The sequence below is a fragment of the Neophocaena asiaeorientalis genome, unplaced genomic scaffold, assembly GCF_003031525.2.
Source record: "Neophocaena asiaeorientalis asiaeorientalis breed wild unplaced genomic scaffold, Neophocaena_asiaeorientalis_V1.1 scaffold400, whole genome shotgun sequence".
Classification (NCBI taxonomy): domain Eukaryota; kingdom Metazoa; phylum Chordata; class Mammalia; order Artiodactyla; family Phocoenidae; genus Neophocaena; species Neophocaena asiaeorientalis.
In genome coordinates this window covers 1,658,061-1,759,768 of record NW_020175089.1, presented here as the reverse complement: position 1 = coordinate 1,759,768, position 101,708 = coordinate 1,658,061, and the positions used below count along the sequence as shown (strand labels likewise).

The 101,708-nt window shown below is 38.6% G+C and overlaps 1 protein-coding gene across 2 annotated transcripts; it reads right to left on the bottom strand.

The window, feature by feature from the left end:
- Positions 1-9,428: 9,428 nt before the first annotated feature.
- Positions 9,429-69,589, bottom strand: HAO1 (hydroxyacid oxidase 1). 2 transcript variants are annotated; one of them, XM_024764255.1, is made up of 8 exons: positions 69,421-69,589; positions 62,343-62,494; positions 44,462-44,717; positions 35,888-36,063; positions 18,924-19,015; positions 12,273-12,431; positions 12,088-12,157; positions 9,429-10,184 (listed from the first exon to the last, which is right to left on the bottom strand). In XM_024764255.1, the coding sequence occupies exons 1-8, from the start codon at positions 69,555-69,557 to the stop codon at positions 10,114-10,116; spliced, it is 1,113 nt and encodes a 370-aa protein (XP_024620023.1). In that variant the 5' UTR covers positions 69,558-69,589; the 3' UTR covers positions 9,429-10,113. The 2 variants fall into 2 exon arrangements, with proteins under 2 accessions (XP_024620023.1, XP_024620022.1); XM_024764254.1 differs by lacking the exon at positions 9,429-10,184 and having other exon boundaries at positions 11,972-12,157; positions 69,421-69,557.
- Positions 69,590-101,708: the final 32,119 nt, after the last annotated feature.

The following is a 101,708-nucleotide window of genomic DNA, read 5'->3' as shown; positions in this document are numbered from 1 at the left end:
GGGAGGGAAAAGCAAGGGGGAAGAGATATGGGGATATATGTATATGTATAGCTGATTCACTTTGTTATAAAGCAGAAAGTAACACACCATTGTAAAGCAATAATATTCCAATAAAGGTGTTAAAAATAATTAAAATTTTAAAAAATCATTGTTCTTAGAATATTCCATCAGATATTGTGATTTAATATTTTTTAATGGAATGCTTTAAGTATTTACTATATTTTGATGTCAAGCATAGAATGTTAGAGTTCATTCTTAAAATTTTCTATAATATCCATGATGAATTTTATCAACTAATTTAACAAATATTTATTAAATCACTACAATTTTTCATGTAAGGTGCTGGCAATACAGAAAAATAAACAAGAGAGATTCTTTGCCTTCATGGACATGACAATCCAGCTTCTAGCTTTCTGCTCTCATAATTTGTCCTTAATGGTGTTTGTTTTGTTCTTAGGACAAGATGGCATAAGGTTACCCATGTGTTTACTTAACAGCTTGTAAGAAAGTAAAAGTCATCACTTGTCAACTTTAAGACTGTGGTACATTCTAGGAGCATAACTGGATTTCCAGACATCTTTACCGTGTTGTGTGCTCTCCCGTGTGTGTACTCAGAATGGCCAGAGCTGGAAGCAATGCTATATGAGTAGATGGAACACAGTTGAAGGAGACTTTCTGTTGTTCTTGACACTACATTTCTCTTACCATACTAAAGGACTGATAAGCATTACAGTTGGTGATAATAGAACTCTGTCCTCTCTGAGATATTCAAAGCACCAAACAGCAGTGCAGGAAGCAGTGTGCCATGACCGAAAGAGGTCTCTGTCCAGAGCCCAAAGATCTGGATGGCATACCTTTCTCCAATATCCATCTTGGCATGACCTCAATGCACAGAGAAATGTCTAAGGGCTTTGAGGCATCCTCTAGGAAATTAGAGGCTATGTCCACAAAAATGTCACTCCCCTATTCCTTTGCACTCTCCACATGAAACTGGTAAAATTTTTAAAGACTAGTGTATTGTTTTAGTAACCGATGTGTTAATATGTGATAGCTGGTGACAAACGTAATTATTCATTACTGAGCTGCTTCAGTAGTGCAGACAAGGGCTGATTATGAGCATTTTCCAACAGGGTCTGATATTTCTCAGTTTCATTCTTAACCTTTCGTTTGGTGGAAGCAAAACTATAAATGAATCTAGACTAGGAAATCACCTTGGCTTTTACACCGGATTGGAATGCTTAGAATACCTAATTTATGTTTTGTTTCTGAATGACTGTCAAAAACTCCAAAAGGTCAGCAGTCCATGAAATAAACTGAAATGGATAGGAAAAGATGGATTCTTGCAAGATGTGAGTCTTATCTATCATCTCTCATTTCCTTCTATTGGGAAAGGTAAAAAATTTGGAGGACCACATGAACCTTCATCATCAGGAAGTTTTGGATAAGCAACAAAAATGGAAAATTTTATAAAAGTTATTACAGATGAAAAATTTTAATTAAGTTATCATACATCTTTTCAAATTAACTTTTTTTTAACTTACCTGAAGCCTTTGAAGAACTTTGGAAGTACAAGTGTTAGCAGAGAGGGTATTTAGTAGAGGGGGAAGAGCTTTTCTTTCTTGAACTCCTGGGAGGAGGCATCTCAGATGGAGAGGCAATTTGGGCATTAACCTCCTGTGCCCTCTTAACCACTCCCTTCCTGAGAAAGATCCAACAACTGTGGGGAGTGTCTTGCTTTCCAAAGACCTTTCTTTCTATGTTTATTTGCTTGCCCTTGCATCATTTTCTCCATCATTTGCCTGCCCAATAAAGGATGAGCAAGAAATGGCAAAAGAGTTGAAAGGCAGTCAAATCATCTGGATAAATTGTTAACAGACCTGGAATAAGATTAGCCAAGAAGCATTTAGCTAAAATAAGGTTTGGGGGGAAATATGTGGATTTCATTTAGATTGTGTTTACATGACAACAAAGCATCTGGTCAAGTTAGTGGAAAGTAGGCAAATTGTTTATGCAGTTGTGTAGACAAAACCACCAGTTGATTCAATAATTGCATTTTCAAATTTATGGATTATGCCTTTCATATACACTGCCATGCCCATAATCATGAATATCTAAGAGTTGCATAAATTATTTTTTTTCTTTTTTTGGGTAGATTAACAGTTTACTAAAATCTCAATCTTCAAATATTTTTGTTGGCTTGTTTTATTGTTGCATTTTTTTTCGTAGCTATGTGATTGGGAGTGTTGGAAACAGTGAATTTTAACTTTATTCAGCTAGTTTATTGAAGAATTATTTAACAGAGTTTCCTTCTGACTACTTTTTAGTGGATTCTTTTTTAAAAATCACTACTTAAGACAGAAATGTTCATGTCATAATACATATTATATTAAATTACTGTTATTCATAAATTCTCCAAAAATTTGGAGTTATATTGCTCATTAATATTTCAACTAGGGGCTTCCCTGGTGGCGCAGTGGTTGAGAGTCCACCTGCCAATGCAGGGGACACGGGGTCATGCCCCGGTCTGGGAAGATCCCACATGCAGCAGAGCGGCTGGGCCCGTGAGCCATGGCCGCTAAGCCTGCGCATCCGGAGCCTGTGCTCCACAGCAGGAGAGGCCACAACAGTGAGAGGCCTGCATACAGAAAAAAAAAAAAAATTCAACTGGATAGCATGGTTATAACAACTAATATTCAAACTAAAAATATATTCTTGACTAGGGCAAAACTATTGTCTACTATTATTCAGAAACTTTTTGAAAATCTGAGAAATGTGTTCATTAATATTAAAACCAGATAACATGATATCAACAATAAAGGAAAATCTCAACCAAAAGTGTGTTCTTGACTTGGGCAATGCTACATGTTCATTTGGTAAAGAAATCTGTGCTCCTGGATCAAAGAAATGCCAAAGTTCCTTAGAGAAAGGCTCCTTATTGGTGCCAGTTGGCTATTTAGGATACAGGATTTTATCTACTCAAAAGGACATTATTTCACTCTGTCTAACAAACTTTGCTCATTATTTTCAGATTTCCAAGATGTCAGTCATTACACTACATGCCAAATATTTTTATTACAAGTATTTATATAATAGCTTACGCATACATCATTTCTTAGTTTAAAAGAGCATCACTACTCATTAGTACATACTACTAAATAGTGTTATGACTATTCCACCTAAAGGATGAAAATTTATGTTCAAGATTATTTTCTCACGATGTTGTGTTCAGTCCATGGCTAGTCTGAGCCATGAACTCAAGACTTCAGACAAAATTTCTGGGATCTTCCCAGTAAATCATAAATGAAAAGATTAACAAGAAACACAAACAAAAACCAAAGCTGCTTTAGATCAATATAGTATTTTCTTCCAGATAATTGTACACATTATTACATTTATTACAGTAATTGAAGTGCCTACAATATAGATAAGAGCTGCGATAACATTTTATTCTTTAAATTGGACTACATTGAAAAGACTTTATGTCACTTGCCCAGGGTAACCATGTAGCAAGGTTGGTCTTGAGTCTATTAAATAAAGTTTCTTCTTGGCCTAAGATTGTTCTGCATGTCTACATCTGGGTTACCCAGGACTATACCAAGTGGCCACATGCAACTACTTAAATTTAGAGTAATTAGAATTAAATGAAGTTAAGCATTCAATACTGGGCACATTTCAAGTGCCCAATAGCCATATGTAAGTAGTGGCTACTATATCAGATGGCACAGAAATACAATATTTTCATCATCACAAAACATTCATGGGGTAGTGCTGGTCTAGATAATAAGAATCTTTAAATGTTTGTTTTAGCAGAACAAATGTACCAAAATTTATAATAACCACTGATGTTACTATTGTTATAAAATTGTTAGTAAGGCTAACATAGAAAATAGAGGACAATGTTAATAGTATATAATAATTCATATGAGACATATACTAGTTAAGTTGGAACATTTTTCCTATTTAAATTAAAATTAAAGCAATGTGCTAAGCATAGTCCTGTTTTTAAATTGTGAGTCATGGGGCATGTAGCATTACCTCAGCTGAAGGTGTTGAAATTCAGAGATAAAGAAATCATTTTTCAGGCATCAGGTTTTTGTATTTGTTTTTGTTTTTTTGGTGGGTGGTGTTAGCAAGAGGAGGAAAGCACGCCAGTCTGGATTTTGCCAGATGCCAGATGGCAATGCAAAATGTCTGACAAAGGCAAGTGTGACCCCAAAGTATTATACTCATCTCAGCTACCATTCAAATATATACACATCAGGCCAATTTTCAAACATGCAGAAACTCAAGGAATACAGCTAATTTTGAAAATATAATTTACCAATGAAATCAAAGTTAAGAACCAAGGAATAGAGAAGCTCTGAAGACTATTGTAAGTACTAAACTTATTTCAATGAAAACTAATAGTAAACAATTTTGGAAATTATTGTTACAGAGGAGGATGCTTTATACTTTGATAGTAGACAAATGTTAAGAAAATTGGGAGAGAAAGGGAGAAAAAAGAAAAGAGACTAGGTGTAAGGGCTAATTTCTTCATTTTTTATAGTGATGAGTTAATTGATACTGTCTGAAATTGAAATATGTATATGCCAGAAATAACAAATTACTCCAACCTCTTAAGTTTTAAATAATTTTCAAAATGCAATGAACAAAAACTTATATGCTATATTTCTTTTTGGATGATCATTTACCTTAATTTTAAGAATTCCTTCAATTTCTCTTTCCCCTCTACTAAATTCAAGTAACACTAAATTGAATATTTTACTTAAATGTAACATTTATTGTGTAGTTCCATTTCAGTTATATAGCAATGTCTGAAATGGTATTCATCTAATATAAATAATAATTATCTCTATGTGGTAAAATATGTGATTTTTTTTTTACTCTGTTGAATTGCTTGAAATACTTAACATTTTCACAAAAAGTCAAAGTTTTGAAATAAGTAATATAAAAACAAAATACGTATTTGAACTTATCTCTCCTGATGATAATTATTATGAATAAGACTTTGAATCTCAACTTATAATTCACGATACATTCTCACATATTTCACCATGCTGTGTTCTCATTTCACAGCTGAGAATCTGAGGGTGCTAAGGTTAAATAATGTTTCACATGGCTAGTTACTCAGATCTTCAGGATCCTAACCCAGTGCTTTGGGGTGGGTTGGCTTTCAACTTCATTTAGTGAAGTTGGTAATAAAGCTTTAATATATAATGAAAAGCATATTGCTATAAACTAGTCCATCAATAAGAAGATCCCCATACTGTTAGACTCAGGAGTTTGACTATAATGGAAAACAAATCAGCTTTAAAGATAGATGATCTAACCAGAGGACACAGGTAGGAAAGTAAGCCAGAGTCTTTTCCCCAATGAGGCTGAATCAAATGAACAAACAAAATCAAATTTATTGCTCACTTGAATTCCAGCCCTTGTATTGACATTATTCAGGATAACACAATTCTTGGTTTTCAGAAGATCCTGGAAAATTTTCAGTTGAACCTATGCTCATTATCTAAAATGATATTCAGGAAAATATCAGTAGAAAAACAAACAGATAACTGGATAAAAATAAGCTTTCTTATTTCCCCCAAACAACTATTAGTGAGGAAATAAGATACTGATTGCTCAAGTTAGATTTGGATAAGGACAGGAAATTACATCTTTTTAAATAGATAAGATTTCCCATCACACAAACATATAATAATACCCTTCTGTCATTTGTGTTAACATTTGTATTACCTAAAATAAACTCTCAACCTGATGTTCTTCTATAACTGGCATGTGACAGAGCACACATTGAAGACAATATAAGTTCAGAAAGCATCCTCTATCTTTATGTTATAAGAAAACTTCAGTCTTTCCTAAACAGACAAACTTTATTTTGTTGCTATGCAATGGACATGCAGTACAGTTCATCAGACAATGAATAAATTATGGATTTTACAATGAAAGATCTTTTCTCCTTATTTGAGAACAAGCCACCACTTCCTTTCATGCTATACTAATCCACCACAGCCCTCTAAAGCTGTTTCACAAATGTTAATGTTTTGGCAAGATAAACGAATGAATAACACAGCAATGACATAGATGCAGTTTTCAAACTGCAGGATAAGAAGCATCCATACTACTTGATTTATTCCTACAGGCCTGGGATTCTGGGCTCCCCAAGCCTGGTGGAGACAAGGAAGTTTATTTCACACCCACGTTCTTCCACATAGCAGAATATAAGCAAGCTTAAACAAAAGCGATTCTGATTAATTCTGTTAGCAGGCACCCATTACTGCTACATATCTCAGTCATGATTCTGTGTAGGGGCATAAGAGTGATTTTAGCCATGAGGGAAAGATCTGTGAGGCCAAGATGTTACAAGAGTTGAGAACTTGTGCCTCATGCGCCATGCCCATGCTTAATATGACCCGCTCCATGTTTAGATTGTTAAATATTTGCCAGCCTTAAAATCTTCACATAACAATGTTGATGTCTAGCTTTTCTTGAAAAATCAGAAAATAACACTGAACTTGCATTTTCGCTAAAATCAGTGGGAATCAGCTTCCAGCAGAAAAAACAACCCAAACATGTAACAATAGGAGAATGAATCAATAAATTGTGGCATGTTCATGCATTGAATAAACAGAACTAATTACTGATATACTCAACAACATGAATGGACTTCACATACAAAACAAAAACAGTAGTACATATTGTATGATCCCACATATGAAGTTCAAGAACAGCCAGAACTAACCAATGGGGATGGAAGTTAACGTAAGTTTATTTCTGGTAGAGGGGGTCATTTGGGGATGATGGAGAAGCTCCAAATCTTGATCTGGGTGCTGATGGTCACATGAGTGTATGCATAAAATGTTTAAACCTCTGACAAATTTGAGCACTTAACACACATAAATGTAAGTACTTTGTGCCTCTATAAGAAATAAATTTCAACAAGAAGAATCAATTGGCTGAAGAAAGGGTGTCATCCATATGCAACAGCTGGCTCATTACATGATCTGCTTGGCAAATAGGAGTTGATGCTTCTTGCTCTAGACGAGACCAGTGGTTCTCAAAGTGTGTGTCTACAAGAGTGGTATCAGCCTCACCTGGGAGCATGTTAGAAATGCAGATTCCCAGGCCACACCCCAGACCTGCTGAATCAGAATCTATGACTGTGGCCCCAGCAATCTGTTTTAACAAGCCCTCCAGGTGATTATAATACACTCTCCAGCTTGAGAAGCACTTCTTTAGGGCACCATATACATTAAGCACACAAGAAAAGTAGACTTGGCCTATATTAAACTATCTGTTCTCTATTATCCCCTCCCTCAACATATTTTAAGAAACACAGGAACAGAAAAATCAGTTGTCTTCCTCAAAGAACTTCTCCCAAGTTCAAGTGAGAAAATACCCAGCAAGGGATGTGCAACAAACACGCCCCCCTTTTTGTCTCAGACATCAGACAGATTTGGTTTTAACGTTGTTACAACTGGACTGGAGACACTCTCAAAACAATGTAAAAACAGCTTTATATCTTCCTGATTATGGAAACAACACACATCATGAAGCATTTAGTTGTATTATGACTCTGAAGAAAAAATGGATATCTACGTTCAAGGAGGTAGTGTGGATCTGGGGGTCATAAAAGTGTTTAGAAATTCACAAATTAAGACCATTCAGGGGCTTCCCTGGGGGCACAGTGGTTGAGAATCCACCTGCCAATGCAGGGGACACGGGTTCGAGCCCTGGTCTGGGAAGATCACACATGCCATGGAGCAATTGGGCGTGTGAGCCACAATTACTGAGCCTGCGCGTCTGGAGCCTGTGCTCCGCAAAAAGAGGCCGCGATAGTGAGAGACCCACGCACCGCGATGAAGAGTGGCCCCCGCTTGCCACAACTAGAGAAAGCCCTTGCACAGAAACAAAGACCCAACACAGCCATAAATAAATAAATTTAGAAAAAAAAAAGACCATTCATCATCATTCTCATAAGACTCACTTAAAATGCCATTGTGAAGATCTCCATTTGCTGAGAAAGCTATCAAGTTTTTAGCAGCCACAAACTATAATGTAGCCAAAGTGGACATTCTTTGCAAACAGCAAAGGCACTTCTGAATCAGTTGGTGGGATCAAAGAAATGCTTATTATAGACCTATTAACTGATCAATATTAATTGGAAAAGCACAAAACAATTACGTGATATGACAGTCATATTCTTTCTTAGTATTTGGAGGAAAATTTAACTCCTTTTTATCAGATAAAATGATTCTTTTTTTAACTTTTTTTTAATTTATTTTTAAATTTTTTATTGTATTTTATTTTTAATATTTTTGACCGTGCCATGCAGCATGTGGAATCTTAGTTCCCCAACCAGGGATCGAACCCGTGGCCCCTGCAGTGAAAGCATGGAATCTTAACCACTGGACCACCAGGGAAGTTGCTAAATGATTCTTCTTTATCAGACCTAGATATAAGTTCAAAAAGAAAGATATATGTTTGTGTCCATCATAGTATTTACAAATATCTTAGCATTTAAAGGAAAAGAGAGAAGGAGGGAAGAAAGGAGAAAGAGACAGACACAGAGAGAGAGACAAAGAGAGAGATCTGAGAATGATCAAACAGTATAATAAAACAAGAAGACATAATATCATGGTCATATTTCAAGGTAGTGATTCTCTCAATTGTTTCATTCAGTACTTCACACTAAATGAACAACCAGAGAGATGGTGAAAAGACAATTTCAGACTCACCTTGGTTACCAAGTTTACCTATAATCTGTCAAATACCTGGTTGGGGAATAAATGTAAAAGTCACGTGACAAGGGCTTCCTGGACAGTTCGCCAATACAGTCACACAGGACTCCAGGCTCCAAAGGGGGCCTCAAGCATAAGTTTAGTGTTCTGTTGTTGGCTTGAAATTCTTAATAATCTTATCTTTAAGTTTGTGTTTTATAATAAAGGATGATTCCCTCCACCCTACCACCCTGCCACCACCTCCCCACATTTCCTGAACGAGTCCTTGGCTGCTGGCTGAACCACCGGCCCAGTGGCAGTGCCAGCCTCCACCCCCAGCAGGAGTTGGAACAGATCACAGGGTGGTGTTCAGGCACCAGTGAGGATCCCTGTGCCCAAGGAAACATGACATTAAATAGCAAAGAAAAGAGACCTTGACAGGTTAAGAGAAAAACTTTGAAAGAAAGGAAAAGGCCTTTTTCCTGCTTTTTTGAACAGGGGGCCCACATCTTCACTTGGCATGGCCCTCACAAAGCATGTAGCTGGCCTGGCACGTGACTGTGAGTGGAAAGAAGCAAATGAGTAAAGAAGAGGAACTAGGAGGTATAAGAGAATGAATGGGTATGCACAGGGAACAGAGAGGTAGTTCGGGCTCAGAGATTAAAATAGTTGAATTCCACTGTTACAAATTGACCCGGTATCTTCTTTTCAAAAAATGCTTTATTTCTCTCTGAATAAGAAGCAATCTATGTCATAAAATACTCAGATATATTCTGTTACTAAAGCTGTGAATGGAAATCTACATTCAAAGAAGTAGAATAGCCCAGGGTGTTAAAAAGTATCTAGAAAAACCACAAATTACCACCAACTTATCCTAATTCTCTCAAGTGCTATCTCCTTAGTGTTGTGAATTCAAATCTCCTGTTTCTCCAGGCACATCCAGCCTTCTGAACCTGCGCTTAGATTTTAAGAACACAGTTTTAGGGATATCCACACACAATGCAGATTAATAAACAGGGAGATCATTATCTTTTTACCTCTGCACTAGCTACGTCCAATTTCACCCAAGGATATCTTTTGTTTTGTAGCACGTGAGGCTGCCAGGGGATGACGTTGTCTAAATCCATTTTCAATGTTTTCTTTTTAACAGTTAATATATTTCCAGGATGCAAGTCCATTTCTTTCTAAAAGGTTCCTAGGACACTCATTGAAAAGTCAAAAGCAATGAACTTAAAATAGCAAGGGATTGCTATTTTGTTGGAGAAGAACGACACCCTTTGTATCGAAGTGGGGAATTACAGACTGTGGTCACCCTCTGCACAGTGTCTCTTTGTCAAGTAATACACGCCAAAAAAAAATAATACAGATGGGAAAATATTGTGCACTGTCAGATCTTGGAAACGGCCAAAAGATTTTTCCTCACCAATGTCTTGTCGATGACTTTCACATTCTGGCACCCTGAAAAAATAATGCATACATTTAATATGAAATGAATGCAATAATAATCAGGCAGGTAATCGTTTTCCCAAGGAATGTAAAACTTGACAAATGTAAGGTTTATGATTCAAGGTAAGCTTGCCAAATCTTATGTGGCATGAGACCATTTTTATTACCTAAACAGTCCTTAACACAAAATGACTGGCACATATTTTTATTAACACAAAGAGTATATTCTTTTCTGCCACATTTAATAGAGAGTCAGTGGCTGAAAGCTCTCTTTTAGGATATGTCTGTAGCAAATTAAAATGCAGAGTGAGGATTCAGAGAATGGCGTTCTTCTCACTGATGCTGTGTCCACACAGCCTCAGCTCAGGAGCGTGTAGACCACTGATCTCCAGAATTCTATCTGTGGGGACAATCTGAGTGAAACGAATCACAGAAAAGGAAGCCCTCATTACTTTCAAAAGTGGAGGAGGTGATAATTGACTCAAGGTGATTCTAGAGGTCCATTCTGAGTCAAATTCAGTCACTAGGAATAATGGTGATTATTTACTTGTTCGTTCCTTCAGCAAATACTTATATTTACGTGCTATGCACGGCTCTAGACACTGGGGATACTGCAGTAAAGATAACAAAGATCCCTTCCTCAGGGTTCTTACTTCCAGAGAGGAAACAGAAAATACATAATGCATGTAATTAAAAAATTAATTATGTGATAGATTACCTATAGAAGGTGTTAGGTGTTATGGAAAAATAATGAAAGAGTGACAGGGAAAAAAACTGGAAGTTGAGTGGGTGGAGGACAAATTGCCATTTTAAATATGGTGGTCTGGATGGGACATTGTGAGAAAGTAGGATGTAAATGAGACTTGAAGGACATGGGAGAGTTAGCCACGTAGATATCTGGGGAAAGAGCATCCAGGTAGGAGGCGCAGCCAAGGCCAAAGCCCTAAGGCTGAAATATGTCTGACATGGTCAAGGATAATCAAGGAAGCAAATGTGGCCTGGGTGGAATAAGCAAGAGTGAGAGTGGGAGGAGCTGAAGTCAGAGAGGTGACAGAGGTCAACCACATAAGACCTTGTAGACCATCGTAAAGACTTCAGCATTTACTCTGAATAAAATGAGAGCCATTGGAGGGTTCTGATCAGAAGAGTGATATGACCTGAGTTCATGTTTAAAAGGATAGCCCTGATGCTGTGATCAGAATAGACTGGGACAGGGATGGAAGCAACGATAGGCTGACCCGAAATTCCCTAGGAAAGAGAGACAACGATGGGAAGGATACACAGGAAGACCATCACAATATCCAAGATGAAGAAAGATCATGAAGGCTCCAGACAGGCTGGTGGCAGAGGAGGTGGTGAATAGGTCTCTTTTACAGAAAGCACCTCTGTGGATGTGAGGGTATGAGAGACAAAAGGAGTCAAGAGTGACTTAAGATTTTTGATCTGAGCAACTGAGATAATAGTATTAACATGAACTGAGACTGGAGAGTTGGAAGGTAGAGCAGGTTTAAAGGGTAAAGTTAGCAGTTTAGTTTTGGACAGGTAGACTTTGAGATGCCCCTTAGACATCCAGATGGAGTTGTTGACTAGCCAGTTAGATTTCTTATTCATGTGTTAAGAGAGGAGGAAGGGTTCAATGTAGTGTTCACCCTTAAGGTACTAATAAGACTCACCAAAATATCCCTGAGAAGACTGTCAAAGGCTAAGTGACCACTCCAGACAGCACACACTGTGGAGTTCCTCTGTCCAGAGAGCACTCTGCACTACAGCTGTGAGTATGCAGCCAACGTTAAATTGAATTACACTCCAAATGATTCCATCCTCTTCCCCTTCAAATTCACTTCTCTCCACCAAGGAGCCTGGCCTAAAGACACCCAGAAGAAAAGAAGTTGTAAATGAGAGTACCAAGCCTTACCACTCAGAGCCATGGCCAACCAGAATTCTTCCTTCAGTATCTCAAGGACATCATGAACGCCTTTCTCTCCCTAAGCAAATAGAAGACACAGATCTTTTGAGTAAGTCAGTCTGAATGGTTTCACAGATTTATTTCACAGTTGAGTCATCCTGTTTTATATATTTATTGCTTTGTCCTCTCATTACCTGCAGAGCCAAGCCCCAAATGATCGGTCTCCCCACAAACACAGCCTTGGCTCCCAGGGCCAGAGCTTTGAGAATGTCGGTCCCCTTCCGTACACCCCCATCCAGGAAGACTTCCACCTTCCCTTCCACAGCCTCCACAATTTCTGGCAGAACGTCAATCTGTGGAGACAAGAGGTCAGTAAAGTGATACTATGCATGCTGAATTGTTCTCCAATTCAACTTCCTCAGGCCACCAACCATCTGACAGGGCTTAGAGTGAAAGAGGCTAGGTTTAGAATCAACAGTAAAGCTATTCCCTCTTAAAATAAAAGAGGTGCAAATGCTAATAACAAAAAACCAACTAAATTTGGAACTGAGTGACTTATTTTTCTATCAAAATCCAAGGGTTTTATTCTATTCCTGATATTCAAATTCAAATATCATGATCCAAAAAATATATAAACACAATTTAAAAGAACGTAGTGATCTTAAAAGACACAGAGCTGTTTTTTCATTAAACACATAAATATAAATGAATTATCTTGCTCATATAAATTATTCTTAACATTATTTACTCATTGAAAAATGAGGTGTTAAAATTCATACTCAGGTTGTGGTAGAAGAAATGGTATATAAAAATGCAAACACCACCAGTCACAGAAAATCTTAGTCTCTGATTTTCCCATCCGAAATACGGGAATATGTACAATAATGTAGCAAATATATATAATAATATAGCAAACATCCAGCTGTACATTAGAGAATTCTCCCTGATAACATTTTTCTTGCCTTTAAGGAAAATGACCACATGAACCTTGAAGATCCTCATCTTGATTGGCAATTGATGATAGGCTCATATCAGCACTAGAGAATATAAGATCCTCATTGAGGTCGATCTGGTAGATTGCACTATTGTTCTTAATTCTTCACACCACTCTGAACCCACTTTTTCCAAGACCACTTGGCAGTGTTTTGTACTAAAAGAAACAGAGTGCACTTGCCACTACTCGACAGTGGCCTTAGCCTTGCAACCTACTTTGGCCAATGACACTTGAGCAGAGGTGGCAGAGTGCCGTTTCTGGGCATAGGCCTTAAGAGACCTCATGCATTTCAATTTTCTCCTGCACCTTGCATGGGAGGAGAATCCCCCAGGCAGTGCTTTCCCTTTAGTTAGACCCAGAGAAAATATTCAGCAAGCAGAGCTGCCCCATCCAAGCCCAGCTGGACCTGAAACTTGGAGCACAGCCATCTAACCAGTACCAAATCTAGATCGGCAGACCTCCAGTTGACACAAAGATTCATGGGAATAAAGACTCTGTTGATTTAAATCACTGAGTTTGTAATCTTTTGTTTTCTAGCTCATAAAGTTGGCTAATAGCCAACATTTTTAATAGCTAGTAACTGATACAATTGGCTACTTTGATGTGAATCTTTGCACTTGAGGGTGGAAACACTCCTCAAGGTGACCTGTAGATCAAAATCTGTAGAAATTATCCACTTTCATCCCCAAGTATTTAAATATAAAATTAAGTCCATACATTCAAGTGCAGTTTTTCTAGAAATAATTGTGCTGAAATCACTCAAAAGCTTTCCCACTTCTCCCCTAAAATTTTAGAGGCTCAACTTAAAGAGAGTTTTGTGTAAAATGTTGAAGACCAAACCTGACTACAGATTTGGAGGAAGTGAAGGCAACAGTTGGAACACGGCCCCTAAAACGTTTGGCAGGTAGTGTGATTTTCCCCTTTTCCTTTTGGCTTTTCTGCCTGGCCAAACATGCTTTGGATCCATTTACATACGTCCCTTTACCTATACATAGTCCTCTTTTTACAGTCAGGCAAGTTACATCAACATATAAATGCTACAGTTTCCAAGTGATGATGCAAGCTATAATTAAGCATATTTCCCCATTTGAAACCAAAACCAAAGAAAAATATTAGCTAGCTTGGGTTCAATACACATTTTCACAGTCACGCAAATCAAGTCTGTTTAGTATATTTCCAATGCCCAAACTAGCCTAAAAAATAAACTAATAAGGATACTTAAAATGTGAATCCTGGGTTATAACATGAAGTCCAGATTGGTGTTTCCTATGTCCTTGGACAAGGATGTTCTATCCATAGCTGAGCATTTCTATCCTCCCTTTCTTCTTTCTGGAGCTGCAGTTTTACTGTGTATATATTATGCAGAATTCTGATCAGAGCAGATTAAATAAGTAAATGTAGTAGAAAAATCCACTATTTTATGACTGCTCTGTTTCCCTTTTTTTCAGCTTGCTACACATCTAAGAGACGATTCATTTCAGCTTTTCTTTCCTTAAAGGTTCTTTAGACAACTAATTTCAGGCTTATCTCCAGCAGAGTTAATCTACAGGAAAATACGGTAAGATTCCAATGTACTACTACTCACTCATCCATCCACTCATTGATTTTTTTTGACATCTTTATTGGAGTATAATTGCTTTACAATGGTGTATTATTTTCTGCTTTATAATGAAGTGAATCAGCTATACATATACGTATAGCTCATTCATTGATTTATCAAACACTTTATTGATTACCTGGCAGATTCCAGGCATTATGCCAGGCAGTTTAAGGAATCCAAAATGAATCCCACAGGGATCTGACTCCCAAAGAGTCCCCCTCTTTCCTGTTCCTGCTCAAGGTACACATTTCCAGGTCCTCCCTGTCCCACAAAACTTCCACTCACAGGGGGCTTCCATCTTTCTACCTTCTTATAGCATCCAGTCCTATACTCTTGATTTCCAAACCAAAGCAGTTGAGCACAAACAAAAGCAGATAAAGCCAGAGGTGCTTTAGTTAACAGTGAAGGAGACAGATTCCAGGCCATTGCCCACAAGTCCTCCTCTGACTCTCTACCCATCACGCTTCACCAGGCAGCCCTGGCTGGGGGTGGGGGTGTAAGTTCTACTAAGCATGTTTAGAAAATCACTGGTCCATATAGGTCTGGCAATTGTTTGAAACTGTAAAAATGACTGCAACTATTTCCTTCCCTATCTCCATTTCCTTGCAACCTGACATTTCCACTCCTCCCATCATGAGGGAGAAATGGGGCCAGAATAGTCTATTTCCTCACCCCTTGAATCTAAACTAGCCTTGTGACTTGCTTTCACCAATAGAACAAGAGAGAAGTGACAGTGTGCCTGTTCTTAAGCCTAGAGCTCAAGAGGCTTTGCATATTTCCACTTGCTCTCTAGGAAACCAGGCCACCTAATGTGCTAGATGTGAGACAATGCAGAGTCATCCCTGCTGATGTCATCCTACACTAGTCTGCCCTAGTAGACCCAGCAATGGACCACATATGCATATGAGTGAGCCCAGCCAGGACCAGAAAAACCTCCCAGTGGATATCAGCTCAAATTGCCAACACACAAAGTCGTGACATGAATAAATGGCTGTTGGATTTTAGCCAGTAAATTTCAGAGTGGTTTGTTACACAGCAAAAGCTAACTGATATATCAAGTGTCCCTCAAAGGTAGAATTTCATGAATCCCTTTCAGAAGGAAAAATGAAAGATCTCATAGAATATGCCCAAGGACTCAACTTTAGAAACACTGATTTAACAACCCAAAGTTTATTTTCTGAAAAGGTTTTACAGTTGAGAATTTTCACTAGAAAAGAATGTCATATTTTTATGTTTAAGGTATTTTGGGTCCAGTTAGCATCAAAACAAAAATGAAAAAAGAATTCTCCTAGGGTTCAAAGACTCCAGAGAATCTGTCTTTAAACCCCAGTTTGAGATGTTCCAGTACTGTGGATTTTGGAAATTGATTTGCTTCTGCCATATCATTCTCTAATGACTCCAAGACAAGTCTTGGCCACATTATTACCTTCAGGGTAAGGATCTTAACATGAACTTATTTTTAAACTCTTTGCTGTAGCAGGGGTCTGGCAGTGGTTCTTGGTAGCGTTGCATTAAGATGGACTTAAGTCAAACTCCTGTTCTAGGACTCTTAGTGATAAGTATTTCTCCATACAAAGAAACTCTGTGATTTATAGAAATGTAGAAATCATATAATCCAGATGTTCTATTTTTGCAACCAACACAACGTTATGAAGAGGCTCAGGCTGAAAAGTTTGAGCAACCTGCTCACCCAGCTCTCACCCCTCAGAGGAGGCAAGACAAGGACTTGAACCCAAAACTCTGGGTTCATTTCAATGCTCTGCCAGTGAAATCATGTTGCCTCTTTGGCTCTGAATTATGATGTCACAGAATGTGCAGGAGAGCAAGTCCTTCTGTGTATCTACTGAAAAGTTCTACACCACAGCATCCTCCAAGCCTTTTGCCACACACCTCAAAACCACCACACTGAGAGAAAAACACCTTCACTATAAACTCAATACTGTTTCACATTCTTCTCATTGTCATGCACCTTAAATTTGCTCTAAAGTAGGAGGCAAAACTCAAGCAAGCATCTCCTCTCATGCACACATCATGCAAAGGGGAGGGTAATTGTTTTTCTTAAAATAGTCTCTGAGACCACAACTCAAAAAACTCTTTTAGATAAGTTTCCATATCCCCTCAGCCAGAAGGAAATAAATCACACCATTTAGATATTTTCCCTTAAAATCTAGTTAGATTTGATTTCAGTAGATTTAAATTTTATTTTTAGAAAACAAACTGAATTTGGCCTGCACACTAAGTCTACATCTTCACACAAAAGAGAGTCATAAATCAGCGGAAAAGCCTTGAACTGTGACCATCTTCTCCCTGCCCAAAGGAGCTCTTCACCCTCCACTGCAGGCAATGTTTAATATCACCTAAAAAGGTGGGTCTTTATAAGTAATGCTGAATTGGAAAGAGCTGACAACTTCCAATTTTATGATTTTAATTATTGACTGCATGCAAAGACTTGATTCATTCCTATCATTAGCCCATTAGTGCTTCACAAAAAAGTCTGAGTGCAAATGCGTATACCCGATAGCCCCCGTCATCATTCAATCTGCCCTAACCTACACAGCATCCATGGCTTTAGCTAAATCAGCCTGCTAGTTTAATGCAACAGTAATCCACTACTACTTTACTAAATTATTTGAATAAATTCAAATATTCATCCCAATTAAAGCCATTCCCTATTAACTATGACTAAATGGTTCTGACAAAAGGGGGAAATGCATATGATGATCCAGCTCAGAAATGATGACCTAGGAAGTCCATCCACATTATTTTGTAGATACATATTTATTTAAGTTTTGTTACATGATGCTAGCTTACTTTGCCTATGATAGATAATTGAGATTATAGAACACTAAAGTTTAAAGGCACCAAAGAAGTAATCTAATTGATTTTTAAACTTTAAAAGATGAAAAAGCTGAAATTCAGAGGGGTTATTGAGTCCTTCTGCCCCATAGCAGGTCAGGCCCTTCTCTCTTTCCTTGGCTCTCATAATTATGTGGGTCACCTCATTGATCTTCCTGCCCCCTGTAATGCCACAGTCCAATTTGTGATACTCGTTGCTGCTAACTCAGGGCTTTGTTATTGCATATTCAATGACATAATATTAAAGGACCACCTCCCAGACCTCTCCTAGCAGGTGTATTTCCCAGGACTCCCGACTCCCACCAGGTAGTGCAAACAAAATGGATTCCTTGGTATTCCCCAAACACATCTCACTCTTTCCCATTCCACTTTTAGACTCACACTCGTAAAAACAGGGGTCCACATGAGAACAGAGCAGAGGTGAAAGGCAACTGCAATCCCATTGACTCATCTAAAAGAATCTTGGTCATGTTCCCACAAGTGGACAGCCTGTAAGGGGACCCCACCCCACTCCACCTACAGCTCCTGGCCTCCATTCTAGATCACGGATCCATGAAATCCACCCCTAGATATGTGTCTGCCTCCATGACTTTTGATCCACTTCTGGGCCCACCAATCCTTGATCTTAAAATCAACCCCTGGTTGGACTCCTTGGCTCTTGGCCTTTTTGGAGCTAATTGCTCTCCTTTACAGTTTTAACTCCAACCCAAATCATTCCAGCCAGTTTAGTTTACTTTTATATCTGGATTCTGGACTCTTATTTGCCTAGCACAGTGTATACAGTGTATACAAAACATAGATTCACATTGGATCTCCTGGGTAGCTGTCAAAAATACCAGTGCCTCTGCCTCCCCTGGTCATGCAAGATTCTGATGGATGGATCTAGGGTGCAGCCTGGGAATTAGGATTCTTTACAGTTTCCCAGGTGATTCCAATATGCAGCCAAGGTAGTTCACAGCTCCAACAGAGTAGCTTGTTTGCAGCAGACATCTCCTCACCTGGACCACAGGATTTCTACCTCCTTTCCCCACCTGCCCTCACTCTGTAGTCCTTCAACTCCCACCTCCAGGAAACTCATGGCATAATATTTTCTTTCATACTCCAATTTATAATATACTTATTGGTATATTTATGAAAACAGGAATAATCCCTGCCTACTAATGGCTGGGTATTTAACACAGACTTTTATAAGTTTACAAATAAATAGACTGAATAGTGATCTAATTTAGGTAGTTACTTGCCACTAAACTTAAAATCTGAGCTCTTACCTATATTCATACATATTTTACCTTGAGTGTTCACACAAAAATATATACAGAAGGAAAGGCAGTCATAGAGATAGCCAAAAGTGGGATAGAAATGGGAATACCAGTTGAGGCATTTGCCAAAACTCACAGTGGCTGGCACCCCATCGAGCTGTCGACCCCCATGATTTGACACCAAGATCCCGTCCAAACCATGTTTAACTGCCTCCCTGGCATCATCACCTAGAAAGAGCAAGACAACCATTGTATGGAAAAGGCAACTTAATAAAGGCTTGAGTTCTGAGGCCAAAGCATCCCAGTCAAAGGGAGCCTGACCTCATACATACGTATCTTGCTTGGAAATTTTAACACAGAAATACACCCAAGGGTTAAATCTGGAATTATAGTGATGGCTTCTTTGGCCAAAAAAGGTTAACACTTAGAACAATTTAATGATAAAATAGAATTATCAATAGATAGAAAATTGACATGCAGTTAAAAATGTATTTATCCTGAAAAGTAAATACTCTTGCTAAGTAATTTTGTTGTTAACAAGATCATATTATTTAGCATTTAATATAAATATTCCTCTACAATTTAATAACATAAAAGAACATACAAGTAGCAAGCACTTTCAGTACAACAGGTGATGAACAAGTCTATTTCCAAAACATTCCTTAATATAAAGATATAACTTTAATAATTATTTTAAGTAATAGTGTTCTATAATTAAATGTATTTTCCCATTGAAATATACAAAAATGTAATATTAAAATTATATTCTATACCTCTAATCATGCTTCAAAATATATTGGTTTCTGAAAATATAATTTTAAATAATAGATTAACATTTTCTTAAATCAGTTTCCAACTTTTTTTATACTTTATATTTTAACTATTATTTTCAATATTCTCCCAATAAAAACCATTTTCTAACAGAATTACAAAAATAACACTGGTTCTCCAATTTAACACTCAAAGATAGTCCAAGGTTGTAGTGAAATCAGATTTTGGAAACTTAAGCAGATAGATACAGAACATTGTATATATTCATAAATTCAGCAATGGAGATCAAAGGCAAACCTGGCAAGAATAATAAAAAAAGATTGACAGGAGAATTTATAATTCTGGTTGTTTGAAAGTTTTATGCTAAATCACCATCTTCCAAACTGTGTTTCATGGCATACTGCTTTTTAAATGTTCCCATTTTTCAAAATAATGCTAGAAATATTTTTCTTCTAAAATTATAGGTACAGGGAAATGTTAAACCCATGTGGTATAGACTGAATATTTGTGTCCTTAAAAATTCACATGTTCTAGATTGGTCCAAGATAGCAGAGTAGAAGGATGTGCATTCACTCCCCCTTGCGAGAGGACCAGAGTCACAACTAACTGCTGAACAATCATTGACAAGAAGACACTGGAACTCACCAAAAAAATACTCCACATACAAGGACAAAGGAGAAGCCACAACAAGATGGTAGGAAGGGTGCAATCACAATAAAATCAAATCCCATAACTTCTGGGTGGTTGACTCACAAACATAAAAACAATTATACCATAGAAGTCCACCCACAGGAGTGAAGGTTCTGAGCCCCATGTCAGGCTTCCCAACCATGGGAGGAGGAATTCCCAGAGAAACAGGCTTTGAAGTTAACTGGGATTTGATGGTAGGACTTTGACAGGTCTGGGGGAAACAGAGACTCCACTTATGGAGGGCACACACAAAGTAGAGTGCACATCAGGTCACAGGGGGAAGGAACATTGACCCCATAGGAGACTGAATCAGACCTACCTGCTTGTGTTGGAGGGTCTTCTGTAGAGGCAGGGGGCGGCTGTGGCTCACCACAGGGACATGGACACTGGAAGCAGAAGTACTGGGAAGCACTCCTTGGTGTGAGCCCTCCCAGAGTCCACCATTAGCCCCACCAAAGGGTCTGTAGGCTCCAGTACTGGGTCATCTCAGACTGAACAACCAACAGGAGGGAACTCAGCCCCACCCATCAGCAGACCAGCAGATTAAAGTTGTATTGAGCTCTGCACACAAGAGCAATGCCCAGCTGAACCCACCACCAGTCCCTTCCATCAGGAAGCTGGCACAAGCCACTTAGATAGCCTCATCCACTAGAGATCAGACAGCAGAAGCAAGAAGAACTACAGTCCTGCAGCCTGTGGAACAAAAACCACATTCACAGAAAGATAGACAAAATGAAAAGGCAGAGGACTATGTACCACATGAGGGAACAAGATAAAACTCCAGAAAAACAACTAAATGAAGTGGAGATAGGCAACCTTCCAGAAAAGAATTGAGAATAATGATAATGAAGGTGATCCAAAACCTTGGAAAAAGAATGGAGGCAAAGATTCAGAAGATGCCAGAAATGCTTAACAAAGACCTAGAAGAATTAAAGAACAAAAAACAGAGATGAACAATACAATAACTGAAATAAAAAATACACTAGAAGGAATCAATAGCAGAATAACTGAAGTAGAAGAACGGATAAGTGGCCTGGAAGACAGAATCGTGGAATTCACTGCCATAGAACAGTATAAAGAAAAAAGAATGAAAAGAAATGAAGACAGCCTAAGAGACCTCTGGGACAGCATTAAACGAACCAACATTCACATTATAGGGGTCCCAGAAACAGAAGAGAGAGAGAAAGGACCCAAGAAAATATTTGAAGAGATTATAGTTGACAACTTCCATAACATGGGAAAGGAAATAGTCACCCAAGTCCAGGAGGAGTAGAGAGTCCCAGGCAGGGTAAACCCAAGGAGAAACACACTGAGACACAAAGTAATCAAATTGACAAAAATTAAAGACAAAGAAAAATTATTAAAAGCAACAAGTGAAAAATGACAAACAAAATACAAGGGAAGAGACTGAACAGGATGATGGCAGAAGAGTAAGACGCAGAGATCACCTTCCTCCCCACAGATACACAAGAACTACATCTACTTGTGGAACAACTCCTACAGAACACCTACTGAATGCTGGCAGAAGACCTCAGACCTCCCAAAAGGCAAGAAAGTCCCCACGTACCTGGGTAGGGCAAAAGAAAAAAGAATAAACAGAGACAAAAGGATAGGGATGGGACCTGCACCAGTGGGAGGAAGCCGTAAAGGAGGAGAGGTTTCCACACACTAGGAAGCACTTTTGTGGGCAGAGACTGCGGGTGGTGGAGGGGGAAAGTTTCGAAGCTGTGGAGGAGAGCACAGCAACAGGGCTGCAGAGCACAGCAACAGGGCTGCAGAGGGCAAAGCGGAGAGATTCCCACACAGAGGATCGGTGCTGACTGGCACTCACAATCCCGAGAGGCTTGTTGTCTCACCCGCTGGGGCAGGCGGGGCTGGGAGCTGAGGTTCTGGCTTCGGTCAGAGTGCAGGGAGAGGACTGGTGTTGGCAGCATGAACACAGCCTGCAGAGGATTAGTGCACCACGGGTAGCGGGGAGGGAGTCCGGGGAAAAGTCCTGACCTGCTGAAGAGGCAAGAGACTTTTTCTTCCCTCTTTGTTTCCTGGTGTGCGAGAAGAGGGGATTAAGAGTGCTGCTTAAAGGAGCTCCAGAGACGGGCGCGAGCCGCGGCTAACAGCCCCAGAGATGGGCATGAGACGCTAAGGCTGCTGCTGCGGCCACCAAGAAGCCAGTGTACGAGCACAGGTCAATATCCACACCCCGCTTCCAGGGAGCCTGTGCAGCCCACCACTGCCAGGGTCCTGGGATTCAGGGACAACTTCCACGGGAGAACACATGGCACCCCTCAGGCTGGTGCAATGTCCTGCCGGCCTCTGTCACCACAGGCTCGCCCTGTACTCCATACCACTCAATCCCCCTGGCATGAGTGAGCCAGAGCTCCCGAAGCAGCTGCTCCTCTAACCCCGTCCTCTCTGAGCAAAGAACAGAGACCCTCCAGCGACCTACATGCAGAGGCGGGGCCAAATCCAAAACTGAGCCCTGGGAACTGTGAGAACAAAGAAGAGAAAGAGAAATCTCTCCCAGCAGCCCCAGAAGCAGCGGATTAAATCTCCACAATCAACTTGATGTACCCTGCATCTGTGGAATACATGAATAGACAGTGAATCATCCCAAATTGAAGAGGTAGACTTTGAGAGCAAGATTTATTATTTTTTCCCCTTTTCGTCTTTTTGTGAGTGTGTATGTGTAGGCTTCTGTGTGAGATTTTGTATGTATAGCTTTGCTTCCACCATTTGTCTTAGGGTTCTATTTGTCCGTTTTTTTGTTTGTTTGTTTGTTTTGTTTTTTGGGGTTTTTAAAATTTTTTTCCTAAATAATTATTCTTTATTTTAATTATTTTATTTTATTTTATCTTACTTTATTTTATATTATTTTATCTCTTTCTTTCTGTCTTTCTTCCTTCCCATCTTCCTTCCTTCCTCCCTCCCTCCCTCCCTCCTTTCTTTCTTTCTTTCTTTCTTTCTTTATTTCTGCTTTTTCTTCCTTTTCTTCTGAGCCATGTGGATGAAAGTCTCTTGGTGCTGCAGCCAGGAGTCAGTGCTGTGCCTCTGAGGTGGGAGAGCCAACTTCAGGAACTGGTCCACAAGAGACCTCCCAGGTCCACATAATATCAAACGGTGAAAATCTCCCAGAGATCTCCATCTCAACATCAGCTCCCAGCTTCACTCCACGAAGAGCAAGCTACAATGCTGGACACCCTATGGCAAACAACTAGCAAGACAGGAACACAACCCCACCTATTAGCAGAGAGGCTGCCTAAAATCCTAATAAGCCCACAGACACCCCAAAACACACCACTGGATGTGGAACTGCCCACCAGAAAGACAAGATCTAGCCTCATCCACCAGAATACAGGCACTAGTTCTCCCCACCAGGAAGCCTACACAACCCACTAAGCCAACTTTAGCCACTGGGGACAGACACCAAAAACAACGGGAACTATGGATCTGTAGCCTGCAAAATGGAGACCCAAAACACAGTTAGATAAGCCAAATTAGAAGACAGAAAAACACACAGCAGATGAAGGAGCAAGATAAAAACCTACCAGCCCTAAGAAATGAAGATTTTCCTTAAAAAACTACAAATAGAACTACCATATGATCCAGCAATCCCACTACTGGGCATATACCCTGAGAAAACCATAATTCAAAAAGTGTCATGTTCCAAAATATTCAATGCAGCTCTATTTACAGTAGCCTGGAGATGGAAACAGCCTAAGTGTCCATCATCAGATGAATGGATAAAGAAGATGTGGCACATATATACAATGTAATATTACTCAGCCATAAAAAGAAACGAAATTGAGCTATTTGTAATGAGGTGGATGGACCTAGAGTCTTTCATACAGAGTGAAGTAAGTCAGAAAGAGAAAGTGAAATACCGTATGCTAACACATATATATGCAATTTAAGGAAAAAAATGCCATGAAGAACCTTGAGGTAAGACAGGAGTAAATACAAAGATCTACTAGAGAATGGATTTGAGGATATTGGGAGGGCGAAGGGTAAGCTGTGACAAAGCGAGAGAGTGGCATGGACACATATACGCTACCAAACATAATATAGATAGCTAGTTGTAAGGAGCCGGATAGCACAGGGAGATCAGCTCGGTGCTTTGTGATCACTTAGAGGGGTGGGATAGGTAGGATGGGAGGGAGGGAGACGCAAGAAGGAAGAGATATGGGAACATATGTATATGTATAACTGATTCACTTTGTTATAAAGCAGAAACTAACACACCATTGTAAAGCAATTATACTCCAATCAAGATGTAAAAATAAATAAATAAATAAATAAAAAAAAATACAAGGGAACTCCCATAAGGTTAACAGCTGATTTCTCCGTAGAAACTCTACAAGCCAGAAGGAAGTGGCATGATATATTTAAAGTGATGTAAGGGAAGAACCTACAACCCAGATTATTCTACCCAGCAAGGATCTCATTCCGGTTCAACAGAAAAATGAAAAGCTTTACAGACGAGCAAAAGCTAAAAGAATTCAGCACCACAAAACCAGCTCTACAACAAAGGCTAAAGGAACTTCTCTAAGTGGGAACCACAAGAGAAGAAAGGGACCTACAAAAACAATCCCAAAACAATTAAGAAAATGGTAATAGGGACATACATATTGATAATTACTTAAAAGTGAATGGATTAATGCTCCAACCAAAAGACACAGGCTTGCTGAATGGATACAAAATTAAGACACATATATATGCTGTCTACAAGAGACCCAGTTCAGACCTAGGGACACATACAGACTGAAGGTGAGAGGATGGAAAAAGATATTCCATGTAAATGGAAATCAAAAGAAAGCTGGAGTAGCAATACTCATATCATATAAAATAGACCTTAAAATAAAGAATGATACAAAACACAAGGAAGGGCACTCCATAATGATCAAGGGATCAATCCAAGAAGAACAGATAACGATTATAAATATATATGCACCCAACATAGGAGCACCACACTACATATGGTGACTGCTAACAAATAAAAGAGGAAATCAGCAATAACACAATAATAGTGGGGGACGTTAGCACCTCACTTACACCAATGGAGAGATATTCCAGACAGAAAATTAATAAGGAAACAGAGCTTTACATGACACAGTAGACCAGATAGATTTAATTGATATTTATAGGACATACCATCTGAAAATTGCAGAATACACTTTCTTCTCAAATGCACGTGGAACATTCTCCAGGATAGATCACATCTTGGTCACAAATCAAGGCTTGGTAAATTTAAGAAAATTGAAATCATATCAAGCATCTCTTCTGACAAAAGGTTATGAGATTAGAAATAAAGTACAGGTGAAAAAATGTAAAACACACAAACACATGGAGGTTAAACAATACATTACTAAATAACCAATGGATCACTAAAGAAATCAAAGAGGAAATAAAAAAGTACCTAGAGACAAATGACAATGAAAACAAGATGATTCAAACCTATGGGATGCAGCAAAAGCAGTTCCAAGAGGGAAGTTTATAGCAATACATTCCTACCTCAAGAAACAAGAAATATCTCAAATAAACAAACAAACTTTACAGCTAAAGGAACTGGAGAAAGAAGAACAAGCAAAACCCAAAGTTAGTACAAGGAAAGAAATCACAAAGATCAGAGCAGAAAAAAATGAAATAGAAACAAAGAAAATAATAGCAAAGATCAATATAACTAAAAGCTGGTTCTTTGAGAAGATAAACAAAATTGATAAACCTTTAACAAGAGTCAGCAAGAAAAAGAGGGAGAGGACTCAAATCAATAAATTAGAAAAAGAAGTTACAACTGACAAAGCATCCTAAGAGACTACTGCAAGCAACTCTATGCCAATAAAATGGACAACCTGGAAGAAATGGAAAAATTCTTAGAAAAATATAACCTTCCAAGATTGAACCATGAAGAAATAGAAAATATGAATCGATGAATCACAAGTAATGAAATTGAAACTGTGATTAAAATTCTTCCAACAAACAAAAGTCAAGGACCAGATGGCTTCACAGGTGAATTTTTTCAACATTTAGAGAAGAGCTAACACCCATCCTTCTCAAACTCTTCCAAAAAATTATGTGGGGAGGACCCCTTCCAAATTCATTCTACGAGGCCACCATCACCCTGACACAAAAACCAGACAAAGATAATACAAGAAAAGAAAATTACAGAGTAATATCACTGATGAATATAGATGCAAAAATCCTCAACAAGATAATAGCAAACAGAATCCAACAATACATTAAAACGATCATACATCATGATCAAGTGGAATTTATCACAGGGGTGCAAGGATTCTTCAATATATGCAAATAAAACAATGTGATACACCATATTAACAAATTGAAGAATAAAAACCATATGATCATCTCAATAGATGCAGAAAAGCTTCTGACAAAATTCAACACCAATTTATGATAAAAACTCTCCAGAAAGTGTGCATAGAAGGAACCTACCTCAACATAATAAAGGCCATATACGGCAAACCCACAGCAAACACCATTATCAATGGTGAAAAACTAAAAGCATTTCCTCTAAGATCAGAAGGAAGACAAGGTTGTCCATTCTCACCACCATTAATCAACATAGCTCTGGAAGTCCTAGTCACGGCAATGAGAAAAGAAAAAGAAATAAAAGTAATCCAAATCAGAAAAGAAAAAGTAAAACTGTCACTGTTTGCAGATGACATGATGCTATGCATAGATTATCCTAAAGATGCCACCAGAAAGCTACTAGAGCTAATCAATGAATTTGGTAAAGTTGCAGGATACAATATTAATGCACAGAAATCTCTTGCATTCCTATACACTAACAATAATAGATCAGAAAGAGAAATTAAGGAAACAATCCATTTCATCATTGCAGCAAAAATAATAAAATACCTAGGAAGAAACCTACATAAGGAGACAAAAGACCTGTATGCAGAAAACTGTAAGACACTGATGACAGAAATTAAAGATGACACAAAAAGATGGAGTGATATACCATGTTCTTGGATTTGAAGAATCAGTATTGTGAAAATACTATACTACTCAAAGCAATCTACAGATTCAATGAAATCCCTATCAAACTACAAATGGCATTTTTCACAGAACAAGAACAAAAAATTTCACAATTTTTATGGAAACCCAAAAGACCCCAAATAGGCAAAGATATCTTGAGAAAGGAAAACGGAGCTGGAGGAATCAGGCTCCCAGACTTCAGACTATACTACAAAGCTACAGTAATCAAGACAGTATGGTATTGTCACAAAAGCAGAACTATAGATCAGTAGAACAGAATATAAAGCCCAGTGGTAAACCCACACACGTATGGTCACCTTATCTTTGATAAAGGAGGCAAGAATATACAGTGGAGAAAAGACAGCCTCTTCAATAAGTGGTTCTGGGACAGCTGGACAGCTACATGTAAAAGAATGAAATTAGAACACTCCATAACACGGAACAGAAAAATAAACTCAAAATGCATTAGAGACCTAAATGTAAAACCAGACACTATAAAACTCTTAGAGGAAAACATAGGCAGAACACTGTATGACTTACATCACAGCAAGTTCCTTTTTGACCCACCTCCTAGGTTATAGAAGTAAAAACAAAAAGAACCCAAATAGGACCTAATGAAACTTAAAAGCTTTTGCACAGCAAAGGAAACCATAAACATGATGAAAAGACAAAACTCAGAATGGGAGAAAATATTTGCAAAAGAAGTGACTGACAAAGGATTAATCTCCAAAATATACAAACAGTTCATGCAGCTCAATATCAAAAAAACAAACAACATAATACAAAAATGGGCAGAAGACCTAAATAGACATTTCTCCAAAGAAGATATACAGTTTGCCAACAAGCACATGAAAGGATGCTCAACATCACTAATCATTAGAGAAATGCAAGTCAAAACTACAATGAGGTATCATCTCACACTGGTCAGAATGGCCATCATCAAAAAATCTACAAACAATAAATGCTGGAGAGGTGTGGAGAAAAGGAAACACTCTTGCACTGTTGATGGGAATGTAAATTGGTACATCCACTAAGGAGAACAGTATGGAGGTTCCTTAAAAAACTAAAAATAGAACTACCACACAACCCAGCATCCCACTACGGGGCATATACCCCGAGAAAACCATAAGTCAAAAAGAGTCATGTATCCCAGTGTTCACTGAAGCACTATTTACAATAGCTGGGACATGGAAGCAACCTCAGTGTCCATCGAAAGATGAATTGATAAAGAAGATATGGCACATATATACAATGCAATATTACTCGTCCATAAAAGGAAATGAAAATGAGTTATTTGTAGTGAGGTGGATGGACCTAGATTCTGTCATACTGAGTGAAGTAAGTCAGAAAGAGAAAAACAAATACCATATGCTAACACATATATATGGAATCTAAAAAAAAATTGTTCCTGATGTACCTAGGGGCAGGACAAGAATAAAGACTCAGATGTAGAGAATGGACTTGAGGACACGGGGAGGGGGAAGGGTAAGCTGGGACTAAGTGAGAGAGTGGCATGGACATATACACACTACCAAATTTAAAATAAATAGCTAGTGGGAAGCAGCTGCATAGCACAGGGACATCAGCTTGGTGCTTTGTGTCCCCTTAGAGAGGTGGGATACAGAGGGTGGGAGGGAGATGCAAGAGGGAGGAGATATGGGGATATATGTTTATGTATAGCTGATCAGTTTGTTATAAAGCAGAAACTAACACACCATTTTAAAGCAATGATACTCCAATAAAGATGTTAAAAAAAACAAAACAAACAACAAAACAAAACAAACAAAAAACAGATCGGGAGATATACCATGTTCTTGGATTGGAAGAATCAATATTGTGAAAATGACTATACTATCCAAAGTAATCTACAGATTCAGTGAAATCCCTTTCAAATTACCAATGACATTTTTTACAGAACTAGAACAAAAACTCTTAAAATTTGTATGGAGACACAAAAGACCCCGAATAGTCAAAACAATAGTCAAAGCAATATTTTCTGAGGGGAAAAAACAGAGGTGGAGGAATCAGACTCCCTGAGTCCAAACTAAATTTCAAAGCTACAGTCATCAAGACAATATGGTACTGGCACAAAAACTGAAAGATAGATCAGTGGAACAGGATGGAAAGCCCAGAGATAAACCCACACACCTATGGTCAACTAATCTATGACAGAGGAGGCAAGGATATACAATGGAGAAAAGACAGTCTTTTTAATAAGTGGTGCTGGGAAAACTGGACAGCTAAATGTAAAAGAATGAACTTAGGACATTCCCTAACACCATACACGAAAATAAACTCAAAATTGATTAAAGACCTAAATATAAGGCCAGATGTTATAAAACTCTTAGAGAAAAACATAGGAAAAACACTCTTTGACATAAATCACAGCAAGATATTTTTTGACCCACCTCCTAAAGTAATGGAAATAAAAACAGAGAAAAAATAAATGGAACCTAATGGTACCTAAAAGTTTTTGCACAGCAAAGGCAACTATAAACAAGACGAAAAGACAACCCTCAGATTGGGAGAAAATATTTGCAAACAAATTAATGGACAAAGATTAATCTCTAAAATATACAAGCATTTCATGCAGCTCAATATTAAAAAAACATAAACAACCCAATCCAAAAATGGGCAGAAGACCTAAATAAACATTTCTCCAAAGAAGATTTACAGATGGCCAAGAAGCACATTAAAAAGTGCTCAACATCACTAATTATTAGAGAAATGCAAATCAAAACTACAATGTGGTGTTACCTCACACCAGTTAGAATGGGCATCATCAGAAAATCTACAAACAACAAATGCTGGAGATGGTGTGGAGAAAAGGGAACCCTCTTGCACTGTTGGTGGGAATGTAAATTGATACAGCCATTATGGAGAACAGTATGGAGGTTCCTTAAAAAACTAAAAATAGAATTACCATATGACCCAACAATCCCACTACTGAGCATATACCTAGAGAAAACCATAATTCAAAAGGCCACATGCATCCCAATTCTCATTGCAGCACTATTTACAATAGCCAGGTCATGGAAGCAACCTAAATGCCCATTGACAGACAAGTAGATAAAGAAGATGTGGTACATATATACAATGGAATATTACTCAGCCATAAAAAGGAACGAAATTGGATCATTTGTAGAGACATGGATGGACCTAGAGACTGTCATACTGAGTGAAGTAAGTCAGAAAGAGAAAAACAAATATTGTATATTAACTCAAGGCATTCTGAAATGCCTTGTGATGCTAAATTTTTCACTTATATACAAAGAAGAAAGACTAGGGAGCTAATATAGTCTTCTGGAGCTGTTTTGCAAATCAATTTTATTCCTGCCAAGTCTTTGCCTGGAGAAGAAATTCTTGGAACTCCATGTGGGACAAGACAAGGAAAGTCAACTGAGGGGCTACTGGACTGTGAACTTCAGTGTCAGAATAAGGACAGTATCATGGCATGTTGTGAAGGTCATCCACCCATAGGTTGTCCCAGCACCCATTTAGTTCATTAAAGAGGAGCAAGCTACTATGCCAAGTTGCCTATTATTGCACTAGAGGGACAGGATTATTGGCTGGTACGTGAGCTTCACAAACAGAACTCCAATTAATCCCCTTGCTTTTCAGTTGCCACTTCCCCATCTCTGTCACACTAGACACCCAGAGCCCCCTGAGGCATCCCATTATATGACTTGCTCCTGCTGTCAGGGTTCCCATAAAGACTACCTGTAGAGGCAGTTTTATTTTCATGTTCCTCCTGTCAACATGACTTCTTACATTTTGTTTCTTTCATAAATTTCTTGAGGTTTCTCTGCTGTTTGTGCCTCTTATTTTCCTTTGCTTTGTTGTCATAAGTGTTATGTATTTTTGGACTTCTATACTTTAATTTCAGTGGGGTCTTAGTTTTGGTAAGAGTGTTTTGAACCAAAAGCCCAATATACCATCATTTAAAACATGTTTGGAAAATGGTTCTCTAAAGATACAGCCTTAATACAGTGCAGTCCAATAGAACTTTGCTGTGATGATAGAAATGTTCCAGATCTGTGTGGTTCCATAAAATAGCACATGTAGCCATAGAGTAATGGGAGTGTGGCAGTGTAAGTGAGAAACTGGAATTTTACCTTTATTTAATTTTAATTAACTTGAATGGCTACATTTGGCTAGTGGCTGCCATATTGGCTAGCTCAGCTTTAATGTTTGCATGAGTTTACTACTCTGATAAAGAGATGTAGCGTGGTATTTTTCTAAAAGTCTAGATATAACCATAAATAACCTTAATGGACAATGTAAAATGTATTTGGAATTGCCCTGGTTATCTAGTTGTGTATGTGATACCAAACATAAAATCAAAAGTTAAAAAATCAAAATATATGAACTATATATGAACCCCATGATTGAAGATGTACAAAATCCTCCTATGTATATGAAGATACCTGCCACCATGTAGCTATAACCTGTGTTTTGAGATATTGAATACTGTCAATAAACTGATCCTACACAGCATGAAAAAGAGATTACACTTTAGGCTTTGTAATAAGACCACTTATATTTGAATCCTGTATCTGCTACTTGCTTGCCACGTAAGTGGCAAGTTATTTAACTTTTTCTTGTTCATCAGTGTACTAAATTACAAAATGGGTATAAAGATGCACATAAGATTGGTTTGTGGATTAAAGGAGTTGAATGAATACTTCGAAAGTGCCTGACACATGTTGAGCACTCAGATGAATATGCAGTATTATTATTATTATTTTCATCTGATGGTGCAGGGAGTGTTAACTAAGAAGATGAGTAGGTAGAAGAAGATTCGTTTGCTGGATACTTTTGGCAAGTTAGTTTGAGTTTTGTTTATAACAATAAATTTTCATCCTAGCAAGGATTATGGTCATTATGAGCCTTTCATTTTGAAGTAAGTGCTACTTAAGTCATAGTTTGTTGTTTTCTATCATTTTAAGTGGTTTTCTGCGTCCTTCCAGGCAGTGCTGGGAATGTAGGGAGAAATGACAGAGTGATTTGCTCAGAAGATAGGATCATGAGTATCTAGAGAAAAAAGAAAGTAATCATTTAGGACCAGATACGAGCCCCTTTCACTACTTGCTTATGAAATCTTGTCCATAGTTTTACATTTTATTTTAACCCAGAGAGAAAAAATGTTTCCTTAATGAGAGAGTCAAAATGGTTTTAGCAAAATGTTGATGACTCTTTGATATTTTCATTAATCCCTAGAGTTTACTGGTATGCCATTCCACATTTGTTGATTTGCCAGTTAATACACTAATTGATCGACAAACACAATAGTCAATAGTGAACAGCACTATTTGCTATCTTATTAACACATTATTTCCATACTTAATCTAAAATACCAAAGTGAAATGTAAGTACTCAAGATTTACCCTCAAGCCCTTGGACTTTCTAACCCAGGACTCTGTGCTATCTCAACAGGAGTTTAGTAACTAAATCCTAGCTCCATGGCAGCAGCTTTGAACACAATCCAGGAACACTGAATATTCTTTGAAAATGTCTTTAAAAACTGTAAATAGGAAAATAATGAGTTAGAGAAGTTTCTGAGAGACCAAAAGCCACTACAGAAGTGAGACAGCCTAGTTTAAAATTTTTTTAATTAAAAAAACCCACAACTCTAAAAAGCATACGTCTGCTCAAATGCCATTTTTTAGCGTGATTTCTGGCAAAGACCTAATCCTGCTCCAAGTACATGTTTGGAGTCTGTGTTAGTTTTCCAAAGGCAGAGTTTAACCACAGCAAGAGATTACATCTTGCAGTCCAATTTGCATTCATTAGAATGCAATTCTTAAAATGGTGGTAAGGGGGGATGTTTCACTGAGATCTTCTCAGTTGCCCATGATTTCATGTTTCTACAAACATAATCTGTGTCTTTCTGGGAAAATGGAAATGAAAGAGGATAGATGACTCTCAGGCAGTCCATGTGACTTCTGGATGAAGATCTGTGAAATATTGACACCTGGATTTCCCACAACTGGCCTTGCCACACCTGTCTCCCCTCCACCCAGATTGAGCATGTGTACCACCTGATGTAGTTGTTGTCATAGTGATGATCCTTGTTTGTTAAATAAATGAAATGAATAGTTACAGAGAAACTAGACAATGTAAACTGTACATGTATAGATAAGTTATTTCCTTTCAAATGCCAAATGCCCTATATCTCCTTCTCTTGCTTTTGTGCTCTCTCTAATTACAGACATTCATGTAGTTTTCACTGAGGATTTTACTTAACAAACATTTGGACTGTGTACTGGGTGCAAAACATAATGAAAATATGACAAGCAAGTAAATAATACATATGTATAAGAAGAAAAAAGAGAGGTGATGGTGGTGGTGGTGGTCCTTGGTAAAAATGACCACAGAATGAAGTTCTAGAAGCCAAAGTATTTATTTTTTATTTATATATATATATTTTTTGCAGTACGCGGGCCTCTCACTGTTGTGGCCTCTCCCATTGCGGAGCACAGGCTCCAGATGTGCAGGCTCAGCGGCCATGGCTCACAGGCCCAGCCGCTCTGCGGCATGTGGGATCTTCCCGGACTGGGGCACGAACCCGTGTCCCCTGCATCGGCAGGCGGACTCCCAACCACTGCGCCACCAGGGAAGCCCCAAAGTATTTTTTTAACATAACACATGATAGTAAAGTCTAATTCAATAGATTTATGTCATATCCTAGAGGACAAAGTTGTAGAAAATTACATATACTGGGAATCCAAAATTGAAAAGTTGGTTAAAAAAATTAAATGACCTTGGTGTTTTTAAGCCAGCTTCTGTGATGAGAGTGAATTAAATACTTGAAACAGAACTAATTTTGTAAAATAACTACACTCTCTCAGATTCCTCACTGCCATTACTGTAGGTCAGCCACAATCATCTCTTGTCTGGGCGAGCAGTTTCCTAAATAGCCTCCTTGAGCACAGTTTTGCCGCCTCCATTAAGAAGGTCCATTACATAAAGCATGATTTTTCTAAGATGCTAATCTGATGAGGCGGCTTCCCTGATCAGTATTCTTAGTGGTCCTCAACAATCTTAAAGTCTACATTCTCTAATATGGCTTATATGTTTAAACATTGTTAACTTGTGACTGCTGTGTTTTGTCATGATTGAAGTCTGAAAAAGAGTCTTTTGACCTGATATCATGGCAAAACTCAAGGATCAGCTTCCATTTTATAATGAAACCTTCCCTAACTTACTTTTATAATTGTCTAAACCCTATTTTCACCCTCACCCTTATGCTGCATAGATTTCAATCTCAGCACCTGTTAACATCTTATTGCACCCAAATTCTTGCTTTTATGTCTGTCTCTCACAAGAATGGGGTGTCCTTTAGGCCAAGGACCTCAAATTATTTTATTTTAGCACACAGTAAGCATGATAAATGTTTATTAAATGAATGAGTGAGTGAATAATTGAACGGATGAATGAAGAATGGGGCAGATCTTCAGGTTAATACTTTAGTATCTACAGTTGTATATAGCTACAGGAAGTAGCACTAACAATCATGGACTACAATATGGATGCAAGCAAGGTCAGTGAAACTGTTGTTTAAAGGTATCTGTAATATCAGGGTATGCTCAATGAAGTATAATCCACAGAAATTTTGAACTAAGACAATGGTCAACAGGAAATAATGTGGCAATTTTGTTTTAAAATCACAGATTAAGACAGATCTGGATTTAAACATATCTCCACTACTTAAAAGCTTCATTAGGTCCATTCTTTTACTTGTATTAGCTTATTTTTGTGTACAGAATATTAAATAAAGTCGAGGACATGCCTAGAGTTTTATAAATAGGGGCTATGGGATTCATACATATTCAAGTAAAGCCTATGAAAAAGTTTAGATTCTATGTCGTTGTTAACCCTGAGATAAGTTAATAGAATCTCTCATCCCAGAGACACTTACTTAAACATTTCCATTTAAAATAATATGTTTGGGGCAGTTATTCATATAACAGTACTTAAGAAATGTTTTCAAAGGCAAGAAAGCATTTTTGTGGGTGAACACATTTACACTCCAAATTATTATAGTCATTGGTACCTCTCTGTGGGATTTGCATACATGTGGATACTGGGGAAGTGGTCAAGTTCCTTAATACCTACGGCTTGATATTTGAGGATTTTAATGTTCTTGTCAGCCTTTCTTTAAAGGGAGGTGATGTGGGATTCACCACACTCAGAAAGTCAGTTCTAGTCATTGGTACTGGGAGGGAACAGGAGAAAAATAGAAAAGGTTCTTTAAAAAGGTCTGGCTGTCATAATATCATCCTTGGGGCTTCTTGTTGTCTGAGAGCAGCTGTTGGCAGCTTTCAACCAAAGCAATGAACTCAAGACCTTCTAGCTAGATTTTGCCAAGCTCTGTGATTTGATGACAGTTCCGAAATAAGGCAATGACATCCCAATTCTTTAGAAAAGGTAACTTCTTAATTCATGAGAATCCTGTTCTCCTTCATAATACTACCTAAGAAGGAGGAAATATTTACTCACTAACACCAAAATGGAGAATTGAGAGATAAGATGTCTCTATTTCCATACTAATTTTTCCTGATTATTTTCCCTGAAAAAATATTATGATCATATCCATAAAGAATCATAAAATCATGGTGAACTCAAGTAGAGAAATAAACAAACCTCTCAAAATGCCTTTTGCAACAATGGGCAGGGATGTCAGTCTTCTCAGCCATTTAATATCCTCCCAGCTGATAGATGGGTCTATTGCTTTAGCCACATATGCAGCAAGTCCACTGTTGTCTCCAAAATTTTCCTTGGGAGAAAATGCTAAATCATTGGTTTCAAAATTTTTCATTCTGAAATAAAGAATTGCACAAAATGAGATATTTCCCAAAGTTAAAGATATCTTTACAATGACTCATTCAATGAAAAAAAAAAAAAAAACAGGGTTCCCTTTTCAAATCAATGGGCTGTTCACTCTTCAACCATCTACAGATTGATTGCATTTACATTTTCCATGTTTTGGTGGATGATTCCAGGCTAAATGTGACAATCGAGTGGACTTAATTGGTCACTTACAGTTTATTTTACATCTTAGGTTTTTACATAAATAAATGAGTTTAAAGGAGAAATGTTTGGCCAAGTTTAAATATCTCTACATTTTTAAGCCACTTTATGAATATAAACAATAAATTTGATGCTATTTTCAGCCAGCAATGCATACTAAGCATAAAGATGAACACTTGCTTGGTGCATCACAATTTACAAGGGGCATTCATATAGCCACAATTTTAAAAGCTTTTGGAAAATAAAATTGATACTCTATAATTCCTATTTTATGTAGAAAATAAAACCAGAGCTGCAGAATGAGATGCCCCCAAGTATAAAACTAGTTAAGGCAGCATTTCAGTTCCAAACTGGGTCTCTTGACTCCTAATTACATTTTCTTCACTCAGATCTCAATTGCATTCTGGCAATTGCATTTGACTTCAGAAATCTTTCAAAGTCCTTGTGGAAAATTCTAGAGGAGACTGGAACTGCAGTAACATGTGTTAACAACTTCTGTCTGTTGTCACTGTAGACTCTTTTCCCTGTCCTGCTATTAGCGTGGTGGTGGTGGTGGTGGGCATAGGGAGAATCGGGAAGTGTTTCTCAGCAAATGAGTTGTCAGCTCTTGCTTTTCCCTCTGCCATTTAGGTGCTTTCTCTGAGCCTCTCTGCCTGCTGACTCAGACTCCCCAATCTTCCAGAAAATCCTGACCAAGACATGAGTTTTCCAATTATCAAGACCTTCCTTACTTTGCCTGTGATGTGATGGTTAGTTTTGTCAGCTTGACTGGGTTAAGGGATGCCTAGGTAACTGGGTGGAACATTATTTCTGGGTGTGTCTGTGAGATTAGCATTTAAATCAGTAGACTGAGGAAAGATGTGGGTGGGCATCTTACAATCTGTTGAGGCCCCAAATAGAACAAAAAGGTGGAGGGAGGACAAATTCATTCTCTCAGTTTGAGCTGGGACGTCCATCATCTCCTGCTCTTGCACATTGGAGCTATTGGTTGTCAAACGTTCTGGCTTGACCAGGACTTACACTATGGGCCCCCAGTTCTTGGGCCTTCACACTCAGATTGGGACTTATACCATTGGCTCCCCTAGTTCTAAGGTTTCAGATTTGGACTTGAACTACTCTGGCTTTCCTGAGCCTCCAGCGTGTAGATAGTAGATTGTGGGATTTCTTAGCCTCCATAATTGTGTGAGCCAATCCCTCATACTAAATCTTTCTATAGATATAGATACTAATATATAGATATGGATATCCTATTGGTTCTGTTTCTCTGGAGAACCTGACTAATACATATGACTTTTTCTTGCTCTTGGAGCCTGAGTCACCATCTACACAGAGGACTCAACTTGTCAAGGGTGTTGGTATATAAATACCCCAGCTTCTTCACACATAGGCAGACTAACTCTGAGAAGTATTCTACAAGATCTCCCAGAGTTTCCCAGCAGGTTTAAATTTTAGTTGCCCATAGCTGTAGCTGTCTTGAAAACATGCCCATTGTTCACTACCTCCCCTCCCTTGCACCTCTTTCCTACTCCTTTCATCTTCCAAAAGAACTACTTGTACTTAAAACAGTGCCTCTCACTCTGCTCCTAAAGGAACCCAAACTGAGACACACCCCATTGAGCTGCTGCCTTCTCCTATGTCTAATTTTGTTAACCCAGCTTAGAACAGTATTTTTCTAATTCACCTGTAAGACTCTGCTACTGGCTTACTCTATACCTGAAGTCTTTTCTCTTAGTCTAATATCCTGATATCTTGACTAGATTTTGGCAGTTCTCCAAGCTAGGGATAAAGTCTTTCCTGCCTGCATCTCTGACCACTAACTGGATTGATGGCCATCTGGATACACAATGGCACCATCCATGTGACTTACCTGCCCTACAGACCCAAATCCAATTACCTACTTCATTTCTCTAAAAGGCTGATTTTGAATGATGACAATGATCTGGACTCACCTTGTTGTTCTGCACATTATAAATTACCATGCTAGCAAATGTCTTCTTTGCATAAAAGTACAACTGTATCTCTCGCTTAGTCATAGGTTTTTATTCCCTTCCACTGGCTTTGCCACTGAACACAGAAAGGATCTTGGAGCCAAGGCTATAGCAATTTTTATATAAACTTAGAAGCACATAGGCACACTATTTTTAAATTTTTTAAGAGAATCATAAGACTTCAGGACTTCCCTGGCGGTCCCGCGGTTAAGACTCCATGCTTCCACTGCAGGGGGCATGGGTTCAATCCCTGGCTGGGAAATTAAGATCCCGCATGCTGCGCTGTGCAGCCAAAAGAAAAAAAAAAGAGAGGGAATCATAAGACTTCAGGACTTCCCTGGCGGTCCCGCGGTTAAGACTCCATGCTTCCACTGCAGGGGGCATGGGTTCGATCCCTGGCTGGGAACTTAAGATCCCGCATGCTGCGCTGTGCAGCCAAAAGAAAAAAAAAAGAGAGTGAATCATAAGACTTCAATACAAAATTAGGTTTAATGCTTTTAGTGTGCTTTCAGCTAAAATAGCTGGTTGTGTAGCTTGGGTGGCATCTATTAACATAAGGACATGAACATTCATATCCCAAGTAACTCTTTTCAACCACTGGCAAAGTTTTCTCAATAAGGATTGAATAGTTAGTCTAATAATTTCATTGACTCAGGTGGCCATTAAATATCACAGAAAATTCCAACTCCATGAGAGTCATACTGGTATCCATCTATTTGCTGAGTTTTGGTCTGGATTTTAGCTGAAATACTTGGGTTTTTTTTTTTTTAATCAACCCACTTAGGGTTGTACATTTTATCAAAGACTTCGGTCTTTTGTGGTCATCCTAACTTTAATTAAGCTAACCTTCTGATCAATAAACATACCCTTACTATGGAGAGCTATTCCATTACTTAGAAATGATATTAAGTGATATTAAATGCCAAACTTCTAAATAATATTGTTAATAAGAAAAAGGTCCAGTCTGTCTATCCTATAGCAAAACCAGGGGGGGAAAAAAAGAATAATATCTGTATGTGTATATTCTCTGCATAGCACCCCACCCCCATCCCAAACAAGCTACAGTGTTTCAGCAGGGGTGGGGTGAAAGGGTGAAATGGATAGGAAAAAACAGAAACATGGATAAAATTATATAAATAACTGTTGTTATTCTTGGATGGTGAAATGCAGATCAACACTTGAATGAATGTTGCCTTACAGAAATTTCAGGGCACAATGAAGCCTTGTTGTTACTCTAAAACGTTGTTCAAAGCCAGAAGCCAAGAAAAAGTTTTCAGATATCTTGACAGAGACCCACGATGGAGTGTTTTACCCATGGCTCTGAAGGAAACCTCCATGAATACTATTTTTATTAGAATTATGACATATACACAGAAAAACACTTAAAGCGGCTTCTGATAACCAAAGTACTCCATTTCATAAGGAAGGAAAAGGGCAACATCAAAATAATAACATGATTACTTGGGACTTAATTCTCCAAATCCCAATCTGTTTAATGACTCAAAGGCAAAGGATAGGATTTCTTCTTTGTAAGAGACTCATTGTGCCTTGAATGGCCCCCAAATATGCTTTTTAATCTAATATAAAAATGATCTTAGTTTTTAGTAAGTTAGTATTATAAAAAGGTAACAACTACTAAAGAAAGTTAACTTTATTAAATAACCAGTTGTAACATTGATAAAGATGACTATTACTGAGAAATATACAATATTTTGCATTGTAAGTATTGATAATGTGACATTAAAGATATAAAGATAAAGCCATATGTCTCCACTGTGGGAAACAAACTATAAAATAACAAACAGTATAACACACAGTATCAACACAATATGAGAGAGAGACATTCATAATACATTATAGAAATGAGTGCATGGAACACTAGCATTTAATTCTGTGGTTAGGAAAACATCTCTATTGATTGCATAGCCCTGCTAATTTCTTCTTCAATGTGGCTGAGCAGTTGGAAGAAAGGTTCAGGGCAAGGATTTTAAGTATGAGCCCAAACCCTCGTTCAACTTCTTGTTTTATTGGGTAAATCTCTTATGATTTAGCACATTTTTATTGATTGATTCAACCTTACTTATTTAGCACCTACTATGTGCCAGTGTTTTAGTAAAATGGTCAAAAATGCCTGGCCACCTAGGGTTGATATTCTAAGCAAGGGAGACAGAAACTAAACAAGGAACATAATAAGTAATTTATGGAGCATGTTAGAATATAAGTGCTATACAAAATAAAGGGGAAAAAAAGAGCAGAATAAGAGGAATGTGATCTGGTAGATGCTTAACTTGAAAGTTTAAATATGGTAAACATGGTCTCAATGAGAAGATATAGAGGAAATTGGCAAATCTGTGCTTTTGTAGTTGTGTCCTGTTGCTGCTATAACACACACACACCTAGAGGCTTTAAAGTGACACAAATTTATCATATTACAGTTCTGGAGGTCAGAAGTCCAAAACGTATCTCATTGGACTAAACTCAAGGTGTCGTTAGGGCTGTTTTCCTTCCAGAAGCTGTAGGGGAGAATCCATTTCCTTTCCTTGTCTAGCTTCTAGAAACCACCTACAGTCCCTGATTCCTGATGCTATCACTCATATCTCTGCTTCTCTCATTGCATCTCCTACTCTGACTCTGACCCTCCTACTTTGCTCTTATAAGAATGCTTTCCATTACTGTGATAATCCAGAATAATTATCCCATCTTGAGATCCTTAACTTAATCACATCTGCAAAGTCCATTTTGCCATGTAAAGTATTAATAACATATTCACAAGTTCTAGGGATCAAAACATGGACATCTTTGGGAGGTCATTATTCTGCTTAATATTATGTGAATTATACTGTGAACATTTTCCTCACCAAATAATTCAGAGGCTGTTGGGTCATGTACAAAGTCCTCCTTCAAATCCTTTTCTCCCTTCCACCTCCACAACCCAAGATCCCCACACATATTGTGTCTCTATTCTGATCTCTACTGTTTATTTTTTATTTTTGTTTCCCAACATAAGGACATGTAGAGTCACCTCTGATGTCAAAATGTAAACGAAGTGAAGTTAGTTATGCATTGATTTGGGGAAAGAACTTTACAGGCAGAGGGAAGAGTCAATTCTGAGGCTCTAAGGGGCAGGTGTGTTTGGCATGTTGAAAGAACAGTAGGAAAGCCAGAGGTTCTAGGAAGAGTGAATGAAGTTGAGGGAGCTGGGCAACTAGATCAGAGAAGCAAGGGGGACACTCACTGGCCACTTTTATCCAGAGAGACCGGGGAAGACAGTGCAGTCTGATCTATTTTTGTGGGCTGTGCTCTGGCTGTTGTGATGAATACATCATTTCAGGGCATAAGGGAGCATCTCCCTGGGCAAATCATCAAAAGTGTAGGTGTTATGATTTACCTTGATCTTAGTCGATGATTGGAAATTTCTTTTCTTTTAACTGCCTTGGTGCTGCACTGAAGAGCCAAATCTTAACCCGGGATAAATGAGCCACCTCTGTGGGGCATGGAGATGGAAGAAGGTCCCTGCCTCAGAGCCTCAGGAACCAGTCTGGTGAATTGGCTTCAATCCTCTCCTCTGCCGAGAGCAGATGAGAATTCGTTTTACTCCCCCTGAGTTTCGGGGACCTCTGGGCCACTTATACTGCACACATATGTGTGTTTTGCATATGGACCAAGCAGAGATTACCAAACTCCTGAACTCTGGCTGGTCCCAGACGCCAGGAGTCAGGTCCTGCCCCCTCCCCTCCAGGCAGAGGAAGCCGTGAGGGTTGGAAGGAGCCGCCGCTTTACAGACTCATTCTCCTCTGGATTTCCTGCCTCCCTTGCCTGCCAAACCTCATTCTGAACAGCCCGGCTTCACCTTCTGTGAGTCAGGTCAGTTGAGGAAAGAAACCTGATTTCATATCAGGCTGTAACAGATGAGCTTTTTGGTAGCGTGTGGCCTCCAGCGGAAGCCTGGGCCTCCCATCATGTGCTCTGCCTTCACTGCTGAATGTGGGCCCCAGGGTGCTGCCCCCCTGAAGCTCACAGGGACAAAAAGGGCCAATGTATGCACTGGGGGCCAGGGCACCAGCAAGGGGTGTTTCCTGTGTTCCCCGTAGCCTGGATGTGTGGCTCATTATTTGATCATCTTCAGACGGGAGATGTGACAAGCTGGGGAGCCGTGGCCACTCCTGTGCACATCGACAGCTGAAAAGGGTCTTTGTCTCCCAGTCCCTCACGTCATCTGGGCAGGAGCCTGGGAGCAAAAAGGGGGGAAAAGCAAAGCAGCCTTCCCATTCCTGGCTAAATGGCCCTGGCACCCAGGAGCAAGAGATACCGGCCAGAATTAACACATGTCATCCGCCATCTAAGTAGATACCGCTCTGAAACACTTGTTATCCTGAGCAAGAAACTGTTTCCTAAGCTTAAAGAAAACCTACTGTATTATTTATTATTGTTGTTGTTGCTAGTAGAAGTGGTAAGAGGAGGAGGAAAAGGAATAGTAAATTCCTTTTTAAACGGCCAAAGCAAAACAATGAGGGACACTTCCTGTCAGAAGCCTAAATCCTGGGAAACTAATTATTTTAGAAAATCTAAAAATGAAAGCAACCAAAATAGAGAAATAATGTGAATACAGGTTTCATATTAAGGAAATTTGAAACCATCTACTTTCTGACGAATTTGGCAAGAAGTAGGAATACGTCAAGGACGTTTGTTTTTGTTTTTGTTCTCTTAGAAAGACAGGATGTTTGTGCAACTCAGTGTCTGGGATGCATGGAGCGGGGTGATTGACAGCTGTCAGGGGGAGCACTTTGTCATTGGGCCATTGACAGTATCCCATACAGAAATAATACCTTAAACCTACCTGGAAGTGTCACGGAGATAACATCACACAGCTCATTTACTTATGGTTTAGCAGCAAGATTTTATGCACAGTAGCTTATACTTAAATAAGTTTACATACAGCAGAGCTATATGACAGTTATGTGGCACTTACCTAAGATTATGGACTTATGTGATGCATGAGAGACATCCCATTCTCTAATACATATGGAATTCCTGGCTTCCAACGATCTTATTGTCCTTATGTGGAATGCTGATTTGATTTTGAATCTTTTAGATTTTGGATCTTTTAAAAGGATTAACTTTATATGTAGACAAAATAAGCAACAGTCCGTGTGAAGTGAGGTCTAGGATTCCAAAGAAGGCATCCCTCATTTCCTGTACTCTGTTGGATGCTTTGAAATCCCATCATCAAAATGTCCTCCATTAAAACTAAGATTTGAGAGTCACCTTTGATTTGAGGTCAAAGAGTTTTAGCCCTATGAAAAACATAAGGGCAGATTTTAGTGGGAACTGAGGGAAGGTAAAAACGAAGGGGAGGGGAGATCTGTAGCTTAAGGAGGTTGGGGGTCTTTCTCAGTAAACTCCATTGAGTTTCTAGTTTTAACTCAAGATGATTCTAATCTTTTACAGGGAAAAGGACAACAATTCCCTGCTGATGGGTGGGCTCACAGTTTAGTTTTAGATTACTAGATACATTGTTTTTGCTAAGATGAATGAATGAGTAAATGGATCAAAGAACGAATGAACCAGTGAATAAGTTAATGAATCTTGATCCATAGGTGAACCACAAGAAAAGAGGAATATTGCTGAAAGAAGTAGTAGATGAAGGAGCAAATGTGTGGCTTCTTTTGTCTCCATTCTTTTAGCTTTCTTCAATCTTCCTTGCCAGAGTTGTTCCAAATACAATAAAAATAAAATTAAAAGGGTGCTTTTTTATTTCAGCAGACAAAGAAATAGGGTATTGGGATCACAATAACAAGCTGTTGTTTAGTTTAAATTAAATATCTTCTGTCTATATGGAAATTCATCTTACTCAAAGCCCTTAATGCACTCTGAGACATAATTTTTTTTTGACTTTTACAAGTATACAGCAATTCCTATCTCTGTTTTTATAGCTCAAGTACGTGACACCCATATAAGGGGTGTGATTTGCTGAGGATTATGTGGATATTGGACAATGGCACCATCTCTAGAACCCAGACCTTGTCATCCCTAGACAAATTCCAGTCAACCATACTTTGGGACCAACATTTTGTGAAGATCTAATTCCCCAGGGCACCCACGTAGAAACTGGAGAAAGTCTTTGGAGTTGGATCATGACAAGAGCAAAGAGAATTAGAAAACCAGCTCAGGGACCCAGTGATCAGAGACCCATGTTTACCTGAGTTGGGGTGGCAGTTTGAACCTGTTACGCACATCATCGAAGCGGTTGCCCAAGTAAGGTGTGTCCACCGTCACAAATATGGCCTTGTAGCCCATCCACTCAGCCCGTCGCACCAGCTGCTTGGTAACCTCACGGTCCTTGTAGATGTACAGCTGCAGCCAGCGAAGTGCCTCAGGACCAGCTTCTGCCACTTCTTCAATTGAGGAGGTGGCCCAGGAGCTCAGCAACATGCCCGTTCCCAGTAACCTGCAAGCTTGGGAAGAAAGGAGAAGATCAAGGTCAGTCTGGCATTTTCCCTACTCCAAAGTCTTCAAGTTATGGTTCCAGGGGTAAAGCCATCTACAAGGGCAATTTGGAAATAAGAAGTTAAGTCTTTAAAAGTAAGAAATATGCATTCCTTTCCACACTCTGTGAACCGATCTCGAAGACAAAAATGACTCAAATAGCCAAAGATGTGCTATGTATTCGGATAAAAAAATTGGGAGCAACTTGAATCTCCAACTTTAGGGGATTAGATAATCTATAGTTCATAAATAAAATGAAATATACACACCCATGGAAAGTAATATTTTTGTGATGGTTAATTTTATGTGTCAGCTTGGCTAAGCAATCGTGCCCAGATATTTGCTCAAATATGTCCAGGATGTTGCTGTGAAGATATTTTTTTAAAGGAGGTTAGCATTTAAATCAGTGGACTTTAAGTAAAGCAGATTACTCTCCATAATGTGAATGGGCCTCATCTAATAAGTTGAAGGCCTTAAGAAAAATACTGACTGTTCTTGAGGAAGAGGGAATTCTGTCAGCAGACTGCCTCCAGACTCAACACCAGCTCAGCCCTTCCTGGGGTCTCTAACGTGCCAGCCATAGATTTTGGACTTACCAGTCTATACAATTGTATGAGCCAATTCCTTAAATCTCTCTCTCTCTCTCTCTCTCTCTCTCTCTCTCTCTCTCTCTCATGCGCGCACGCACAATCCCTCTTTCATTCCACCCCTCTTCTTTTTCTGACTATGACAGTTACAAAAGAATGACATTGACAGACATAGACAGTTTTTCAAGGTATATTAAGAAAGCAGGGAATTCCCTGGCAGTCCAGTGGTTAGTACTCTGCACTCTCACTGCTGGGGCCCAGGTTCAATCCCTGGTCGGGGAACTAAGATCCACATGGCACAGCACCCCCCAAAAAAAAGAAGAAGAAGAAAGAAAAAGAAAGCAAAAATCCTCCAGAATAACATATATAACATGATTTGTACAAATGTGATTATTGGTGTATGGACCTAAACAAACTAATTGTTAATTATAGGTGGGAGAGTTTAATTTTTCTTCCTTTTTAAATTTTATCTTTTAAGCTTTTGTTAAAGGTGCATCTACTATTTATGTTGTCTTTTAAAATTTTATACAATTCATATGTTAGACATTTCAAACAGACATCAGTTACCTCACAATCTTTTAAACAAGATATCAAAAAATGAGCAAATAAATGAAAAATTAGATAAAATCATGTAACTTATTGTCTTAGAGAACTTGAAAGAACATGGGTGATAGGCTTTTTTCCAAAAATAGGTAGTCAAATTGGGGTCAGCTTTAGTGCAGGAGAAACTGATAAAATGTTTGTATGCCAAATGCCAAACATACCAAGAGATAAATAATAAATATATAAAACTGACTGTGACCCTGGGTCATTTGACTTACCTGTGTCCCTGCCATATATCAAATGTGAGTAAAAGTCATCCAAGTGACACTTACAGGGTGATGATAAGAATTAGATGACATGCTGTTTATAAAGCTACTCTGAGAGGTTAAAATGCTTTCATGCTTCTCGAACTTTAGCAGGCAATCAAATCCCCTGGAGTATTTGTGAAAACACAGGTTGTGAAAAACACCCCCAGAGTTTCAGATTCAGTCGGTCTGAGATGGGGCCCAAGAATTTGCCTTTCTAACCAGCTTCCAGGCGGTACTGATGCTGCCAGGCCCCGGACCACACTTTGACATTTAAATAGCATTGTCATTTGATAGTAAAACTCTAAGTTCACCTGGTAACAAAGTGGATTTTGTTTTTGATAAATGTTACTTTTCCTATGTCATTGAAGGTGTTTTTCATCCCTATTTTTCAGGTCACAGGTCAGATAAAGAAGGCTTAAGCTGGAGATTATATTATCTATGGGTTACTAATCTGTTTCCTCCAAGTGTTCCTTTGAGAATTTCTCATAAGGACTCATGATTTGCAAAATATTGTCCAAAAAGACCACATTTTAAGTAAGTAATAATAAGTAGTGATATGTATGAACATCCTGAACCATAGTGTTATTTTCATTGAGTTGTAAATATGGAAAATAACTCTAGGTCATCCAGTGCTGTTTGGAACAAACACTAGAGGACAATGATTGCTGGGATCAGAATCTCCTAACTATCAATTTACCACAAAGAAAATGTGTCCTGAAGAGGATGTGGCCTAAGTAAGGTCACAGAGAGATGGGCAACTGAGTGAAACAAGAACCCAGCATGTCTGACCACTCCCACAGGGCAATGATTTTCCTAGAATTCCCAGATGCTCAGAAGACTCCCCTGGTATCAAATATGGATAAATGTACTCCTCCAATCCTTCAGGGCCATGACACCCAAGGGACACTCACAGTTTTCCATATGCCTGAGGGACAATACCACGGCCAGAGTTCTGTGAAAGCATGGAAATTTGGAAACCAGTGGGTAAGGCCTGCCATTGCTTTCCAGGTGCAGACTGTGGCTGCACAAAGTGGTCCAGCTAAGAGGACTAGCACATGATAAGGCACCTTTTTGTAGTTTATGAAAAGGCATCATGCAGGCAACAGCAGCTCTGCTAATAAGGATCAAAAATCCTCAAACAGATTTCCTTGAATTCATAAGAAATATCTACAGACATTCCACACAGATTGTTAAAATGCTACAAACCAGTGCACCAATAATATTTACTTTACTTAAACTATCAAACTAGCAGGAGGTTTCAGCCTTAACAAGCATTTTGCCCATTTCCCTTGGGTAAGCATGTCTGGAGTAAGGTAAGGCCAATCTGTGTCATCTGGTTCCTGAGTCTTCTGGCTTTGATACTAATGGTTCCTGGTGCTATTGGTGCTTGAGGTTCATTTTCCAAGATTAAATAATACAGGACTGAAATTTTGAATCAGGGTCCCCCCAAATTCTAAGTTACCATTGTTTCCAGGTATAGGCATTCAATAAATACTTGGTAAATTAACAGGTGTACTCCAAGACAGCCTCCTGGATGCAGGGGCAATATCAGAGTCTGTGTTGACATATTATGAGTTGAGGCTAAGATGCTACTCCCAAGAGAGAACAGGAGCAAACCTGAGACGGCTCCATGTTTCTTGGAACATATATTACCAATGTGCTATGATCCCCATTAGCTTGTGATTATTTGCTGTGATAAAGAAAAACATTACTCTGAATAGCCAAAGCAATCCTGAGAAAGAAAAACAGAGCAGAGGAATCAGGCTCCCTGACTTCAGACTATACTACAAAGCTACAGTAATCAAGACATTATGGTACTGGCACAAAAACAGAACTATAAATCAATGGAACAGGATAGAAAGCTCAGAGATAGGGCTTCCCTGGTGGCGCAGTTGTTGAGAGTCCGCCTGCCGATGCAGGGGATGCGGGTTCATGCCCCGGTCCGGGAAGATCCCACATGCCACAGAGAGGCTGGGCCTGAGAGCCATGGCCGCTGAGCCTGCACGTCCGGATCCTGTGCTCCACAACGGGAGAAGCCACAACAGTGAGAGGCATGCATACCGAAAAAAAAAAAGAAAACTCAGAGATAAACCCATGCATATATGTTTACCTTATCTTTGACAAAGGAGGCAAGACTATACAATGGAGAAAAGACAGCGTCTTCAGTAAGTGTTGTGGCACATATATACAATGGAATATTACTCAGCCATAAAAAGAAATGAAATTGAGTTATTTGTAGCGAGGTGGATGGACCTAGAGTCTGTCATAGACAGTGAAGTCAGAAAAACAAATACCATATGCTAACACATATATATGGAATCTAAAAAAATAAAGGTTTTGAAGAACCTAGGGGCAGGATAGGAATAAAGATGCAGATGTAGAGAATGGACTTGAGGACACAGGGAGGGGCAAAGGTAAGCTGGGACGAAGTGAGAGAGTAACATGGACATATATACACTACCAAATGTAAAACAGATAGCTAGTGGGAAGAAGCTGCATAGCACAGAGACATCAGCTCGGTGCTTTGTGACCACCTAGAGGGGTGGGATAGGGAGGGTGGGAGGGAGATGCAAGAGGGAGGGGATATGGGGATATATGTATACATATAGCTCATTCACTTTGTTATACAGCAGAAACTAACACAACATTGTAAAGCAACTATACTCCATTAAACATGTTTAAAAAAAAAAACAGTGATGAATTACATCCACTGTTTTCAACACAGTTTTATGTTAGAAGGAGATAAGGGAGCCTGGGATTTGCAAGAACCACTCACAGAGACAGTTGAAAATTTTCTTACCTCCACTAAGGACAGATCTAAGATTCCATTGGTACATACCAGCATGACAATTCAGCTTGTTAAAATATTGAAATACTTCCATTCCTGTTTGTAAATAACCATGGCTCCAAAGTAAATGACCCCTCTTCCTGAGTCCCTTCAATGTGACATCTCTCTTTTCTCTCACTAAGGAGTCTCTGGATTCCCCAAACCCCACACACCCACACAATCCAGCAATTTAAAGGCTGGTGCCTGGCAGAGCTGGGTACATCCAGACCACCATTAGAGCACTAGAGAAAAACATCTGAGCATCTCTTGCAATTGGTCAAAGTCTTTGCTCTACTGGTTGCTAAATATTTCAAATATCACCTTGGCCTCAGAGATAAACATGTGTCCTTCCAGCTCATATTGTTCTTTGGGGGGCAAAAATTATAAGCTTTTGAATTTTGTAAACCACCTAGCATAGTCAGATTTTGTTGAGAAATTCTAATTCGAGTTATCCTAGTCTAGCGTCAAAAGCTCAAAATTGTTGAAGTCCATTTTCTCTCCCTATTCATTTTCCACAATGAAACTCTCACCTGCTCTCAAAAGTAGCAACTGTCAGATTTCATTTTACAAAGGGCAGGGGTCAACTTTCATAGACCTCCATTCCCAAAATGTGGTGCAGCAACAGAAAACTCCAAAGCACGTCGCCTTTTCCCAACTCCTGGCAAAATGGAGATCATCTCTGAGGTGATATTATTGTAAAGGCAAGGTCTGGCTCTTGCCCATGATGAGGGTCCCCAGTATTTATCCAAGTCTAAAAATCTTGGCTTTCATAATAGTGAGGGTATCCTAGAAACAACGTACCCAGGAGGCTACACCATTAAGTAAACATTGATCCCATATGACTATTTCCTTACTTCCACAAGCTCTTTGTTTCATCATCCCTAAGATATATCTTCAAGGATAGACACCTAAACTTTAAATGCTCTAGATATATTCAGACTTTGTTTATATTTGACATTTCTTTTTCTTCTTTATTTAGAGGCAATAGGAATACATTATGCCATTGCTATTAAAAAATGCATATCACTCACTCACACACACACACACACACACACACACACACACACACACACACACCACTAAAAGAGACACTAGTAAGGTTTTGGACCTTGAAACATCAAAGATAAAACCCTATAAATGACCTACGTGATAACATCTATCTCTCAGAAAGACAAGATCCAATGGATTGAGAGTCAGAAGGCCTGGGCTACAGTCCCAGCTTTGCCAACTGAGGCACATTTCATCTGCAAAGTTTGTCTAACCACAGCTGCTGCCCTGCCCACTTCATAGTGTTGTCAGATGGTCCACTGAGACAATGTTTGTGGATGTTTTCTGGTAAACTCTAAAGCTAAACAATTGTAAAGGGTTAAGTGAGAGAATGCCTAATACTATTTGGGAAAAGAAGTTCTAGATAGCTTTTTAAATTTTCCGAATTTTGCCGAGGACCTGGATTTCTCCTCATTATTCACAATCTTCTCAACACACAGCTTTCCTCTGCAATGGTTTTGATGCGTAAGACACTCATTTATCCTTGCAAATATATGGGCAAATTCTCACTACCTGAAGCAAGAAAGCACTTAAGGGAGAGAGGAAACTTCTCCAGGCCAAGGAATTCTGGACTAGGGCTGATCATTTCCATTAATACATTCCGAGGGTGTATATCTTTTTGGAAAGTCAGGGACAAAACAAAAGCAAATAATCTAGGAGGTGTAACAAAAACATGCATTTCCCCACTCCTCATGCCTACTCTTTATTTGCCTACAGACTTGCATGAAGAGAACTGTGTGGTAAATCTACGTGGCGGCCAGCTTTTGCTAAGTCCAGCCATCAAGCAGTAATACCTAGAAGCAATGGTTCCAAATTCTCCCTACACTTTTTGGTTTCTCTCCTCTTTTATCTGTAATACAACTGCAAATATAATGATACGGAAATAATGAGATTAGTATCATTGTTTATTATCAGCTATAACCCCTCCTCCAACCCCAAAGTGGGCTATGGGCTAGTGGAAAATGTTGGTGCATTGCGTTTAACAGAATAAAAGTTATCCTCAGACCTATCCAAATGAAGTTTCTTATTAGAATTAAATCACATGCCCTAGGCTGGGGAAATGCTTCAGGGTTTACAATAATCTGGCATAAGATCAAGTTAATTCTTCCTCCCCAGACCACCATTCAATAGAAATAACTCAGTTTCCTACACTATGAAACCTGTAATCAACTACCAAGGTTTACATCACTTCATATTAGATATGAATTCAGCCACCCCTGGGGTTGATGCAAATGCTAAACTCTGATGTTTAGCGATTTGGCTGGGCTAGAACAGGTAAATCGCTTTGCAAAGCAGCATGAGCTGGCAAAATCCTCCCTGTGGCTAAGGAATGCAATTGTACTTCTAAATTTTGCCAAGGTTTCATTTTACATCAAGCCTAATAACAACATTTATTTCTAATCCAGGTAGTCTGGATGTGAAGTAGAGAAGACAGGAAACCTATTGTGGCCTTAAATTTTAGGCATGCTAAGTCTGCCTGTCCCAATTCTTTAATTGAAAACTGCTTTGTACACGTCTCTCTTGTGTGTCTTAGAGTCCGCTTCGCAGTTCCTGCTCATTGCAGGCAGTCATCACGAAATCAGCTGGCTCTCAGAAGGTCTTAGAGGATCTTCGGATGAAAATGATATTCATGCTACACCCAAAACTGTTTCATCTTTGAGGATTTAAGTTATGCCTTTGGCTGGGAACCACCAGAAACTTTCATTCCAAGTCTTTGTCCAGTGCTTCTCAAGCTTCGACATGCACAGGAATCACATGGGGCTGTTGATAAAATTCAGATTCTGACTCAATAGGTCTGGGATAGGACTTAGATTCTATATTTCTAACAAGCTCCCGAGTGATGCTGATGCTTGTTTCGTGGACTATACTTTAAGAAGAATGAAGTAGATATCTTCTTTCACAAGGACTCATGCAAGTTAATTGGATATATCTGATGGCCTGAGTAATGACAGGACCTTACAGGAAGCAGGAGGGAGAAACTGACCAGTGGTGTAATGGTGGGTAGCAGCTGGCTCCTGTCTTGTCAGTTGCCAGTCACATACTGCTGAATCTTTCTTCTCCATTGTTGTCCCTCTGGAGAGGGGCGCAGGTACCTTTGCAACATTTTCTTATGCATTCATCTTTTGCTAGATTTAAAGTCAAGGAACTAAATTGCATTACAGTAAGAACCTCTTAGCACACTTAACCATTATCAGACATATTTTATAACCTTGCTTATCCAGGATTTTCCTAGCTTCCTAGATTTCACATTCAAGGCAAAATTAAGCAACAGAATAAAAATAAAATGACAGAAGATGAGGAAAAAGAAGATGTTTCTCAAAGTTGAGAAGGCACAATTTACTAATATAAAATAGCTTCCAAATGTTTAATGTCAACACCAACAACCTTACACATATAAATAAGCTGCTGAATCATCAAATAAAACTAAAGTTCATCATGCTAGGCTTGACAAGGGAGAGAATTATAATACATTTGAGAACGATGTTTATTCACTACCACAAAAAAAAAAGAAAAACAACAACAGAGAAAATGTAAACTATTAGTTATCAATGGGAGTCAATGTCTGTTATTTGGAACATTAATTCATGTGGGATAAATCATATATCCAGATTAGAGCAGAGCAACTAAGCAATGTGCTACTTTGGGTACAAATTGTTTCCTTGAAAATAACTTTCCTATATGGGAGAAGTGAGTTAAGCTTCCAAAATTATGTATTTAAAGGAAAGGGGATAATATGATGAAAGGGCCCAAAGGAGCTTTTTTTAGGTGCATTTGATTAAAAAACTCCTGCAAAACTTAGTCACCAAAACAGCTGTGCTGAAAATTTTGCTGAGAAAACGCATTTTGTCCTCTGCACAGGAAGTCATTATGTAATGGGGAAAATATGCAATGACAATGTACCAAACAGTTGTGTGGTTCTAAACTCAGGGTCTGACACACTGAAGTGTTCTCATCCTACCAGTTTACCCTACCAGCCAGTGAGTGGGTCTGCCTTTCTTTGCACAGGAACTATTATTACACAGGTTTGTTAAAGACACAATTAACATTATTGTCTTAATGTCTAAAGTTATCATTGAGATTACCCAGAAAAAGAATGTTCTGAAGTCAGTCATCTAAGGGAAGAACAAAACTTCTACTATAATCATGAGTGAAATACTTAGAAGTGGTCAAATATTCATGTACGATTTAGAAAATTTAACCGATTTAAATACTGCCCCAAAAGGCCAAGAAACCAGTGTTTTCATGATGGTTCATTGTCTGAATTTGGAACAGTAACCTTGAGCAGTCATAATGTCACTACACCTCAAGAACTCTTTTTCATTGTATGGAAATATTTTCAAGGAACAGTTAGTCCAATGACATCTTAGCCCTCCCTTCCTTGCTCCTACTTTATCTCTGGGGCAGAATTCTGCAATAGACAAAAACATTAGCTTTACGATACCGATTCCCAGGTTATTATTCTGTCATTTTATTGAGTCGTCAGGTTCTGTCATAACTGGCTGATGGCATGGAGATGACACCACAGTGAGATGCCTTTTAACGATGGTTTCAAGGAGTATCAGGTTTGCATGTGGTGACTTCAATCAACCTCTCTCAATTTAACAACCTCAGTATTGGAATATATACGTCAGCCTCTGACTTCTCACTGTCACATCTTTAAGGTCACCAGGCACTCTAATAATTTGAGAAGAAGCAATCTCATGCTCTTGAGAAAGCTGATCAATAGCTGAAATTCTGGTGCAAAATACTAGAAATTATTTCATTTGATGCTGGTCTTTAAGATAGCTGGAGTCTAATTTTTTAATAGCTGTTTTGGATTAATGAAGTTTGTCTCATTGCAAAGTGATTTCAACACTGAATCTATCACTTTTTGAAAAATTTTATATATGAATTATACATTGATATATATGCATATATAAGATGTCCATAATCATTAATATATATGTATATATGCATGTGTATGTAGATGTAACATGTGTGAGTGTATGTACAGAAAGAGCATGTCCACTGACTTTTTTTTTTTTCTTTTTGCGGTACGCGGGCCTCTCACTGTTGTGGCCTCTACCGTTGCGGAGCACAGGCTCCGGACGCGCAGCCTCAGCGGCCATGGCTCAGGGGCCCAGCCACTCCACAGCATGTGGGATCCTCCCGGACCGGGGCACGAACCCGTGTCCCCTGCAGTCGGCAGGCGGACTCAACCACTGCGCCACCAGGGAAGCCCCTACTGACTTTTGATTATTGAAAAAGAAGGTCCAGAACACAAAACTGAGATAAAAGAGTTTGAAAATAAAAGCAAGAAAAGGTATGAATTGTTTTTTTTACTACAATGATGCAAAGATATATTCCCTTCCAAATGTTTAACTAATATAATTTGGACAAAGTTTTAGTGAACTATCCTTTCTCCTTTATTCCTCCCTACTTTTGATTCTTCTCTGTAAAAGTGATAAAATAATGGATGAAGACAAATAACTGGGTTAAACTCTAGAGTGAAACAGATCAACAAACCTCATCTTAACCACTCACCAACACTAGACATTGGTCAAAGGTGTCCTTCTCCTCCACTGTCAACTGAGGAGAATGATAAATAATAATGACCTCACAGGTCTATTGCGAGGATTAATAATAGGGATGAAAAGTCCAAGCACCTGGTGCATAAAAGGCACTCACCTCAGAAAGAGTAAAATTTAAAGCAAATCTGGTGCTTTTCCTGGATTTAGATAAAATTAAGAATAATGGTGATATTTTCCTTGTAGGTATGCTGAAATGTATATCTACTTGATCACCTAGTACAACACATAAATATATCAATAAAGCTTTCAAAAATACATCGTTTGGGTCTGGAGCAAAGGAAATGACAATTTTTCCTGCTGAATGGTCTTTCACTCAGTGTTAAGGTTGATCACTTAATCTCGGAAAATCCAGAAAATTCAACAGCTAAAGCTCTCACCTACACCCTAATTCAGTTCTTTGGGGTCTTTGTGTTACTCTGCAATCTGTTCCACCTGCACCTTAATAGGTGGCCAAGTCATAGCTGAGTCCCAAAACTTCACTTTGGAATGTTCTGGCCTTTTAGGCTCAAAAAGAAAGTGTTTAGACTTAATGGTTTTATGACCCATCAAATTCTGTGTGGTAGCCTCTAATTGCATCCAGGGATAGGAATTTCTTTTTTAAATCTTTTTTTTTTTTTTGACAGTTTAATAAGAATTTACTAATATGCCAAGCATTCCTGGAATGCATTAAGTGGGTTTTAATTTTTCTCTATTTGAGGTCCCAGCACTCCCTCATGTGGCATTTGTCCACATAACAAGTCAGAAGCAAAAGGATAAGTAAATATTTAATCTCTTTTTTTCTCTTTCTTTTTGATTTCCCATGATTAAATGGAGCAAAAGAGCTAATGCATGCCTCCATGGAGTACAAAATAAAATTTTATTACAGCTACTGTGCATAAAACCAGAGAGATTTTCACCATAATGTCCTAAAAGCCTCAATGCTATAGTAAGCATTTTGTTAATTGGTTCTTTGAGAAATCAGAAATGTTCTACTTCTTTTGCAAGATGGAAATTTAACCTAATGAGACCACCTCCCTTATGTGCTACTAGCATTTATGTTTATTATTGCTATTTTCTTCAGTATGTTAAATATTTTGGAGAAATGATTCTGTATTCATCCCTGAGGCTTATGTGAAGGATAAAACTTAAAAAAGTAAAAAACCAATCTAGTAGAGTTTCAAACGCTATGCCATTATAAGTAGAGGCACTTATCTGACTGCTTAAATATTATAATAATGGTCAATTATTAAAATGTTGACTAAATCATCCACTGCAATAAATCTCTTATTCATAAAACAATGCATAGCAAACTGCTCTCCACTGAGTGTTTTCTGGTTATTTTCCTTCCATCTTAAAAGTTTTAATTTTCATTTGTTTAAAATTCAAGCCCCTTTATTTACGCTCCTGAATTTTGCACAAGGCTCTTAATTACTAATAAGTTTCATATTCTGTGGCTTATTCCATACTCTCAAAACTAAAAGGATAAAACTGTAAAAACATAGAACACTTATAGTAAATATTCCAAGACTATAGCATACAGCTTGCCTTAGGGATCTTGCTGCAGGCAGTTAATGACATTTGGAAATATCAGCAACTGACCAGGGTATTATAGACAGCATTGTGTAAGTGATTAATTACCCTGAGCAAGGTATTTAATCTCTCCAAGTCTCAGTTTCCACATGCACAGGAGTCAGAGAAAGATCCTCAGGGCTGTGGGCTCACACATTTTAAGACAGTGGTCAGGGATAGATGAGTTAATAAATTCAAATTGCCTGGCACACATTAATTGCTAAATAAATGGTTGCTACCATCATTTTCCACAAGACTTTGAAGTATCACTTTTAAAATTTATGTAAGCATTTATTAAACACCTATTTGTTTTCAGCAAGATCTAGAGATCAGTAATTATCTGATCGTTCTCTTCTATCCCAAGAATGCAGTTTTGAGAAATGAAAATCCAATGTAGGCGGATGCTCACTCCATAGTCTATATCCTCCAGGGCTGCCATAGAGTGGAAAGTAAGGGAGAGAGTGGGGATTTCAGCAATGTCAGGAGGGGCAGGTCTTGACTTTGGTCTCTTTTTTTGTATTCGATGACATCTTAAACGGGCACAAAACCAGTTATTCGTATGCTGAAAAAAATTGTAAAGATCATCTACTCCTGTTGGGAGTTTTATGTTTTTGAGTATTCTTTTTGTTTTTGTCTTAGCAGCAGAACTTTTTCTTTAAAGCACTGTTCTTTTCAGTCCCAACAAGCAACACAAGTAGCTGTGTGCTCAGTGACACACTTAATTTCCTTGAGATCATTGGAAACAACTCCAGCCTCCTTGCGACACCAGAAGTGAACCACTGATCACATGTAAGCAGTTCACTTTATCAGTGAGGAAACATAATCCTAGAGAGTGAAACTAGTTAGTGGTGAATCTCCACATAAATCAGATGCCCCAGCTGGACAGCCCAGGGGACAGTTGTAGCCCACAAAAGTATTTGCCTTGGCCCACACATTGTTGCTCCAAACAGTGTTTTAAAGAATTTTGATTTATTTGCCAACATTTAAAAACCAGGACATTGCACATAAAAATCAAGATTTCTGGCTTCTCTTAAAATTTTTGAAGTTTTGGCAACCACCCCACATCCTCACTCCCATGGGGCATCAGTTAGCTAGTGTCAAGATGTGGCTGCCCTCCTTCAATGGAACCTGCAATCTAGGTTTGGTACCCTCTCCACCACTGAGCTTGCATTGTTGTTTTCTTAACTTCATCCTTCCTTGGACATTTATATTACCAGCCTGGCCCTTAAAGTCATTTTTTGAGGTTCCTGCATAAAGCTTAAAACAAAAACATCTTTAACAAAGTAAAAAGAGCAATTTTTTACTCCCACTAAGATATTATAAATGGAGTATACTTTTCTGAAAGTGAGTTTTTAATGTATGGGAGAGAAATATTTTAGGGACTTGGAATCTCAGGAGCAAATAAAAATTGAGCCCCATTTGGGGAAGCTTTTCCTAGTATTTATCTCATGTGACCCTCACAAGTGCCTCTAGAGGTAAGATCTCTCATTTAACTAGGGTTGCCGGCTGTAGCAAATAAACATAGGATACCAGTTACAAATGATTTGGTTTTTATCTGAAATGCAACTATAACTAGTTCCCTGTATTTTATTTGGCAACCCTATACTCGTTGCCATTTAGAAAATGAACAAAGAGTAGCTCCACTGGTCACTCTACAACCACACAGTCATGTAAAGAAGAAAGCTCTGCTCTTGGGCTTAGTTCAAAATGCGGACATGTCCTACAGTGGTGAGGAGAAAGGCCAAATGACCCCTGAAGTAAGTCTCTGTGAAGAAGTCTGGAGAACCAGCTGCGAAGGCAAGACCATGGTACCACAGCAACTTCCAGAACTTTCTAGATGCTCATTCTAATTATTCAGGCCAGACCATTCCCTGGGGATTTGATTTCACCTACTCTTACTGACCAGGCTAACAGGAACACTTTCTCCAGAGACGGCTTCTAACTAACCCCTATCCTCTGAACTTGGCCCCAGTTTCTCCTTCTAGCTAAGGACAAAGACCCTGGAAAAAAGAAAACTTGATTAGGGGCCAGATAATTAGAAAGGTGGGGAAAAAAATCCTCCACAGCAACATCCATCCATAGATCTCACAGTTTCCCCAAGGATCAGGCTAGCTTGAGAGAGTTTCCATATTTGGAAATGATAGAGTAAGTCAAATATCAGCTGCATAATTCCATGTTGATTTTCTGAGTTTTGAGAAAAGAAAACAGTGTCTACCAAATACGTATGTTCCTCCACTCTTCCTTAAATTTGCCTGTGGCTGTACAAATATTCAGTTAGTCATTGTCTTGGTTTGCATTCTTCCAGAAACTGACAATGAGACAATGCTATGAGCCTGAGTCTTGTATTTGGGAATGATGGCAAGGTGAGCTGACGGAGTAGGAAAGTGAAAGAGGGATGGGGGGCAGCCAGTGAAGGGTGTGCTAATGGGCAGGTAACTTCTGAAGGCAACTGGGGCTCAGTCTTATTAGGGAAACCCTGGGTGATGGGATTAGAAGATGCTTCAGTTACCCTGATCAAAGAGAGCTGAGGTATTTATCTACCAGCCAGAGAGATGCCCTTCCACTCATCCATTTCCAACCATCACCCCCATTCATCAGCTCCTGCTGCCAGAGAAAATGTTAGGGAAAAAGCTGCAGGTTCTGATAAAAATGGGAAGTAATAAGGGAATATATCCTGGGCACCAATAGCATCTGTTCCAGGCACACATTCTTTCCTTCCAAGTAACCTATCCATCCCGCCATCAAAATGTATCAGCCAAGGAAGACTCTTTGTTATGAGCTGATCACCACCTGTTTGGGGGATTAATCTTAATAATAAAAAGACCATCAATCCATAAACAGTAATTGGAAGGTCGGAGAAAACCTTAAGAATGTTGAAATCCTTGAGGGATGATTCTACCACAAATCTGGAATATAAACAGTCATGTCACTGCCCTGACAGGAATGTGTTCAGGATCTTGGCTTCTCCAACCTGGTGTGTATAACCTTTCATTGCCAGTTCCTCTGCGTCCTCTGTGTCACCACATTCTCTTTGTTCTGCCTGTTCTACCTTACGCTAATGTCTATCAAGTATTTCAGTCTCCTGCACTCCCCCGGCGGGGTCTGCTCTGCGTGCACCTTAAGTGACAAATTAATTACTTTTAGGGAATGTGATTTACAGATACATGGGCTTCCCTTCATGATACTTATGGGATTTTCTGGAAATTAAAAGCAGCACAAGGTGGTTAAGAGCCCAGACTCTGGAGCCAGACTGCCTAGGTCTGAATCCCATCTCTATCATTTATGAACTGTGTGACCCTGGGCATCTGCCGTGTGCCTCTGTTTCTCCTGTATAAAATGGGCTTAATAATAGTACCTACTTCTTTGGGCTGTTCAGAGGATGTGATGCTTTGTTTTTGTTTGGGGTACGTGGGCCTCTCACTTCTGTGGCCTCTCCCGTTGCGGAGCACAGGCTCCGGACGCGCAGGGTCAGCGGCCATGGCTCACGGGCCCAGCCACTCCGCGGCATGTGGGATCTTCCTGGACCGGGGCACGATCCGGTGTGCCCTGCGTCGGCAGGCAGACCCTCAACCACTGCGACACCAGGGAAGCCCGGATGTGATGTTTTAATACTTGTAATGTGCTTAGAAAAGTGCCTGGAACATGGTAATCATTTTATTAATAAATAACTCTAAAGGGATAAGACTCCAATAGGCATTTAATAATGTTTCATGGTTAGTGCTAGAAGGAAATAATGTTAGATAAAACAGTACTGCCTAGGCTGTCAAATTATAGTTTCTAAGTAACCTTTCTTCTCATTTTTCTTTCCACCCCATCCCCAGCAAAAGTAAGGAGCCATCAGAGGTGATTTGGAGAGTAAGTCCTATCAATTACTAACTATGAAAACCTGCTTTCTATGGAACTAGCTCTTTGCCCATAAAATGGGGACAGTGACACCTGTCAAATAGCAAATAAAATGATGTATGTAAAAATACTTTAAAGGCTCCAGGGCATTTTACCAAGTGAGCTTTGCTTATTGCCTTCTTCACTTTCTTTCGTTCACTTCCACTCCATGGCTCCTTCTCCAGTTTTCTCTCTTCTTTGAAATTTAGCTTTTATTGGTCTCTTCTTGCAAAATAATTCAAAGAAAATTGTATACATATGGACCAAAAATAAGAAGACTATAGAGTCAGGAATAGTCCCATCACTCATAAATAAAAATTTGTAAAATGTGGTCTACGTTCTTGGTCTTCAAAAATAAATATATTATATGACCTTATTATTGTTTGTAACTGCTTTTTAAAAATTATTATATGGTAACATATTGCCATGCCACTCAAGTCTTTCTATAATATGATTTTTAAGTGTTTAGCCCATATTTATGCATCCTATTTTTTTGCAACCAATCTCCAAATATGGGACATTTGAGTGTTTTCCTGACTATTTTCTTAGTAAAAATAACAGGCATGAAAATCCCTGCAAAGATGTCATTCCTCAAAATCATAATTATTTCCTTGGCATTCCTAGAAGATAATTCATAGCATCACTTGGAATTCATATTTTCAAAGCTTTGATACATAGTGTCAAATTATTTTCTAAAAAGATTATTCTATTTTTCACTCTTCCTACCAGTATTTGAAAATGCACATTTTCAACAATGCGTGTAACCTAATCACCTTATCTAATATTAAAATAATTATTTGATATTCAGAAAATAAAATTATCATAATTTTATATTTGATAATTATGGATGGGATAAAATTTGAATATTTTTCATATATTTATTTGTTATTGTTATGCCTCCATTTGTGAATGTCTTATTTGCCTTTTTTCAATTACGTCTTTTCCTCCATTTTGGGGTTATATGTTATTTTATTATTCAAATAAAAGAGCTCTTTACACAGGAAGGACATTAACTCTTTGCAGTCTCATTTTTCAATTCTTATTAGTTGGTCATTTGTTTTAAATTTTTATAGATATTTGATAGTGTGGAAATTTCCATTTTTGTGTGTGTGCTGATTTGTTTGCTTTTGTTTCACTGGTTGTTGTCTATAACATTCTTGGAAAGTCCTCTCTTATCCTAACTTTAAATAGACTGATACATTTCCCTTTTTTCCCTCTCCTTCTCCATATTTCAGGATTACTGTAGACAAATGGCTGTGGCCACACTTATCTGTGTGTGGTCCTAGAATTAAAGGGACTCCAGACTCTAACCTAAGTCTCTCTAGCACAACCTCACTGTGTCATGCTGACAGTCCAGGCAGTATTTTGTGAAAGACATTTCAAGGAGGGAAGTGAATCCACAAGATCCTTAATTCTTAAAATTAAAATGTTTTAAAATAGTATTTAGTTCCTGCTCTTTGGTCCTGAATTTCCTGCCTTGCTCAGCATCAAAAAAAAAAAAAAAAATCAGATAGACTTCATTACCAACTTTTATATGTGTTTCTGAAGCAGAATGTGGGGAGATTTATCACTGCACATATCCTTTCAAACGTTCATAGTTGCTAGAGGACTGGGAAGTTAATAAATTAGCCCTAATTAGGAATTTCTGCATATCGTATTTGAATTTCTCATCATTCCCTCCTAAGGCAGTTGGAAATGCTCTACTGAGAATATAACCTATCAGTAAATGAATCATGGTCCAAAACCATGGCAGAAAACACAACCAACCAAGTCACTGCATTTGTTCTTTGATGGTGAGAATCATGTGGTTTGGCGGAAGGATCAAGGGCTTTGAAATTAGATAGCCATGAAGTTGAGTCCATCTCTGTACTGCCTAGCTGTGTGACCATGGGTGAGTCCATTTCTCAGACCTCGATATTTTGAGATATTGATATTGATACTCATAATACGACTAAAAGTCATTGAGCCACTACTCTGTGCCAGGCACTGTTTTAGGTACTTTATATATGTGAACTCAGTTAATCCTCACAGTAACCCAAGGAGGTAGGTACTATTTTTATCTCCATTTTACAACTGATAAAACTGAGTATCTTGCTAGAGTCGTACAGCTAGAAGGTAGAAGAGCAGGCCGTGCAAGAACAGGCATTTTGATGCCAGTCAATGAGCTTAACTTTTGTGAGTATAAAGACATCCAGGGAAGTGTTTGCTTGATGCATACAGAGAAGAGAGTTGCTAAATATTAGCCCATTTCTGTCCCTTTGAGTGAGAACCTTGTTCCTACCTCGCACAGTTGCAAGCTCCCCATCCACGTGAGCCATGCGCTGCATGGCAGTAGCCCCAACACAGATTGGCATGCTGACTTTCTGCCCTAAAACAGAAGTCGACAGGTCTATTTCAGCAACGTTCCGGAGCATTCGTGGATAAAGCTTCCACCTAGAATTTTTGAAAAAGAAAAAAAGTTTTTAGAATTTCAAAAGCATAACCAAAGCTTTGACATTAATTTGAGTTAGAAAGAGAAAATATTCTTCTATTTTTCCCAGCAAGCAAAGTCCTTTACAAAGCTCAAGGAAATGCGGTAAAGCTTAATTGTTAAGATGGAGAGTTAACAATAAGATGAATAATAAATTTCTCAAGCCATTGTTCTTAGTAAGGTATAATTAACATTTTATAGAATTAAACCATTTGAGTGTACGGTTTTTTGCCCTTTGAGAAACGCATGAAGTTGTGTAACCAGACAATCAAGATCTAGAACAGTTCAGTCATCCTGAAAATTTGCCCCATTTCCTTTTGTAGTGAAACTCTCCCCCATCCAATCCCCTAACAACCACTGATCTTTTTTTTTTGTCCCTATAGTTTTACTTTGCAAGAATATCATACAAATGGAATCATATATAGTCGACCCTTGAACAAGGTGGGGGGCGGGGTGGGTGGAGGGGGTCAGCTCTTTGCACAGTGAAAAAACTTTACAGTTGGACCCTCCAGATCTCCAGTTTCACATTCACGGATTCAAGCAACGATGGATCGTGTAGCACCGATTCAGTGAAAAAAATCTCTGTATATGTGCACCTGCTCAGTTCAAACCCACTTTCAAAGGTCAGTTCTAGTATGTGGACTTTTGAGTCTGGCTTCTTTCACTTAGCCTAATGCTTCTGAGATTCACCCATATTGCTGCATGCATCAATAATTGTTCTCTTTGGTTGATGACTAGTATTCCACTGTAAGAAGGTAGCACAGTTTGTTTATCCATTCTCAAGATAAGAGACATTCGGAATCTTTCAACTTGGGGTGATTATGAATAATGCCACTATAAACATTCACTTAAAGGTTTTTGTGTGAATATAGCTTTCATTTCACTTCTTCCAAGCCATTTTCAAGATGGTATAGAATGGCATGGAGGTTAGATTAGAGTTTAAGAAGATATCCTATGTCTACTTCAGCAGTATTTTTTCTTACAGACGGTAGTTTCAGGGAACTACTTTTAAAATTTGATGTGGTTTCTTCAAAATCCTTGATCTGAATTCAGTATCCACTGAAGTATGATGATAAGGGAAGTTTTTATTTTAGTTTAATTGAGCATTTTCATGAACAATGTTATTTGGCAAAGACAAGTTTTTGGCTTGAATTTTTGACCCCTGAACATTATCTTAAATTACTTTTTCTGTAATACTTTTGTGTAGCAATGAAAGTTACTAACAAACCAAGAATCAAACTAGTAAATTTTACAGGAAAACTAGTTCTCTTTTCTCTCAGCAAAATTTGTATCTCTTATTTGTTCAGGATTATTTTCTCCTCATTAGTAACTGATTAAAACTGAAAAAAACACAGCCCCATTTCTAATGAGCACTAAGGCAATAAATATGTGAGTACACACATATACGTACCTAACTAGCACGTACCTTTCAGGACCTAGATTTAACTCTGCTTCTAGATAGATCAAGATTTTTTATTAATACAGTGAAGTGTGATTTAGTAAGGGAGTCACCAAAATAAATTGAACCTCCCAAGTCTTAACTGAAGCTTACTTCCTGTAGCAGAAGAAGCAGTTCTGTCTTCGTGTTGCCTTGAGGAATAGCTAAGGGTCTGTAATATAACCCTTCCTCACATAATAAAGTAAAAACATCCAGCCCTTGCAAGCATAATAAAGAAGTTTAACTGTGATTTCTCTGCAATTCCTTTGAACATCATAATTGTCATGATTTTCTGTCACACCACATGCTCTGCTGCTGGAAGTCTTTTCTTCTCGACTGACCCTCACAGCGTAATTCTTTGATCTCCATTCTGATGGGGGAGAGGCAGAAGCCTTGAAGAGAGTTTTCTACTACCAATCATCTCTAAGTGTATTATTAGAATGAGAGAAAAAGATTTAATAGCAGCCGTTGGCACGCTGGCCTTGGAAGGCATTAATATTTACATAGAGCTGAGGAAACAATGAAACTTTTATGAAGCATACACACAGAGCTGCGGGGCATCAGCCGTGTGTGTGTGTGTGTGTGTGTGTGTGTGTGTGTGTGTGTGTGTGTGTGTGTGTGTGTGTGGCAGAAAGAACATTTTCAAATATCCAGTTCCCCTTTTTAAGGCAAGGTTCCCCTTTTAAGGCAAGCTACTTCCATCTCCAGGCAGTAGCTTTAGGCTTGGCCACGAGGTGGCGCAGTCACTTAAATAACTGTTCTTGCTTCCCCCACACGTTACTTCCTGCCTTGAGGATGGCATTACAGACACCCGTCAACCAATGCACAAAATGCAATTCCTAGGCCAAATTAGATGAGATCAATGGAGTGGGAAATGTACGTTCTCTAGAAAGTCCTCCATATTTTGAAATTTTCCAAAGACCGATTACAACTAACCTTGTCAGGTAATTCCAATAGCTCTCCAAGCCCCACCCAATCCCCTCCCCCAATTTAAGGGATTTTTTTCCACAGTCTTACATAAAACAGTAGCTGACTATAACCTTGGACTCTGCTCTTATGGGACCTCCACTTTGGAAAAAGTTATGAAAATTGACAAAATAATCGAGCCAATTGAATAATAAACCTCTTTCATAGGTTTCCTGAGTTAAAATAAGTGGGGCAAAAGTTGGGATCCATTTTGTTAGGGAAACCACTGACTGAAACAGCCTGCCCTGGCCAGGCCCAATAGTAAACACTTGCATGAGTTTTATTAAACAGGAGGTCCTGGTAAGGAACGCGACAAGCCACCATCAACCGGAAGAATTCAGGAAAAGTCGAAAGGAGAGGAGACTCCAGTGATCTGTCCTACCAACTTCCCAGAATCCTCCTCACTGGAATCCATCTTCGCTGAGTGATGCGTGCGCCACCAGGAAGGACCCTGAGTCAGAATGATTGGCCAGAGACAACCCGGAAACTAATTCCATCACCGTAAAACCCAAGACTGCGAGCCACGTGGCAGAGCAGTCCTCCTGGGTTCTCTTCCCCTGCGGTTCTCCGTCCGGTCGCCCCTTCCCAATAAAGTCTCTTGCTTTGTTAGCATGATTGTCTCCTCAGACAATTCTTCTCCAAGTGTTAGACAAGAGCCCACTCTCGGGCCCTGGAAGGGGTCCCCCTTCCTGCAACATTTTCACATCCACCAAGGACCTTGATTTTAATTTATCATAAATCGGGTGATACAGTCCTCAAGAGGAGGTACACTGATGAAAGAAGACACCTGCTCATCACCCAGCTTTGAAGTCCTGTGCTGTTCTTGAATCCCACCAACTCGACACACTGAATTAATAAGTCCAGTAAGATGATCATATTGCATCTTAATTTCTCGAAATTAGTTATTCTAAACAATAAAAACACATGAAATATATGTATAAACCTACAGAATATGTGTATATATGTATATAAAATACACCACGGTATTTGTAATCATACTTTTTACCATTCATTTGTAATATCGAGAGATCTTTAAGAAATTTAACTGAATTATTATCAACCTCTGAGGCATCCTGGTAAAGGAAGAAGGAGGGCAGGAATTTAAGTCTGAAGAAAACACAGCATGGTAAACATATTTAAATAGTCAAGCCATTTTTGGAAAGGCTTTGTGTGTAGTTAAGTTTCAGAAGGCCTGCGAATCTCCTGAAATGGTATGTGTGTGTGTGTGTGTGTATCTTCAAAAAACAAGAGACAATTAGCTGCTTTTCATAATGCAAGAGAAAAAGCAGCTTACTTACCTGTTGTGCAAATGAGCTGAATGATCCTGTGACGTTTACACCTACGAGAAGAACACTGCCAGTGCCACTGGCAAGTGTAGATTGCTTCTCAAATATTAAAGAGAGGGAATGATTTCACTTTTACCATCTGTTATTTGAAAGAAAACCACACAATTTTCCGAGTCTCTAAGTGATCTGCGAGGGACGAGGAGAGCTTCCTTTTCTAATATTACAGGGCTTCTAAATACCCAAATCAGAGAATTATATTCCACCAATGATAATTTCACAAGAAGCCACAAAATATGTGCAGATCACGGTTTAGAAAGATACCCTGAGTTAATGTGTAAGAGAAACAAAGTACTGTTCTTTTGAAAATTAACTCCAATCAGGTCAGGCCCCATGAAACCTAGCAAGCTGACGTTTTTCTCTGTTCCTGTTATAATTGCGATAGGAAACTGTTCTTCTGGGTGGTTCTATCTATTTGACTTTATTTGTCCTTTTTTATGTGGGGAGTGGACACAGTAGGATTAGAGCCCCAAGTCTTAGCCAGAAATACCTCCAAGCAACCGTTTGGTCACATAAGTGGCCCGTGTCCCCAGAACTCCAAATCGTGGTTGTCAGGGCTGGGTACAGAGATAAAAGGTGTCATTGTGGATGACCATTTGCTACACTTGTGCCATGGGGAGGGGTATAAATGTCATAACTGTCTTTAAAATACTCTGTCATTGTGTCACAAGGGGTTATCTGAAGTTTGTTTATTTTGCCATCTTCATTTGAATCAAATGAGATGTTTCAGACTGATTGCCTTCATCCCATCAAGCCAAAGCCACCACCACCTCTGCAGAACATCTATTTTTAGTTCCACGTGATCAGCTTGATGACACAGGGTGAGGACTGAAAGGCCACCCAGCAAGTTACACAGCAAAGGAGGAACTGGGATGTTAGATAGGCAATGTGTGCTGCAATAAAAACTCCTCAGGTGGTTGATAATAATCCTCTCTCCTCCAGAGAAAGTTGATTAATACATTTTTCCCTTCTTTAAAGCTGAACAAAATTGAGTGATCAAGGTTCGTGGAAAAGGTGGCATTGAAACCTCATTCTCATTATCTGTGTCTTGACCCTAAATTACTCGGTACTTAGGCTGAGTAAGTTGAGAATACTCACTGCAGAACCATGTAATTCACAGAAGTTGTGAGGTACTTTTCCAGTCCATATCTTGGAGGTCACCAGTCTTCTGTGTTTCACCAGGTTTCTAGAATTTCTAGGGTTGAAGAGGTGTTCTGTCTGCTTTGCTACACCCCTTTGCTTCCTCTTAAAGGCCTCCAGTGGGCCAATTGTTTTGGGTCCAGTTTGCATCAATTCAACCCACCAGCACTATGGAGGCCCAAGGTCAAGATGCATCCACCGGAATGTAAGCTCCTGTGGACAAGAATTTTCTTCATCTGGCTTACTGCTCTATCCTCAGCATGTAATACTGAATCGAGCCCATTGAGAGTGTTAATGTGTGAGGTAATTAATCAACTAGCATGGAGTGAAGGGTGGTAAGGGGTGAGGAAGGCTGTGTATAAGTGGAGTAGGTGGTCACCTGAGCATTGTGCCCCAAGGAATGCTGAGGGACACCAACTCCATCATCCTGTCAAGCCCCTGAAATTTCCTTGGTTAAAATTACCTATTTGTGGGCTTCCCTGGTGGCACAGTGGTTGAGAGTCTGCCTGCCGATGCAGGGGACACGGGTTCGTGCCCCGGTCCGGGAAGATCCCACATGCCGCGCAGCGGCTGGGCACGTGAGCCATGGCCGCTGAGCCTGTGCGTCCAGAGCCTGTGCTCCACAACGGGAGAGGCCACAGAAGTGAGAGGCCCACGTACCGCAAAAAAACAAAAAAAAAAACAAAGTTACCTATTTGTGTTCAAGTGTTGCTTTCAGGAGACTACTAATAGGCAAACCACATCACCTGGTGATGAGTTGACATGGGCCCAAGAAGGGGCATCTTCCAAGAGCAGAAAATGTTGAAGGGACCCCAAAATATTACATAACAGTTGGAAAAAATCATGCAGAATTTTAAGCCGCTCCACTCTTTGCCAGCTTTTCCCTTCCCATAGCTCCCCCAGCGTCCCAGAAAAGATCTGAGACAAAGTCAAGGCTTGAAGGAGTTTTGGGAAGCCCCCCACCCCCTTTCACCCCACTCTCAGGCTCCTGCATGGATTTGCAGATGAATCGGTGCTGCTTGCCAGGACCCACCTTGGTTAGAATGATTTCACTTCTCCTAACTTACACATAGAAAAATGATTTTGAGTGATTTTGCTCTAGGCTAAAGAAGAAATGAGGAAGGCAGGCAGATTCTTTCCCCTGGATACTTTTTGCCTGTTTTCTTTAATTTTTCATCCTCCATGAGTGCCCACGACATTTGCTGGCTTCACTAAAAGCTATTATATAAGATGAATGAGCCCCAAAGACTATAGTATATGGAGGGCTCGCCTCTCCTGCTCCAGCAAATAAACCATTTCCTAATTGCTGAGAGAAAAAGGGGTTTTCCTCCTTTAAAGTTACTTTGTTTCTTGTTTTTATTACAAATAGAAAACATAAACCATGATATCTACCATCTTGGGCTTTGAAATATGAAAGTCAAGGGCAAACTAATTTGGGAAGAGTGATGAAGCACTTTGAAGGAGAGATGAAGCAGCAAAGTTGAAAGAGTAATGCTATATGGACAAACTGGAATCTAAGGTGAAAATTTAGACAATGGTAATCAAAATGAATGATAGTGGAAAGCCAGCAGGATGGGAACATCTGAGGCGAACATCTGAGGCAACCATCCGATCTGGTTTGACCAGATAAGATGGCTATCTTATGTTTAATGTTACTAGTTTCCTACACCATAAAATAGACCATCATTGTCATACTCAGAGAAAAAGAAAATGGAGTCATCAGGATTTGTCACCATTTTTATACACAGTTAAATGTATAAAAATGTATGTATCCACATAATTCCAAGTGAGGAAAGTTAGGGTTAGCTTTTTTCAAGATTCCCAGGCTTGGAATATGTTCAAACAAGTTTAAAGCCCAACATTTCTCACAGCCCTATGAATTTCGCCTCTCTACTAAGCATAATATCTAGACAAATAATTCCACACCATCAACATTAAAGCTGAAAGATCTTGATAGAATGTTTCTGTGTAATTTTTAAATATGATTTTTAAAAATTCTTACCTGGAAAATGCTGCAATATTATCAGCCAAGGTTTCCTGATCATTTGCCCCAGATTTATAATAGTCATATATAGACTTTGGAAGTATGGATTTAGCATGTTGTTCATAATCACTGATGCAAACAAGCCGGGTGAACATTTTCCTGTTGCGAACCCTGGGATATTTTTCTTTTTTTTCCCTGTGTTGCTTTCTACATCCTGACAATTCTGTTATTTGTCAATTATTAATAGACTTTTTCCAAAGTTCAGATTTAGTTTTCTGTTGTGTACATTAAGAGAGCAAACATATGCTTAGACTTTGAAATTTTATTTGCAGCTGTCTGCCAAAGAACAGGTAGTACACCTAAACCACAAGAAGTTGGGTTGGGGAGGCAACAGGAGGGGATTAGGTGTTTGTCACATTAAAAAGGCAGAAGAAAAAACAAACAAACAAAAAAAGGCAGAAGAATGAGTAAAAATTAAAAACCTAGAGAAGTACTTGCCTAAAGCCGCTCTTAACTCAGTTCTGCCTAAGGCTGCTTCTTCCCCAGGGCATGTGCCTTTGCTGCCTAACTGGTACTGGAATAGGCTGCCCATTCATTTTCATTCCATGTTTGGATCATGCACATATATGAAAAAGAGCTTATGAAATGAATGGGGCATGTGTTACTGGAAGGGGGACCCCTTCCAGGGCCCGAGAGTAGACCCTTGTCTAACACTTGGAAATGAATTGTCTGAGGAGACACACGTACTGACAAAGCAAAAGACTTTATTGAGAAAGGGTGCCCAGGGGGAAAGCAGCAGGGTAAGGGAACCCAGGAGAACTGCTCTGCCACGTGACTCTCAGTCTCGTTTTATGATGATGATAATCTCATTACCTTTCCAGATAGTCTCTGGCCAGTCATCTTGCTTGCAGCCATATTTGGTCTGACTCAGCATCCTTCTTAACTCTCCTCTTGCCTTCTTGGCTCGCACCTCTCAGCCAAGATAGATTCCAGTGCAAGGTTTCTGGGAGTTTGGCAGAACATATTATGGGCTGGAGTCTCCTCCTTCTTTTTGGCCCCTCTTGAATTCTCCTGGTTAGTGTTCGGCAACAGCACTGTGTTCCTTATCAGGACCTCCTGCTGAGACAACTCCTGCAAGCCATTTATCATATGCCTGGCCAAAGCAGGAGGTTTCAGTCCGTGGTTCCCTTACACATCCAGTAAAGGCAGGGTGTCTACACAATATGAAACTCAGCCGATTATAAACATTTGGCTTTAACAAGGAACATTAAGGCCAAATTTACAGTTAATTCTTAGAACTTTATCTTGTTCTGGAGAGGATGCAAGCAAGTGCCAGTCCAAAAGATCATGTGATCTCAATCCAAATTTCACTCAGTCATGGAACGAACACCTGGAGCAGATTCATATTAGTAAGAAATGACTCAGAAAGCAATGGCTTTGACATCAGTTAGACCTGGTTTTCAATCTGGGAGCCCCCACTTAAAACTGCTCACGTGCTGTCCAGCAGCTGAATTCCAACTGCCTACACCTCTCTGAGAATGCTCTTTTAAATTTGGAGCCTGCTTTTCCATCCACATGGCATGCTAAAGTGCTATGGAATCAATGCCCCCTGGAATAATCCTCCACTGAGGGCTTAGTGGAATTGGTATATAAATACCAAATCCCTCACTCCTCTGGGGGTTAACTCGTAGGTGTGTGTTCTACAGTGCAGGCTTCAGTTGCCCGCAAGTGTTAGTAGGTTGCTAAGCCACCCTGTGTTGGCTGCCTTCCCTTACAATCTCACTCCCCTAACAATCTCACTCCCCTACCCTTTAATTTAATCAAAGAGCTGTTAGGATTAACATTGAATTATAGGTAGGTTTATTCCTCAAGTTCACAAATGCTTACTTTTTGCTTCAGTGTAGTGATAACTAAATTGACCCTAGAAATACTATTGGAATGTGAAATTCTGTTAATATGTTAGGGGAGTTCTAAAAGAAAGAACTCCATCGCACAGTTAACAAAATCATTATGAAAATTGATCTGAGATCTTACCTGCTGCGAGAACTGATTCAAAAGTTGCATATTAAAGCAAGACCTTTTGTTTACATATTCATTTATTTGCAACTTCGACATATTAAAACTTTTAACACCTTGCAATTAAAGTAATTTTGATGCAGAGGCAATTTATCGTTCTAGAATGAACCTTAAACAGGTCAAGTGCTTGAGAAACTAAAGGAGATAAGGGCCAGTGGTTCCCAAAGGGTGGCCCTAGACCAGCGATGTCAGTCTCACCTGGAAACTTTTGTTAGAAATGCAAGTTCTCAGGCCCCTCCCCTGTCCTGCTGAATCAGAAACGCTACAGCCTTTTGTGCTGTAACAAGCTTTCCAGGTGACTCTGATGTACAGTATGGTTTGAGAACCACTGCTCTGGCTCGATTGAGAGTAAAGGAGGATTTATTTTAAGAAGCTCGAATTAAAAGAAAAAGAAAAAATTCCATTCTCATCTGTACTATTGCAGCCGGCAGCTGATTTGGTGTACAAACCATCTTTGCAGATAAACTAAATATAGTCCCCAAATAGTTTCATGAATCTCTTGGTGGAGAGAACTAAAAGAAGTGGGTGGAGTTTAGAACTGCTTCTGTTAATTTGTGATAATTACGTTGTTTAAATATCTCACATTTTTTCAGAGACAATACATTCTGTAAAACTCCACTCTAGGCCTCTGTGAAGTGAGAAACTTGTTCAAGCTGCTAATGGTTGCACTTGCCCATCGCTGCCGACCACCCAATTTGGGAATCAGGATGGTAAATGGCCAGGAGATGGCCTCTGCTGCTGGATTTGAACTAAAAGATAGAGGGGTTTTTTGCTTTTTTACTTTTTTTTACACTGGACTTTCTTTATTCATGTCAACCCTTCTTAACATCCCAATAAAATGTTCAGCAGAATAATGTCTCTTACAAGGGTAAAAAATATTTCATTGTGAGTTTGTTAGCCGGAAACTGGGTTTGCCTCTTGGTGGGTGTTGAGACAATAGACAAAATCAAGCCAACATCTGGAGAAGGAAGGATTTATTATTACTTGCAGAAAGTAAGGGAAGATTTATTATTACTTGTGGAAAGTAAGGGGGTCTTTCCCAAAGCAGTGCCTACCCTAACAGCAAAATTGGGGAAGTTTTTTTTTGGAATTTTATTTTATTTTTTTATACAGCAGTTTCTTCTTAGTTATCCATTTTATACATATTGGTGTATATATGTCAATCCCAATCTCCCAAAAATTGGGGAAGTTTTAAGCAAAGGGTAAATGTATATTCATGAAGGAGCTGGAGCAGAGAATTCAGCATAGAATTAGGGCAAAGGTCGACAGAGTCCAAGTTTTAGTTGATTGAAGTTAGGAGGGTCAACTTAATCATTCCATCCTCCACCTGGGGGGAGGGGGGCTTAGTTCCTACAGAACTCAAAGATACATTATTACATATATCCCTTGAGGAGGAACTAGGACTCTGCTTTATCACTGCACTATTGTTTGACTGTCTTTTCTCTGTTCCTGCATTCTTTTGTTCCCTTGAGATCATTAATTACCTAGACCTTTTCAAGGGCAAGCATTGCAGCCATGCTTAGATCACTAAAATGGCTCAGGCCAAAATGGCTTCTTTTATGCCAGAAAAAGAGAAGCCAAATGTGGTCTTTTCCTCTGGGGACCCTCCTACCCTATCTGCCTACAGTTTTACTTTGCATTTTCCTGATTATTAATGAGTTTGATAATCCTTTTATGTTTGTTTATTGGTTTTTTATGTTTCCCAACTTGTGAAATGCTTGCTCATGTCTTTGGTGAATTTTTATATTAGATTTGTTGTTGACAGGTAGAATTTCTTTATATACTTTGGATACATCTTTTGTGGTTATACATATATAAGGTACATTTTTACTAAGTTCTTGACGTTTTTCCCACACACAAAATGCCAATGTCAGTCTCAAAGCTGCCTGATTAAGGACAAGTGTTTAGATAGTCCCCATTTTCTTTCTCTTCCTTCTTTCCTCCTTTTCTTTCTCCCTCTCCCCTTCCTTCTCTTTGACTTTATCTTTAACTTCATTTTCTTTCTCTTCTTTTTCTTCTTTTTCTTCCCTTTCCTCTTCTTCATCCCCCTCATTCTCTTACTTTTGTTCCTCTTTTATCCCTCTCATTCTAATTAGAGTCAAGTTCTAAATGGGCAAGTTGCCTCTAGCCAGGTGAATTTGTTTTTTTCTGGTTCATCCAGTAAATGTGTTGCCCTTTGAGGTCCTGGCTTTGAGCTGCAATGAAAGCATGCACAACTGTTGCAAGCTTCTGGAAAGTTTCCCTCTTTCATTCTGTGCAAAAAGGCAGGACTTTGCAACAGTCCCTGGCAGGGGTCTGAAGATGGAGATGAGGTGCAAAGAGTTTTCTTGTGCTTCTCCACTACACTGGTTAACATCTTTTTGAGTATCCACCTTGAAAGTGATATGGTTTGTCTTCTGTTCCCCAAGGTCCATGAAGCAATTAAAATAGAAATCCAATTCAAGGGTTCAGCACATGCCCTTGGAGGAAAATTGTCTCTGCTTACCTCTCTGGGCTGTTGCTCTCATTCAACTTTTGTCTGTTTATTCCTTACTATTTTATGAAGATGCCGATGCCTTTTGCACTGTGTTACTCATTATTGCTCTTCAGCAAATAGATCTCTTGTCTTCCAGGCTCATCCTAGTATTGCATGTCCTGATTTACATGTGGTATGGTTGGGTCATAAAACCTGTTGGCCAAAGAATCATGGGTGGAAGTGTAGTGTGTCAATTCTGGGACAGAGAATTTAATAAGAACTGAAACCCTCTGGGTCTGTTGTTTCCTCTGCCATGATAACTAACAGTATTAATACCAGACAGGGCCCTGTGGGGCTCCTGGGTACAAAAGTTTTCTGTGTCCCCCCTTTCTTTGATTACAGGAAATAGCCTTCATTCAGCCTCCGTGAACTTCCCTGAGTTCCAAGGGGCAAATTCAAGCAGTTGTTAATTAGGGAAGGGAGGGGATGCAAGACAAGGGAGAAACAAACAGTCAAGAGAAACAATAGTGCAGCCTTGGGGCAAGGTCCTTGTTTCCCATCAAAGGATATACACAACAATATCTTTGAGCTGTTTTACAGATACTGAAACCCCCTCCAGGTGGGAAAAGTTAACGATTAACAATGGTATGCTGCCCACAAGCAAGTAGTCCCCAGACCAGTTGGAACCTGAAGGTTGATGATGCTGACTCCTACTTACCTCACCATCAGCCCATCAGAAGAATGTCCATGAGTGGATCACACCCTCTTTGAACCATTACTATAGAACTTCTCACTATCCTCTCCAAGTGGGGACACATAGTTTTTTGAGGCAGGAGGTCACTGTGTCCCCCTTTGCCTGGGAAAGTGACAAAGTTTTCCTTTTCTTCTTTACCCAAAACTCTGTTTCCAAGATTCAATTTGGCACTGGTGTACAGAGAAGCTGAGCTTTCGGCATCAATTTTCCAAATAGTGGCTGTTCCAGCAGCCTGAGTTCCCAAATGTGGGCATCATGGAGCATAGCCTCTAGCCAGTACAAAATGGTTACAGAGTGTGAGCAAGAATAAACTTTTGTTGTTTTAAGAGACTGACATTTTGAAGTTTTTTACTACTGCAGTACACCCTGACTGACTTAAAAATAGTATTAGAGAAAGAGTAACAAAAAAGAAAAAATGTTGGGTATTTGGTTAGGGGGTGAGTAGTAGGAAAACTATTAAAGTTAAGAAGGATTAAAATTCATGTCATGCAGTGGCAAAACCATTATTATTCATATCACTAGCAATAACTTGGAAGGCAGATCACCTACTTAATGAACCCCTAAGGGAAAGAGTTGGAAAGCAAATATATAGCATGTGTTGGCTACTATTTAGCTGTGTTGGGTGCATTACTACAAGAAAAACAAGCTCACAAAGACTTGGCTGATTTATGCACAGGGAAAAAAAAGATTCCCAAAAAGAGAGTCCAGAAATGTGGAGATTTGAAAGGCTTGCAGATGCTACTTGTTCCCAAACCCTGTCAATAAAAATTTAAAAGATGTTTGGGTGATAAATGTCATTTCAAACTCAGTTCTGTGCAAGGATCAAATCTAGGGCACATCCCTCACACTCCTTGTTAACACAACTGAATGAAGTAAGCCATCTCAGAGCAAGACCCAGATAAGAATATGATGCTCAATAAATCCTTTCAACAGGACAGCATGACAGGGAAAAGAGTAAAAAGGAGTGGCTGAGATATCCAAGTTATGACCCAGTCCTTCATCATCCCAAATTTAGTGACACAAAGCAAGATCTGTTTTGATATGCTCATAGATTCTGTACATCAGGAATCTGGACAAGGCAAACAGGGATGGCTTTATGCTCTTCCATGATGTGTTACCTCAGATGATATGACATGAATATATGGGGGCTAGCATCATCGAGGGGCCAATCACTCACATATCTGGCACCTTGGCTGGGATGTCTTAAAGGCTAGAGTCAGCTGAGACAATCAATCAGACAACCTACAACATTAAGCTTCTTCATGTCACTAGGATTTCTTCACAGCAAGGTAGCTCAGGTGATTGAACTTCGTACATGATGGTTTAGCACTCAAAGAGTGAATGTTCTAACAATGCATAAGCTACGTGGCTCTTTACAACCCAGACTCAGAAGTCACATAGCACCACTTCTTCTGCTTTTGGTCAAAGCCATCTCAAATTCAAAGGAAAGGAGACACAGACTTCAACTCTTTTTTTTTTTTTAAATGGACCTACAATTATATTTCAGGTGTACAAGATAGTGATTCAATATATTTTTCTTTATAACATCACTGACAGTTATTTATTTATTTATTTAAATTGAAGTATAGTTGGCATACAAAATTGGTTTCAGGTGTATAACATAGTGGTTCCACATTTATGTACATTATGAAATGATCTCCATTATAAGTCCAGTAACCATCTGTCACAATACAGTTATTACAATATTATTGATTGTATTCCCTATGATGTACATTACATTACCATGACTTATTTATTGTATGGCTGAAAGCTTGTACCTTTTAAAACCCTTTACTTATTTTGTCCATTTCCCTACCCCCATTACCTTTAGCACCGCCAGTTTTTCTATATCTATGAGTCTGTCTCTGTTTTCTTCTGTTGATATATGTGTTTGTTTTTTTAGATTCCACAAATAAGTGAAATCATGTAGTAGTTGTCTTTCTGTCTGACTTATTTCACTTAGCATAATACCTTCTAGGTCTATTTATGTTGTCCCAAAGGCAAGATTCCATTCATTTTTTTAATGACTGAATAGTATTCCATGGTGTGTTTGTACACACACACACACACACACACCACATTTTCCTTCCTTATCCATCCATTGATGGGCACTTAGGTTGCTTCTGTACCTTGGCTATTGTAAGTCATGCTGCAATGAACATAGAGGTGCACGTATCTTTTTGAATTAGCATTTTCATTCTCTTTGGGTAAATACCCAGCTGTGGAATTGCTGGACCTTCTGGTTGTTCTATTTTGAATTTTTTGAAGAACCGCCATATTGTTTTCTATAGTGGCTGTAGCAATTTGCATTCCTACCAACAGTGCACAAGTGTTCCCGTTTCTCTATATCCTCACCAATACTTGTTATTTGCTGCCTTTTTGATAATAGGTATTCTGACAGGTGTGAGGTGGTATCTCATTGTGAATTTGATTTGCATTTCCCCATGATTAGTGATGTTGAGCATCTTTTCATGTGCCTGTTGTCCGTCTGCATGTCCTCTTTGGAAAAATGTCCATCCAGGTCCTCTGCCTATTTTTCAATCAGATTTTTTTTGATACTGAGTTATATGAGTTCCTTGTATATTTTTGTATAAGGATATCAATGCCTTATTAGATATGTGATTTGTAAATATTTTCTCCCATTCAGTAGGTTGCCATTTTGTTTTGTCGATATTTCCTTCACTGTGCAAAAGCTTTTTAGTTCGATGTGGTCCCATCTGTTTATTTTTCTTTTGTTTTTCTTGCCTGAGGAGACATAACCAAAAAAATTGCTAAGACTTATGTCAGAGAGCTTACTTCCCATGTTTCCTTCTAGGAGTTTAATGGTTTTAAGCTTACATTTAAGTCTTCAATCCATTTTGAGTTCATTGTTTTATTTTATTATTATTTTTTATTTTGTCTGCCTTGGGTCTTAGTTGCAGCATGCAGTATCTTCATTGAGGCATGTGTAATCTTCATTGCAGCACATGGGCTTCTCTCTAGTTGTGGCATTCAGGTTTTCTCTTTGTAGTTGTGGCACACAGTCTCCAGGGTATGGGGGCTCTATAACTATGGCACACAGGATCCAGAGTGTGTGGGCTCTGAAGTTTGGTGGCACACAGGCTCTCTCGTTGAGGCATGTGAACTCAGTAGTTGTAGCATATGGACTTAGTTGCCCTGCAGGGTGTAGGATCTTGGTTCCCTGGCCAGGGATCAAATCCATGTCCCCTGCATTGGAAGGCAGATTCTTTACCACTGTACTACCAGGGAAGTCGCTGGGTTCATTTTTTTATATATGGTATAAGACAGAGACTCAAACTTTTTGTTGTTCTTGTTGTTTATTGCTATATATTCTTTTTTAAAAATCACCTTTATTGGAGTATAATTGCTGTACACTGCTGTGCCAGTTTCTGCTGTATAACAAAGTGAATCAGTTATATGTATACATATATCTCCATATCCCCTCCCTCTTGCACCTGCCTCACACCCTCCATATCCTACCTCTCTAGGTGGTCACAAACCACCAAGCTGATCTCCTTGTGCTATGCAGCTGCTTCCCACTAGCTATCTATTTTACATATGGTAGTGTATATATGTAAATGCTACACTTTCACTTCATCCCAGCTTATCCTTTCACATCCCTGTGTCCTCAAGTCCATTCTCTATCTCTGCGTCGTATTCCTATCTTGACCCTAGGTTCATCGGAACCATTTTTTTTTTTTTAGATTCCATATATATGTGTTAGCATACGGTATTTATATTACTCTTTCTGACTTAATTCATTCTGTATGACACTCTAGGTCTACTCACCTCAAAACAAATAGGCCAATTTCATTGCTTTTTATGGCTGAGTAATATTCCATTGTATATATGTTCCACATCTTTATCCATTCACCTGTTGATGGACACTTTGGATACTTCCAAGTCCTGGCTATTGTAAATAGTGCTGCAATAAATATTGTGGTACATGTCTCATTTTGAATTACGGTTTCCTCATGGTATATGACCAGTAGTGGGATTGCTGGGTCATATGGTAGTTCTATTTTCAGTTTCTTAAGGAAACTCCATATTGTTCTCCGTGGTGGCTCTATCAATTTACATTCACACCAACAGTGCAAGAGGGTTCCCTTTTCTCCATACCCTCTCCAGCATTTATTGTTTGTAGATTTTTTGATGATGGCCATTCTGACCGGTGTGAGGTAATACCTCATTGTAGTTTTGATTTGCATTTCTCTAATGATTAGTGATGTTGGGCATCCTTTCATGTTGGCAATCTGTATATCTTCTTTGGAGAAATGTCTGTTTAGGTCTTCTGCCCATTTATGGAATGGGTTGTTTGTTTTTTTTAATATTGAGCTGCATGAGCTCCTTGTAAATTTTGGAGATTAATCCTTTGTCATTTGCTTCATTTGCAAATATTTTCTCCCATTCTGAGGGTTGTCGTTTGGTCTTCTTTATGGTTTCCTTTGCTGTGCAAAAGCTTTGAAGTTTCATTAGGTACCATTTGTTTATATTTCTATTTCTCTAGGAGGTGGGTCAAAAAGGATCTTGCTGTGATTTATGTCATAGAGTGTTCTGCCTATGTTTTCCTCTAAGAGTTTGATAGTGTCTGGCCTTACATTTAGGTCTTCAATCCATTTTGAGTTTATTTTTGTGTATGGTGTTAAGTGTTCTAACTTCATTCTTTTGCATTTAGCTGTCCAGTGTTCCCAGCACCACTTATTGAAGAGGCTGTCTTTTCTCCAGTGTATATTCTTGTCTCCTTTGTCAAAGATAAGGTGACCATATATGCGTGGGTTTATCTCTGGTCTTTCTATCCTTTCGATTGATCTAAATTTCTGTTTTTGTACTAATACCATACTATCTTGATTACTGTAGCTTTGTAGTATAGTCTGAAGTCAGGGAGCCTGATTCCTCCATCGCCGTTTTTATTTCTCAAGTTTGCTTTGGCTACTCGGAGTCCTTTGTGTTTCCATAAAAATTGTAAAATTTTTGTTCTAGTTCTGTGAAAAATGCCATTGGGAGCTTGATAGGGATTGCATTGAATCTGCAGATTGCTTTGCGTAGTATAATCATTTTCAAAATGTTGATTTGTCCAATCCAAGAACATGGTATATCACTCCACCTGTTTGTATCATCTTTAATTTCTTTCTTCAGTGTCTTACAGTTTTCTGCATACAGGTATTTTGTCTCCTTAGGTAGGTTTATTCCTAGGTTTTTTAGTCTTTTTGTTGCAATGGAGAATGAGATTGTTTCCTTAATTTCTCTTTCAGATTTTTAGTCATTAGTGTATAGGAATGCAAAACATTTCTGTGCATTAATTTTTTATCCTGCTACTTTACCAAATTCATTGATTAGCTTTCATAGTTTTCTGATGGCATCTTTAGGATTATCTATGTATAGTATCATGTCATCTGCAAACAGTGACAGTTTTACTTCTTCTTTTCCTATTTGGATTCCTTTTATTTCTTTTTGTTCTTTGATTGCTGTGAGTAAAACTTCCAAAACTAGGTTGAATTATAGCTGTAAGAGTGGGCAACCTTGACTTGTTCTTGATCTTTAAGGAAATGGTTTCAGTTTTTCACCATTAAGAACGATGTTGGCTGTCAGTTTGGCATCTATGGCCTTTATTATGTTGAGGTACGTTTCCTCTATGCCCACTTTCTGGAGAGTTTTTTCATAAACGGGTGTTGAATTTTGTCAAAAGTTTTTTCTGCATCTATTGAGATTATTATATGGTTTTTATCCTTCAGTTTGTTAATATGGGGTATCACATTGATTGATTTGCATATATTGAAGAATTCTTGCATTCCTGGGATAAACTCCACTTCATCATGGTGTATGATCCTTTTAATGTGCTGTTAGATTCTGTTTGCTAGTATTTTGTTGAGGATTTTTCATGTATCTTCATCAGTTATATTGGTCTGTAGTTTTCGTTCGTTGTGACATCTTTGTCTGGTTTTGGTATCAGGGTGATCATGGCCTCATAGAATGAATTTAGCAGTGTTCCTCCCTCTGCTATATTTTGGAAGAGTTTGAGAAGGATACATATTAGCTCTTTTCTAAATATTTGGTAGAATTCACCTGTGAAGCCATCTGGTCCTAGGCTTTTGTTTGTTGGAAGATTTTTAATAACAGTTTCAATTTCAGTGCTTGTGATTTGTCTGTTCATTTTTTCTTTTTCTTCCTAGTTCAGTCTTGGAAGTTTGTACTTTTCTAAGAATTTGTCTATTTCTTCCAGGTTGTCCATTTTATTGGCATATAGTTGCTTGTAGTAGTCTCTCATGATCCTTTGAATTTCTGCAGTGTCAGTTGTTACTTCTCCTTTTTCATTTCTAATTCAGTTGATTTCAGTCTTCTCCCTCTTTTTCTTGATGAGTCTGGCTAATTGTTTATTAATTTTGTTTATCTCCTCAAAGAACCAGCTCTTAGTTTTATTGATCTTTACTATCTTTTCCTTTATTTCTTTTTCATTTATTTCTGATCTGATCTTTATTACTTCTTTCCTTCTGCTAACTTTGGGGTTTTTTTTGTTCTTTCTGTAATTGCTTTAGGTGTAAGGTTAGGTTGTTTATTTGAGATATTTCTTGTTTCTGGAGGTAGGATTGTATTGCTATAAACTTCCCTCTTAGAACTTCTTTTGCTGCATCCCATTGGTTTTGGGCTGTTGTGTTTTCATTGTCATGTGTCTCTAGGTATTTTTGGATTTGTACAGTGATCTCTTGGTTATTTAGTAGCATTTTGTTTAGCCTCCATGTGTTTGTATTTCTTACAGTTGTTTCCTGTAACTGATATCTAGTCTAATAGCGTTGTAGTCGGAAAAGATACTTGATATGATTTCAATTTTCTTAAATTTACTGAGGCTTGACTTGTGATGCAAGATATGATCTACCCTGGAGAATGTTCCATGAGTACTTGAGAAGAAAATATTCTGTTGTTTTTGGATGGAATGTCCTGTAAATATTAAATAAGTCTATCTGGTCTAATGAGTCTTTTAAAACTTGTGTTTCTTTATTTATTTTCATTTTGGATGATCTGTCCATTGGTGAAAGTGCAGTGTTAAAGTCCCCTACTATGATTGCGTTACTGTCAGTTTCCGCTTTTATGGCTGTTAGCATTTGCCTTATGTATTGAGATGCTCCTATGTTGGGTGCATAAATATTTACAGTTCCGTGTTCTTCTTGGATTGATCCCTTGATCATTATGTAGTGTCCTTCTTTGTCTCTTGTAATAGTCTTTATTTTAAAGTCTATTTTATCTGATATGAATATTGCTACTCCAGCTTTCTTTTGATTTCAATTTTCATGGAATATATTTTTCCATCCCCTCACTTTCAGTCTGTATGTGTCCCTAGGTCTGAAGTGGGTCTCTTGAAGACAGCATATATATGGGTCTTGTTTTCATGTCCATTCAGCCAGTCTATGTCTTTTTGCTGGAGAATTTATTCCATTTACTTTTAAGGTAATTATTAATATGCATGTTCTTATTACCATTCTCTTAATTGTTTTGGGTTTGTTATTGTAGGTCTTTTCCTTCTCTTGTGTTTCCTGCCTAGAAAATTTCCTTTAGCATTTGCTGTAAAGATGGTTTGGTGGTGCTGAATTCTCTTAACTTTTGCTTGTCTGTAAAGGTTTTAATTTCTCCATCGAATCTGAATGAGATCCTTGCTGGGTAGAGTAATCTTGGTTGTGGTTTTTCCCTTTCATAACTTTAACTATGTCTTGCCACTCCCCTTTGGCTTGCAGAGTTTCTGCTGAAAGATCAGCTGTTAACTTTATGGCGTTTCCCTTTTATTTATTTGTTGCCTTTCCATTGCTGCTTTTAGTATTTGTTCTTTGTATTTAATTTCTGGTAGTTTGATTAATATGTGTCTTGGAATGTTTCTCCTTGGATTTATCCTGTATGGGCCTCTCTGTTCTTCCTAGAGTTGACTATTTCTTTTCCCATGTTAGTGAAGTTTTCAACTATAATCACTTCAAATATTTTCTCAGAGATTTCTTTTTCTCTTCTTCTTCTGGGTCCCCTGTAATTCGTATGTTGGTGCATTTAATGTTTTCCCAGTGGTGTCTGAGGCTGTCCTTAATTCTGTTCATTCTTTTTTCTTTATTCTTCTGTTTGGCAGATATTTCCACTATTTTGTCTTCCAGGTCACTTATCCGTTCTTCTTCCTCAGTTATTCTGCTTTTGATTCCTTCTAGAGTATTTTAAATTTCATTTACTGTGTTGTTCATCATTGTTTGTTTGTTCTTTAATTCTAGGATTTTGTTAAATGTTTCTTGTATTTCCTCCATTCTATTTCTGAGAATTTGATCATCTTTATTATCATTACTCTGAATTAGTTTTCAGGTAGACTACCTATTTCCCCTTTTTTTTTTTTTTTTTTTTGGTCTGGTGGGTTTTTACCTTGCTACTTCATCTGCTGCATATTTCTCTGTTTTCTCATTTTGTTTAATTTACTGTGTTTGGGGTCTCCTTTTCCCAGGCTGCAGGTTTGTAGTTCCTGTTTTTTTTGTGTGTGTGTGCCCCTAGTAGGTGAGGTTGGTTCAGTGGCTTGTATAGGTTTCCTGTGGAGAGGACTGGTGCCTGTGGTCCGGTGAGTGAGGCTGTATCTTGTCCTTCTGCTAGGCAGAGCCATATCCAGTGGTGTGTTTTGGAGAATCTGTGAACTTAGTATGACTTTAGGCAGCCTCTCTGATAATGGGTAGGGTTGTGGTCCTGTGTTGCTAGCTGTTTGTCATGGGGCGTCTTGCACTGGAACTTGCTGGCCATTGGGTGGAGCTGGGTCTTAGTGTTGAGACGAAGATCTCTGGGAGAGCTCTCGCCGATTGATATTACGTGGGACTGGTAGGTTTCTGGTGGTCCAATATCCTGGACTCAGCCCTCCCATCTCAGAGGCGCAGGCCCGACAGCCAGCTGGAGTACCAAGACCCTACCAGCCACTCAGCTCAGAAGAAAAGGAAGACAGATTTATGTCATAGAGTGTCCTGCCTATGTTTTCCTCTAAGAGTTTTACAGTGTCTGGCCTTACATTTAGGTCTTTATTCCATTTTGAGTTTGAGTTTACTTTTAAGTATGGTGTTAAGAGTTCTAATTTCATTCTTCTACATGTAGCTGTCCAGTTTTCCCAGCACCACTTATTGAAGAGGCTGTGTTTTCTCCACTGTATATTCTTGCATCTTTTGTTGTAGATAATTGACCATATAAGTGTGGATTCGTTTCAGGCTCTCTATTCTATTCCTTTGATCTATGGGTCTGTTTTCATGCCAGTACCATACTGTTTTGATGACTGTAGCTTTGTATTATGATTTGATTTCAGGGAGCATGATGCCTTCAGATATGTTCTTCTTTCTCAAGATTGTTTTGGCTATAAGGAGTCTTTTGTGTTTCCATACACATTTTAGAATTATTTGTTCTAATTCTGAAAAAAATGCCAGTGGTATTTTGATAGGAACTTCATTGAATCTGTAAATTGCCTTGGGTAGTATGGTCATTTTAACAATATTAATTCTTCCAATCCATGAAAACAGGATATTGTTCCATCTGTTTGTATCATCTTCAATTTCTTTCATCAGTGTTTTATAGTTTTCTGAGTACAGGTTTTTTACCCCCTTAGTTAGATTATTCATAGGTATTTTATTCTTTTTTTGATGTGGTTGTAAATGGGATTATTTTCTTAATTTCTCTTACTGATAGTTCACTTTTAGTGTACAGCAATAGATTTATCTATATTAATTTTTATTATGCAACTTTACCAATTCACTGATGAGCTCTAGTATTTTGCTGATGGCATCTTCAGGATTTTCTATGTATAGCGTCATGTCATCTGCAAACATGACTTCCTTTCCAATTTGGATTTCTTCTATTTCTGTTTCTCATCTGATTGAGGCTAGGACTTCCAATACCATGCTGAATAAAAAGTGGTGGGAGTAGACATGCTTGTTGTTTTCCTGATATTAGAGGAAAAGCTACAGTTGAGTATGAGGTTAGATGTGAGCTTTTCATATACAACTTTTATTATGTTAAGTTATATTCCTTCTATGTCCAGTTTGCTGAGAGTTTTTATCATAAATGGAGGTTGGATTTTGTCAAAAGCTTTTTCCACATTTATTGAGATGATCATATGATTTTTATTCTTCGATTTGTTAATGTGTTGTATCACGTTGATTGGTTTTTAGATATTGAACCATCCACCTTGCATCCCTGGGATAAGTCCATGGTGTATGATCCTTTTAATGTGTTGTTGAATTCTGTTTACTAGTATTTTAAGGTTTTATGCATCTATGTTTATCAGTGATATTACCCTATAATTTTCTTTTTTGTGTGATATCTTTGTCTGATTTTGGTATCAGGGTGATACTAGCCTCATAGAATGAATTTGGAAGCGTTTCTTCCTCTTCAACTTTTTGGAAAGATTTAAAAAGGAATGGTGTTAACTCTCCTGTAAATGTTTGGTAGAATTTACTTGTGAAGCCATCTGGTCCTAGACTTTTGTTTGTTGAGAGTTATTTATTACTGATTCAGTATCATTACTAGTAATTGGCCTCTTCATATTTTGTATTTCTTCCTAATTCAGTTTTTGGATATTGAATGTTTCTAGGAATTTATCTGTTTCCTCTGCATTGTCCATTTTATTGGCATATAATTTTTGTAGAAATTTTTTATGATATTTTTTAATTTATGTGTTGTTCGTGAGTTTTCCTTTTTCATTTCTGATTTTATTTATTTGGATCATCTGTCTTTTTTTTTTTTCCCTTGATGATTCTAGCTAAAGGTTTATAAATTTTGTTTATCTTTTCAAAGAACCAGCTCTTAGTTTCATGATGTTTTCTAATATTTTAGCCTATTTCATAATTTCTGCTTTGATCTTTATTGTTTCTTTCCTCCTACTAACTTTGGGTTTGTTTGTCTTCTTTTAGTTACTTTAGACATAGGTTTAGGTTATTTATTTGAGATTTTTCTTGTTTCCTGAGGTAGGCTTGTATCTCTATAAACTTTCCTCTTAGAACTGTTTTTGCCATGTCCCATAGATTTTTGAATTGTTGTGGTTTCCATTTTCATTTGCCAATAGATACAGTTTTTATCTCCTTTCTTATTTCTTCAGTGACCCACTGGCTGTTTAGTAGCATACTGTTTAGCTTCCACGTGTTTTTGGTTTTTACAGACTTTTTCTTATAGTTGATTTGTAGTCTCACAGTACTGTGGTCAGAAATGAGGCTTGATATGATTTCAATATTCCTAAATTTATTGAGATTTGTTTTGTGGCTTAGCATGTGATCTATTCTGGAGAATGTTTCTTGTGTGCTTGAAAAGAATGTGTATTCTGCTTTTTTAGAATGGAATTTTATAAATATATTCCATCTGATCTAATGTTTCATTTAAGGTCAGGGTTCCCTTATTGATTTTTCTGTCTGGATTATTGGCCCATTGTTGTAAGTGGGATGTTCAAATCCCCTACTATGATTGTATTACTATCAGTTTCTCCCTTTACATTTGTTAATATTTGCTGTAGGTATTTATGTGCTTCTATGTTTGGGGCATATATATTTAAAATGGTTATATCTTCTTATTTGATTGATCCCTTTATCATTATATAATGTCCTTCTTTGTCTCTTGTTACAGTCTTTGTTTTAAAGTCTATTTTGTCTAAGTATTGCTACTCCACTTTTCTTTACATTTTCATTTGCATGTAATACCTTTTTCCATCTTCCATCTCCTTACTTTCAGTCTGTGTATGTTTTTAGACTGAAGTGACTCTCTTTTAGGCTGTTTTATTTTTTAATCCATTCAGCCACTCTATGTCTTTTGATGGGAGTATTTAGGCCATTAACATTTAAAGTAATTATTGATAGATATGTACTTTTTGTCATTTTGTCAATTGTTTTCAGGGTGTTTTGCAGTTCTTTTTTGTTCCTTTCTGCAGCATTTGTTCTTTTCCCTTGTCATTTGATGACTATCTTTAGTGTTATATTTGGATTCCTCTCTTTTTTGTGTTTGTACCTATTATAGAATTTTGGTTTGTAGTTTCCATGAGGTTTATATATAGCAATATATATATATTTAGGTTTATGATCTCTTAGGCTCAAACACATTCTAAGAGCCATGCATTTTTACTCCCCCACCAACATTTAATATTTTTGACATCATATTTCACATCTTTTTGTTTTGTGTATTCCTTAACTACTTATGGTTGATGTAGAAGATTTTAATTCTTTTGTCTTTTAACCTTTCTACTAGCTTTATATGTGGTTGATCTACTACCATTACTACCAGTGAGAGGTTTTCATTCATAATTTTCACACATCTAGTTGTGGTCTTTTCTTCTGCATTTAGAGAAGTTCCTTTCATATTCCTTTTAAAGTTGGTTTAGTGGTGCTGAACTCTTTTAACTTTTGCTCGTCTGTAAAACTCTTTATCTCTCCTTCAAATCTGGGTTATAGTCTTGCTAAATAGAGTATTCTTGGTTGTAGAATTATTCCTTCCATCAGTTAAAAAATATGACATTTCCTTCTGGTCTGCAAAATTCTTGCTGAAAAATCAGCTCATGTTCTTATGGAAGTTCTCTTTTGCATGACTAGCTGTTTTCCCTTGCTGCTTTTAATATTCTCTCTTTAGCTTTAATTTTTGCCATTTTAATTGTAATGTGTCTTGATGTGGACCTCTTGAGTTCATCTTGTTTGGGATTCTCTGTGCTTCCTGGATCTAGATATCTGTTTCATTTCCCAGGTTGGGGAAGTTTTTAACTATTATTGCTTCAAATAAATTCTCTGCCCCTTTCTTTCTCTTTTCTCCTTCTGGAACCTCTATAATGCAAATGTTAGTAGGCTTGATGTTGTCCCCAAGGTCTCTTAAATTGTCCTCATTTTTTAAAATTCTTTTTTTCTGTTCAGCTTGGGTGATTTCACTATTCTGTCTTCCAGTTCACTGATGTGTTCCTTTGAATGATCTAATCTACTGTTGATTCCTTCTAGTGAATTTTTTATTTTAGCTATTGTATTCTTCATCTCTATTTGATTCTTATTGATATATTTTGTCTCTGTGTTAAACTTCTCACTGTATTTATCCATTCTTCCCCTGAGTTCTTTGAGCATCTTTATGATCTTTACCTTGAACTCTTTTTGGGTACTTTGCTTTGTTCTGTGGTTTTATCTTCCTCTCTTTGGAGCATAGCCTTTTGTTACTTCATTTTGCCTAATTCTCTGGCAGGGGGCATTGTACATATCAGGTAGATTGATTACATTTCTCAATCTTGGAGAAGTAGCTTTTTAGAGGAGACATCATATGGGGCCCAGCAGCACACTCCTCTATGATCACCAGAGATATGTTATCTAGGGGTGTCCCCTGTGTTGGCTGAGTGGGCCCTTCTCTTTTAATGGGGCTAAATACTGTGGGTGCACTGGTTGGTAGTGCTGGCCCCTGGCCTGGTTGACTGCCAGGCCCTGTCTTGTACAGAAACTGCTGACCACTGCTGGGCAAGGCTGGGTCTTGATGTGGCTGGCTGCATGGCCCAGGGGGACCTGGGGCTGGTGTCAGCCCACTAATGGGCAGGGCCTTGGCCTTGAAATTCCTGGGTTGGTCCTGGCCTGCTGGTGAGCAGTGCCAGTGCCAGTGGAGTGGGTGGTAGGGCCCAGGGGTGCTGGCCCACTTGTGGGGGCCAGGTCCTGGTGTGGCTGGCTGAAGATGCTAGGGGAGCCCAGGACTGGTGCCAGCTGCTGGTGGGTGAAGCTATGAAGCCATATAACCAGCTGCTTGGCCTAGGGTGTCCCAGAGCTGATACTGGTTCACTGGTGGTTGGTGCCAGGTCCTGGCACTGCTGAGGTCCCCTTTCTTGAATGTGTAGCGCAAAACTAGAACTACCAACCACCCTGGTCTCTACAGAGAGTGCTTCAGCAACATCTTCCACTGGTAATTTCAATACTAGTGTATTACCAAGTAGTATTTTCTAAATTGATATTAAATACAGGTACCACAAGACTCTTTCAAGTATTTGTCTCTTTCTTACCAAATTTTACATTGTCAGGTCATAGGAAAAAGAAACAGTGGTTAAATTTCATGTTGGTGACCTATGCTGCCAAAATGGTATGTTTTATGTGTTAAAAGAAAAACTTTACCCTTCACCTCTCACCTTCCCCATGACCCTCCCCTCTAAATACCCTTCTATGGAGGATGACTCAGCCGACAGGTCCATTCTTTGTCTTTCCCAACCTTTTCCCTCTTTCTTCCTGACATGCAGTAAGCTCCAGCAATTATAAGACAAGGATGGGTGTCTGAGCTAAAGATGGTGAGACAAAGAGACAAAGAGCCTGGGTCCTGAGGCTCACAAAACCACCTTACCAACTCCAAACCACCTGCCTCCCAACTTCTTTCATATAATGGAGCATAACATTTTATCTTATTTAAGTTCTTTATATTTGGTGCATCTTTCACTAGCATCCAAACACAGTTCCTGATTGACCCAGACCTCAATTCATTGGAATGCCCAGAAAAGAATTTAATAAGGTAATAAGGTATATAACATATTATATATACACATATACATACCTATGTTACATATGTACATACAATTTTTTATGTTTATACAGATAGATGAAATTGCAGTTATAATTAACTGAGAATTAAATGTAGCTTAATAAAAAATCTATAGAATAGAGATAATTAGAATTCATTGAGATTAGTCTCAGTACAATCCCAGAAGCATTCATTAAAATATTACTTCCAGTTGTTTTGTTTTCTTCCTACAAATTTATTGGGATGAATATGGGGGTGTGTATGGGTGCGTGTGTTCTGTGATTTTGACACTGAACATTAAAAAAAATTTCCATTTGGAAATTTTGTTTTGGTTCTTATCAACTGAAATTTCCCAGTCTATTCAAACACTATCAACGAGGGCAGGACAGAAACTACAAGAATATTCATAGTGCCTAACTGTAGTTTCTGATGTCACAAGAGTAGACTGATTAATTCCTCTCCAGTTTATTTATAAACTATCAATACTGTTTTTAAGCTATATGCCCCCAAACTGGAGGACCTCATAGTTTCTTAGATTGCAACCAGATAAAATATGTAATCAATGACTAAGCCAGTCACTCTGCTTATTGAAATCTCAACAGAAGAAAAGTTCTTCTCTGTATACAAAAATATATAAAATACATATATTCTGGTCGTGAACACCAGCACCCCAGATGGACATTACCCCTCACTGCTGAGGCAGGGTAGAACTAATGGGATTTTGGCCTGAGTGATGTCTCTTGCCTCTTAATGAACCCATCCAGCAGCTGTCAGGCTCAAAGAAAGGCTCTCAATCTATTAAATGAGACCTTTACTATCCCAGCTCTCTCCTCAATAATAAACAACAACAGAATGTTCCCAAGCTTCTGTAGGTTATTATAAATTTACCTCCTGCCAATAACCTCATTACAATCGGGAAAACAAAGGCTCTTTTCAACTTCTGTGCAGCACCTGAGTGAAGTTTACCAGTCAGCTCATTACAGAAAATAAAAGCAGATGATTTTTCAGGTGTTCAATTCTTTGCATCTCTGTTAAGCCCCAGCACCTTGAGTGAAAAGACAGAGTATTTTTTTCATGGCTGTCCTTCTTTCTATGCTAGAATGAGATAATGTTGTAATGAAACATTGTAGCCCTTTTCTTTTCTAAGCCATGCTTTACTCACTGTGAATTAACTCCTAAAAATTAAATACACGTGTTTAAAAAGCCTATTGTATGTAGGCCTTGTCTAACAGGGAGAAAATTACCAAAAAAAGATAGGAATTGTTGAAAAAAACATGGTGAATTCGCAGCAGAATGACAATTGGAAAAATCTATCTTAACCTTCCCCACATCAAATGGCTTTCAAAAATTGTCCCCTTTGAGCTCTTAGATCACTTCTGAAAACAATAATAAGCCTCTGATGCTTTTCCACAAGTCCTCAGCACATCCTCATCTACCTTTTTCTTCTCTTAGTATCCACATTCATCTCTTCAGTTCAGTTAGAGAATATTGGGAACCAGGCCAGCTCTATAATTCTGAGCCCTTTTATCTTAATAGGATTTTCCAGAAATCATGTGGATATGGAGCATACAAATTAGTCTGCCCCTTCAGCTTTCAGTACCAGGAAACTGTCTGGTAATGAGATTTCAATATTGATAGACATCTACATTTTCCAGAAAGGAGATGGCATCATTTTCAAAATGCAGGAAACAATTTTTCAAAGGATAGCCAAGTTCAAAAAACACAGGAAATATAAAATGATACACTTAAAACTATGGTCATGTGGGCAGGTTATTTATTTTGGGCCAATATTTCTCAGCAGAAATAAAATGTGTTGTTGTTTTTTTTTTTTCCCAGTCTGGAGTCATTACCTATTGCTCCAAAAATCAATATTTGATAACGTTAAATAATTCCTGCCCACAGAGGATATGTAAGCTCTCAAAATGTTTGGATAAATATGAAAGAGTGGTACCCAGAATTCAAGTTCAACTAATGAGGCACATAATCTATTTTGTATCTGCCATTTTTCATTTCCTATGATTGGCACACTCACAGAAAGGCAGCTGATTCTAAAGTCATTTCCCAAAGTGGGTTCCATGGATCACTAATAAATATTCCTTGATAGAAATATATATGGAAAAAATATTGCTTCAATGAAAAATTATGATTGTTTAGATGACAACCTTCCAGGTTATCTGATTATAGTGTCTCACCATCATTGAACAATTTTACAACCATGTAGGTTGTAAACAACTGAAGGAAATGCAAAATAATTCTTGATTATAGATAGACAGAAAATTCAGCCCTGTCTATAGGAAATCAATAGACTTCCTTCACCATCTTGTAGAAACACCAGTATTACTTCCGTTTGCACATTCATCTCATGCTCCTGATCTAGAAATATGTCTGTCAATGTTTTCTCTCTGGTTCTCTCACTGATTATGAGTTAAATGAAATTGTTAACGTATATTCATTTTTATATCTGTGTGAGAGTCATTTTACCCCTGTATAAAAATGATCTTTTAACATGTATATATATTTTTTAATAATACAAGTTTGGGGAAAGTTTGGGTATAGAGGACAGGGCACTGAGCTGAGACTTGGTGGCCTGAGTCTCTTCCAGACTTCTATTAACAATAGGAAGACTATTGCTTAACTCTGTATTATGGAAAATTTCAAGCAGATTCCAAAGCAGAAAGAACAGTAAAATGAGCTTCCCTCCATTTAACCATGAGCCAGCTTTTGCGTTTGCCAATTCATGGTCAAGCTTATTTCTTCTATCCTCTCCCCACAGCTTCCTGTGGGGTTATGTTGAAGTAAATTCTAGATATAATATCATTTTGCACATCTCTAAAAGATAAAGTCTCTTTTAAAAAAATATATAGCCATAATACCATTATCACACCTCAAATTGAACAAAAATTCCTTTAAATCATGAAATAATTCAATTACTTTTCAAACTGTAATCTATTGACAAGTCATCTACTGGCTCTAAATGGCACTTCTTTGGCAAAGAGAGGCCAAATTCCTAAGACCCCATCCATCTCTGCTGCACTGTTTGAAAATATGTCTTTGGGGATATCTTGCTTTTATGCAGTGGCTACACTTCTGAAACACTGAACTTGGTCTGAAATTTTAGAAACCAAACCCTTGTTCAAATGTGCCACAATGAACTACTACTTTAAGAAAATGAGCAGTAAATAATTTTGACTGAGCACCTTCCATTAATGTGTTCATGTTTCTAGATTTTTAGGTGTCAGGTTTCCTAAGATAAGCTACTGCTTCACTATTGATCTACTTCAAGAAGTCCTATAAAATGACTATACCTCAGATGCACAAGCAATCACTGAAATAGAGTCTGAACATTTCTACAATGTCATGAACATAAGAGACATTCATTTCAAATCTTTAGAGGTGCCTCTAACATACAAGCCATTAGGAAGCACTCTGGAATCAAGAGCTGGAATTGTCTTCATTGTTAATGGTTGGAAGCTCTCTTAGTTTTCAGGCTGCTATAACAAAATACCACAGATGAGTGGCTTAAACAACAGAGTTTAATTTTTTTCCCAGTTCTGGAGGTTGGGGATCCCAAGATCAAGGTGCCAGCTGCTTTGGTCCCTGGGGAGAGTTCACTTCCTGGCTTTGAAATGACCACCTATTTAGTGTGTCCTCACATGAAAGAGAGAGAGAGGGAGAGAGAGGAACACGTTCTGATATCTCTTCATCTTATAAAGGCAACCAGACCTATCAGGTTGGTGCCCCATGCTTATGACTTCATTTAACTTTATCACGTTACAGGCCTTATCTCCAAACACTTTGGGGGTTATGGCTTCAACACATGAGTTTTAGGGGGACACAATCGGTCCAGAACAATAGCTTAATCCAATAATTTTATCTTTCGTGTATCATTCACCCAGGTGCTCAGGCCCAAATCTAGGAAACATTACTAAATCTTCTCTTTCCCTTTGACCTCCACATCCAATCCAGTAGCAATTCCTACTGGCTTAATACTAAATTATATCCCAATTCTCCTCACTAATCAACACCTTTATTTCAACCATTGTGGTCTAAGCCACCATCCTCATTCACTTGAACTGATGATCACAAGATGAACTTTAAAACAAGTCAGATCATGTTAGTCCTCTGCTTTCAACCCTCCAGTGACTTGCCATCACACTTTCAATAAAATCTGTACTTCTTACCAGGTGACTTTCAAGGTGTTACTAATCTGCTCATCCTACCACACACACTCTGTGCTTCATCTCCAACAATTCTATTATTTTTGCTTGAAGATATCAGACTTATTCTAGCCCCAGAGACTTTATAATTGCTCTTTCTTCTCCAAGAAACCCTTACCTTCTAGATTTTTCTATAGCTGGATCCTTATGCAAAAAACTGTTCAAATGACATCTTTTCAGAGAGGGCTCCCTTGACAGCCCTACTGCACCCTCCTTCCCTAACCCTGCCCCTTATCCTGCTTTATTTTCTTCACATCACTTATGAAAATCTGAAACTAAACTTTTTACCATTTTTTAAAAAGTATTGGTGCCCCCCTACTAGAATGTAAACTATCTGAAATCACAGTTTCATCTCTCTTTTTCATGGTTGAATCTCCAGTGTCCAGAACTGGACCTTGGAGTGTGTCCTATAGGATGCTATGGTAGGCTTAATAACTTCCCCCCTCATCCCTCAAGGTGTCCACATTCTATTCTCTGGAACCTGTGAATATATTACCTTGAACAGCAAAGGGACTTTACAGATGTGGTTAAATTAAGGATCTTAAAATGAAGGAGACTATCCCAGATTATTCCAGTGAGCCCTAAATGTAATCACAAAGGTTTTTATGAGAGGTCAATAGGGGAGAAGGTGGTGAGGTGAGGACAAAAGTAGAGATTGCAGTGATATGGCCAGAAGCCAAAGAATGCTGGCAACTTCTTGAAGCTGGAAGAGGCAGGGAAACTGATTCTCCCCTGGAGCCTCCAGATGGAAATAGCCCTGCACCTTGATTTTAGCCCCCTGAGACCCATCTTGAGCTTCTGATCTCTGGAACTGTAAGAGAACACATTGCATTGTTTTAAGCCCCTATATTTGTAGTAATTTGTTACAGCAGCAATAGGAAACTAATATAGATGGATTTAACAGATATTTGCTTAATGATTAAATTCCTTATAGAGGCAATATAATCAATGATTGAGAGCACAGCTATAAACTAAGACTTTTTTTTTTTTTTTTTTTTTTTTTTTTTTTGCGGTACGCGGGCCTCTCACTGTTGTGGCCTCTACCGTTGCGGAGCACAGGCTCCGGACGCGCAGGCTCAGCGGCCATGGCTCACAGGCCCAGCCGCTCCGTGGCATGTGGGATTTTCCCGGACCGGGGCACGAACCCGTGTCCTCCGCATCGGCAGGCAGACTCTCAACCACTGCACCACCAGGGAAGCCCTAAACTAAGACTTTCTTGAATTCAAATCTAATCTGTTAGATTAATGAGATAGTATGTGCAAAGCACTCAATACAATCATTCAGTAAATGTCATTTATTATTATTGTGGTTTTAGTCCAAAGATAAGTCCTAGTCTTATGTTCCTTAACCCATGGTTGTATACTAAAATCGCTTGAAGAGGTTTAAAATGCTCATGTTTATCTCCCAAAGACAGGGTCAGCTACATAATATACGGAGCCCCTTATTCATAAGTTATTAAGAATTTCAAAATAGCAACAGCATAGCATTTAAACTGAGGTTTCAGCCCTTCTAAGTATGGGGCCCTGTACCACTGCACAAGTTGCATCCCCATGCAACCTACCTTGTTCTGAAAATTTATCTAGGGTGGTGTTCTGGTATCTGTGATATTTAAGTCGAGTTATTCTAGTATAAAGCCATAGTTGAGAACCTCTGATATAGTCCAAAATTATCATTTAATAAGTCAAAAATTGCTGAGACCTATGTCCTGTGCTGCCTCTCCAGAGCATCACTAAAACAGCCTGTTGTTAAGACAAAGCTGAGTTTATTGCTCACTCTGGTAAGGCAGAGAGATGAGCACTACCTCGACACTCCAGAAACATCTCAGAGAGGGAGAGACAAAATTGTGATATAGATTGAAATTTGCAAGTCTCCTTTAAGGTTTATGTTTTTTAAATTTTTGCTTGTTTTGTTTTTCTCACAAGTAAGGACAGGCTTGGTTAAGACTGGGTAAGAATCAGGAAACAATAGTTTAGGATCAGTGAACACAGTAAAGCGGAAAAGACTTATAAACTACCATTTGATGCCTTCTGTTGAAGAGTGTGCTGGGCCTTTTAGAAAGTTTCTGGAAATACCTTATTTAAAAGTTATCTGTAACTTTTAAAGTCCTGTGTAAGTGCTTCCAGGAAGAGTAAAGTTAAATTCATGAAGACAATGGAATAATACAATAATGTTAATATATATAATAAGTTGTGCAGACAGTTTGGATTTTCCCCCAGAAATGTTAAGTGATTGGCACAGTATCACTCAAGTAGTGGGTGAGTCAGGCTAGACACTAAAGTTTCTGATTCTGAAGATAGTGCTTATACCACCTTACAGGCTGCTTCTATAGAACCATAGGTTGTATAGCCATCTAATTAAAATCTCTCAGGTTACACTCAGAATTCTCACAAATGGTATTTCAAAGACAGTATTCACAATAGGTATTAAACTTCCAGAAAATTGTAAGAGTAAAACATAATTGGATTTTATAACAGAAAAGTTCAAAGGATTACTTTTTCATCATTAAAAAGATAATAGTTTCAAATCCAAAGGTAAATTTGAGGATTTAAAAATTGTTATGCCACATATGTAATATATCTGTGCATCTTATACTTAAGTTTGTTTCTGAAAATACTTGAGTTGGTTCGGTACTCAGATTTGAGAAGGCTTCACAAATTACTATTTCATGGCTGTTACTGTAAATTGAAACATATCTCAATCTTTCAGTCTAAGTGTTTTCGTTTTTTCAAATAATGCAGCAATGTATGTTTTAGAAACTTTTACAAGAAATCCCCATCTTTCTGGGTTCACTGAGTTACACCAAGAAAAGAAGTCTTTGTTGAATTTTTCCTAAACTAAGTAAGCTGTTTTTCTGAAAAATAAGCCCATATTTTTGCAGACTTTTACAATAAATTCTGTTTAATTTCCTATTGGCATTAGCTATTTTTCTAAAGAGAACTAATTAATGATGCTTTCTTTGATGAAGAGTCTGTTTCCTTTGGTTGCCAATGGTGTAATGCTGAGAGGACTTGTATAACCCTCTGGAGACAGTTTTACATATAAAATTAAATTCCATACAGAAAAGCAAACAAACAAGCATCATCAGCCATTGCACACTCTTTTTTAAAAAAATTATTTTATTATTTGTTTTTATTTTTGTTTTTATTTCCATTTGTCTAGGAGGTGGGTCAAAAATGATCTTGCTGTGATCATTGTACACTTTGTTGGGAACTTATGGTGGAGCCATGGAAGGAAGGAAAGACAGAGGGAAAATTCTGAGCAGCAGGTGTGAGATTTTCTTTTTCTACACCCTCAAGGCTAATTTACTTCCAGGCAAACAGAAAACACTGACTGGAATTAATATCACTAACTTGGGAACTCACTGTAACATCTTTCACTCAGATGTGAAATTTGCTATACGTAAATGTTGGGGAAGGAAGAACTATTGTTTTATTTCTAGTTTTAGGCTGAATGCTCAAGGTGTCAAAGAGAGAGAAAAAAGATGGGAGCGGGGAGGAAGGTGATGGGCAAAAATATGGTCCAGAGAGGCAAAAAATTATATCAGCTGTAATTTATCATTATTTCCTTGTAATGTGACAGGGATAGTATATTAACCTATGAGTATTTGATGATTTCCCCCAGAAGGCAATAGTATAGATGTCTCTCATTTATTCCTTTGTCCTTCTTCTACCCGCCTAGACTTTATTACACAAATTCAGAGCAATCAGTAGAGCAGGGGAACAAAAGAAAATAAAAGATTAAAAGATTTTTAGAAGAAAAGGGTGAGGTTTATTTATGAAATCAGGAAAAAATGAGACATGGAAGGAGGAGGGAAAATCAAGAGCTTATGCAAAAAGAGTCCAGGGGAACATTTGTGGGGAAAAGAATGGAACGTGAGAAAGAGGTTGAGGTTGAAGGGTAGCCCATGCACCCTCGTATGAGATGGTAGAAGAATAAAAGAAATGAGTTGGAGCTTTTGAGCACTGTTAGTCTGGATAATGAATTGGACTCTCCTTAGTACTTTTCCAGAGATAAAATTAAGTATTCATGTTCCTGGGTTTAGCTGTGTTGGCTGGAAATACTGAACCATGTAGACTCACTAAATTTAGATGGGTTACACTTTGGGAGTGAATCTCCAAGTCTTTGGATTTGTGATGTGACATCCAACCGTGCTTTGAATTAAATTATCACCTGAGTCAACAGTGCATTTTGGTATGAAGGCCAGACTCTTGGAACAATGAAATAAAGTGGGAACTGAGGAGTGCGGTCTTGAAATAATTCTAGAAAGCCAGAGCAATGTGGTTGAGGCTTTGCTGAAATGGAAACTGTAATTGGGAGAGGAAGAAGGAAAAGTAGTTCCAATTTGGAAATCAGATTTATGAAGCAAATATAATGAATGAAATTGAGATTGTCTTTAAAAGGAAAACTTCTCTTGTGAAATTGCAAACTGGACATTTGTTTTAAGGCAGCTTCAATGGCCACTTAAATTCTTAAGGAATTGTATTCCCTTCTCAACAGAGAAAGAAGGCCTATGTCAATCCTGCTTGGAGCACACAAAATATGCTGCCTTGCTCCACTGCTGGTGAACACATTTATTCCAGGGCGATCTGGCTGCTGCCATGGAAGTCGACTTCAAGCAGACTTTGGAACCACCGAAACAAAATAATAGCTCCCAGAAACTTGAGAAATCTGTGGGAAATACCATGCCAAGGAAGGGCCAAATAAAAAAATTTGAGTTGTGATTTGACCATTCCACCAAAATAATACAAAGATGCACAGACACAGAAATAACGAGATGCTAGCATCTAACATCCTCCACCAGGGGTGATTTATGAAGTCAAAGCTAGAAAAGCTGCCATTAATGTTATGGATGGTTTTGAGAGGATGTGCCCATGAGAAGTAAGTGGCAGAAAGAATTCCCAAGGTGGACCATCTGCCAGGGGTGATGGAATGAGGCTTGGCAAACCTACTTGTTGGTGCAATTAGGTGAGGGGGGTCACAATTTGCTGGATGTTAATCTTGAAGCAAGAGCCTCATGAATTCTCACTATTGGTGAAGTAGACCTAGGCTGAGGAGGATAAAGAATGGATATTAATGGCCTTCAGGATCATCACCTAATGGGGTTCATGTCAGAGACCTTGAGCACATCTAGGGAACTGGAAATTACAGCAGGGATATTCCCTCTTATTGAAGTCTCCTCAGGGGGTCATAAATAGGACCCAAATCCCAGTCAGGGACCCCAAAAGACAGCTCTTCTTGCAGGTTGGGCACTAATTTGCTTCCAGTGCAGGTGGTTTTCCTATGATGAATGGAGATTTGAAAAAAACCTGCAGGGGTGAGTCCATACAGGGCTCACCCTTGGCCTGTGTGGTTGGACCTAGAAGGCTGGGCATGGCCACTGTCCCCGTCTGCCTTGGAGAAGAGGGGAGTCTAGTGGTGGCCTCCACCTTGAGGGGGCTTTTCAGATCAATCATCTTTCCTTATTTGAGGAGCAGAGACTGGAGCAGAGGGCTTGAGATTCTCTGGGGAGGCAGGGGTATTATTTACTAAATCTGATATATTTCTAGAAACTCCATTAGCGAATTTTCCCATTCTCTGCTTCCAAAGTTTCTGGAAAGGACAATAGTGAATTTTGGCAGAAGCTGCTGAGCCTGATAGTTTCTCCTGACAGAGACCCTGACAGGGATTTTTATCTGCCTGGAATAAACTAGAGAATTTGGGGGGTAGCAGATGGAAAGTGTAATAGGCGCAGTTACTTTTGACATCTGGGCATTCATGGCCTCTCCCCCATCTCCCCTCCCAATCAAAGAGAATTCTGGCAATGTCATTTTTGTATTTACTATTTTTCTGGAGCTCTGTGGCTTATTGTACAGTGAAGGAAACTTAGGAACTAAGATAGGGTATCTATATCAGAAAGGATCTGTGGAGAAAGGGTCTTTCTCCAGAAAGGGTAAAAATAGAGAGGTAGTAGGTGAGAGGAAAATGGAGGTGAAGAGAGACCAGTGAATGTTCACACTGGGGACACCAGAGAGAATTTTTCAGGAATAGATTAGAGAATAAAAGGAGGGAATAGTGCTGGCTCGGGGAAGGGGGTTGATCGCTTTGGGGACTAAAGGAGGCAGAAAAGGAAAGGAATATAAGAAAATCAATATTTACTTTTGATTGCTAGATTATGGTCCTTTGAATTCAATAATCCACAAAGACAGGGCTATATTAGCCTCAGGGTTTATTTAAACCATGAAATCCTACCTCATAGCAAAGTGAAAAATGTAAGAGAATCCACCGCTCAATTTAAGAACACAGTTATTACCAACTTCTTCCTCCCAGCATCTGCATTTACTTCCAGGATCACCTCATCCTGCTTTCAGGAACTGGATAGACCAAGGTTGTGCCTACTTCTGGTTCATCCTCATTCCTAGCATGAGCCCTTTCAGAGATCTAATCCAAACCGGGGGGTTTCACAGGCCATCCCACCCTTAGCCAATCCTTGTCTCCTCAATGAGACAAAGTTCTCAAAAACATCACTCAGCCTTTCGCTACATTCACCACCTCCACATCTAGAAATAGCAAGTGCCCTCAGTAGAAAAGCTGACCCTAACACCAGGATCACATTCCTGACCTTTCCATCTCCCCTGACCTGGTAATCCTTCATTATCTTATAAACTCTGATGCCCTTAAGCAAGATGTGTGTGTATGTAAAATTTATAATATATTACCATTTTAACATTTATATACATAAATATCAATATATATATACATATATATACATGTATATATATAAAGTAGCTTTTCTAGCTGTCCTCATTAGGAGGGTTGGTTAGAATTGTCTAGAATGTCATTAATGGATGTGGAAGTCCCTTACTATGCCCACTGTAAAGATGAGGCACAGAGAAGTTAGATAACTTGCTCAAGTTCACACCACTGGCAAATGGTTCACCCCCAGGAAGACTTGCTCCAGTATCTGTTTTCTCAAGCATCTGCTCCCTGCAAGGGTGAAATGCATTGCTTTTTGGTGACATAAGAACACATCTTGGAAAATCCTTAGGATATATTTCTAACATTCATTCCAATATTTCTACCACAGATTATTAGTAAAGTAGTTCAGGAATGTGTCATACTCAGAAGATAACATGGACCAGCCAAGAACTAGAAATACTCTGCATGTCTATTAACAGAAAAATAAACAATGTGCTATATATTCACACAATGAAGTCTACACACGAATAAAAAGGATTGAAGTGCTGATACATGCAGCATGGATGAATCTAAAACATTATTCTAAGGGGAAAAAAATGCTCTCCTTTTGTGTTTTATATTCCTTCTAGCCTTTTAATAATTTTTAAAAGTTTGAAGTTTTTATCTGATATTATTATCTCAAGGATTAGGGAAAATCTAATCCTGCTGTCTGATGAATATTTTTCTTGTGTATTTTGTAATTTTGAATTGTGAGTGCATCTTAAGTGGGCTTCATCTATGGGAATCTTTATGCCAGGTTGAAGGTGTTTTCAATGGTACTTAGTTTTGTGCTCACTTTTGCTAGTATACCCTCCTGACCCACTTTTTATGAGAATTTCTTGATTTGGGGCCTTTTGAGACTATGAAGCTTGTGTAAATTCAAACTTCAGTTTGTAAAGGTCAGGCCTGTGGTTATGATTTCCCAGGGAAGACTACTGTTTTCAACACACAGACCAGGCCAAGAGAGATAAGCTTTCCCCACGTGCTAGTGAGCAGATTTTTCATTTCACTGAGGATGTGGCTGGGAATTTTATGCAGTTTTGATCCCAACTTCCCACCCAATGTCAAGACACTGTACCCTGTAACTATGTGGTCAAAAAAACACACACCCTCTTGTTACCTAGGACAGCAGCTTCCACCACCACCATCACCCCCACCACCATCACTCCCACTGGGGCAGTCTCAGTACCAGGTCATGTTTATTTACTTCATGATTTTTGGCCCCTGTGAATTTTTCTTTCTTTTGTAGTTAGCTATGCCTTTAAAAGATGTCAGTTGTATTTTAGCCAACATTTCTAGTTTTTGTGGTGGGAGAGTTTTCAAATTTTCTGTTCCCTCAATATCACTTATCAAATAAGTTTCAGAAATGCTAAACTCAACTCTTCCTTGGAGATTCACATCATTAGCCTGCTAAAGGACAATTTAAATTTAACCTTTTAGGAACAATGTACACTAAAATCTCTCTTAACTTGGGCTTGCCCTTAAATCACTATTTTGTTTGCATATTATGAATGAGGCAGTTTCCCTCATGGGAGAACTCAGGAATAATCATGGACTTAACTGTTTCTCGAGGCCACTACTTTAATCTGTCACTAGGATTATGTTG

Excerpts from the sequence above, each read along its gene's own strand:
- HAO1 (XM_024764254.1), bottom strand. The coding sequence starts at position 69,557 with ATGTTCACCCGGCTTGTTTGCATCAGTGATTATGAACAACATGCTAAA. Across the intron at positions 44,718-62,342 it reads GGAGCTTGCAACTGTGCGAG|CTTGCAGGTTACTGGGAACG; the intron begins GTAGGAACAAGG and ends TTTCTTCCCAAG. Across the intron at positions 12,158-12,272 it reads TTTGGGGCTTGGCTCTGCAG|GGAGAGAAAGGCGTTCATGA; the intron begins GTAATGAGAGGA and ends CTATTTGCTTAG.